This window comes from Molothrus ater, chromosome 6, assembly GCF_012460135.2.
Source record: "Molothrus ater isolate BHLD 08-10-18 breed brown headed cowbird chromosome 6, BPBGC_Mater_1.1, whole genome shotgun sequence".
NCBI lineage: Eukaryota > Metazoa > Chordata > Aves > Passeriformes > Icteridae > Molothrus > Molothrus ater.
Genome location: NC_050483.2, coordinates 35,478,601 through 35,606,848, shown reverse-complemented (window position 1 = coordinate 35,606,848; position 128,248 = coordinate 35,478,601). Strand labels below are relative to the sequence as shown.

The following is a 128,248-nucleotide window of genomic DNA, read 5'->3' as shown; positions in this document are numbered from 1 at the left end:
ACCCATCTGAACTTATCCAGGTCCATCACTCATCTCTACTTGGGCATATAACTGGAGGGCAGCAATGGATGAGAGAGCAAAGATGCCATCTACCCAGGGATGGCTTCCTTGCAGTGTAGTGGTCTTGGTCTGGATGGCTGAGAAGCACGGCCCCAGACTGCCTCTGGGGGTGAAACACCTCGCATGCCCAGCACTGAGGGTAGATGGTTTCAAGCTCCCCTAAGGATGTACTGAAGGCTTTTTATGTTTTAGGCTCTCTAAGCATGTATGTTTGGCCTTTTGTGAGGCTGCTCTTTGAGCCATTTCAGTGTCTGCACTGCTATGGGAAGAGACAAGCCTGGTTCCTCTCAAAAGAACACAAGTTTGAGGGGAGAAAGCAAACAGTATATTGGCCTTTAGCTCTGTCAGTTCCAGTCAATTCAGAGAGATGATTCATTGTACAAAGAGTATTCAGCACAGTGTTGGCGTGAATAATTAATTTCTTTAAAACTTGTTCAAGTGAATGGTACTTTTGAGCTACCAGAGATTTCTGGATTAATTCTTTTGGGTTTTAATTGATTTTTATTTCTTTCTTTTAACACTGTATTCTGTCTTGTTAAATATGTCTTAAAAACTTATTCAAATCATGAAATCAAAGAGAGGAAATATTTTCCCCTCCAAAACAGCAGAGACTAAAAGACAGAAAAAAACAATGCTTCTTTTATTTTAAAAAGTCATGCTGAATGATGAATATAGATTTTCATTTTGGTGCAAAACTTTTTTTTCCCCTGTCAGCTATTGCCAGTTTGAAAGAGATATAAAATATTTTGAAATAAAGAAGCAGTTCAGAAATTATTGGCCGTTCAAATTTTTTTCCCATGGAGAGAATTTTTAAAAACAAGTGTTGCTGTAACCCTTTGTGATAGAAATTCAAGATATTTTATTCCCATATAGCTAGTGTAGTTTTGTAGGACCAGGGTCTCTCTGAGCCCCTAAGTTCAGAACTGCTTGGAAAAACATTGAGAATAACATGGGTTATGGTAGAATTGCTGGAAGTGTCTAGGATCACAATGTTTACTTTGATGTCTCTGTAAAGGCTTGAAAGGCCATAAACTCGTACGCTTTGTTCTCAGATTTTTGTTTTAATTCCTTCTGGTTTTACTGGTATTTATTTCCTTTCTTTTGACACTGCTGTCTGTATTGGCTCTTAAAATCTTACTCAGATCATGATATCAAAAGAGAGGAAGTATGTTCTTCTATCGTCCAGCTTGGCAGGCGGATTGGTTAATTCTGAAAATGGGAGTGTGGCAAAGGATTTGAAGCTCCTAATTTGTTACCTCAAGGATCATCACTATTCACTATCTCTGAATTGCACATTTATTTCTATATAGCGTGACTTTTGCTACTGTGATGCAAGTCATTTCTTTTTGTAGTGACGATTGTGACACACTTTGATTATTGTTAGAAGAGAAAATAATAGATTTTAAAATTTATATCTGAACCTTAAATTAAAGCATTTTATTCCAGTTTGATAATGAACTAATTATTGGTGTTTTATTTTACATTAGGGTTACAATTAAAGATAATGGAATTTTGATTGAAAATACGAGCAATTTTATTTTTAAAATATTGAAAATCCCCTGCTTTTCTGAAATGAAACATCTGATTTTGATATATTAGAATATTCTAATATTACTAGTATTTAAAGATAAAAATATCAGATTTTTTCACCAGATTTAATCTCACTTTCTAGAATATCTGTCTGCAGTTCTGTTTTCTGAATAATTCACTCTTCATAAAAAATACAGCTCTTCAGGTTTTTTCCCAGTTTTATGCATTTGCTTGTGTGTCTGAAATGAGTACTGTAAGAAATATTTACATCTATCATATAATATTTACATCTATCTATTATATAATTAATGGTCAGTACAAATAGCTTAATCCATAGTTAACCCTCGTGGGACTCAAGTGTCCACAAAGCCAAGTACTTTTTGTAACTTTCTTGCCAGTAGCAAATGTGGCGGTCTCACATTTTCCCCCCATGGATATGTCTCTCCAAGATATCTGCTTTTATTAGCAGCATTTGATCTCTCTCTAATGAGCTGACCACATTACAGCTTTGTCAAATTCCTTCCCAAGAATGGTACTTCATGTTCAGATGTTTTGTTTATGTCACACAGTGTCACAAAAAGGGCTGCTGCAACCCTCAGATGTTGATTTATTGCAAGTACTCCTTGCTGGGAAAGATTGTTTTTATTTTTTGCTAGTGTACATATTTTTAACATTTACAGGGAAATATTAAACTATCTGTTTGTTTGTTTGCTTGTACTGCAGCCATTTAATTAACATTATTTGGTTACATTAAAATTAAGAATGTTTTCCATGAAGCTATGCTAAAGGAATGCCTGAACACACTTTTTTAATGTTTCTGATCCAAATATGGGCGATTTCTTAAAAGAACACTAGTAGGAGGTCCATTCTTCAGTTTTATAAACATTTCTGTGCCCCACTAAGGCCCACAAGAACTGGGACAAGGCCAATGTAGACCAAATACAAGTTGGCTGATACATGTGCAGGACTTAAGGCCAATATAAATGCATCCATGAAATGTGTGTGTATGAAAAATCTGGGGAAAACAGTTTGAAGAAGACCACCAACAAATAGATCACACATGAACATTTCTTTCATGTGCCTGAAAGAGAATCATTACAAATATATTTCCACAGTTTTATTTGTAGATTGTAATTTACCATAGGGCAGGAGAGAAAATGGTGCTTTACAACTATGTCCAATCCGAGAGATGGAAAAAGTAACCTATGGTGTCCCATTGTGGAGGAACATATCAATTTTTTAAAGAAGTTTTTGGAAGTGAGGCAGTATGGAAGAAATAAATGTCTAAATTTATGATGTTACTTTGTAATATGTGTCTGAAGGAATGTTTAGTCATTTAGGAAATGCTACACACAAATGCTAAGCTGAACTGATAAAATATGTGCTTCATCAGAAGATTTTAATAATTTGTTATGGCTTGAAAGACAACCCAAATATAAGAAAAAAACCGATTCCATCTGCTAGGTAGGAGATGAAAGTGTGATTGGTAAAAGACCTGGGGGCTGCAGCCCACAGTCGTGTTCACGAGCCGTTCTGAAGTCTGTGACAGTGAGCACTGTTCTGCCTTAGTGAGGGCTGCAGATTTGCACTGTTTATTAGGATTAATTCTGTATTCCAACTTTTAAAGGGAAATGTCACACTAATGCCAGCATTTATTGGTATCCAGCAAAATTTAGAGACAATGAACCCTTGATCTTTCAAAATCAAACACTCCATGAAGCAATTCTTTCCCCAGAAAGGGATTTGAACTCATTGTCACATCTGGCATATGCAAAGCCACATCTAACTCTTTTGGGTTTTTTCTTTGCTTCCAGGAAAAAAAATGCAAAAAAACCCAAACAAACCACCTCACTTCATAACCCTAGCTACAAAAAATATATTGTGCTGCAACTGTCCCTCCCTTCCTGAGTTTCCCCATTCTGTCCTTTGTTTTTTGGAGATAATGCTTTCTTTTCATTGTCAACAATTATTAGATTCATACTTTATGCATTTTTATAGTGCACATCTCTTATTTGAAAATCTCTACACGTTTAATGACATTTAAGTTTTTAATTTTTAACTTTGTGATTCAACTGTCAGTAAAATTTCAAAATCCAAGCGGTATAATTTCATGGGGACAATATGTAGTACTGAATGAGGTAAGTTAATTTCCTCTTAATGGTAAGACATACTTGTTTGAATATGATATTTGAATAAAATTTTGAAGAAAATAGAATATATAGAATGCATTTTATAAGTTTTGTCACATACTTCAAATACAAGATGATGCCCTAATGATGTCAAGCTATGTTAAATGGGATGCACATGCATACTGTTGGTAAGTAGAAACTGTAATGGGAATATTGGATGTTACTGTCTGGGAAATATTCATTACTCCCTTATTTTGGACTACAAGCTCATCTGATAATTTAGAAGTTGATTTCCTTTGCCTTTTTCTGCAGATACTACAAAAGGTAAAGGAATAATTTCATTCAGATGTGCTTCATTGAAAAGGGAAGGGAACAAATGGAACATACATTCCTTTTAATTTGGGGACCCCTCTCTAGTGTGACTGCTATCTGGCAGAGAGGTACAGTGTGAATAATATGAGGCTGAACAGGCCAAGTGCTGAATCCTGTCCCTGGGTCACAGCAAGCCCAGGCAGCGCTGCATGCTGGGGGCAGAGTGACTGGAAAGCCTGGTGGAAAAGGACCTGGGAATGCTGGTCAAGAGCAGCAGGACAAGAGCCAGGGTGTGCCCAGGTGGCAAAGAAGGCCAATGGCATCCTGGCCTGTATCAGCAATGGTGTGGCCAGCAGGAGCAGGGCAGTGATTGTCCCTCTGCACTTGGCACTGGTGATGTTGCACCTCAAATCCTGTCCACTTCTGGGCCCCTCAGTAGAAGAAAGACAAGAATGAGGAGCTGGAGCATGTCCAGCGAAGGGCAACAGAGCTGGGGAAGGATCTGGAGCACAAGTTAGATAAGGAGCAGCTGAGGGAGCTGGGGGTGTTCAGCCTGGAGAAAAGGGGGCGCAGGGATGACCTTATCCCTCTCTACAACTGCCTGAAGGGAGACTGTAGCCAGATGGGGATCAGCCTCTTCTCCCAGGCAACTGGGACCATGACCAGAAGAAATGTCCTCAAGCTCTGCCATGGGAGGTTCGGGTTGGACAGCCTGAAGAATTTCTTTATTGAAAGGCTGGTCAGGTATTGGAGCAGGCTGTCCAGGGAAGTGGTGGAGTCACCATCCCTGACCATAACACCTGGTGCTGTGGTTTGGTTGACATGGGGTGTGGGTCAAAGGTTGGACTCAGTGATCTTGGAGGTCTTTTCCAGCCTTAATGGTTCTATTCTATGATTCTCCTCTGTGATTCAGGAGATGACAGTCCTCTCTCCCATAAGTAAGTGCCTTTAGTGGTCTTGTGCCTGGGATCCCAGTTGCTGTTTTCTGCCATGCCATGGAGACCCAGGGATTCTGGCTACTCCTGAATATCCTTTCTCTCAACTGATAGTAAGTAAAGTATGCATTTGTTTTGCACTCTGTGTAAAACTGAGTTCCACATATCAGCGCTGATGAAAGTTATGGAAAAGGCTGTTAAATGTGTGAGATGATTTTGCATTGAAGGTTGAAGTCAGGATGGTGGTGCAGCAGCAGCCAGATGACAATTTTCATGCACTGGGGCTAGGTTGGGTGTTGATGGGTAGAGGAGCAGTCAGGAAAACCAGAGATGAGTCTACAGGTGTCACACAGTAACAGCAGGCTGGAGGAAGTAGTCTGTACATGTCAGTGTATACACTTGGATTGGCTCTTTTGGGGGGGTGTTTGTACTTATATAAATACGTGTATCTACACATCATATACAGACATTCCTTTATAAAGTGTGGTAACATTTATTTATAAAGTGTGGTAACTGCAAGGGTAAATAGGATGGGTTAGCAGAAGGCTTTTAGCATGTTGAGAAAATAGCATGCAGTGTAAATGTTAGCACTGAAAATTTTAGGGGCAAATTCACAAGTATGAGCATTGTAAATGAGTTGGATTGCTACAATCTTCTGCTGGAACAGCAGTTGGTTGCAGAAGTGATTTTTTGTCTGATATTTCAGTGGCAACAAGGTGTCAGCTGGAGTTCAGAAAAAGAAGCAACAAACTCTTGAAAATGAGGGTGAGACCAAGTGAAAAAAGCCCAGAAAAAGGAAGAGGCAGGGAATGAGGTGTTGAAAAAAGATGACAGGTAGGATATAGAATGAGAAAAAAGACAGGAAAAAGAGATCTGACTGCTCTATTTCATGTTCTTTTTCCCTGCTTACCACTTGAAACACTGATTTTATTGAACTCTCCTCATGTGCTTTGAGGCTTTTGTCCAACCACGAGTTACAAGAAGTAGGCAGACATGGTGAATATTAATTTACTTAACTGATGTATAATATTGATAACAAAGCAAAAGCCTTTTAGCTACATGGCAAAGAAACACGATTAAATAAAACCCCAAATCCTCTTTGGCTGCAATATCAATCCCTGATCAGTCTCAGAGTGCAAGGGTTGTGAAAGTATCAAAAGTAACCTTAAATTAAAGACTAAAATAACTAATATTGATGTCCTGTTTGGGTACAGACGGGCCAATTGAATCAACTGAAAAATAGTTTGTTTATACAGCCAGTCCTTCAAATAGGCATCTAGAAGCAAAATGACCATTAAAGAACACATGGAAGTGCTGAGAGAAAAGACAGTCCAGGGAGTGGGTTTTTCCTTTGCTGCTGCTTTGTGAGCTAGGAAATGTCCTCCTTATTAAAAAAATTCTTCCTAGCAGCTAGTTCCCAAAAGCCCAGAGAAGAGAGTTGCTACTGAGAACGAAGGGTAGGACTCATCAAGTAACAAATAGAGGAGAGAGAACTTAGGAAGAAGATTTCCTCCTTCTAGTGTTTATTCAGTGCTTATAAGTGTAAATACATAAACACCTTCTTGATCTCTGTGGATGGGAAAGCACTGACAAGTTTCAAGTACAGCTCTACTCTCCCATTTTTTCAGAGCTGTGCCCCTCTTCATTCCTGATTGAAAGTGTCATATTTTTATCAGTATGCACAGATTTTTACTTTTATCAGAAAGGTACTACTCTTTCCTCTCTGTGACACCATCAGTAGAAAAGTGGTCTGGAAGGTGCTGTGTCACTATCACTGATATTAGTGTTTCTGCTGGGAATCATGGCCATCGAGTTTATTAGCAGAGATTTCTCTTATGAATGTCTCTGACATCTCAGGACTCAGATTTCATAGAGTCCTTTAGAAGAGGCAGTTAATTAATTATACTGAGAGGATAAAAAAAGTGAGGAAATAGTTATTTAATACTGCAAGATACCTCTCTCTGTATATTTAGCTATGGGGACAGAAAAAGAAAGGAAAAATATTCTGATGATTCTTAAGCATCTTGGAAAGTCATCGTTCTCTCATGGCTATGACAGAAGGATAGTCAGTATTTTCCCTGCTCTGTGTATTGAACGTGCAGTTGTTAACCCTGGCTGTGGTTTCACAGTTCTCTCCTTCAGGTGGAAAGGCAGATTGAAAGGTCCTCTCCATCCTCCACCCCAGCCATGCTCTCTGACTCATTATCCTGCTCCTCTATAGCTGCCCATGTGCACAACGGCCTGTGAGCCACCCTGCAAAACCAGAAGGGACCCAGGTTAAAGTCAGCTCTGCTGGAGCCATGAGCTGATGGTTATTTTCAGCAATCCGGCTCACCCCGTGCCTGTGAGCAGGTGCTGCGGCGGAAGAGCAGGGCCACGCAGCCAGGGGAGGGCAGGAGGAGCAGGAGCTAAGCTCCTGGGGCAGGATGGGCTCTGTGCCATGGACACCTTCGGAGCTGCGCTGCCATCCTGCTCCTGCTGAAAGCAAAGGGGTTAATCAGGGCATGGAGGAGGGGGTCTTCTCATCTCATCTCTCATCTCAGCTCCCCACAGCTGCAAAGGCTGTTTGTTAGTGGCCTTTTCTCTCTGAGAAGCTCTCACTGCATTAATAGTTCTACAACTAGTTAATGAACACTTATTAATAGTTCTACCACTGCCTTACATGAACCATTCTTTTCTGTGTCTGTGTATTGGATTGTTTGTGTCCATTGCATATCTGCATGTAAAATTAGAAATCTGCAGTCAAAAATTAGCAACTGAGAATATTCCAACACCAATATTTAATATTCCATAAACCAACACGAATTTCACTTCTGATTTGGGTACATATCAAAAGGATATGTGGTTAAAATTTAGTAGGTGGTTTTGGATGTCTCCAAGATATTTGAAACAGCTGAATGGGTTTTCTATATCAACAATTTTTTCCTGTTTCTGAATCATAAAATCAAATAGATAAAAATAATTTATAAAATTATTTTAAAAATAGTTTTTAATTTACAATTTTTAATTTTCAAATTTTAAAAATAGAGCTTTGAGGCATATGCACTTGGCAACTTATTAAATTAACTGGAGCTGGTTTATTCTCTTAAAGCTTTTTCTCTTAAACTGTGGCTTGGATGTTGCTTAGGTGCCATAGGACAATTTATTTTTATAATATTAAATTTGGGAATGTTTATAGATAGTCCACTTGGCTGGCAATAGGAGGCTTGTGAAGATGTGCAAGAACAAGAAACATAAATTCACCCAGTTTGAGTGGGCTTTTAGTGAGCAGTGCCTGCTCTTCAACCTGCCCAGGAGGGCACACTTAAAGCTGCTGCACAAATCAAAAGATTTGGGCCCAAAGGCAAACCAGCAGAGGGAGATGCATTTCATTTCATTATGAGCAGAAAAACTATGTAGTCTTTTAATTTTCCCTTCTCAGTTATTTAGAATTAGAATAAATTATTAGAATAAAAATACTGCTTGAATTAGTCTTGCTATAAATTAAGAACTGCCACAATTTCCAAGTCTTCCTAGTCTCATAGTTTTGTGGTTACAAGGTCTGGTTACACTTTCTCTTCTGAACCTCAACTGTATTAAATAATGAACTTCAACTCATAAAACTCTTCTGAATAATTTTGATATCCTCAAACCCCTTCCTCTGCCCTTTATCTGCTGTGATGGAGACTGGTTATTCACAGGCACTTCCAGAACTTTCATCCATGGGGATATAATTTCCTCCTAGTGGCTCTATCAGCTGTCTCCTCCATATTGACCTGTTTCACATTTTTTGCACAGCAGCCTCTTCTCCACAGAAAGACAAATTCCCTTGTGTCCTTATCTTGGCATCAGGTTGGACATGTCTGCTATTTCAGATCTGCAGCAGCTGTATCCTGACGATATGTATAGGGCAATCAGAAACTGATCCTGGGGATTAAAAACAGTGGGTCTTGTATTTAATAGGTGTCAACCTACACAGGGATGAATTTCCAGCCCTCTGACCACCTGACTCTCCCACCAAGTGCCATGGGAGTTAACAAACTGTATGGGATTTGGCCCAGGAATAAGGAGAGCAATTTGTAAAATGAGTTGTCAGGTGTGAATTCCCCATGCACATGGAGACTGGTCTGTAGAGCCTGTTGTGTGCAGAGAGGTTGAGGTGCTGATAGAGAACTGATCCTTATGCTACAAAACTGACTGGATATTGGTTTGGGTATTAAAAAAATTCTTGTGGTTCTCCCCTTTCTCTTCAGCAATATTTAATGAGAAAATTAAAAATGTAAGCTATACTAAAGGCAAATTCAAACAAAAAATTGCTGATAAATTTTTGAAGTTGTAGTTGATGTATTTCTTATATCTAGAAAAATTACTGACATTCCAGTGAAAACAGAGTTCATTTTGCTATTTTGTCATTATTGGTACAAGGATAGATACAGCTTCAACAGTGGGACAGCTTGCTATCTGTCTTAGTGCAGGTGCTTATTCAGGGGGGGAGCAGAGATACAGGAAGCTGCATTTCCATAGATTTTAAGTACACATTATTAGAAGGATTGAGTGTTTTTTAAGGGAGGATAGCTGGCCAACAGAGGAAAGTTAAGTGTCTTAAAAGTACTGTTGAAACAAGAGATCTATGATGTTGCCATTTTAATGAGTGCCAGTAATCACTGCAAAAATAATCTGTTGACAGACACTCACAAAAATGAACAGAAAGAAGCCAATAATAATTTATAAAATACTGGTTTTAAAACCACATTTCTAACACTGAGTTTTTAATCCAAAACAGCAGAAGATGCTAAGCCTGTCTGAGATTTTTTCTGATATTGAGAATTACTTGGAAGAAACTTTGAATTAGTTTTTCAAATTAGGAAAACTTCACCAATGAGATGCTAGCAATTGGGAATGTTGAATTCTGAGAATTGCCTGCAATGGTAGGAGATGATACTGAATATAAGTTTAAAATACATTTGGTTTTTTATAAAAAATTATGCTCCTGATGTCTGAGAGCATCTCATAAGGAAGCACTGCTGTAATGTAGGGGTGATTCAGCAGAGTTTTGGACTTTCTCTTCACATAAGGCAAACTGACTTTAATGCAGCACAGCTGTAGTATCATCAAGAGTAATTATACTCCAAATTTTAATGTTACATTTCACCTTACTTTGCTAAAACCTGTCACCCATCTTCATTAGTTGCATATGCCTCTCTTGCTCCAGTTTCCTGCCTGGAAAGTGGTGATTAAGTGTAAAAATAGATGACTATAAGTGTATCTAGATTCTTGTAGCCAAATATGCACCACCCACTACATGTAAGCTGATTTGCAGCCTGTAGCAAGCCAGCTGGATCAATAGGCAGTGAAAATTCATCAGGGGCAAAGGAAGAAGGGGAACAGAATGGGTCTAGTTCAAACTGCAGAGTGTACACACACATGGCTGTGTTCCTGTCCACAGAAACAATCTGAACAACTATGTGAACATAAGTCATTAAAAATATGGATGTAGTCTATACACCTAGAAACCTAACTCAAACCATTCAGAGACTTGAAATGTAAGAGAAAGAGTTCAATTTTCTCAACTTACATGTTGAGAAGTTCAGTTTTCTCAATTTAGATGAAGATTTTCATACTCTGTTTTCAAAAGTAAAATCCAATGACATTTTTCTTCTTAGTCTTCATAAATAGAGACAGATTTACATGCAAATTTCCTCTTGTAACTAATCCTAACTAGAGCATCATGTCTGCCAAACTGCCAGAATTTTGTCCAACAGTTACAAGTCTTGGCAAAAAAGACATATGTACACACATACATATAGGTTTACAGAACATTCTGCCATCATGTTACTCTGTGGCCTGGAAAAAAGTGATGCTTGGAAGTTTATAAAATTTTACTAAGAAAGTCTTGACTTATGGTGTAGACAGATTATACCACAGAAATCAGACCAGATTATACCACAAAATTTTAGAGCATGATAGGTCAACAGTTTACTTTGCACACATTTGTGAGAGGTACAAAGTGAGGGATGAAACAATTCATTTGCAAGAATACAGAAAATTACTAGTTTCTGTGGTTTTTATGATCCTTAGGACAAACTAGGATTTCTGAGGGGGCCAGATGGAGCTGGGGTCTGGACTGGCAGCATAGATTCTTGTTAGCACTGTAGCAGCCTCTACTTTTGCTGGCCTTGATCTCTTGATCTCTTGCTCTCTTGCTCCTCGATCTCAAAGCTTGCATTAGTTCTCTCTGCTGAACCACTCAGTCTGCTCTGAGGAGACCAAAGCTTTGGTAGGCTACTAGCTTGGGTAGTTTTGGGAAAAAGACAGCTACTACCTCCCTATACCCCATTCTCTCACATCTGAAATAGGGATAATAGGTCTTTGTTTGGTGAGCTTGCTGAAAGACAGCAGCACATGTACACGTGGCTGCTGTTGTTATTTGTGAGTTTGGGAACAGCATGATGGGAGTACTCAGTGAGACCTACAAACAGGCAAAATGTCAAATCTATTATCCTCAGATATTAGGCAATTTTTTCTATTATCTACTGAGCCCCAGACATGAATCCATTTACTAGTCAGTCTTTAATTATACAATGATGTAAGCCTGATGCCACATCAGTGGTTCTGAGGGTTTTGGTGATTCTTCCCTCTGAGACTGAGATGACTAGCCTCAAAAACCTTTCTCCAGGGAAAGCTTTAAGCTTTCCCAAGCTCCTCAGTTTATCACTGACCTGTGGTTCAAGATCTGCCTGGTCCAAAGGATTGTTTTCTCCTGTCAAGGATCAGCCTCTGTTCTGGCTTTGTCAAGGGATGTGTTGTCAGCTGGATGCCACCACTTGTGTGTCAGCCTATTCCAGCTTGCTCAGAGCAGAGCACCTGCTGGCAGGTGGTGTGCCAGTTCTCTGATTCCTTTCATTGTTGTAGACTGGCTACTGTTAACTTAATTTGCACAATTTTTATGCAGTTATGCCAAACAAAATGTATAGTTTGCTTCCTACTCCAAATCATAGTTGCAAGTCATAGTAAGTCTGGGTGTGAGAAATCCAGAAATGAAGTCCAAGTGTGCCTTCATGCTACATTTAGATCATCTGATTCAAACACCACAGAAATGTAAAATGTCAGTGTGGCAGTGTAAGAATATAACGTTATGATTAGGGATATAGGACACTTATTTTCAAAATCCATTAGAAAATGTAAATTCAGTAGTGCTTGAATCTGATTGGCATGCAGAGCTATGACACTGCTGCCTTTTTGAGTACTAGCAGAAACACTTCATACTTTGTGTGGAGAGAAGGTGCTGCACTGGTGCTGTAGAGGTGCCAAATCTCTGCAGGTTTGGTCTCTGATGAGTTCTGTCTGTGGCACTGGCAAATTGTGAGGGTGTGCACTATCCCATCACATGTTCTGTTTTCCTGCAGAAGGAATCAGAAGCACATCAGCATGGAGGAAGATAAAACTCTCCCTGAGAGTTCCTCTGGACTGTCAGTGGAGCAGGGCTGTTGAAAGCCAGGTGCCTCAGTGCTGGGCTGTGCCCCCTGCCCCCAAGTCAGGACTAGAATGCCCTGAGGCACGGCTGCTCCACCTTGCAGGTACAGCCAGCACAGCACAGGCTGCAGCACGGTGCTGCCCAAGCTCCTGGGGTGATGTTATTGTCCCCCCCCTCACCTCTGCCTCTGTGCACCTTGGAAGGGTCCCTTGTTCCTTCCTTCAGTCCAAGCCCACCAGTGTACCAACACCACAGCTGCTCCTTGCCCAGGTCAGGGGGTGCTGAGTGCATGATTTCAGGGCACACAGCTCCTCCAGGCTGACATAAATGCAGCAATTTACTCCAGCTGAGGAGCCCATTTGTCTGCTAGCTTGCTCCATAACCCCTTCTGTAGTTTGGCTAATTAGTTACATTTTCTTTTCAGATGAATGAAAATCTCTAGCCTTAAACGAAAACTTTGTGTCTCAAATGACTTCTTGTTTTTTCTTTTTTTTTTTTTTCTTTTCCCCACTAAATCTCTGTTGAAACAATTTCTGTGTCTAAGGACATTCTGAAGATTTGGATATAAACACCCAGAGCAAGTAGATGTCTGTTTTACTTGTGTTGTATCACATTGCACTACATCTGTTGACATTTAGTCATTCCAAATACCCTTTTTTTGCAAGCAGATGTAAAACACGTAGTTAAGTAAGAGAACATGTTGTATATTTTGTTGTATTTCAATGAAACTCTATACCTAGAATAAATAAATGTAAGTGATACTTGTTGATTTTTTTTCCTGTTGGGCTACAGACTGAAAAGCTGTAGTATTCCTTAATGCCATTTCTATTTTAATTATGTAACATTCCTAGGGAAATGGGCAGCTAATTTTGGAAGATAGAGATAGATATTGTAGATAAAAATAGGTAGGTATTGTAGAAAAAAAGACTATTTTTAATGGTGGTTTTACAGCATTCATAAGCTTGGGTAAAAAACCAAATATTACAACTGGGAAAACTGATATTCATGACTGACAGAACCGTTTATCTGAGTGTCTGGTCTTCTGGTACTTAAAAATTTCCATAGCTAATGTGATTCATTCAAAAGACTTCAGTCCATCAAAGGTAGAAATCATGGGCTTAGGAAAAACACACTAAAGCATTTTAGAAAAAGGGTTAAGAGAAATAATGTGGCAGGATAATAAGGAGGACTGGAAGAAAAGAGTAGTGGGAAAAGTTATGAGATCAAAGCTTAACTTTGTTTTAGTCACTTGTTTTGCTGGTTTCATTTGGCAAATTGCTAGTGTAGTTTCCTGGGAAATATTCTCTTACACAAAGCTTTATTTCTAGTGACAATTTAGCATGTCAGCTAAATAGTAGCTGGAATTATTGACTACAGTCGTCTCTATGTGAAGAAAACATCTGGGCTGTGATACCTGGGAAGACAGGAATAAATAACACTGGAGACATGGCTGCTTGTAAATAAGGACAGAGTGTAACTGTTGTGGGTTTGTTTTTTTTTTTTAAGATATTTGGGAAGGATCCAAGAAATATTTTGGACTATTTTGAAGATTAAAGGATTAAAAGAATTTTATTAAAACTGCACCTCCTTTGGAACATTTACCTAGCAGTTAATCTTCAACTATTTTTTATTATGTTTCCTAGGCTGGTAAAAGAAATAAGAATTTCACCAACACATTTACAAGTGTGAGAGAAGAGTTAGTGAAGAATAAGAAATAGTGAGTGGGTGAGCTGTCTTTAAACCAGCAACAGGCAGGAGTGAGTGTTAGTAAATGGAATTTATTGTAAAGGCATTAAAGGTGTGTCATCATAGCCAGGAAAAATGATCCATCTGTGCTGTATATCCTAGTGTGAGAACACGTCCATTGCTCTTCAGATCCTTGCAGAAGTCTCGCTATAAACCCATGAAAAGCACATTCCTGACTTCTTAGGATGACTGCTGCACTAACTGTAAAGCACCTGTGGTGATCCCCACCTGCAGAGAGCTCAGCTGGGAGCTGGTCAGGCACTGGCAGAGATGGCACAGCAGAGTTTGCTTGGATGGACTGGAGATGAGCAGGAGAGGTATGCAGGAGTAAGTCCTTCACTAAGAATAAACATGACATCTGCATCACAAATACACAACCCAGCTGTGGTCAATCAGCTTTACCTTTGACCTACCGGCTCCTTTTCAACAAGTGTCATCCTCACCAGATTTCATGGTGTCAGCCAAAACACTGTTGAGCCACTCTTCCAAAGAGCTTCCTATTTGAAAGTGATTATATTGAAATAAAAAGGTTGCAAAGACCGTACTTTAACAGGTTTCATTGTTTGTGCAAGCCAATCCAAGGCATGCTTGTTTCAGTTTTCATGAGATTAGTCTGAGATATGCTATGATATTGTCAGTTATTTATTGCATTTTACTGCAATTACGTCCTTCATCAAACTATTTACATAATATATTTAATAGAGTTAATAGTTCTCTTTGAGAATGAAAGATAAGGATGTAATATCAATCCAAGACCAGTGGGACTGAGGGAGAGGAAAAATTAAAATTACAGTGTTCAGAGTTCCAAGCCAAAGTCCTTTCTGATCTTCAGCTCTGAGATTTTCCTCTGGCGGGATCTCCAGAGTACTCTGTCACCAGATTACTCCAGTTACTGTGGAGGTAGCCCCGAAGTCTGCTGGGTTTGGGTATGTGCTCTGAAGAATGTGCCAGGTTTTGAGGAAAGTTGATTTGGATTAGGTTATACCCTTCTTGGAAAGCCTTTTAGTGCTGATGGAAGTGCTCCACACTGCACAAGCGGTCCCACAACTCCTTATTTTAGCAACAAAGCCTTGTTTGACACTGCCTTTCCTGCCTCCTTTGTGGCCTGTGACCACAGCACTGAGGCAGAAGGGACTGACTCCCAGTTTCCAGACACTCCTTTGTATCTGCTGCATTCTGATATTGTTGCAGCTGGTTACCATGGTGTGAGTAGCATCCCTCGGAGCTGCTGACACCCTGGAGAGCAAAGGGCTTCAAGTGATCAATGGGCTGGAGGGCAGGATCATCAGCCTCTCCTTAACCCTTGACATTGAATGCAGATATTTCTTTTTCTTTCTGCCTTTTTTTCCAGAAAGATTGATCTGCAGGGTCTAAGTCCTGGTTGCCACCAGCCATTTTCTGAGTGGCTGTCAGCTGTAGCAGAGGAATCGATGTAGAATGTAGCAAAGGACACATCCTTGGCAATGCCTTGGCGTGCACATGACCAATGGTTTTGGTGTTGAATCAGACAGAAGGAAAACTGCAGACTTGAAGAAAAGACAGCGTTTTGTGGGGTGTGTTGAGTAACATCAGCAATAGGGTTTATCTGGAAACTGAAGCGGCGTGGAAACATTGGATTTCCCTGTGTGTTAATGTGTATATACACACCAGTACTACCCTCTGACAGCACTGGAAGGGCTGTCATGAAAATCCCCTTTTCTTCTTGTTATCTTCCCAGTGTGCTTATCAACCTCATAACTAGCTCGCAGAAGCAATTTAGGATCAAAGACAATAAATTTGTGTAAGTAAAGGGGCTTTTTTTTATAGCCTGGCTTTAATATCTTTCATGATGCCAAGTAGCTTCACTGACAGTGGCTGCAATTTTCATGTGTTATTAAAATTCACTGCCATTGTTATGCTAATTAAGCCTTAACAGAAAATAGAGCATTTTTAGCATGTTGTTGGGATGAAAGTGTTAAAACCATAAGAGGAGGAGAAGGGAGTAGCTTCTCTCAAAGTGACCTTGATGCTAGGAATGCTAAAAATGTAGGTGTAGGAAAACTCAATTTCTTATGCCTAGTGTTGCTCATCATGCCCTGGCTGTTCTGAGAGGTAGAACCCCTGTGGAGGGGCAGCACACTCTGACAGACAGGCTGCAGGCTGAGCTGAGCCCTGTGCCCGTGCAGCCTGGCTTTGCTAGGGAGGTAATGAAACAAATCCACTTATTGCATTTCACCTGTGGCTTAATGGTTGCTCTTGCTTACTGATATGTGTTGATTCACACAGATGTGGGTAATTCAAAATTCATGAGCAGCCAGGAAAAAAAAAAAAAAAAAAAAAAAGGGACATTTTAAAACCATAATCTTTCAAGAAAGCTTTAGGTAGCCCTCTATCATTATTTCACTGAGCTGTTTTACTTACTGATTTCTGTCTTATTTCTCAGTGACTGATTTTATTTTTTAATTACATTGATCCAAGATGATTATTATTAGATTATTAATAAACTTGGTAATTTCCAAGCAAGTTTTGAAGAATACTTCTCAGCTGACAGTCTGAATAATAACTGTTTCTCCAGCAAATGGTGAGCAAGATTCCTTTCTTTACTGTAATAAATACTACTTGATATTTTCAAATGAAATTTAGGAATGCTACCTGGTTTGCCCAACGTGTAGTAACTAGGTTTTTTCCCTAAGTCCCCAGAAAGCTTTTGCTTTATTTTAAGCATGATTTAAATTTAACATCTCTTTGTCAGATGTTATGGAGAGGATCTTTCCTGATGTCCATTAGTTAAACAATTCCTTTTTTTCTTTAGTGCCCGGATCTTTTTTTTCTTTTTTTATCCATATGAATTTCTTCTCAGGTTTGTTCTGCCCACCTTTTACCTTTCCTATTTTGTCATCTCTGTGATTATTTGTTCTGTATTTTGGACTTAATCTTCCTTGGCAATGGGAGAGGGGGTGGAGGGGCAAAAAAAAGTCAGAAGCCTCTAGAAGAGAAGAGATCAATTTCCTCATCTGAAACTTAAGGTCCTGTCATTTGTCCCTTTTCCCAGCCTGAATTTTCAGCAAACTCAAGGTCTTGGCTAATTAGAGGGAAAGAGTACCTGATTCTTGCAATATTTCTACTTGCTTACCTGCTAAGAATTTAATCTTATTTTCTCTCTCCTGTGGTTTGGGGTAGTAGGTATGGAAAATTTCTGTGCATAAATAAATGTTCTTTTGTTTTTATTCCACATTCACTTTTCAGGGACTAACTTTACTTCCATGTTTAAAAATATCTTTTCACTTGTCAAATTCACTGACTTCACTGTTACCAAAATAATTCATCTGGTACATCTGTAAACTTTCACTAAGGGTCATTTTATTTTATGAATATTGAGATAAATTAGAAAAGGCATTTGGGAAATTTTCCTACTTCAGAAAAATAAGATCAACTCACTGCTTGAACACTTTCTGTTTTGGCTCATTATATCTCAAAAATAGCTCAGTATAGGACTTCCAGATGAGTACATTGGCTTAATCTGTTAGCTTTGGCACCTGTTAGTAGTGTTGAGTGGCCTCTCCTTTCACTGATAATAGTTAAGCAGTTGTGGTTAAAATTACTTTGTTGATAGAACAGTTTCCACATACGTAAAAGGCTCTGAAATGCTCATGAACAAAACCGTGGGTAGTACAGTGTTTAGAAATTCTGGAAATTTGTAGAAACGTCAAATAATTTGTTTCCATGTGTTGTTTTTGATTATTAGTTTTTAGTCTAGACTGTGAACCTTTATCTTCTGATTTAGAATTTGTGAGTGTTATCCTAACTTTAAATTAAGGGCAGGATTGTTGGAGGGTCAGGAAGAAACAAAACAGTTTTTATCACTAGAATTTTACCTTCTTATACTGAATGTTTTAAAGTGTAACTTCAAAGTGAATCACTTGTCCTTTTCAGTATTTAAGTGGTTTTGAGAAGGAAAAGAATTCAAAGTGCTCCCTTGACCTTTCCTTCTTTATGGCCTCATTATCTTCAGGCTCTGGAAATTAAAAAAATTCTTACCCTCCTGGCATGTAACACTCTTCCACCTTTAGTCTCCAGCCATTTGCGCTTTAACTGTAGTGAAAATTTAATTGAAACAAATGTGGCATGGACTAGTCCCCTTGCCTGGCAGTAGGTGGGGTTCTCTATGGATGGCTGTGCAAAGAAGAGGGGCAGAAAAATGCATCATTACCTTGCTTGCCTGACTGAGGGGTTTGGAGGCAGAGGATGTATTTTAACATTGCCATATCTGATGGCTCTTATTTAAGTTGATTGGATTAAGATACTACTAGAGATCTAAATAAAAATAAATATTCCCATACAAGGATGCTGATTTTTTAAAATTATTAGAATGAATGCCAAGCAGCATTCATTGTCACCAATGAGTGGGAAAGAAAATAAATGTGTGAAAAGTGTCTGGTGAGTAAGCAGAGAAAAGAGAGAAGAGAACTTGGTAGAGTGATTTGTCTGGAGAAAATTAACAAGTCAGCAATGGGTGATACCATTAGCATTAATAGGGAAATAATTTTAGTACTTCTTCTTAGGACATGGATCTGCTGGAGTGGGTCCAGAGGGCCACAAGATGATAAAAGAGAGGGAGCACCTCTCCTGTAAGGAAATGCTAAGGGGTTGGGGCTGTTCAGCCTCAGAGGAGGCCTTGGGGTGACCAAATTGTAGCCTTCCAGTACCTGAAAGGACCCACAAGAGTTCTGGAGAAGGACTTTTTACAAGAGCAGGTAGTGACAGGGGACAGGACAAGGACAAACTGAAAGAGGGTAGATATTTGGGATATCAGGTTAGATATTTGGGAAAAGTTCTTCAATATGAGAGTGATGAGGCACTGAAATGGGCTGCCCAGAGAAGCTGTGAATGTCCCATTCCTGGAAGTCCTCAAGGTTCTGAGCAATCTGGTCTGGAGAAGGATGTTCCTGCCCATGGCAGGGGGTTTGGAACTAGATAATTTTTAAGCTCTCCTCCAGTTCAAAACATTCTATGGTTTAGTTTCCTAGAAGCAGCATCATAAGAGCCAAAATAGTAAAAGTCACATTTAAGATTAGTAAGCACATACAATTCAAACTTTCAAGGAAATAAAAACACTAAGAGTTTCCTTGCATTTAAATTGCATATTTTTTCTGACTGTTATGGTTGTGAACACTACCTAAGTGACCCATTAATGGAGGCAGCATCCTTTTAAATTTTGGGTTTGTTTCCCACTGCTGCCAATGTATTTGATTTTTAGAAGACTCATATTAAACTGTGAGGAAGTAAGAGAGGTGATTGGGATATTGTAGTTGATCTCCCTCTACCTTGTCTCATGGGCAGAGATTTTTGCTGAGCTGCCCTCAGTGCAAATGCATAGCTCTGAACTTGCAATTGGTGATGTACTTTTCCTTGGCAAAAATGACTGTGTGTTTTATGCATGTATATTACAAATCTTCAAGAAGGACTTAAGCGGGACTGTAGTTCGACTGCTACCATTAAACCTGTGATTAAAAAAAAAAAAAATTCAAGCAAGCTAGGACACAGTTGCCCTCTCTGCAAAATATCAGTGAGATCAAATGTTCAGGCAGAGTAATCATAATGACAAGATTTTTTGGCTATGAAGCATCTTTTTCACTAAGGCTGAAAAAGACCTCTAAGATCATTGAGTATGTCTTATGAAATACAGGTAGCTTGGACTAATTTGTTGGCACCACCCAACAGTGGGTGTGAACCTGCATTAGAACCAAGTTCTTGGCTGCAGAAATGTTTTATCTCTGAAACTGCTGGTTCTGACCCGGCTGGAGGTGCAGGACTGGATGGATGCCTGATCTCTGTAATATGGCTGTTGATGTTTCCTGTGTTTTTCTGACTTCACTTGCAGTAGAATTAAGATAAAAATGAGCTCTTTTGAAAAATCTGATTCTGTATAAAGCATATGCATGTTTTAGTAAACTCAAAGTAATTTGCAAATGCCTCTCAACTCACCAGCTTTTAGAATACATGATACCTGGGGACAATGAACACAAATGTGCCACAGACTTGGCTGAAAACAGTTTTAAGTGCTCTTTGTTATTGCTAAGCATTTAAGGTTGTTAAAATTTTCTTAGTGAACTCTTTGCATAGATACCAATAGTTTGGAGTTTTGTTTGGTAGTGGTGGTGTCTGTAACTTTGTTATTGATGGCAATAATTAAGCTGACCATCAGAGGTTTTAATAGGTGCAATAATTTAAGTATTTGTGTAGTTTCTAACTGACTAATGGCAGAATATGGTGGCTGTGTGTGTGTGTGAGCTTGTTGCAGTGCATGCTGGTGCTTACCAAAGAGGCTGCTGGAAGTGGAGCTTCCTCAGGAGCATGGACACTGCATGGACAGCTGGACAATGTCCTGTTTGTGTCAGGACTGCTTCACCCCTCAGACAGCAACTATGGAAAACTGTCTTTCTCCTGTGATTTGCATTGTGGCTGCAATTTCTGTGATTTTAAATATATTCAGCTCAGCTGATTATTCTCAAATGTCTTGACTTCTTACTAGAAACATGATGCATTTAAAGGCTCATGGCATTAAGTCAGGACTTTGGATAAACTGAATGTCTTCAGAGGTAGCTCTACAGCTCCTGGATAGGTGTCTTTTCATAAAGGCACTGCTTGAACATTAAACAGCTTTGAATGTTTAACCTCAAAAAGAAAGTGCTCATTTCTAAGTGGTTGCTGTAGACAGAAGTAAGAGTACAACAGTAAACACTGCTGGCCATAATAAATTTTTTTCCATAAACACATATCTTCACTATAAATTATAGCATATGTATTTGAATATTTTACTGCTGCTGGTGCTGTAGAGAAATTTGAAGCTATGTTATTTGAACCTTTTCCTATAAAAATATTGATGGTGGAACAGTATTAAGATAAGGTTTTTTGGGCAAGGATTTTTCAGGCAGTGATGGGCAAGAGCAGCTCTGAAAATAGTTCAATCAAATTGACGTGAAAGTTGCCAGTCAAGAACAGAGGCTTGTCAGCAATACATTTATGGTGGGCTCTGAAGAGTCAAATGAAGTGCTTTTTTGCCCACAGACCTGCAGAAGCTTCGGGTAGGACTTGGACACCAACTGCCTACAGTCTGAGCAGTGTGCAGGTACCTGCAGATTGGCCCTGCAATCACTCCCAGGCCTCTGTCACACAGGAAGAACTAATGAGATGGGGGAATTTCTCAGATTTCTTTCTACTTAGATGGCAGTTCATTTATTCAAACTTCTGGAAGGTAAGTTCATGCAGAGCAACCTTACTTAATTTTTTTCATTGTGAATAGTGCCATTGCTTCAGTGAAGGCCTGTTTCAAAATGAGAGCTGTTTAAAGGTCAGACATAGTTTATAGCATCATTATTCTCTTCATGTGCTCATTCTTTGGGAAGTACATTCAGACACCTGATTGTTGAAAAAATATTTTTGCAAGGCAAAAGCTCTTTTTCTACGTGCTAGAAGTGTTAGTTTTGAATTCGAGCAAAATGTGCTATTTTACTAAGGCTGCAGAGCGATATGTCAAAAACCAGATAAGATTAGTATTTTTTGTGCACTCTGATTTGATAAAGCCCATTTTCCTTTTGGAGGTACCTTTCTTGGCCTCCTGCCCCTATTCCTCAAACAAAAGTCTTTAGCTACCCATAGCTTACTAGCTTAAGTGCACTTTCAAAATGGTAATTTAAGAGCCCTGTATAGCCAAAATAGCTCTGTTCCGGAACGACTCACAGCATGGTCTTTAAAACAGAACACCCAGCCACTAAACTGTTCTGTGTCACCTCAAAACATCTGCTGGAAAACAAGGCTATAATAGATACATTGTTCTCAGATCCTTTTTTCTTTTTTTTGTTAAGTCCTATTAAGTAGCCAGTATTTTATTTCAGTAAAATAGGGCCCTTTTCTCTTGAAGGAGGAAAAACTTTCCTTCTACAAGGATAATTCTGCATGCGTGCGTGCCAGTTCTTTCTTTTACATCTTTTCTTTTAGAGTTTCCAGTTAAGAACTATTCTCTCTCAATCAGGAGCTGTTTACTCCTCTTGGATGTTTCTTTCCCACCGTGCATATGGCTCCCTCTTCGCTCCCCTTCCCTGCGGTCCCAGTGCTGCCTCACTGCCTAAGAAAGGGCAGTGTTCACACGGGGGGCTGTGGTGCACTTTCCCTTTGCTCTTTGCACTGGCACGCAAAATGTTTGCTGCTCTTTGGGTTCTGCTCTGCATCCACAGCTCTCAAAACAAGTGACATGCATTCTTTCTACAAACATAACCTCTTTTGTGGTCCATGGGACCACACTGTCCTATGGGGAGATGTCCAGATCAGCTGGGTATTTATGCTACAGCATTGGCTTCCCTCCATGGTTCCCCTTCCCTCTTTCCTCAAAGGCAGTGTGTGTAACAAGATAAAGTATGCTTAATCTACAAGAAAGATTGGTAGTTGCTTTTAGGTCTACAGGTCTAGAAATCTAGAAGATAAAAATAGAAACTATAGGTAGCTTTGAGATTCAGAGAGCTCATGACCTGAGAGGAGCCTTTGGAGGTAGTTGGCTGAGAAGGAGTCTCCTGAGGCCTTTCTTTTTATTCATCCTTTGATCAAGAGTGCTTGCCTCTGAAATGGCAAAGTTTAAAGACTGCCTACAAAAGCATCTGCTATGAGCCTAGTATGGCTGTATCTGTAGGCAAACTGGAAACAACATTTCCTCTGCCAGATGAACTTTCAGACAGTTATATTTTGATCATCTTGGGGAAAGAAAAAAGGAACACTGAGTTATGAAAAACACCTTTATTAAAATAATAATAAAAAAAATTCAAGTTAACTGCATTCCATTTAAAGTATAGCCCATAATACTGACCTACCAGTCAGGTTTAAAATAAATAGCAAGCAAAATAATTTGATGTAATTTGATGAGTAATAATTTTACTTTAATTCACATAATCATGTAAACTCTTCCTCTTTCAAAACAAGTGACTACTGACTTCTTAAATTTAGATGTGGGAATCTTTCAAACATGTAATGAAATAAAAGCATTTCATAAGGAAGGCAACACATTCCTCTAATTATAACTTATATGGAAAATGTTAAGATTCTTAAAATCATATTTTGTATTTAATAATGAAATTTGTGTGTGGAAATATATATTGCAGGTCTGCCATTATAGCACATAAAATATTGATGTTTTTTATGAGTTCTGATGAATTTGGGGAGGAACAAAAAACACACAAAGCAGCATAAGATGCTGCAGTTAAATATTCCTTGCCTTTTGGTCTTTCATTATTATACAAGAATTAGATCCTCACAGAGTTGCGTATCCTTGTAGAAGAACCAGTCTCTTCAAAAGACTTGAACCTAATTGTGTGCATTGCAAGGCAGTCCAATGGCATAAATTGATGTTTTCATGTGCTTTCTTTCAAAATAGCTGTAGTGGTATTTGTAGCAAAAGATGACGTTAGTTTAGTTTATATCCAACTTCTGTCTGATATGTGGACATGCTGAGATTTTCTTGCCTTTTCAATCTGGGATTCCCAATAAAACAACTGTAGGGTCAACCTCATGTTTTTTGTCTCCACCTTTATTTTGTATACCCACAAAGTTTTATAGGGTGGAACTGGAGCTGTGGCACCAAACAATGTGCAAGATTTCAGAGGCACCTGTAGTCACTTGAACTGCATTTTCTTTGTGCTTCTATCTTGACAACAAATTCTCTTTGCCTAGGTGGCATTCTTTTCCTGGTATTTGCTCCTGTGCCTAAATATGTGAATTTATTCACTGGTTCCTTGGGAAATGGTTCTTCTAGTGAAGAAAGCCAACATGGATCCAGTCTCACACCTGGCTCAGCAGGGTGTCATTTTAGATGCTGGAGTTTCCCTCCTGGCTCTGTTTAGTGACTGATGTTACCAACCATATGTGGTCACTTGAGGTTCATGACTTAGTGCTTTGCTCTTCCCCTGGCCATCTTGAGAAGGAAGGGAGAGAGCAGGGGTTGGAGCCCGCTGTTATTTCATGGTCCGCTGCTCATGGCTGCTGTGGGAAGGGCATGGGAGCGTGTGTAGTGTCTCTGCATGCTTGCTGACTAGTAGGATTACTCATTCTCCTTTAATTTTATTTTAGGGGAGAATCTCCCCCTTGGACTTGTGCTGGAGTCTTTTTACAATCCCTCCCCCTTCACATGCTGCTGCCTGTGTGATCTCTACACCTGGATGCCTTGGGAATGGCCTCTTGCTCCATTTTCCTTCCATATGACAGACTGAAACTGCTTCAGTTACCAATCCTTATCACTGGACAATGAAAATTGCCTTTAAGTGAATACACTTAAAGGTCCCTTAGATTTTTCTATTGCCACTGTAGAAAAAGTAAATATATATATAGATGAATAGCTTCAAAATGTGGCATATTAACTAAATTATAGAGACATTTGTCCATAATATCTTGCTGTGAAAATTTCCAAAGAATGCAGTCCAGATCTCATCCTTTCTGTAGCCAGAGTTGCACTTATTTTCTTAGCACTGTTTTTGTTCCCAAAATGTGTGTTTATTAGAAATAGGTAACAGAAAGCAAGGTCATGTTGTGCCAAAGGATTCTTCTAAATGTGATGTGTTTTTGCTTCAGGAACTTTAGCTGTACAAATATTTCTGTGGGTTTGGGAAGGGAACTAGTTGTTTCCTCTGAGGTATCACTACAAGTATTTTGAGGCTAAATCCTTGTCTCTGCTGGGACACTGGTGCCTGGCTGGGATACAGGTGAGCTTGGCACTTGAAGCCCAGATCCTGACCAGACAGAGAGACTGCACACAGGGAGGCCAGGCCAGGACAATGGCAGAACAAATTACTAATGACACCTAAAGGAAGAAAAGCAATCTGGAAAGCATCACTGTTTGTTCATGATTTGACTGCCATGATTACAAAACATCAGATTTCATGAAGTTTTCACTGACTGCTTGACAAAGCAGGATCCAACCCGACAGTATAGGGGCTGTTCTTTTGATCCTTGATATTGCAGTGAACTGAGAGGGAGAGATTAATTCTAACTAATAAGTGAGAGGTATTATCATTAAAAAACCCCTTAAACTGGCTCTGCAGAAGAGTGACCTCTTTCAGGTTCCCCTGTTTTCACACTGGGCCCTGAGCATGCACAAATGGAACTTTTCCAGTGAGGAGAGAGCATGGCACCATTCTCCTCCCTGAGAGCCCTGGGCTGGTAACAGCAGAGCTGCTCCTTGTCCTGTGCAAGGCTAGGCTGACAGACAGATGCCCCCCCTGGGGAGAAGTGTGGTCTGCAGAAACATCAGAAAGCTGGTGATCTGGTCAGTGAAGACCTGTACAACTTCCCTGTAAGAAATTCAGAACAGTCCCACAGCATAATGCGAGGGGTTTTCCTCCCTGTTCTCCTTCAAACTGTCACTTATCTCTCATATGATAAAGGTGATTTCCAGCCTGACAGAGGTATAAAGCCCACAGAAGGTAGATTTATATAGTTACCTTCCCTGTGTTGCAGTGTTTATTTTCACATTGTTTGCTTTCAAAGAGCTCATCAAAGCATGATCCCAGTGAGGGAAAGCCAAAACTTTTCTCCCTGGGAAGACAAAAAATATCCTCAGCACTGCTGCAGACTATGACATTTAGGAGTAGGTATCTTTCCTTGTGAGTTACCTGTACAAACAACACCTGAATGAATGGGGCCCATGGCTGATTAGTTATCTATGGGAATGGCTCATGTTCCAGTTCAAGGGCAGATTTACAGCCCAGCTGGAGCTCAGCAGTTTAGCTGCCAACAATCCCAGGAAAATGAAGCAGAAGACATCCTCCGAGATGACTGGAAGATACTGGTATGGGAATCTAAAGAAAAAATGTCACCACATGTGTTTCACTTCTTTGACATATAAAAAGAGAGGGTTTATTTCAGTGCTAGCAAAACTGGCAATACAATTAGCTTTGCTATTACACAAGCTCTACATGAAAAAAGTGTGCTTGCCTGTGAAACGTTTTGTGTCATAATCCATCATCTCTCCCTCATTTTCATTTGGTTTTGTGACCTGATCTGAAAGTCTTTGTTATGGATACAGAGAACTTGCTGCATAAAAGAATAAACAAACCGAGTAGGAAGACACAGATCCCAGGGGATTTGTAGATGGAAGAAAATGTTGACCTTATTCAATCTATTTCATATGATGAATATTGTGGTATAGAAAAAGTGAACAAACATAGATATTTGTACTTGGAACAGATAAAATATATATGTGTTGATTTGTGGTTTAAAAAGTCTTTTGAGAACATATATCAGATTGAATGTAATAAACACTCACTCCAGAACAGAATTTCCATTGTCATTTGGCGACTTATACAACATGTTGCAATTATTCCCCTGGTTTAGAAATGCAGGAAGAGCCCAGGAAGCTTTGCCATTGTAGCTGAATGTACAAATGGTCCTAGATCATTTCAGAGAGTAAACTAACAGCTCAATTAAGTCTAACTCACAATAAATTATTGATCTGTGTAAGTTTACTCTGCAAAATGAAATAGGAACAATCTTGTTAAAACTGTATCTTCAGTATGATTTGAAAGCCTTGGGAAGTCTGTATGTAGAGAGAAGATAGAAATTTATTTGGGTAAGGAGAAAAGGTGGGGGAATGGTTTTAACTGTAGGAAACACTATGGAGAACTCTATTCCTGTCAGAAAATACTGAATCCACACCAATTACTGTTAAGGAAAGCTACATACCCCTTCTAGGACTTAATTTTCGTCCATTAATTTTCATCCATTGATTTTCATGCTACCTGCATAATACAAGTAAGAATTCAGAGCAGTAAATGAGTTGTATTACCTGTCTATGCTGAGGTGCTAAAACCAATTTTCTGTAGAAGCAGTATGCCTTTGATCTATCCCTTTTGTACTGCCAGAAATAGGAATGCACATATGAGATGGGGAGACTGAAATAGGATGTGGAATGGATAGTTCTGAGGCTTTTGAGCATAGGAGTCTGGTTTCACAGGATAAAGACCACTCTTCCATTACTAAATCAAACAAGTCAACCTATGCAACTATGAGAAGGAGCTGGAATAACATTTTAGGAAAATAAAATCGAGTGCTGCTTGATTTACATAAGGGAAAGACACGAGCAGATAAAGGGAAAGATACAAATTTATCATTAGAATTTAAAATTCTGGTGGCAACTGAACTACCTAATGGTTTATAATTGTAGAAAAAAAATATGATGCATTGATGGATTCAACCTGCAGGTTTTTGTATGCTGGTGAAGTGACATGTGACCCTATTAAGGAGCTGTATGTGTTGCAGTGACATGTGACCATATTAAGGAGCTGAATATATCTGAATGTTGCTGAAAACAACTGCATCTGCTGCACAGAATGGGGTTACTAAGCCACTTCCACATAAAACAGAAGTGGGTCAATTAATCTACTGATTTACAGTAAGAAATATAACATGTTCTCTGATCTCTGAAGCTACACAGAATTCACTGACACTGTGGCTCACTTTTCTGTACCACTAGAACACTGCGCAGGCTTGGCTTTCTCTGAGCCAGAGCCATTAGTCACAACTAATGAACGATCTTAACAAAGAGAGGGAGCGGGTGCCTCCACTGCCAGTAAATAAGGGATACAATGTTCCAGCCCAACACCTTTTATTTCAGATCTCAAGAATGCAGTTGTGGTAGTTTTGAAGTAAGTTCCCATGTACCCTCTTATAAACCTTTTACCTCCTAAATCTCATAGGATTGCTCTAGCCAGCACACTGAACTGGCCATTAAGCAATTCCATTTTGGAATATACCATTAAAGTGAAAAGAGAAATGCTGCCCTTTGTTCAGCTTTATTCCTGAAGCCATGGTTGGCACAGTTGGGTTGGCTTTGTAACTGTGACTGATAGCAGTGTTCCCATTCTCTGCAGAACCTCTGGGTTTTGGGAAAAACTTGCTATTTTACATTTCATTCAGATTGATGGGAGCACCATCAAGCAATATGAAAATTTACTTCTAGCCTAAGAAAGATTTCTATCTGATTTGCATCAGAGAGTATAATACAAATAAGGCCATTTAAATTAAGTGCTAGTCTCCAGAAGCTTCTTTCCTTAATTCTGATTGTTTAATTTTTTTTTTATTGTTACTTCTTTAGAGTGTCTAATTCTGAAAAAATAGAATTTTCACTGAATTCACCATTAAGTCACAAAGTATCCACCTAAATATTCTAAAATCTTCAAATTAAATCAGGAAAGCAAGCAAAGGGCTTTAATTTCAAAATGTGCATGTATTCTCAAGTATGTGCAACTGTTTATAAGAATGGTCCATAGTTCCTGAAAGATCAACTGAATTTTCCACAGCTGAAGACCAGACTGCTAATTTGCTAATTTTCTTCCTGAGAATAGGTACAGCACTTGACACTCATCATTGTGCTGTCTTTACTTACTTAAATGAAAAGTAGATACCAATGAAAAATTGCCTGTCCTGAGATGTGGAAGCTGGAGCTGCTGTGCCAGAAGCTGGCACTGCTGTTGATGCTGCCTCACCAGCTGGCCCTGTCAGAGCTTTATCAACAGAGAAGGGGCTAGAAAAGTTCCAAACCTCACTGGTCTTCCATGCACCACCTAAAATATTTATTAGCAACATTCTGAATGCTGCAATTTTACTTAAAAGACTCACTGAGCCAGGCATAACCTCTCCTTTAAGCCCAGGCCTTTTAAGGGACCTTTGAAGACATGAAGGGCACTGTGACAGCTGTACATTGAAGCAGCTTGCCAAAGAGAGAGCTTATTGTTAACATTGTTTGCCTCTAATTAACCAGAGACTTTTGGTACCACCTTCCACATTCCCAGATCCACAGGTACTTGGGAAAAAGGGCCATGTAACAAAAACTTGCACGCCATAATTCAGGTTATGTTAGCAAGGAAGGAGCATGAGGCATACATGCTGTTACAGGGACAGAGCAGTAATGCACAGCTTAAAGTAACAGAGAGCTTCAGGACTACTACTCCAACTAAACCAGAAAACTATTTTGGAGATGAAGGAGAAGAATGTTTGAAGTACAAAAATTGTGTTTATTATTTTTTTTTAAAACCTGAACCCCAAACTGACCAGAGCCTGCTCACAAAGCAGACCTAAAGGTCCAGTTCTAAAGCTGGGCACGAATGAAACCTGTCTCCAGAGTCACTAAAGACAGAAAACAGATTTTTGAATGTAGCCACCAAAGTAAATTCTTCTATATTTACACAGTTTACTGCAAAAGCAAATTCTGTAAGCTGGGATTTAGGAGTGCTTCTCGTTCAAGTGAGCAGTGCCAAGATCTGGACAAAAACCAAGTGGCAGATTTCTCCTAAGCTGGTTGTCAGCTGCAAGGTTAAAGCTCTCTGCACAGGAAGCACAGCTGAGGAGGGATCATTTCAAGTGCCTGGAACAAACTCCCACAAGAAGTGATAAACACTTTAAATGTAATTTTCTTTTCCTGACACACTTTGGCCTTGTTTTTGCTAACAAAAATAGCACATATATGTATCTATATATATGGAATTAGAATAACAAACTGCATTTGATAGTGAGTCCTTGCTTATTGAAATCTGGGACAGTGTTCACATGCAACAACTACAATGAACACCATAGTAAATATATTTATTGACTCAGCAAAATTAGAAATTTATAGCAGTATTGTGGAGTAGATTACAAACAACACTTAGATAATTAAATAACACTATTATTACTTTTTGATAACATGGTCTAGATCAAGCATATTATTCTTGTGATACTTTTAAGGAATAGGTCAACTGCATTTCTTATACAGATGTTCTGAAAAACAATCAAGTTGGGGAAAGGGCATTGTGTTTAGTGTAAAACTAACATTCAACACTGAAAAACAGTGCAAAAAGCACTACTGAAAATTTTACAGTAAGCCAGTAATTCTCACAGTTGGCTAATAAACCCACAAGAAATGTTTTCACATTTTGAGTGTGTTAGGCCTTGTTTTGAAGTCATATTATTGCTTCACCAGTAGCTGTTTCCAGAGAGGAGGTTTCTAAAGACAGAGACCTCCACCTATAAAAAGAATTTGTTATGTTCTTTGATAAGTAATGATAATTCTCCAGAATTATCATTACCAGATTCTTTAAACTACTAAACTGCCCCTACTTAATGGAATTGTTAAAAATGGTATTTAAAATATGTGCTGATACAAGTTAAGAGCTGTTTTGTGAGTATGACTTGGGTTCTTCCCAAACATAACAGTCAGAGCAGTTACAATAAAAAGCGCAGAAGAAAATGAAAGATTTCAGTCTTACAGTTTGAAACTGACTGTGTTGGCAAGCAATTTTCTCTTAACCTTAAAAGAAAAGTTAAATTACTGTACCAGAAACTTGTACTGAAGGTATCTTCCAGTACATCTTTCGACCATAATGCAAAGACTGCACAAATCAAATGACTTTGCTAAAATAAAAGGGTAAGAACTAGAAGTAGTTCTCTTACACTAAGGCTCTTTGTCTGTGGTCCTGAAAGGCTCTGCTCTTTTGAATTTTGTTAAATAAAGATATTCTGGCTTTCAAGAACATAACTCCTAAAGACAGACTTGACCTTTTCTTAGAGCTATTGCCCTGCTTACCATATCAGAAACTTACATATAAGAACTTGAAAATGCCATACTTTTCAGCCAGTTCTGTCATATACCATAGCTAGTACTGCAATAAAAATGCAATAATAGTGAAACTGACCTCCACCAAAAACACAATAGGTTTTAAGTTTTATTTCTGAAATGCTGATATACACCGTATTAATTACAGATTTTTTTTAAAAGTTATCATATTAATGAAATGGGTGAAAGTTTTAATATAATGACAAAATTAAAGATATGAAGATATCTGAATGTTGTAACAATTCTCTGTTGTCACATTTCCATCCAGGTAATGGTGTTATGGTGTTTCAATTTTATTTCTGGCCAAGCTGGGACAGCTAAACATGAAGAGAAACAAGTCATTAGATTTCTAATCTTATTCTTTCAGTCAAACAAACATCCAGATCTTACAGCAAATATTTCTGTCATATATGCTTTGTTTGTCTCTGAGAACCAAATGTCTTCTGGTGATATTTAATTCATAACCTCAGAGGAGAAGGCCTGAGCTTCAAATTTTTATGAATGTATCTCATGAAGCAAAGGTACAGTGTACACAGTCAAGACAAAAATAACGTTAATTAAGCTGAATGAGGAGGTAAAAGTCATCAAGTACTATCTGTCTCCTTCAAGTGCAACCAGAATTAATGTAGTTCTTTAAAATATAGTTTTGAATAACAACTTATTCTCATCTTAGTAGGACATAAAACCATGGGAGGTGACAGCTACTGAAGGGCTGCTATTTGCTGACCACCATGAATAATTTTTATTTTGTATTCATATTGGAATTCTATAGAGAAGTAATGATGTTTTTAACAGCACAAAAGACAGAGTTTAGTACAGGTATGGACATCAAGCTCCCACCAGGCCACTACTTTTATATCTATATATCTGTAGATATTTATAAACCAGGTCAAAAGTGTAAACATCTTGTAACTTGAAAAAGCTGCAAGAAGACCCTAGAAAGAGATACTGTTTGTGAAAGTTGCAAGAACTGGCTCAATTTTTTTCAGTAGGATTAAGACAATTATTATGAATTTGTTTACCTGCATCACCTGTGTGAACTCACATTGATAACAAGCCTTCAACAGCTAATTAAAAATAATGACATCAAAACCCCACTTCAAGCAAATAAAAATAGAATTGGTAACATGCATTAATCTTTCACAGATTAATTGGAGGTTTTTTTGGTAAAAATCCATGGAGATGTAGAGTTATATAAATCAACTTACAGATAAAGAGTAATAAATATTATAGAGGTTATCAAAGTTATCTACCTGTTTTATAAACTGTGTGGCATTAAAAAGTTCACTGCAGCCATACAGGACATGTTTGCCTTGTTTACCCTAAAAAAGAAAAGTCCATAGGAAATCAATTGTTTAACAGTATAGTAGAGGATTAACAAGCAATACTTTTAAAAGCATCTACAAAGGGAAATTACAGGATCTACTAAATTCTTTTGCACACAACAGTATGATAGCCTCCTCTTGGAGGCTCCCTATGCCTTGCCATTTTGATGACACATTTTCAGCGTGTTGAATTGAACTTGGACAACAGATTTATTTTAAGGCACAATCTACCTCAATGACAGTATAAATATTTGCTTTTTGACATTGTGAGATAGTCTATTCTAGCACAGAATTACAAATAATTAGATTTGAAGGTTTCTCTTAATTCTTCTACAAAAAAATCCTGGAATGTCAAAGCTGAATGAACATTGCTTCCTGCTTCAGAAAGTTTTCAAATACTTTCTCTGTGCTTTCAGGAGCAAACTGGCAAAACAGATAGTGCTTAGAAAAATAAAGCCATGAATAAAATCTCTGTGGTATCTCCTTGCAAGAACAGAGCTGTTGATTTTTCTCTTTTTTATTCTGGAGGAAGACTGATTGAATTTGAGAATAATTAATAAGCTACATCTGTGGAAACAACAGATGCTCAAAGTCTACCACATGGAAAAGCAAATTTTGTTGGATAAGACTGTAAGTGTCACCTGGGAGAGGCACACAGGTTTCCAGGTGGTGGGAGGGAGAATAAAGGTTTTCATTAACCCTCCTCTTTTTTTCAAGAGCCAAGGGCTAAGCAGAATAAAGGTGAGGGAGTCTTCCCCCTTGGGAGGTCATGTCCCACTGCTCAAGTACACAGTCTGAGTGGAGAAACATACAGCAAACTTCAGCTGTGACACTGTAGTCACAATTGTGACAACTGCGATGAAAAACCTCTGTTCACAGGCTCCAGAAGAAGAAAGAGTATTTTCAACTTCCAACTCTCCATAAGATCTAACATTACCATTTCCATAGTTTTCAGTTTCTTCTGTTTGACAAATGACCTCCTGTTTGCTCTCTTATTCCTGTCAAACTTCTGCTTCCTGACACTTTGTATGAAGTGCTGAGTGTTTAAACTTGTCATCACACCAGTGCCCTGTATATACACATACACAGCAAACCTCAGCTCTGTCAGCATGCAGTTACAATTAGGGAAGTGAACTAACCTCTAGGGGTTCAGATGTTTTTTTTTTAATAGGAAGTAACACATAGTCATCCTCTTGGGCATCTTTTGGATTGATATAGTAGCTAAAGAGGCTTTGGGTAGACTAAGGAGCAAGCTAAACGTTTGCCAATACACTCTGCCACACTCAGATGCTTCACTGAATTTGTTATTGAGGACAGTGATGAGTGCAAAGCCAAATCTAAATGATTTCTTTAATTTACATTTCTCTTCCTATCCTTTCCTCTATCCAGACCACTCTGTTTCAAAATGGCTGCCTGTCAGAGGGAGAAACTCAGCACACACATTCTGACTTTGCATTCTTCAAAATCTACCTGGACATCAAACTCTCATGTGCTTTGCAGAACAACTGGTTTTCAATGACTAATGCTCCATATCTACTCTTATGTGTGAAAAGCCTCTATCCAGTCTACCAGAGGGCAGGAAAACTGTACCATGAACAAGGTTAAGATCAGGAAGAAAGAATGGTATTCTGCTGCTGTTAAATAATTTATTACCTTCTTCAGAATTTTACTAAGGTTACTTTGGCATTTTTTTTTAATTCCTGGAAAGTGCTTGAATATGACTCCTGCCTCCAAGGAACTGTAATGATTTAGTTATTTTTCTCCATCCACTGATTTTTGGTATACATGTGTTCTGCTAGTCTGGCCAGTTGGAACCAGAGAAATTAAATCTGTTACACCAGCATTACATAGTTGATTATGTATTTTATTACTTGAGCATATGACACCTTTTATGATTTCTACACAGAATTAAATGATGCAGTTCAACAAGAATGAGATTCTACTAACTCAGTAGGGAAAACTTCTAACTGTGGGTAAGTAATAAATGCTTAGATATTGGTGCCAATCTGATATTTGCTTTAACAGATAGTATAATATTTGCATTATGTTGGTTTCTGAAACAACATACTTTATGCACAACTAAGATTGTCATACAATAAAATGGTGTTATCTGCAGGCCTGAGTTGAAACTGACTCCATATTACAAAACTGCATACAAAAAAGCACCAGGGTATCTCTTTTGCAAGATTTATGAAAACTAGAGAATTCTCAGCAGTTCCTTACTTTCAAGGTTATGATATGCTACAGCTGCTTCATTTAACACCAGCACATGAAAACTACTAACACAACTCTGAAACAGGTTAATTCAGTTTGCTACATCTGTTGACAGTTTTCAATCACGTTGGTGTGTATGAACACAAAATAAAAGAGAATGCAGTTTATTTACTCAACTCCAAAGGACAACATGAGCAAAATCCCAGAAACAGTAAGTCTTTGTTGGTCTGCATTAGTAACCCACAATTTCTACTCATTTCTTACATTCCTTTTTTCCCCAGACTCTGTATAGAATAAGGATGTTAAAGCTAAGTTCATAGACTTTGCCTTCTAAATACTAAATATTACAGAAAATATGCTCTATCTGGTTTCTATCAGTAAGTTAAGGACTACAACTGACAGAAGTACACATACCTTTATGTAGTCAATAAGATTTTGATATTCAATATAGTTTCCTCCTCCAACTACAAACACTATGGCCTAAAAGGCAACAGACATATTATTAAGAGTATGCATTCAAATTCTTGAAATTTCAGTAGTGATATACCAGATAATTAAACCTACAACAAAAATCATCACAATCACACTGTGGTCTTATAAGAAACTGGATACAGAACCACTGCTTCCTATCTGAAAGAAGATATCTGAAGTTTTGGTAGGATGCAGAATAGCAAGCTGAGAGCTTTTAACATGTCACTCTCTTCTGTTAAGACCTACTCATACATATACAGTTTCAACATGTTCCTTTTGTTGTCCAGAGATGTCTCCAATGACTAGAAGAAGAGTTAAAGTCTCCATGGATGTTTATTTGGGCCATAAATAAAGTACTTCTATCATAAAGAAATATACTTTTTCATCATTTTTTTCCCTTCCCACCTACTACTGGTAAAAACTTCTAATATTACAGGTAAAAGCCATCAGTATTTTCTGGGCAGTGTTTAAAGGAGAATTCATGTCTAGAAAAAGGAGACTTAATAGTTGTATTATTATTGTTAGCATTCATTATCCAAAATTGTTTGACCATACTATGAATTTTATATAGACTTTATCTTATTACTGACATTTTTGGTAGGACCATCTGTAGCTATATATATATATATATATGTGTGTGTGTGTGTGTGTGTATCTATATATCTAGGATACCACATGGTATTTCTTTTGTTCCTTAGGATAATTAGGATATTTCATGAGAAACAGGAAACATTTGTATATTGCCAAGGTAAATATTTTGCTTATGAAACTTTGTAGTAATCAGGTAAGACTTTTTCTATTTGTAAATATTTACACAGAAAAATACTGAAAGTTACAGGCATTTGTATGAAATGATAACATTCATTATTTTGGTTTTTTTCCTTTAACTGCAGAGACTCCTTAATATGGTCATTTACATCAATGCTGTTGTTTAAGGCTAGACAAAGGATGAAATCTAGAGAGCATTCTGAAAATCTGGTCTAAAAATGGGGGATTTAAATTGCTCACTCAATTATGATATTAGTAAATCCCTCTAACTACCTTCCGGAAAATTTTCTACTTTTTTTCTCCAGTATTAGTTAATACTTACATAGTCCTATAAAGATGAAAAGCTTCAGAATAACAGCTAATTATAATTAATACTAGATATAATTAGTCTAAGTGCTTTTTTGCAAATAAGACCTCTCATTTTCTTAATCAGGATCATCAAAAATGACTCCACTTCAGGATTTATTTATTTTTAACACATGAACATTGAAAAATAATTTCTCCGTGACTTACCTCCTGGAATGGATTTTTATTTCTTGGAACTGAACTATAAAAAATACAGCACAGATTTCATTACACATTAATAGAAATATGCACAATAAGCATCACGTACCCATCATAAACGGATTACTATATACTATTAGACAAAAATGTAAGATAGAACAATAACTGCCTTTCCATTTGTTATGGAAAATCATTCATTCTACAGAACTGAATACATGAGTAAATAGGAATTTTACTTCATCATTTCTAATGTTGCTGTTTGAATAATAAACTTTATGACAACAATTCTTCCATAGTTTAAAAGCTCTAACTATAGTGCTGTTACCTAGGAGCAAATAAAATGAGTTAAAATGTGATCAGCATTAGTACAACTCAAGGCACCTAGAATTCCTACCTCCTGGAATCTTAACTAGAGAAGGCAGTCAGTTTGCAGTTCCTGCATACACTTACTGATGCTTCCAAATCTCAAAACCAGCTATGCAGGATCAGAATGATAAAGGGAGGATAAAGGGAGGAAGAGGGAAATTACAAGTTTGGGTGGTACAGAATTTTCACACAAATAACTAAAACCAAGCCTGAATCTACTTTATCCACACTGATCCTGTAATAAAGTGGTGCAACCAAATGAGATTATTGTTTTCCCACAGGTTAAATGACAGTTATTTTTAGAAAGAATATCAAAATAAAGTATCTTCTCTGTTGCTAAGATATTAGATTAGGTGAGACTATCAGACAATTATTAGTTAAAGATACAAAGCAAAAATCAAGATTTATAAACTTCTGATGTAACTCCTCTTCCTCTCTTTTAGTGGCAAAATAAACTATATCCAAGCCTCCCTTCATATACACATGAAAATAAAATGTGCACATACCTGAACAAAAGTAAATGCAGTCAAATTTAATTTTTTTTTTCGAACTTAGTAACAAATTACTAAAGAAGGGTTGTATTAAAATCAGACTTGTAACTGTTTAAAAAGTGACAAGGAAATTTTGGTGCACTATCCAATGACTATTTAACTTAACAGTGTAAATTCACAAAGTTTCTAAGAAACCAAGCAGTACAACTATGAAGAACCCTAACACTTATTATTGCTAAATATTAATGCACATTCCTGTGACTAATGTACATGTTAGCACTTATTTTTTAGAACTTTTTTTGCAGTGTTATAAAAATTTATCTGATCGATCCAAATTCCCACTTGTAAATTCCTTCAAGACCAACTGTCTTGACTTAGAATTAATGATCAAAATAATAACTTGTAGTCAGCAAGCAAAATAAAACAGATTTCTTAAGTTAGTCTTTTCACGGAGTAAAAGGAAAGAAGCAAATCTCACCTGTCACTGCCTCGCAGCATCTTGGGGTCAAAATACCGGTAGTCATCTGTCTCCTATTAAAAAGTATGTTTTTATCTCAAAAGATCGGAATTTTGGCTAATGAATTTTTGCTTGTATCTATTACATTAAACATTGTTCAAACCAGTATCATTTCCCATCACATCATTCAACATTAATTGTGGTGTCTACTAGTACTTAAAAAGCTTGTATATAACTGAACCACTACAGAATAAACAATAGTGAGAAGCTATGAAGAGTGCTATTGAGCTTTTTATTTCTGGTTCACCTAAAATTGACTATATCACACACTTTCCAAAAAATACACTGGTTGCATAATGAATCCCAACAGAAAGACAGCATGCAGAAAGAAAAATTGTTACCAGCTTTAGAGGAACACCGATGGTTAGTAACAAACATGAACATTTTCCAGGTTACAGAGATCTGCTATTGATTTAATATTATAAAACAAAACACTTCTGAGGCAATGAGCGCTAAGGACAAGACAGATCAAAATCTGCTACTGTTATGTAACTTATCCTTCTCATGTCATGATTTATGACTACTATTAAACCAAAATTAAGCTCTTGAAGAAGAAATGAGTTCCACAAAATTTGAAAAGTTTGACTCTCTAAAGTACAGAAAAAAAATTTCTTCACAGAGAACACTGAGGCACTTCCAATATTTTTATTGGCAACAAGCAGGATTTTTGCCAATTATTATGGATGAAAAACAGGACTTCTTAGTAACTCCTTCTGACAACTTCTTGGCTTTCTCCTGTTTCTATACTACATTTTCATCCAGGTACTATTAAGTTTAGTTTGTCAATAAACTGCATGCAGAACTACAGTTTATCTGTGTGCTTACATGCAAAAACCTCTGAATTCTGCTGATTCTGTAGAGCAGAAATAATACTTCTTGAGTAGTAGACAAATTATCTGGGGGATTTACTAGAACTCACATAGCATACCTACCTCTAATAGTAAAAAGTATTTAATATACATGCGGAGGTTACACACACACAATCCATTTGATATTACAAACTTTTATATAATTATATAAAATAATCCTACAGCTTGGCTTTTAAAAAGAAAAGAATTTTGATCTAATTTCCCACTGAATCTCTGTAAAAGGCTTTTATATGTTCCACTGGGAATTTCAACTGCTGGAGTCTGCCAGCATTCATGATACCTAAAGGTGGTATAGTGACTCTGGGGTAAAGAGAGCTGGGAATGGACAGATATTGATAGACTAAAACTGAGAGGTATTTGAGAAACCTTTACCTGGGATAAAGAGTTTAACTTTCTCTGCTTATTACAGGGAATTACAGATTAATGACAGAACTAAAAATCAGAGCTAATAAACATATTACAAACATTTACTCCTGAATGTATTACTGCTGTGTTTTTTCACTGTGGCCTTGTGTAAGTAGACACACAGAGAGTGGTAAAGCAATAGAAATGTGATAACCTAGGGATTTTCCATTGTTGCTGTTTAAATACATTATTCCTGCTGAAATCAGTGCTGAGGGTGCAGGGAAAAGAAAGCGTAGTAGATTTTATTTTCTTTAACATATAGCAAGTCTGCCAAGAAAAACAAGTGTATAGCACTTTCCTTACATACAACTGAATTTGTGACTTCCCTAAGCAATTCCAGAAGAAAATAAATACTTCTGAATGTATAAACTTAGTTTTCAATATTTCAAATAAAATGGAAAAAGATCCATGGAAATGTCATTGACTTTCAGTCTGTATTTTTTTTCTGCAGAATCTAACAGGACCAATTTGGACTAGAATTTTTCTTTGTAATGCATGAAAGGTATATCCTAAGTCTGAGAGGTACCATATCTGCTGAAAGGGACAGTATTAACCAAAATACAGTTTCATTAATATATATCACAGCTAAGATCTATCTACTTCTTAAGTCAATACAAATGTACACACTGTATTGACAGAGGCTAAACCACTTTGTAAAGGTTCACTTTTCAAATATTTTCCCCACTCAATAATCAAATCATTTTCTAGAAGATCCTTAGAAGGATCTCCATAACTCTATAGTAAATCATGGTCAATTTCACAGATATGAATTAAAAGTTGTGTATACTTTTGTTTGTTTATGATGATTCAATGTTTTAACCAACCTCTATTTAATAACACCAAAACAAAGCAACTATGTTTTAGTTTTATGAACAGAATATTCCTTTATTAAAATAGGACCTTAAAAGAAATGGCCTAAAAGTGGGCTTTTAACAATAAATATTATTATTTAAAATACTCAGAAGTAACTGATTACTTTTAAGGTCATCAAGGAATGATTCTGAATATGTTTTTCAAGAAAAGGTGTAGCTATAGTTAAACAATCTAGAAAAATTAAAAGTTACAAGATAGCAACTTAACTTAGATCTTATGGCCCATAAGATCTGTTCTAGCTACTCTTGCTTCTGAAAAACCTGAAAAGCATGGGTGGCATGGACTTATTTGTCCTTGCCAGAGAGACAAAAGAAACAGCAGAGACAAGCAACACACAAAGTGATTTACAGACAACCCCACAGAGTTTTGTGCAGGACATCATTCTAAACAGGTCGAAGATTTCAACTGAAAATACTATTGATCAAATGTTTGTGGTACAACTTGTATGCACATTTCATATATTTCCTTTATTGTTGCAGTTAATATCTAGAAAAGAAATGACTTACATTCATTGTATGTAATTACTTGACTTCTCAATAATCTGCTCTAATTTTGCATTACACCTTTTATCAGTTTGTACATTTCATATACTGATTACTGTGGTTAATACGATTTCTTGAATTATAAAGGAGACTTTTTTCTGTGTTGTAAAAAAATAAAATCTTGAACTTTTTTCCTCTCCCTTTGTGTTTTGCCTGCAGTGCAGTAGTTTTCTATTCTGGGAAATAGAAAATGATCCCACACATCAGAAGATGAACAGAAGCCACAATGGTGTATTTCCACACATTGACCTTTTCCAGATACAATTTCACTTCTGTTGATAGTACAGCAAGTCTAAACACATTCCACAATGACTCTCTGGCTTGCTTCCTTGAGCTGAAACTTACTCCAAACTTGCTGTCAGTTTTCCTGCAGGTTAGGAGGATCAGCCTTTAGGGATTGCCTGGTCTCCTATGACTTGAAAAGTGGGACTCCCTGTTTTGTGCCATGAGTCTCTGCCATGGCAGTGGAACAGGAAGCTGCTGACTGACAGATTGGCCCAAATGCTTATTTTTTAAATGAGAAGATCAATGTTTTCTCCAAATTATCAAAGTGCTGGTAGCTGTTTTCTACTAAGTAAATGTGAAAAAATCAAGTCAGAAAAGAAACTTCATATGACTTGTAAACTTTTCTCAATCAACTCCTAAACTTGTAGCCTAAAGAAGCTAATGTTTATTTAAAAAAATTGGTTTAATTTTTCACCTTCTTGTAAGTTCTCTATAGTTTTAATTTCAGCTTTCTATGGTAAGTGTTCTGGGTGACCTCTGCTGGTTGACTAAATAAAGTTAGCCCTGTACATCTTTTCCAAGTCTTTCAAACAGGAACAACAATCCACTAACTCTGGAAACAGTGTCAGTTCCTTTGTTTGTTAAGAGAAAGCAAATTATCTTTGATTAGCTAAGAATCACTACATATATCATCTATGAAGTACAGTTTAAGAAAGAAGGATTACTTGCACGTTGATAATTTTTGTATTTTACCATTATTTTTCTCTCTGTACATACAGTTAATACATGCAGGTGAAAGTGGACTAAGAAGAATGTTTTGAATCTACTAACCAGGCCTACTTTTAGTTTTAAGTTCTAGCAAATGCCTTGACTGTGTAGCTAACACACAAGCAATTCAAAAATTTGTAACATTTAAATTTAAAATATCTGAGCAAATTTTCACAGAAACAAGGCAAGAAGAGGAATTTTCTGACAAAAACCACCTCTGCTTGTAAGAAGAATGACTGAATCAGTAGTAAAATATTTTCCTCTACATAGCAAAGTTTAAAGATGTGGGAAATGTAATTTTCCCTAATGCAACTCTCTAAATATTTCACTTCTGAAATTGTGCTCTTTAAAAAAACAAACACTTTGATGCAAAGAAAATTTTAGTCTACAGCTTAATGTAGAAATTTAGGAGCAACAGAAGCTTAGTATAACACAGGTCTTATAGAAGCTCAGAATAGGAAAAATCTAAAAAATATTAGTTCCAATGAGACACAATAAATTGTCATTGTTTAGAATATTAAAATGAAAGAGGTCTTACTAAATAGTTATGAAAATGGTGCCATTCTTGAAATACAGCATGATTGGATTTTTTCTATCATGAAAAAAATTAGCTTTTGCATATGACATATCACAGCCTCAAGATTTCATCTGCTCCACCTCTCTCTATATGAAGGCAATTGTACTCACAGGGTTTGACTTCATCTCCATAAGGTTGTCCAAAATACGTGTGACTGGCAGATTCTGTAAAACATAACGTGAAATTGATGGAATGCTGAAAAGCTTACTAAGAACTATTCCCAGGCACATCATTACTTATGGAAGAGTTTACAGAGCATCTGAAATACTCTTTTAAACAGTTTCCTCTTATGCTTTGTTAAGGTTAAGCTTATTTATTATCACCTAAATTACTTCTCTGTAAAAAAATGCAAACATCTGAGGTGCATATAGCTGGGGGATAAAGATAAGACATAAAGTGCAAAAAAGGTGTGAAGACAGGAACAGAGCTGTATTTAGGTATTACCAACATATGCAGATGTGATCAAACATAAATTCTTATTAAAAAATACATTGCAGTTAAGGAAAGAATTTTAAAGCTGATGCTGATAATTGTGTGATTCTGAAAAAGAACTAATGTTGTCAAAGAAATGGGTAAAAAAAGCAACCCTAGCAACAAATTTTTGGATGACCTGCAAAGGAATAAACTGAGGTGAAATTCAAGATTACTGTTCCTTATTTAACACGGGAAATGTCAGCTGGGACAAAAGATCAGAATATTAAGGAGTTAAACTACTTCAGTTATAATAAACTGAGGGTGAGTTTACATAGCAACAGGATTGGAAGTGAGTCTTGTTGACAGAATGTATCAAAAGAGGACATTCCAAAGGATGAGCTACATATTACACTGGAAAATTGATGTGAATCCCTGAATTACTGAAGGAAAAATAAAAAGTTATCTTTAATAGAAATACCACAGACCTACATTAGGCTTACAAATGCGAGGAAGAAAGGCTTCTCATCTTGCTAGCCTAAAATACCTGGAGAAGAAATTGAAAAGCCAGAAAGGCACATCCTGAAAACAAAGCAAATTGGCTTTTTGCTCCCTCAGAAGGCAAAACAAGGCAAGCCATTCTGTACAGAATAATATTAACTCTTTAAAGTCACACATTTAAAGAAATGACAAAATGTTTAATGCAAGGAGAGGAGGAAGTCTCCTGGAGACCATACTTGTTTTCTATTATTAGAAGTAACAGTTTGTCTGAAGAATTCTCTGTAAAATATAACACACAGGCAAGCTGCATGTTTAAATTTTCCTCAATCATATATCATGATATACCACTGAGTTGTAACTCTGTAATGCAGCTTATCATTCTAGTCATAGTGAAATTCCTGCAGAATTAACTTCATTAACTGCACTACAAACCCGAGACCCTAATTTTAAACTTTTCTGTGATAGCTGATAACTTTCATGTATAAATTATGTGTATAACAGGCAGAATAAACAATGACAATGATATGATTAAGTAGGTCAAAAGGATAAACCTTTAGTTAAGATTTCATTTTATTTAGTTCTAATATGTTGTATTTCTAATTTGAATTCTGACTCTTCAACTGAATTATAATATGATGATCTTTTTTTTTCAGAAATCTTGATGTGAAAATACTCCAGAATTAAGATTTTTAATTGTAAATAAATATTTATTTATTGCCATCTGATGAAATGACATACTGGGAAAATAATGTATCCTCTGCAGAGAAGGAGGTTTCTGGGAACCACAATCAATTCAACATTCCAGCTACAAGTCATACAACCAGTTTCTTTTTTTTGTGCTGTTGCTGTTGTTTGTTTTCTTTGGGAGGATGTATATTTACATGCAAGTTATGCTCAGAAATATTTTACAAAGTTAAGTGAATATTTGAAGATGGTCACGTCATTATAAACATATTTGTATTTTCATGCACATTACAAGATTATAGTTGCTGTACATTACACTCACATGGGAAAAAAGAAATGCTTTGAATTGTAAGTAAACACAGAACTAACACTTTCAGCCTTTTAATCACTCTGAAATAGATTAACTTAATGCATGTAGTTCTAAGTAAAGATACAGATAGTTACATTTTTTGTTTATGAAGGGCTAGTCTACTTTGAGTATTCCACAGCTGATTTTTTTTATAATGCTGAAATCAGTCTTAATTGCTACAAAGAGGTCTTCAAAGAAAATGTGAATTATTCATTACTTATTTGATATCTGGAAGTTACAACGGGATAGATCTATCCATAAGCAGAGATTTATGTTTACTCTTTTCACCGCACAATGGATTTTATTAATGTAACAAAGGTACTGAAATTTGTTTTTCCAAATGTTCACAGTATTCATGATAGACTTTCTAATTGTTTTTTTAAACTTACTTGTTGCTTCAGTACCAAGTTCTTCACTCCTTCCATTACAAACTGTGATCCTGTATTCATAACACGTGAAAACAGACTGAAAAAACAAAATGAAGATGATGTATGAGTTCTTTTTAATCTGTATTCTTAAGCTTTATAATGACATCCAATTCCCAATGAAATCAATAGGACCTAATTAACAAGTAATTCAGTTTGTCATAAAATATATTCTTCAGATCACATGGCAATCATGTGTATAGGAATACACTTGTAATTTACCAGATAGATCCTCACCTATCAATGGGAGCTTTGGATTTAATCCACTGAATAGTTTATTTTACACCCAATGACCAGGGTTAACAGAGAGGCTGAGCGTGTTCAACAATCCAAAGAGCTTTTTCCCAAGTGAAACAGCACCAGAATTCTCTCTAACCATACTATGCCAAGATTCCTTACAACAGTGACAGGGCATTCCTGAAAGTAAAGCTGGTAATGAGGACTGAAATCCTCTGAAGAATGGGAAGATCCTAGTCCTATATCCTTACTGGATATATGGAACTTTAGCACAGTAATTTTTTTTCTTGTGTCTTGAAATAAATAACTACACCTTTCAACAAGTCAGATACCCAGTCCAGGACATTCCAGAGTGTCCTTGCACCCCTGACAGTCTCCAAACCCAAGAGAGAAATGATTTTGAATATACAGGGCTGTTTTTATCTTCTGCCACTGACTACTTAGGGCTCAAAGTGATAGCTGTCACAGATCCAGTTCCTGCTGCTGAATTCCTCTCCTGTGAGAGTACATTTAATGTGCAGGTGCAGAGAGCACTGTATTAAGATAGTTTGTGAATTTAGTCCCAGATCCTTTTATTTTCCTCTCTTTGTGTACTATGCTGTTAAGGGCAGATGAGTGCTTGTAATTGTCTGTAACTTAAAAATTTTAGAAATAGGGAGATGTTTTGTTCTGGGCCTTGTAGAATGCTAACCACACTTTCAGCACTACTAAAATAGGATAAAAGAACCCAAAGGCTTACAAAAAATTAATCAAAATCATACCCCAAAGGTTTAGGTGTAGCGTTTCCATAGCTGGTTGGAGCTGAAGCCATCTTAGTGAAAGCTCTGTGAAAGCAGGGATAGAAATCAAATATTTATCTAAGGCACATACTTCTGTAGAATGTTCCACTCTAGTCATCTGAAAGTGAAAAAACTTCTAAATTTTGAACTCTTTCAGGAAGTAACTATTTATTATATGCATCCCTCTTGCCTACAAATACAATAGGAATTAGATTCTATAGTTAAAGACAAGTATTTCATTTAAATACCATGTAAAACTACAATAACTGATATCCAACATGACTCCCTGGTATGAAAATAAAAAACTTTGGGGTCTGAACCAGCACAACTTTTCAACTAATTCAGTAAGTTGTTTCTATCCTGGATCATTAAGGGCATGTCCTGTTCTATAGTGTTCTGGCACTACTGGAGCTTAGTTTTAAATTAAGATTTGCATGTATTACCAGAACAGTAACAGTAAAAACTTATACCAAATGAATACTTAAGGATAATTTACAATTTAAGACAAATAACACATAATTCCTGAATACAATGCTGGGTTCTATATTAACCTCATACAGTTAGCCTCATACAGAAGAAAAAAGAATTTACTTACTTCCATTGTTTTATGTAGCTCAAAGGAGCAAGATTACAACCTGCATCCATCAATGCTTTTTTATACTGCTCCAAATCAATCTGAAATCATAAAGTGGAGAATTATAAAAGGTTGAAGCTACTCTTGACTCCATGTACAAAGACAAGATATCCTTATCTAAATATTAAGTAAGTAGTGCAAAGTTATAGCATTGACCCAACTTAAAAAGTAATTATGAATCTTAACCCCATTTCCTACCAAGTACAGAAATGCAACCTGAAATTAAATTTGCCATGAGCAGATTCCATTAAAATGAACAGTATTTGTGGAATTAAATCCTGTGCACTTTCAGATATGGAACAATGTTTATACTAGCACCAACAGAATGCTGGTTTCTGTACAATGTCAAAACAGTAAAAAATAAACAAAGAGGAGCTAATATACATTAATAAAAATACTTTCTATTTGCCTAACCAAAACATTTTTTCCATCAGATAATGTTTCTATAGTGTAAGAATTTTCCTTGAAATTAATCATCCTACGTTCAAAAGAAATATGAAGAAATTGTTTCTTGAATTACTCAGATATTGGCAGATGCATTTCTCCTTCATTCTCCTGCTAGTCAACTGACTCAATCATTCTTGAATATATGAAGTGAAATGAGTCATATTTTTGTTTTGCTTTACCTACTTCTTTGAGTAGTGGAGCAGAGTAATAGAAAGCATGCTAAGATGTGTCTTGAAGTAACTCTGATCTAAATATATCACAATATAATATTCCTTCTTACTAGTCATTCATATTCTTTGTAATGGTGGCTAAAGCTTTGTGAGCAGATTTCCTGGCAATAAGACAAAATTTATTTAAAGTTTTAGAATTTCCTGAGCATTTCATACTTCCCTTTGCAAAGAAACAGAAATATCTACTTTGTGCTGAAATAAAAATCCTTTGTGGTAGCATCTGGTGTTGGAAGCTGTAAAGAACATAGGTACCTCTGAAGGTGCCTGAGCTGAGCTTATGTAATAGATGAGAAATAATCGCATTTTGTCTTCAGGAGTTCCTGCTGCAGTAAGAAAGAAAAAAAAGAATTATAAACTACAATTGTAACTATGCTACTACATTAACTGCTCTTCAGCAGCCATACATATGTATTGACAATAAATGTTATTGATAACCACGTGTATAATGGCAGACAATTTTTTTTAAGAGTTGGGTTAGATGTGCTCATTCTTTCTGCAAGTTTTACACTTCCCCCTTTTGTCTGTAGTAAATATTATTCTTCATATAACATAATAAATAAATTGTGTAGAGAAATTATGACTCATTTTATGTGGAGATTGCAAATGTTATCTGGAAGTAGGTCCATGAAAAAGCAGACTTAAGAAAAATCATAGAAGTAAAAGCCTCAGCATATTATTTTTTAGCTCTACAACTTACACAGCTCTATGGTTCACTGTACTGAAATACCTGAGGACTGCAAAAGCACTTATATGAACCTCTGACAGGAAAAAAACCCGTGAACTTCCAACTTGCCTTCAGAAAGGATTTGACCTCCTAAATCCTCTTTTGTTGGAGAAAAACACTTCCCATTCTTGGGAAGCATTATTCATATGCAATGAAAATTCATCTCTAGAGATCAAAAGGTTGATGTAGCCATTACTTAGACTATAAATTATTACATCAGATTTTGAACACTATCTTTTTTATTTTTCTAGATGAGAATCACTGTGAGTAAAAACAATAGTTTCAAATGAAGTTTTCAGAAGAACAACTTCTCAAAACAAACATTTCAAATTAAAATTCATTATAAAAGCCTGATACTTTCAGTACAATATTTTATAAGACTGCACTTACTTGTACTTGCGGGTAAGAAAATGATTTTTTTTCCTGTTTTTCTTTTTCTGTATTGTTTGTTTTGGGCTGTTTTCCCCTACTATGGAATGTGGATTATGTCAGCAGGAGACCATCTGACCTAATCTGCAACTTTTATTTATAAGTGAGCATATATTTAGTCTGGCAGAAGTTAGGAGTAAGCACTGTCATAATGAGCATTTATGACTTGGTAGAATCTTCTCAAAGTAGGTTTTACTAACCTTTACCAAATACCACTAAGTCAGAAGACCAAGAACTGAAGAAACTTTGTATTATCAATACCAAAAGCCAGCTTTCAAGGTACAGATCCACCTGGAATTCACTTGGGCAAAAAAAGCTGTCATAAACAGCTGTAAGACTCAGGTCAATTGCCTGTCAAATATTCACTACTTTTTTCTAGACTACGATCTGTGACAACACAGAGAGGCAAACTGCTCAACATTCTGAAGAAAACCTAACTTGGCAAACCTAGAATGGACCACTTTTTCAACCACTTATATTCAGTTGAAAAATCAGCAGGCAGCCCCTAGCTTCCATTTTATCCCTACTCCAGGGTATAGTAATACCCAGTAAAGTGGGAGGCAGCTGATAGAGCTAATAGAGCAGTAGATGAGAACAACACAGTAACAAATGGGAGGCTGAAGCCTGCAGCTGTAAAGTGGTCACATCTAAGAGCTTTCATCAAGAGCTCTGCAGATCCCATTGTCCACAAGACAAATATCCCCACACATTATGCCAATAAATAATCCACCAGAAGCACAGGAAGACTTGATGTATTATTCCTTAAAAATGTTTTTGGTGGTATTTCTCAGTGAATCCCACAATATGAGGCTGGACAGTTTAACAAGACAGCTTGCCTGGAAATAATCACCATGGTTTAACTTAAATCTTTTTCTTACATAAACTTAAACCTAGACAATGAATATAAAATGCCAACATAATACTGTGAAAACCTAGCTTATGAATACTTAGCTTATGAAGAAAAACTCTAGCTTATGAACCTAATCTTTCTCTTGCATAAAACCCAGGAACCTCGCCAATAGCAATGTTGGTAAGGTACATCAGGCTTGGAAAACAATTTGCTCTACACTGAACTCTAAAAAGGCATAGAAAATGTGGATTCAAGTAAGAAGTAATTGTTTGATGCTTACTAAAAGTACAGATTATGCATATTCTTATTAGCTTCAAATAAAAAGTGAATGTATGTACTGAATTACAGACTGATGTCTGACATTAGATTTTCTGAAAGCTTATTAGTTTCTAGACTTGACTTATTATGAGATCTCTAAAATTTTAGCTCAGATTTCTACCAACTGTGCACTATTTCTCCTACTGCCCTTTGATTATACAGCATGGACACCATTAAAAGATTTTTGCAGAATGTCAGCAGGATGTATATATACTCTTTCTACAAATATGAATCATTATACAAACTCCAAGCAGGCATTAAGCTCAGTATGTAGCTGTAAGACTACACACATAATCATGCACTAACAAAACGTTTTCTTGAAAAGCACACTGGAAAAAAAGCAGGAACCCTGGGTCTCTAAATGCTTGAGGTTTGCCAACATAATTGCCAGTATGCAGACAAGTCAGAGATCCTAATTTAAGTTTTACAATTTTGCTCTGCCCGTTATTTTCTTCCAGCCAGCTGGTATCAGATCATACTGAAATCTGTCAGAGTGTTTTGGCATACATCAGGCTGTGACAGATTGAAAGAAGAATTGATGCTGAAATAGTACAAAAAGCTGAGAAGTCATTTGGGTCAGACTTTCAGAGGAAGACCCCCAGTGACTCCTGCTAACAGAGAACCTGAGCACCCCTGGTGTGCAATGTTCTGATATGTCTGATCCCTCTCTGACACAGAAGCTGGGATGCATTGCTTGTGCTCTTAATGATCAAAACAGACATGGCACAGCTGAATCAACACATGCAAAGCTTCAGGTGAGTCCAGTGAACTGGCCAATTTACACCTTGTGTCCCTTCTCTCCACTTGTCCCATTCATCTCTTTCCTCACACAAGCAGGAGCTACCTACATTACAGTCCCTTGATCTGGTCAAATTCTATGATGTTTTCATTGTGCTCGTGAGGTATGTATATGTTATAAAACATGCAGGAGGATTTTAAAGAATTAGTATTGTTCAGACCACAGAATGCCAGAATGCTACACTACTAAATACTGCAAAAGCACATAAAATAAAATATATTGACCTTCCAAAATAAGGGGTTAGGATAGGATTTTAGTAGAGCTGCAGAAGTAGCTAATATTTTGGATATTACTCAACTGAAGCATTAAACTCTCTAGACTGCTACTGAAGATCAATCAAAAGCTGCTTTCGTTACAAATCTTGCACAGGTTGCTTTTTACCAACCCTGAAATTCAAGCAGGTATAGATTTATTGGATAGCTTAACAAATTTTATACCAAGTTCAGATTTAAAGTACTCACCATCTGGGTCAGAAATCATGTCCAGAAGAGATTTATCCAGAGTGGATTTGCTCATTATTTTTTCCTCATATTCAAAATACACATCCAGCTTTCGACTCTGTTTAAGAGTAAGTGTTAGGATTAACATCTTAAAATTGAGAAAGAATATTTATTTTCTCTTTCAAGAAGGATGCAGTTTAAGTTAAAAATACAGTTTTAAAAATTTATTTTTAAATACATTATTAGTAAAAGTAACTAATGCTTGTATTATAATATGCTTTTATTAACTCTCAGAAAGTTGATGTGTATTTAATTATCATATAAAAAAGTGAAAAAGCAAGTTAAGACAGGGGTGTCTGCTGTGAATATTGAACTGGAAGAGAAGATTTGTTTTCAACTATGGCTTTGCTGCAGCTGAAAACTACATGCCATCATACACATTGCTATGTTGTAAAAGGAAAAAATAATGGTCAAGTGAATATCATGTCCAATTTATTCTGAACCTCCAGGCTCCCAGGCCACAAGACAATTATTCAATGCAGATAAATATGGGAAATTCCTTTATACATTAAGGCATCATCTCGAAGAAACGTTGGCAACTGCCAGCTTGGGCTGGTACGGAAATTCTACCTCAGATCAAAGGCTTGCCATAATTCACTTACACTAAAGATGGAGAAGTTTATAGTTAGATTATCTTGTTGACACTGGAAAAGAAGTCTCTCATTATACAATGACACATCTAGATGTTGTGAAAATCCTTTTCAGGGAGGATGGCACAGGGACTACACAAAATTATTGAGGCAAAAGCTTTATGGAAGACATCACATTGCCATGCAAGTAATGACTGCATTGCAGCACATCTGCACAAACAGACAAGCTTTGCACTTATTGATCATGATCTTACAAGCTAAAAATAGAAAAATGCACTCCAGAACTTATTTTAAAACATTCCACTACAATGCAGATCATTATGTGTGTTTGAACATTAAAATGTAGCATCACAACCAATGTTATGACTACTCAGCTTACAAAACCTTAGTATCTGGTAACTAACTAAATCCTGATGTTTGAACACATTCAGCCATGTATTGGCTCCAACAGGAGACTGGCAGAGTGGATTTCCATCTCACTGCTTTGGAAGTGTGTCAGGTCCACACCATTGCTGCTGTGAGACTGAAATGATATTGCCAGAGAGAGCAAGAGTCACCTTGCTTTTCTTGGGTTAAATGATTTGAGAAATTTTGCCTGATAATGCCAAAGCATTTAAAACTGCTATGGCGTATTTTATTCAGTGCAGTAGTAGTTCTAATGACAGGACATAAAAACTTTAGAAGTCTGGTTTTCACATATTTCTGAATTCTACTAAAATTATTCCTGAGATCACAAATAAAAAATTAATTTCAAAAAAGTTATTTTACCACCTCTCCAAAAAAAAAAGGTATTTCTCCAGTGTAAGGCTATCAGGATATTTCAACTTCTGAGCACTGTAAGTTCCTCAAAAAAAGAGCTAGAGAAGAGAAAGCAAAGTAAAAAAGATATGAATTACAAGAATATTTTTATATTGAAAGCATATGGTGATTAGCTTATGATGCAGGTAGCTGTACAATGCTTCAATTTCTCAGTTGCCACTTACTGAACTCCTTGAGAAGAGCATTTACTTGCAAAGCAACAACTTAATTTAAAGTTTTTGTGGATGCTTGCAATTATAGCTTATATAGTAAATCACCATGAAGAGCACTCAGAGATGACCCCCTGCTACTTTTAGGGGCAGAAGAATGTCTTCTGCTGATTGTTATAGTGACTATGACTACATAGAAGATGCATGAAATGAGAGAAAAAAAAAAGGACTAGAGCTTCCTTCAAGCTATATTTACCTTGAGTTTATGTTAAAAGAGCAGTATGAAGTCTGAATAGAACCCAGCTACCAGCCTTTTTCCAAGACTTTACATCACATGTAATTTGGTATCTGGTAAAACACGTGAGACCTCAATTCTACAGCACCTTGGAGATTTTCTGCGTTACAGTTTCTTTAAATCTCTCTACAGACGTAAAGCAATTGCAAAGAAACTAATACAAATTTTTAAGTATTTCCATTACATTCACTTGCTTTTTGTATTTCATCTACATTAGTATCGCGTTATGTGAGGCTAGATTCAATGTTTTTAAGTTTAAAATATTTTTCCCTGACAAGAGGCATCCAATAAAAAAGGGATTGTCTTGAAATGTGGAAATTTGATCTTATAAAGTTAAATATATTACTGTTGAATTTGGCAAAGCCCATATTATCTTAGCTGGTGATCTGTTTACGAGAAATTTATTCAGATGCCATGTAAAAATGTACAACATAAAAAGATTCACTGATTCTCTGTATTTGTTTACAGATCAACTTCTAAATAAAATTTCGTAATTCAAACATCAATTTCAATTTTAAGAACAGACTGAAAATTGTTAACTTACTTGGAGCACAGGCTAGGTAAAATTCTTCTCAGCTATGTGCAACTTTATGATTGTTTGACTATGGCAGCTGAACAAAACAGATTACCAGCAGCAAAGAAAATTCACTGGTTGCATATATGGGCTACACTTTGAGCCTAAACTGAAACACTAATGATACATGTACACTCACTCTCTTCAAAAATTTTGCAGAATTACTTCTGAAGTGTGAACTCAGCACTCTTTGGGGGAAAACCCCCCAACTGAAAATCCCAAAACTTCAGGTCCGTGTTTCTTTTTCTATCCACTATTTTTTTTTTCTATCCACAATAGGGACATCAGAGGTAAGCAGCAATGTAAAACTTTTGAGACTCTGTCTGATGTGATTAACTAAAGGGATGGATCAATGTGGTAAGCCTATTCAGCTGCTTCTTCATTAGATAACTAATGAAAGTTACTAGCAAAGATCTAATTAGGGCAATAATTTTTGCTAGGAATTGGATGGACACCTAATCAAATTTCACATGGGTTACTGTGCCTTAAACACAACTAGTTACCTTTTGATAGATATCCCAGATATGCCACATCAATGAGACAGTTTTCGAAGAGCCAACTTGTCTAAGAGGTGCTGATAAGAAGCAGATGTCCCATTTAATTTAAATAAGTGCAATTTTGCTCACTCAATGGCAAACTCATAGGCATGCCAAGAGGAAAAGCTGGGGAATAGGAGCTAAACAATCCTGTAGATTCAATAAAAAACACAGTAAAGAATATGTTCTTATGGGTGCCAAACTGGCAAGCAATGTGAAGAAAATCAATAATAATAATAAATAATATAAATAAAGATGCATTTACTTTTACAGTTATTCCTTTTCTGACTCCTGCTCTTGACTTTCTATTACGACGTCTTGTTCCACACCAATCTCATTCAAGAGACCTTTCTGGCTGCCCCTTAAGAAACAGGATCCTACATTGCAGTTAAAGTGCCACACTTCAGATGCTTTTTAAAAAAAATACATTTGTGAAAGTTTTCAACTTATCATCTTTAGAAATAGGCTATTCGTAAGCCAAAACTTATTTTAGGGAAAATTACTGAAGTGCATGGGAAAGTCTACTTGAGCACTGTACTCCAAAAAGAACACGATTCTTTTTAAAGCAAGTAAGTGGAGGCAGGACCCATTAAAATCTCTTAGAGGGTAATTTTTGTAGAGACTTGCTGGAAGCTCTTCTATCCTCTTTACACTACAAAAGTTCTTAATTTTAGAGAGAGAGAATATGCAGAAGAGAGGAGACATTTTCTAAGAAACTATCTGAGGTCCTTTTTAAAGATGCTGACAGAGAAAGACCAGAAATAACCGCCTCCAGAAAGAGGGAGGCTGGTCAGGTAATCACAGTGTGCTGCTATGGAGAGGAAGAGAAACTCTGGAAGAAGGCTGGGAGTGGCAGACACAGCCAATTCCTTTTCACTGAACTGCACAGAATGATGATTGGAAGGTCACTGTAACTGAACTCAGGAAAAGCTGTTGTTACTAGAAGGTTAATGAATTATCAGTTCTGAACTACAGAAAAACAGCCTGGCCCACTATGACGTACATATTTCACAAACACATATCATTTCATGTGGTGTAAGATCAAAATGTAAACTTATTTAAAACAGAGTACTTAAAATAGTGGAATTCCTTTAAAAATATGAATTTGAAAAGTTGAAAGGCTATTGTCAATCCCAATTAAGGGGATCTCAATTAAGAGATCATTCAAAGTATCAGACCTTGAGATCAAGCAGAAGTAGAGATACATAATAAAACCATGTAGGAATTTTAAAAATAACCTAAGCCAAATACAAGTAATTTAATAATACATATACATTTATACATATAATTTAACAATACATATAAAAATCTGCCACTTAAATTCTACATCTGTAGAATTCTAGCAAGAGATTATCTAATCTACCCCCCAACCATCATTTTACAAAAGTATATGTGTGCATCTTTTTATATTTATGATTTAACATACATCAGTAATCCTATTCCTATTATAATGACATGCAAAGATATGCATTACTTGAAACTTTAAAGCAGCTACATAGGCAACTGTAGCTCTAAATCTGTTATCTGTTGGGTACAGACCTTCAGTCACCAGCTTCGGCAGCGGAAAAAACCAATAAATGCAAAACAAGGATGCATTTGTTCTAAGCACTGACAATAAATACTTGATAGCTTGCTTCATGAAAAAGTGATGCATACTTTCCATTATTTCACTAAATCTTAAGCCAAAAAACTGCCAGGACCCGTAAGTATGTGATTAATTTCTGGTTTCCTCTTGCTGTGTCTTAGAAAATAATCCAAGAGAATGTGGAAAGCAGCTGTAAACTGAACATTAAAGTATAACCACAAGAAAATTTTAGTTCACTTAGTATATCCAAAGCAGGTCTCATTGCACTCTTTCCATAGAACCTTATATATATAGTGAAGAAAAATGCTCAAATAATTAATATAGTAAAATCACATAATGGATAATGCAAATAGTCTATTTTAAAGTAGGAATGCACTTCCTGATTATTTTAGAAGTGAAAATACAGTAACCTGAAGAAGAGCATGGCACCCCACTAGCTCCTCATGACCTTAGCACTTACTTGCAAAAAAGAATCAGCCTTATCCTAATCTGGTTTCATTATGTAACTGTGTATAAAACCTCTTAATTACAGAGTCAATGTCTCATCAGAATTTCTTTTAAAAGTACAGGATGAGACACTGCCCTTTTTGAGAGTATTTTTGAGGAATCCATTAGGTAGCATAATGTCTTGTCTACTAAAATTCCACAACTCAAAATTGAAAGATACTTTTTCTAACACTGGAGGGTGAAAAGAGAGGAGAAAACGGTCAGGAAAAAGCAGTTGGAATAAACTTTACATTGATTCAGTTAAAAAGCTTTATCATAGGCAAATTTCAATATGCGTCCGTCTGCATTAGTTTAAGGCAGTTTCCTAAATATCTGGAGATGAACTGAAGCTTTTTAAATCAAAAGAAAAGATGATGGAGATGTACATATCAATATATTGAAGAAACTGCATGGCCATTTGTCTCACAATTTTCTTTAACATTTATACAATAGGAAGGTAAAGAGCCTGAGCACTTTGCAGTACCAGAATTAAGAATGTGGAGGAATGGACCACCACTCCTAGGGCTCTCCCTAATAGCATCTTCCCTATCAGAGCAGCAAGCCAAGGGCTGGTTGAATGCCCAGATAAGGCAATTCCTTCCACCTCTAGGTAATCAAATGTGTTGCTATCATTTAATGCATCTGACTCCAGCTCACTGCCAATAGGATACTGGAAAGCCAAAATGATGTTACTGCCATTCTACATCTTGCTCTGAAACTCGTTTTCCAACCAACAAATCGTATATGGAATACTACTGGTCTAGGCCTGCCACTATCATGCCAGTCTCTTTCCTGGAAAAGTGAATTTACAGTCAAGGGATCAAAATATTAATATTGTTGACTTCAATTTTTTTCAGTGGTATTAAAGTACTGCTTTAAATTGTCAGATACGAAAATTGACATATCTAATAGTGTAAAAGCCCATATACTAGCCCCTAGAGTAATGAGCTAAGCACAGGCACTTACCTCTTCTCCAACTTTATAAATATGTAAAACAAATTTATTAATTTAATTGCAGAATTAATCCTTGGTTCATATGCAGTACTTAAAAAAAATCAGTAGCAATAATAACTGAGGACAGATCTTACATTCTTTACAAATGTTAAAGCTAGCTTCAAAACACATTGCCTTCCAAGAATTTTAAGTAGCTTGGGGTAAAACTCTCTAATTACTGATTTTCAGTGAGACTTGATGTTTGAAAAACCTTCCAAAACTGAAAAGAATTTCAGCGTTTCTGAAAGCCTCATCTACAATTTCTGTTTTCACGCTGTGAAAACAAATCCATTTTCCAAGTTATCCTGGCAGTAACCAGGGCCTTCACTTGACATGAATCCCTCTGCAAGGTCTCTGACAAAAGCAGCAGACTTAAAACAGGAAAGACAAACTCCCTTGTGAAGTTCTTAAATTATGCACAAGACATCTAACACAGACCCTGCTGGAAAGACCACTTCAGTAAGTTGGATCATTATTGCCACATCTCTGGGTATCAGTTTTGCTGGTGAGCAGTCAACAGTGCCCTTCTGACAAACACATACAGAACAGAAGATTGCTTAGACTGAAGTCATGAATTGCCATGATACATCTCTAAAATAAACAAAACACTACCATCATAAACTTATTTTTTGAAAGACTTCAACCCAACACTTGTGGCCACCATTAAAAAAACTAGAATATACTAGTAAATTCTGATAAGAAAAGAACTGGTGTTCTTTGCTTTCCATGCAGAGGCATTCAGAATTCATTCTCTCTCACCCTTCAACACTAAGTAATGCAACACAGTGAATTCTGAAAAAGCAGCACCATTGAGAAGGCTCATTTTATCTTCACTGCCTCAAATATATTCCTAAAGTTAAGGAGTACTACTGACAGAAAACTCAAGTTAGAGGGCAATTGTACCTTTATGTGCTCCAAAACGGCAGTTGCAACATTTGTATGAAGATCAATGAGCCTCTTCTTTTCCAGAAGTTCTGGAAGAGAGCTGAAGAGATTAAATACAAACTAACCTGCTGATTTGCACTGTTAGTGGAATTGTGCACTGTATACAGTAGGCACTAAAACATTTATAGAACAGTCTGGGTTGGAAAAGACCTTTAAAAGCTATTAAAATCTAAAATTACAGAATAGGGTTGGAACTAAAAAATGACAACATATTGATGTAATGATTCTCATAATGATACCTGAAGAAGGGGATTTCACTAATTTTTTTTGATGAAAGAATGCAGAAGTTGGGGATTTTGGTGGAAGAGTGCAAGCAAATCTATGATGCACTCAGATTACTTGTCTTTGCTGAGGAAAGACTCCAAAGTCAAACACATTGTGGAAGTTACATATGCAAGCACTGGTTTAGGACACTGCATTTAACTTTATCAGAATTATAAAGCATTTAAAAATATTATAGAGCTGAACAGCCTCCATTTAAAGATATTTATTTCAAAGAATACTGAAAGTACAATAACAAAAAAAAAATTAGAAATGGTTCACAGATAACTAAATGACAATAATGCATTATTGACTACTTACCTGACAGCTGAAGTTAGCTTAGCTGTATTATCTGAAAGCATACTTATTGCTCCTTCATCCTCCCCTTCAATGCCCTGGGTTTTGAGGAAGAGTTTGAAAAGATGAATAAAAATAGTCATAATAAATACAAATATCATGCATGCAGATAAAGTCAATACATCTAGAATCTATTTTCTCGTAATGGTATTAATGTCTGGATTGTGTTTTTCAGTTAGTATGGAAGTTATATAATTGCAACACCAATGAACAAGAAATGGAAACTTCTTGTGAAATATGGTACTTCTAGTCCTACTTTTAAGATCATATCATGCCTAAAATTCAGCATGCAATGTAAATTTTTGTCCATGGGATGACATGGGTGGGCTAGGCATCTCTACAAGCCCTATTAAACTTACCATGATACTTTTAAGTCTTTTGACTTCATCTTCTTGGGCTCTGTAAGATTCCAGTTCTTGCTGAACAGACTCGGCCACCTCTGGAAAAGGACTAATGCAATAATCTGCATTAAGCTCAATTAAATCAACAAACTGAAATAATAGAACCAGACAATAAAAACCTTTTTGGAAATAACAATACACAAATCATTCAGCAGAATCAAATCAGTGAAAATAATGACATCTTGACATAATGTAGGTTTACTTTAACTTTCTTACTGCAGGTTTACTTAAACTTTCTAAGACATATATTAACTGCTTTCAATAATTTTATGTAGTTTTGGTAAGAACAATTTTGAGCTCTGTAACAAAGAAATAACAGACAATTATCATGGACAATGAATACTGGCAAAGATCATTCCTTATGTGGTGGTTTGACCCTGGCTGCATGCCAGTTGCTCACCAAGTGACTCTATCACTTCTCTCCTCAGCAAGACAGGGGAGAAAGAAAGGTAGAAAAACCCCCAAAGTCATGGGTCAAGATACAGGTGGTTGAAAAAAGGAAAGCTTATGTGTGAAAGGAAAGGAAAACGACAGGTTTTATTGTCTACTTCCCACCAACAGATGATGTCTGGCTATTTCCCAGGAAGCAGAGCTCCAGTAGGCAGAGCAGTTGCTCCAGAAGAAAAACATTTAAAAAAAATCCCATTGAACACTGCACACTTCTTCTCCTTTCTCTTAGCTTTTACTGCTGAACAGTGGAATGGAATGGAATGGTACAGTATGGTATGGAAAGGTATGGAGTATCTCTTTAGTCAGTTTGAGTGAGCTGTCCTGGCTATGCCCCCTCCCAAGATCTTGCCCACTCTCAGCTTGCTGGTGAGGGTGAGTGTTGGGGAGACAGTGCTGATGCTGTGAGAGCACTGCCCAGCAGTAGCCAAAACACTACCAGATACCAGTGCAAAGCACAGCACTGTGAGGGTTGCTGTGGGGAATGAAGTTCATCTCAGCCAGACCCAATACACCTTAAAAAGAAAGGCCCCCAAGCTAGAAAAGATTTTCAAAGAAGCTTAAAACAGAACTGTCATATTTGAAGAATACTTAGAGTTTATATTGACTAAATAAATATAAACTGTATCCCTTTACAGCTTACCTGCCCTTATGCTTTTGCCAGAATTTATCAGATGTAGTTAAATCATAGGACTTCTTATTTTTTTTCTTAGGTCTTGCACCTGCTGGAGTGCTTTCTGTTCCTGCTGATTCTTCCAAGTTAACTCTATTCAAATGGAAATCCTACAATAAAGAAGAATCTTATGTAAGTATTTGACAATTTAATTGTTTATTCAGTCTTTTATACCCAACAAAATATTTTCTAGAATATTTTCTAAAAAAATATTAACACAGCTATTTATCAGAACTTCCTAAGAAGGCAGGAAACAGTTTACTGGTTAACTAGATAATAACAACAGCAATATAAGGATTCAAAATTACTCACAGTTACTGAACTGTGATCAGTTCAATACTAAACAAGGCAATGAATGTTATGCAAAGACATTTGATTATCTCATATGCAAGCACTCTTCTGACACTGAACTTTGAACACTGTTGTCTGCATAGAAAATGAGTTATTTAGCAAGGACTGTGCTCTAACAATTCCCCAAAACTTCAAAGTAGGAAAGTATCTATGTTGCAGACAAAAAGTGTTTCTAAATCTGTTCACTTACATAGCTACAACATATGAATCAAAGCTGCCAAGAAGCTGATGCCAACAGCAACAGGATTATTCACTAAGAGGACTACTGAGCCACACCTTCACAGCTCTTGCCCTAATTTTTTGAGCACTAGTAAAATAGTGACTGCATGATGAAGCAGAACTTTGCAACAAAGCTGCTATTTTTCCATATAGTTTTTCTTCTTCTACAGATGCATGAACGTAGAAACTACATTGCTTTGCTAGAGGACACAATTCTGTTCACATCACCAACTGCTCCCTGTGGGTCTTCTGGTTCTTTCCCCCACTGCCAAAGACTGCCCTGCATTTTTTGCAGCTTACTTATTCTCTCTGGTTTTCAACAAAGAGTATTAACAAGTATTCCACTTGCTGACTTTGTCCTAGCTCTTTTCAAGGACATTTAAAACTTCAAAGGTGCTCTTTGCTTGAGAAATAATGATAAGAGTGAAACCTTCAACTAAAAGAAACTGTTATGAACCTTTTAGAATAGATAGTTTTTCCAGAAATAAAACATCACTTTATTATTTTCATTAAAGTATACAGAATGGATCACTGTGAATGAAACTGTCAAATAAAATTTTAAAATGTTTCTAGTTAAACCCTGGCAGGGACTTAAATACTTCAAATGATCCATGCCAGAATAGAAACAGAACCAAGTAACTACTCAAAGGAAACACATAGAGTTGATGAACACAAACCTCATCTTACAAGAGGTGTTTAATATTTCAGCAAAAAAATAGTACATTTCAAGGACACATATTTGATAAAAACTTGAAGAGAAAAAAATTAATTTTATAATTTATAATTTTATAATTATAGCTAAATTATATTTAGCTATAATTTTTTATGGAGATATATGTTTTGGATCATTTTAACTCACCAGTGACCTGTGTTTTCAAGTTAGTTTTGGCATTTACAAGTTTTCCTAAAATAATTCTTATTGATTAGTGTTCTTCCTTTCAACCCCCCATTTTGCCCTTATAAGGCTTTCTAACCATGCCTCCATGCCTCTAACTATTTTTCTGTATCCACTGATGAAAGGATTTTTATTCATAAATATAAATCCCTTCATGTAAGCATGTTTCTGTCTAGAAACAGCATGGTTATAATCTCAATGGATGCAGCACTCAACTTTGTGCCTGGGTAGTTCAACACTGCACAGCATTCCTGGACTATTGTAACTGAGACCTTAAACAAAACCCAGTTTGTTTGAAAGCACAGTTTACATAATCAACACCTTGATAACAATTTCATGGTTACAATTTATGGCATCTTAGAAGACTACTGCAGTTATTTCATGAAATATTATGCTCAGTATGTGAAGAGTTTGGAAAGCTTGCCTTCAAGGTAAGTAACTTGACTAGTTTTGAAATTAAACTTTTGCCCTTGTCATGGAACCACAGACCACTTGGTTACAATTTCATGAAAAAAATTCCTAATCTGTGCACTTTTAAGATACAACATTTAACAGGTTAGTCCAGAGAAACTACAGAACTCTACTGATGCAGTAGAGATCTAATATCACTGAATAAGTCTTCCAGGGTTATTCCAATACCCCCCAGATTTGTAGCACTAGCTGTCCTCAGCTTCCAGTACATCTTTGATCACTGCATCTTGATGAACTGAAGTCCTAACCCAACTCATGCTTGAGGCCACCCAACACTAATTTAAAAAGAAACTTGTAGAAATTCACTACTTCTATCTGCAAGTCTCTAGCCAGTTCAACACTTACTGGAGAAAACCTGGTGCAAACTGTTTTTTTCAGATACCCCTTTCCTAAAGAAACTAGGCCAAAAATTGTTATTTGCAGAAAGCACTCTTAAGTTTAACAGGAAAGGATTTGTGATAATGAATTAATTACATAAAATAAAATTTACAAGTGCCCTAAACCATTATATTAGTGCTGAAATATTTTCATCATAGCAATACAAGTTTCTGGACACTATGGATGACTATACAGTTCACCATCAACTTTGTATATCAACACATATGTGCATATTTCATGTATGCCTGTAACAGTCTCATTAATAAATCCAAAATAATTCTCAAAGACAGATATTGAAATTATTTTCACAATAACTCGCAGCACATAAAAACCTCCAGATACTAATTACTCTTAATCTTTTTTTTTTAAATTATTTACTCCACACCTATACACAAAATGCACAAATCTGAGGTAAACAGAATGAGCTATCATTCAAGTACATTTCTACTATTGGTTTTATAAAATAAACTTGAGGAAATAAAGGCAGCTTAAGGTTATTTAAATAAAAAAAAATTAAAAAAATCTGTTTTAGATTCCTTACAGTAGGATTGTATACCACTCTGCACTGAACACTTACACCACCTTGTGGAGAAAAACAGGAAGAAGTATTTTTAGAAGCTCAAACTAAAACCAAAACTGGTTTAAAAACACATAAAAAGCATTTCTTTTTCAAAATTGAATTGCACTTAATGGAGTCTGGATATCACATAACCTACAGATCATGAGTACTGAAAAAAAAGCTGGGATTGCTGAATTAGCGATCTTCTGATGATACCAAGATTTCAACTTTTAAAATATTTGAGAAATTATTGCTAAATAAACCTTCTAGGGAAAATCTTCCAAGTTGTTCTTTATTAAAACAGACAAAACAGATTTTGGATTAAGAGAGAATCTGATAATAAGTTTTAACAACAAACTGAGTGAAAAAATAGTTTTGGTAACAAAATCAGATTTATCCTTACCAGAACATCATGCACTAAAGCTTGGTATGTCCAAGTATGATGTAGAGGAGTTGCTAAATCTATGTTTCTGTCAACAAGGACTAATAAGGGCCTTTGGAAGCTGAAAAGATGACACTGTGTTAGTACTTCTTTATACATGGTTAAAGCACCCCAATAACATCCTGAGTGATATCAGCCACTTTAAGTATCTATTCCAAGATAAAAGCAAACTGCCTACTGCTGAGCTCCTCCAGCCTTCCCAAAAATAACTGGGGCTGATCACTATGATAAATTCCATTAATCAAATCTTAGTAATGATAAAGAGATTACTTTATACTTAGTGAAATTACCAATATAAAAATATTGAGCAGAAGTTGAAACACTTCCAAGGGTTTCTAATTTCATTTTGCTCTTTGCTTGTATATAAAGTCCATACAAAAATAAATTATGAACTTCTGAGATGCACTGTGGTAATTCCATCAATACCCAATTTTGTAAAAATTGTACAAAATGCAGTCATGCCTAAAGTTCTTGGGCTATGGCTACATGAAAAGCTTATAGTGAAGACAGGAAGACTGTGAGCTGACAGAACATAATAATAACCATTTCTCTTAAGCACATAATCCCTACAACATGCAGTTGAAGTGCATTTGAACAGAGAAAAAGCATTTAAATTCCATGCTCTGGATTTCCTTGCAGTAAGTATATTCACTTAAATATATAATCTCAAAAGCCTTAGACAGCTGATTCTGAAAAACTAAACTAAACATCTGAAGCCATTCAACTGGTTAAAGTTTCCTGTGTTTGCTTTACCTTGCATTTGCATTTTGAGGGCAATGATGCTACACTATCAGGAAAACAAGCCATGCCTCTGAAGGAAAAGCAGTGCTTACAATGCAGTTCCCATGAAAATGAAGAAACTGGTATTTCACAACTATTCTCTCTCCTTTCAAGCTCATTCCTTTTGCCAATGTCGATGTTTTTGTGCCTTTTATCCCAGCCTTGATTTTAATTTGAGATAAAAGTATGATGACTGTTTTATACCCAGTTAGCAGATTGTAAGTTTCCTTCAGCTATGGTCTTGCCAATACATCTCCTCCTTTTCATGAACAGGATAGGCTCTCATAACACACCTTCCTAAGGCAGCCTGTGGAGTATTCACCTGTCTGGGGGCGACAGTGTACAGGGATGCTGCTGAGAACACATTATCAGATGCTCACGAGCATCCACAAAGGACTCAAATGGTCATGACTTAACAGACCTTAATTATCCAGGTGGTAGTCCTCAAGCAGTGTCCTCTGATCAAGACAGGGATCAGCTGGGAAACACTTGCTTTTAATGTAACTAAACTGGTAGTAGTGTTCACAAGCAAGAAGATGGGTCTGTCTTTCTTTTTGAGGACTTCAGAGCTATGTTCAGACATCCAACTGCATTTCATAGCCCTGTAAACAGAGTGTATTTACAGAAGTTTGGCTCCTGCTGGGTTTAGAGGCTGAACAAAATTAACTGGTTCATAACATAACTTCTGACTTACTGTGCTAGAGCCAATAGTTATAGAGTTTTTAAATGGGTTATGCTGTGGGATTGCAAAACTCCCTTGAAAGTATGTAAATTCTATTAATATAGAATTTGAACCAAATCTTTGTAAATACAGTTTTCAGTACAGTGGTGATTTACCCAGACAACTGAAATACGAAAAATAAAATGACTAACACGATACCTGAACTGGCCAGCTCCGAGTGTGTCACCTGTAAAAAGACTGTTTCTGGCATCTCTTAGATTCTCTCTGAGCTTCTTATCCAGTTTCTGAGGATGGGGGAAAAAAAAAAAAAACACTTTTAACAAACCAATGATTTCCTAACCTCTTTACACGATCAACATTAAAAGATTTATTGTGCTGTTTTTGTAGCTTATGGAAGTCTTAAATGCAGGAAGACTAGGTCCAGTGTACATGGGAAATAAAGAAATCATACATCTATTTTGTCCCTCCAGCATTTCTATCTATGTCCAGGACTACACTGAAGATGTTTCCTTTATGTCTACTAATCTCATCCCAATTAGCACCCATTCCCTAAACATGCAAGTAAAAAATACCAGTAGGAAGCATCAAGAGGGAACCACAGCAGAAGTAGCAAATTGGGCTGGCAGACACTACCACACAATTGTTTTATAAAAGTGAGATTATCCTCAATATGAGTGCATGCACACTGCATGCTTTAATCAGTACTACCATTTCACTGACAAAGAAAATGTGAAGAAGATGGAAGAAATGAACCCCAGTGACTCCTAATGAAGACAGTTCTGTAGAGGTTGTTAATTGTGATTTAGTTTGGTCATTCCATTCCTATTTGATGATCAAGTTCAATGTCAGCTTAATTTGCTATACTAAAAATGTCTTGTACTTGCAGGGTTTCCCAGTAAGATAGATAAACATTTCTTACTGATACACACAGAGGAACACAGGTCCAACAGCCACTTTTTAAGTTGTAGATGCAGCTTAATTATAACGCTTATTAGAAGATCTTGATAAACTCTAGATTAGGAATAATTATTTATATTTAAGTTTCCCATTATCTGATTCCCTAACACTACAGTTTCTACAGAAGTTCTGTGGAACTGAAATCAGAAAGGAAAGTGAATGTATCTCTTTTCCAGTTTTACTTCCTTCACAAGGAGAAGGATACAATGACACACGATCTCTGTCTAGTACAGAGAAAAGTGAAAGTGATGTTTGGAAAGTTGTAAAGCAATGATAGGTGTTTAGAAAAACAGTTCTTACCACTGCCACCATTTCAGCTGCAGTTCCTCTTGAGCATCTGATTATAGGTATAGCGCCTAATAAAAGATACATTGACTTCTACATGCATTGCCATTTTCAGATTCTTTATTACATTACTTTTTATAAACAACTTTAACTAACATTCTGAGATTAAATACAAACTTACATGAAACTTTTCTCTTGCAGTCTTTATCTATGAATTGAAAAATACTATATAGAAATATTAAATAAAGTTTTACAGAAGTGAATACCCCATATAACAGTTTATGAGAAATAGAGTATATATTAGAAAGAAAGCTCAGCCACTGTTGGAGGGGACAAACTATCTCATGCAGATGCATTAGAAGTTATTTTCAGAAGATCAGAAGTCCCTTGAACACAATAGTAAGTATTATACCACCACAATGTATCTATTACTTCTCACTGCTATGTCAGGACTATCTATCTATGGTAATGCTGTTTTCAAAAGCACATTTTCCATTGGCTTCCAGGTTTCAAAACATTTAGCTACAGTTTCTCACTTACCTATACAAATATGAAAATTCCAAAACCACAGATTTTAAGTGACTGAGGAAAAGACATTAATTTGTATCATACTAACACTTGAAAGAACTGAATAGGTCCAAGGGAATCTCTCTTGAAGAGACTGCCCCATGGCAATCCCCAGCTCCCCTTGTAGGAAAGCTATCTCAGATGGACCAATTTCAGTTACAACTTAAGTTAAATGTCATCACTATGAAAACTGTATCAGCTAAGCGTCAAGGAAACTCACAATAAAATAAGTAAATGGAATTCATCTTCCTATTCTTTAGGCAGTTACTTCACTTAGATCTTTGCAGGGTTTGTGCGAGGAATATTTTCTTCTAATTCCATGGTGTTTAAGGGATTGGTTTTTTTTTTTGAGAATGACAAATCCAAACTCAAAGCACTATTATTCATTGCAGACTAGGATTTTGTTAGAACCGTGCATCCAAACCTTTGCATTTCAGTATTCTCCTCCCATTGGTACTGAAGACTGAGACTCATCTCCCATGAAGGCCAACCTTTATTGTACTTTGCAGTGATATAAAGCAAGATATTTGAGTGATAGAAAGCAGTGATATTTGAGCAAGATCATTATCCCACCGGTGAATTATTGAGATTTTCATCACAGATATAATTCTGCTTTTGATTTTCTATATGAAGTCACCAGACTTCTAGTTATCTCACTGAATATGGAAAATATGCTAGAATTTGGAAACTTACCAAGGGTAACAAAAAAACAGAAGAGACTATCAACAATAGTGTCCATTATAGTTTCCATTTCTGTGTCTGTTATATCTGGTCGGTTAATGGCTAAAACAGTGTGGAAAAGAGAATAGGGTTAAATAAATTTACGCCATTTTAATAGTGAGAGAGCAATCATCTCCTTATCTGATGGCTGTTAGTAGTCAACAGCTTTTGTTGCAGAAGAGATTACATCCTGAAATGCCCCTCTGACCACACCTGTTAGTTTCCACTCCCTTTTTTTTCTGAGAAAAAAACTGGCAAAATTATTGGTTACTGTAGAAGGTCAAACACTATACAATAATTTCTGAGTCTCTCTCACTGCACACATATCTTTTGGATCGTTATTATTGCATCAACAAAAACCTACTAAGAAACATGTTATACAAGAGAAATGGCCATCCTCTTGGCTAACATTTTTCAGGAAGAAAATCCTCAAGAAGTACCTGTATAAAATAATTATAGAATGCAGTTATCTATATTTAAAATTTCTAAATCCCACCTCTTGTATGGAGATTCCTTTTGTTTCTCCTAAATTCATCATCAGTCTCTAAATTAGGGGTAATTCCCAAGTTATAAAACATTGTACTTGACAGATAAGAGAGATTTCCTTCCCACATTTACGTCAAAACAGAAGACATGCAGCAACATTTCTCTTAAGTAACTAACCCTGACAAGAATAAAATAGCCAACAGGAAACATCAAACCAAATCTTATCACAGATCTCAAGTCAAGCACTAGCTAGGATTCATGCCATAAATCCTATCCTTGTTTGTTTTACATTACCTTTAAAAATTTCTCACATAATTACCTGTCTTATCCTCTTTCTTCAAAAATGAATTTCAAAGCTCTAAATATTAATAAGCCTCCCATCCTAAATTTATGCATGGACAGCCATAACCATTCTATAACTTTAAAGGTGCTTTTTTCCCCCCATCTTTTCTCCTGTAAGAACTTTAGAGACATGGATTATATTTCAGCAACTACCCTTAGTAAGCTAAAGTTCTGACTAGGCTGACAACAGCAATAGAAGTTTCAAGTTTCTGATATATCAGCACCAAGAAAAGCAGACCATTCCCCATATCTGTATTTTTCTATAATGACAAAGCTTTGAAGAAATTCACTGGGGCTATCATTCTGTAGTTATCGCCAACTAATGGTCTCCCACTTTACAGGAAAGAAAAAACCTCATTTTTACTCTCTTAACTTTTCCAATTTTAAAATTTATTTCCCATCCTGTTAATATGTTTAAAGTACTCATTTCTGATGTTCCAGTAATTGGCTCACTGTCAGTGCCTTCTAATTTTGTCTACCATGAACATTTTATCAGCACATTCCTTTTCTTGTACCATAGCAACCAACACAGATACTTAATATTCCTGCTCCTTAGATCAACCTTTGAGAAACTTCATTAAGAATCTTTAGGTAAAATGTTCTGCCATGTTTTCTATAAGTTTTTCTCTCTCCACTCTAACAAGCTTATGGGGAATGCATCAACTACAGAAAAGTAAGTATAGGTCTCCTACATTTTCCTGCTGTACTACAAAATTCAACCAAATTGTAAAGGATGGTAAAGAAGCACTCAAATAGCATGAAACAGGATGTCTCAAATACCAGCTTTATACCAATATTACTCATTTACTCTTCCTTATACACTATCTTAGGAAAACAGAATCAGAGGGAGCCTGAGGGATTAACTAGCTGGTCCTCCTTTCCAAAGATGAGTTAATTTCTGTATCTAAACCAATTCAAAGAGCTTCCCAGTCACAAATATACCATAATATTTACAGGTAATCTAATATTTAATTATTTTTAAAGTTAGAAAGTGCTCCTAACATCTGATCAAGAACATTCTTGATGCATTTAAACTCATCACTTCCTGTCCATTACTAAACAGAAAGAATGTATTTCCTTTTCTGTGTAGGAAAGTCTTTCACATAATTGAAGGATTTTATATTGCTTATTTGTCCTGACATTACCTCTCTGTAAAAGCAGTCACACAGCCAAGGAATCAGGAAACTGAAAATTAACCTGTTTTGTGATATTTGCTCTTAGTTCATCCCTTCAGATGAACTAAGATGAACTAACACAGATGAACTGTGTGTGACCACACACAGCAGTGCTGCTGGCAAGAATAGCAGCCATCTTTAAGTACCCTCAGATTACACTGACCTTTGTAGACTATAAACTGGCAGTCTCCTGTTAGGGATACTCTCCACAGGCAAAAAAGCCCACTCTTCCTCACCTCTGCACTCCTACTGCCTGTCCATGTCAGATCTAGAACTCACACAACGAGACAGATCAGCTACCAAGCTCTAATGGAAAACTCATCACTCTCTGTGGGGGATCAGATTTCTGTTCCTGAGCTTTTGGAAACAGCCACTTCTACATTGGTTTAAACATGCTGGCAAATTTCAGCAGCCTAAGACAGGAAAACAAGCCAGATAGAAACTGATGGGTGTAAAACATTTTCAGTCATTTTAATTCAAATTCCTTGTTAGCATAAGGAATCTGATGACAAGTCAATTAAGTATCTTTATATACATAGGAACACATCACAAAACAATTAGTATTAAAACTCTTCAACATCAGGTTTTAGTGAAAAAATTAGATCTGCTTTTCAAACAAAAATCCCTTCATTCTGCCAATGGAATCAATCCCTAGTGTGAGACACCCAGTGTGTGACACACATCTCAGTTATTATGGATCCAGTTTTAAAGAAAAGGTACTGACTTCAGATATTGGGCAAGAAAGCAGAAAAATCTCACTGCTAAATATTAGACATACAGAGACATCTCATCTCTATCTGGTCACTAAGGAGTATTTCAGGCACCAGAATTAGCTGTGTGACTTTGTAGCTACATTAAAGCAATGAGGAGCTGCTGCAAAAATAGGACTATCTTGACTTCTGCTTCTTCCCCTTCACTGCATTTGTACATCCACACAAATGAGTTGGTATTTTAGAAGGAATGAGTCAATTAAACACACGCTGCAGCTCTGAAATTGGTGGTCCTGATGTAAAAAGAGAGAAGAGTAAAACTACAGCAGAAGCAGCCACACAACATACCCTGTAACATCTATGAGTAGATCATCTGCGAGTTACAGCTGGCCCCAGAGTAAGGGGCAGGAGAGGTGGAGTGGTGGTTCTCTACATTTAGCACACTGAATGGGTCAGAGGTGTACATAACATCAGCACAAGGGAGGAAGGAAAATCATGTGGACAATTATGACAACTAGTGTGTATATTGATTTGAGCTGCCATAGCACCAAGGCAACTGATCTAGGGCAGCCACTTGCTTTTCCTGCTAGGTTCCAAACCAGAAGAAGTCTTGAGAAAAAATAAAAACAGTTCCAGGAGGCTGACTTCACTTGCAACTCTGAAACTTTATGAAGAAGCTGAAATGCTTGCAGAAGCAATCAGTTTTGCTTATTGTCTAGAATGCACTTTCCCACCGACAGTGACTATCCATATGTGAAAACAATATGTAATTTTTCCAATGTTATTTGTTACATAAAAATTGTTGCATAAAAAATTTGTTGCAGAAAATTTGTTATTTTCCATAAATGTCCATACCATAGTTTCACTTTGTATTTATTTTTCAGTATCACAATCGCCATGTAGTAAAAGATGCTGAAATGAACATCTAAGAACTGTTTCTTTCATGATTTTACATATCTAACAGATTATCCTGAATTTTGAGCAGATCAAAGCAAAATAAGGTAATTGCTGGTTATTAGCTACAACTTCAAAAGTAAATTTCAACCTCAGACATTCCTGTATAATTTTTATATAAATTCTACTTACCACGGTATGAAACAAGTTCTTTGTTTTGGTTACACAATACAAACATATCATCTTCTAAAGTAATAAAATTAAGATACTGATCGAATACCTAGAAAGCAAGGAATAATGGTCAGAATAATCCAGAGTGAAGCATAAAAAAACTTGTATGTGATTTACTGCTACATTTTACAGAAGTATCTATTAAAAAGAAATAAATGCAAGATATAATTTATGAACTAAAAAGCCTGAATTAAAAAGTGTAAGGGTTGAGTGATTAACCCAAAATATTAGAGCACTGGAAAATGCCAGAACTGTCCAGCTTCAACTGTTTCTGTGCACAAAGTTTCAGCAGCCAGTCACTGAAAAAACACATCTGGAGGACATTTCAATATTATAGGTTCACTTTTTATGAATATGAAGGACTACAACATTATCAGCACTGAGCTCTCAGGCAGGAGAGAAGAAAGAGGGCAATATCTGAACAATAAGACATTACAGCTCATGAATTTTAACTTTTCTGTAACACCATGTGCATTCAGGAAAAAAATTAAACTCCTCTATAGCATAAACTATTAATGAGACATCACAACAGAAAAACAGATTTAAGAAAGTTAGTTTACAGTGCTGTACTAATTTCCTGCTGCTGATGACGTAAGGCTTAAACAATACTAGTAGTGTTCATTTTATTTCACAATGGGTTCTTTCTCTCATGCCAGTAGTACTAACTGGAGTGAGAAAAAGTGAGTGTATTTAAGTGTATTACTTAGTAATTTAAAGGTTTTGGTGTAGCCATTCGACAAAAATAAAAGTAAATCTACATGCTTTAAATCATAAAGGTACAGGAGAGTACCCAGTAAAACTGTGTATATATGAAATATTATTTCAAATGAGAACTGCACTCCTGCTGCTCTTTTTGTTTATTTTGGAGATAATACAGAAACATATATGCACTGAAAGGACTCATTCAGCTGTTGTGATCAAGAATCCTCTGAAACCACTGTATTTCCCCTCCTATCATTTAGCCCAAAAGTCTTATAACACTTTGACTTTTGACAGCTGAAGTATGTACTAAGCTGCATTATTGGGATGACTGTAGGTTCTGTTTTTCTCCCCAGTATGCCTGAAAATAAGAATGCAGTCTTATAGCTTTAATGGTGCTAATATTAGGGACTGGGGGACTTTCTTACCTTAGCCACTTGAGTTACTGCATTAGCACCTATAGCAGCATTTGCAATATCTTCCAGTTTACTTCTTGAAATGGCAGAAATGAAGTTTAAATAGTAAGACTCATAAAGCTGATTTCGAAGATCCTGAAAGAAAGGAAAACTTTCTGAATAAGTACTAACAGATTTCTGAGTAATTAAAAGAAGAAATCATACTTTTACTATGTAATGTTACAGTTATCCACAATCAAACTAAACCTTCAGAAGTGCTTAGCTGCCTGTTCATACACGACATTTTGATTACATATCCAGATATAAACAACCCACCACAGAACTGCAAAAAACCAGGAAATGACATTTAAGCCAAAAGGCAGCAATTACTGCTGATCAAAAATATCCTTTGCTCTTCTTATTTTGGCAAAAATGTCAACCTTCCATCCATCTCCTTACCAGAAATGTGAAAAATTGAGATTAGCCTAATCCAATCTTCCCACTCAAAGCAGTATCAAATGGTGCAGGTGGCTCAGGATAGCGTCCAGTCAGGTTTTGAACCTTTTCAAGGATGGAGACTCCACAAACTCTCCAGGCAATCTGTTCCAGTGTTTGGCCACCCTCATTAAACTAGCTTTTTCTAATGTTTAATGGAATATTTGTACCCACTGCCTCTTGTCTTTCCACTCCCCAAACTCTCTCTGAAACACACGAGACATGTTTACCTTTCTACTTGCTGGGAAATTTAAGTTTTGCATAATAATATTTTTCTGACAAATTTGTGCTAGTAGTTACAGTCACGTTCTGGTGAGTACAGGATTACTTCACACACATTGTTGTGTGGGCTCTTTTCAAACATTACAGATGCAAGTTACCTGGCACATTCTGTCAATATTTTCTTCTGTTGGCATTACAAAGTAAACAGCTGGGACATCTGGAATAGCATCCCGATCTGAATGCAAAAGCCTGACAGGAAGAAAAAAGACATCTTCTCTGTTTTTTCTCTGATATGTATAAAATTAAAAAAGTTAAAGGAATTATTTATTGGTACAGACAAATGAAATTTCCTACAATTTCCTTCTATATTTAGCAAGAGTTTTAGCAAGAAAAGAAATCATATTTGTGTATTTTTTGACTGAATATATTAATAGATGCGTTCAAAGTTTATTCAAAGCTTGAGAAAAGGCTATGCAAATGTTCAAAAGCAGATTATCCATTCAGAGAAAGCTAAAATACTGCATCCACAAAGTTCATATGTGAACTGCTGCTGTGGTAAAAAACCACTATATTTAATTCTATTAAACTTGCCTTTCCTGCTTGAAGACAAAGTGCTTACATGTTTTTGTCATGTTTCTGCTGATGTGTAAGCAGGTTAAACTGTTTCCATTTCTAGCCTTCACTTAGCAAAAGTTAACAAACTTGGAAAAAAATACACGTTATGTTCAAAGTTTCTTCATGACTATTACCACAGCTAAGGAATGACAATGGAGTAGGTAAATGGAATCTGGGGAAAAAGACATGGAGAAATCTCTTAAAATCATACCTAAAGGTTTTATATGTTTGACAGCAGACAAGTAAAATCTATGTGTAAAAAGACAAGCAAAGAACATACACAGTCCCATGAAACAGGTTGTGCCAATACAATTGTAACATATGTGATTGCAAAAGGATTTGTAGAGACAAATACCAAAATAATAACTTTTATTTTTGAACAAGGGCCTCCTGTTTTGAGCAAGAACATTGTTTGGAACGATCACTCCCTCATTCTGCATAATGGCATCTGATTTTAGGAACAAATCTAATAAGTTTATAATTTTTATTCTAGCAGTTATTTATTCAATGATTTTTCACTGATTTGTTAATTATTTTGGGGAATATTAAATAATGTTCTTTTTACAAAAGAATTCCCAATTTTAAAAAGAACTTACAGATGCAAAGTGATCCCCATATCCCTCAGCTCTTTCACTGACAGCAAAGGTGAGATGATATCTTGGCCAAATCTGTCATAAATGAGAACCTGAAACAGATACACATCATCTTATAAAGTGCTGTAAAAAGTGGATACCACAGAATACAGTGGATACAGGAATTCAGATTTAGGGAACTACTATCCTAACTTCAAAAGTGCTTCAACATCTAAACATCTACCAATTTACAACAAATCATTAATTTGTCATGGACTTCCATTTGTGCTTACAAATAAATAAAATATAAAAGGAAAACCAAGGGAAACTCAGTGATAAAGGGGGAAAAAGAACCATCACTTCCATCTCCTGAAAAGTGTCTTGTCAAACAAGAGTTTGCTGTTTGAAGTTTGTTATTGTATGTGCAGAGTTTTCCTGACTGCATTTGGGAGAAAACAAGAGGAAAATCAGAAGAGAAAACAGGAATTAGTGAAAACAGACAAGGGATGAAGAGACAGAATATATGCTCTGCAGCAGCAAAAAATCCTCATGACTTACAAGTTACATTTTAAAGGTAATAAAGCTATCCTGAGCTCAGATTCTTCAAGCTATCAATAGTTCTTCCATTTGTATGGGCTTTTTTCTGACTCTGGTATTTTTTCAGCAGTTCTGATACTTAATTCTGTGTATTTACAATATAGGAAAAAATATTTTGTACAAGTTAATAACACAAGAAAAATGAACTTGATTTAGTTAAAATCTGCAAATCTGAACTTTTCTGACACCATAAAATTCTCATGTTCCAGTTCCAAAAGTTCTTACCTTCCATACTGGTTCTCCTGTGCTGTTTTTAACTGGAGGAACATTGAAGTTCAGCATACGTTTCAAAGCCACTGGAAAATAAAGCCAAAGAATGCTTTACTCTCTTTGCACTTCAACAACAGTGACTTAAAGACTTTAGCAGGATTTTGTTATACATTTTAAAGGAAAACCATTTGAAAGGAAAACCATTGCAAAATATAAATACAAGTCACATTTTCATTATTTTTATGCAGCTCTGACTGACAAGTGGCTAACATCTGCTAGAATTTATGGACTCCAGAGGAGACAGCAAAAGGCAAAGAAGCAAGTTCTAAAACATTTATTCTCCTTAGTTATACAGGCTGTATTCTAACAAGGTTTGCCTTAAAACTAATTCCAGTATCTTCTTGAAGGTGCTTTCTGTCCAGTGGGAACTAGTTTACTTTATTCCCTGATCTGCTTTTCCTACCCCACAGGAACAACACCGTACATACCAAACAAAAAATACCTTTATGCCTAACTAAAATCAATACACAGTTTGAAAGATTTTGAGAACTCATATGAAGAAACTGCTGGCTTAAGATACAAAAATACCCTTAGTTTGTAGCAGGAAAACTCTGAAAGATGAATGAACTTTAATTTAACTTTCCATTCCACATACAAACCAAAGCAGATTGTTCTACCTACCTCTAATTTATAAATCTATTATGTAATGAATCCTTCCTCATTTATCTGATTAAACAACACAGCGTGTGCTGCTCTTCCATCTTTGACTAGCAGCAAAAGACTATTTGTGCTATAGTGCCGATTCTCTTATGACTCCTAACAAAATCAGCACAGAGTTTTGAAAAGAGGAAAAACTTGCAGAAATTAGAGTGATGGATACCACTTAGCTCATAAATGGAGAGCAGTAGAAACAATTAACTTCTGATTCTGGCTGAATGAACATAGTGCAGTTCCTGGGATCTACAGCATCACAAGACGTCAGGCTGGAGAGGACCTTGGAAGACCTCCAGTCCAATCTCCTGCCTAAGGAGGCTCAGCTCTGAGGCTAGGCCAGGCTGCTCACAGCTTTATGCAACCAGCTCTCCATGGAAGATGGAAGATGCCACAACCACATTGTGCAACCTGTGGCACTGACTGTCCTTGTGGAGAAAAAGCTTTTCCTTACATCCAGTTTGAACATCTTGGTTATGTTATGCAATTTATGCCTGTTGTGCTTCACCCTACTGCCATACACCACTACAAAGGGGCCTGGTTCCTTCTCAGTGCTGCCCATAGGTATTGGGGAGCTGCTGTAAGGTCCACCCTGAAGCCACCTGGAGAAAAAATCCATGCAGAACAAGCCTTAGTGCTAGAGCCTCACCAGAGCCTCTGACCACCTGGTAGTAGTCCCTGCTGACTCCCTCCAGCTGATGGTCCACTGGGAACCCCCTGCAGGTCTTTTGTGCAGAGCTGCTCTCCAGTCTGGCAACCTCCCACACTGTTGCCTGTATGTGCAAGGGGTTCTTCCTTTAGAAGGGCAGGAATTTGTCATCGTTAAATTTCATGAGATCTCTGCTGGCTATTCCTCTTGCCCATCTAGGTGCCTCCAAATGGCAGCTCATCCCTCAAGCAGAAGAGATTCCCCTAGTTTGGTGTCACCTGCACACTTAATCAGAGTACACTCTGACATGCCCTCCAGGTGACTGATAGACATTTTAAACAGGAGAGGTCACAGAACACACTCATGCAGTGCTCTAGTTGTTACCAGCCTCTAGGTAATTATGTCTGAATAATTACAAACCCTCTGAGCCTGACCATCCAACCAGTTTTTTTAATGTAGTTAGTGGTTCATCCATCTAGTCCACGACATCCTAACTTGGATACAACACCATGGTGTCAAAAGCTTTGCTGAAGTCAAGGTAAATTAAATACTCCTATCCTGTTGCCTACAAACCCAGTCGTTTTATCACTGAAGGCAATTAGGCTGGTCAAGTATGATCTACCATACATAAATTCATGCATGCATTTTCCGTCATGTGATGAGAAGTATTTTCCAACAGGATTCGCTCAGTGATTGACTCCAAAGTGACACTAAGGCCTGGAAGCATTTGTAGGTGAAGACTGAGGCAAAGGCAGCCCTGGTTACCTCAGCCCTGTGTCTATCACCATTAAATGAGCAGCTTCATTTAGCAAAGATCCAGCCTCTTTTCTTAATTACGTTTTTGCTACTAATGTTGCAGCAGAAGCACCTCTCCTTTCTCAAGATACATGCTGCACAGCTCAACCTCAGTAGAACTTTGGCTTTTCTTGTATCATCTCTCCCTGGCCAGGCAGTGTTTCTGATGCTCTGCTTCCTCCTGTGAACTGCCCTTTCAAACGACACTACTAGAAGTGAAACACAAATGTGGGAAAATCCAAGCTAGCATTGAGTGCTGACTCTTGATGGGCTCCAGCCTTCAACTTGCTTCATACTTTTTTCTTTTCTTTTTTAAGCAGCATGAAGCAGCTCTGAAAATTGATTACAGGATGCTCCTGGGTTCTTTGGCCCCTCGCTGCTGGTGACATCTTTAGCCATATGAGCAATTTTATATAAAGCTGTATGGTTATGTGCTTTGGTACGACTGGAACTGAAGCAGCTGCATTGCAAAGTTTAACATCTAAAGTAAAACTTAGCATAAGCTCTCTGCCAAGAAAGAGTAATCAAACTAGTAACGTGCTGTGACAATCACGTCAACATTCAGCAAGTGCCCGAGTTCCTTTCCTGTATTCATATTGTCATTTCATTTACATGAATGTTGAATGTTCTCTGGGGCAAGGATCAGGTTTTTACTGTGCTTGCACAATGATATGCTTTTGTTATGAAACCAATCCTGGTTATGAACCAGGATAAAGGTCACAACAGATGGTGAACATACATAGTAAGACCATAACTAAATGATAAGAAACTTTTTTCTGAGTACATTTTAGTTGTTGAATCTAGCTCCTTGGAAAAGATCACCTTAACAGAAGACATCATGGATTCAGTTGTAAAGGCTGACTGAAATAATCAAGCAACAACTGGTGACATGGACAGTGGGAGTGAATGCACCTGCAGCAAGTTTGCCAATGACATCAAGCTGTGTATGGTCACAAAATCACAGAATCATTCAGGCTGGAAAAGACCTCCAGGATCAGTGAGTTCAACTTTTGACTGATCACCACCTTGTCAACCAGACCATAGCACCAAGTGCCATATCCAGCTGAACACCTCCAGGGATGGTGGCTCTACCACCTCCCTGGGCAGTTCTTTCCAATGTTTAACCCTTTCCATGAAGAAATTCCTCCTCAATAAGATGGAGAGAAAGGACGCCATCCAGAGACACCTTGACAGGCTTGAGAGATGGGCCTGTGTAAACTTCAGGAAGTTCAGCAAGGCCAAGTGCAAGCTCCTGCAGCACAAATATAGGCAGGGACAGAGAACAGATTTAGAGCAACCTTGAGGAGGACTTGGGGGTGTTGGTGCATGAGAAGCTTGACATGACCTGGCAATGTGTACTTGCAGCCCAGAAAGCCAGCTGTACTCTGGGCTGCATCTAAAGCAGCATGGCCAGCAGGATGAGAGAGGGATTCTGCCCCTCTGTTTTCCTCTGGTGAGATCCCACCTGGAGTACTGTGCCCACATCTGGGCCCAACATCAGAAGAACTTGAACCTGTTGGATTAAGTCCAGGGAGGAACACCAGGATGATCAGAGGGCTGGAGTACCTCTCCTATGAGGAAAGGCTGAGAGAGTTGGGTTTGTTCAGCCTGGAGAAGAGAAAGCTCCAGGGAGAACTTATAGTGCCTTCCAGCACTAAATGGAGTTAGAAGAATCCTGGAGAGGGACTTTTCACAACAGCATGTAGTGACAGGACAAGGGGGAATGGCCTTAAATGGAGACAGTAGGTTTAGATGAGCTATAAAGCAAAAATTCTTCCCTATGAGGGTTGTGAGGCTCTGGAACTGGTTGTACAGAGAGGCTGTGGATACTCCATACCTGGAAGTGTTCAAGGCCAGGCTGGATGGGGCTTTAAGCAACCTAGTGAAAGGTGTTCCTGGCCATGGCAGACAGGAGTTAGAATGAAATGATCTTCAAGGTCCCTTTCAACCCACACCACCCTATGAACACAGTGAAACAGAACAGAAAAGAATAAAGCTGTACAGAATATAAGCTCAAAGAAAATAGGCTTTATTAGAAAGATAGCAAAGAGAAGATAAGCAAAGACTTCAGAAGAACATCAAATAGCACTATCAATGGTAGATGGCAGAGGAATGAGATTACAAAAAAGTAGACTGGTACCAAAAAATTAAGCATACTAGTAAAATATTTAATGTCCACAGAGACTGTGACTGAGATTTTTAGGCAGATGATTTGAAACATTTCATGCTAACCAAATGCATCCAGAATCCTCTATACCACCAAAGATACTGCAGCTGTCAAGGAGAAAGTGTCATGATTACAGCTTAACTACTGACTGCAACTTTGGCAAACAAGGGAAGTAGAGGACTAAGGAGCTGACATTCCCTTGCTTTAGGAGAGTATGTCCAAGGCTTTACAAAGCAGCATCACCAAGGCAGAGAAGAATCAATTAAGGACTCTCAGCAATGTCTAAGAAGGGACTGAACTAACAAACCCTTTACTCACAGAAATCCTCATGCAATTAGTTCAGTTGTTATTATCGTATTCCCAACTTCTTGAGGGTCAGTACAGACATGGATGCCCCTGTATTGTCTTACAAGAACATGACAACAATAACTTTAGTTTTGCACCATTAAACACTGATTCCCGTCGATCTTTCCCACGGGTAGAAAGAAACCGAAACGGAGGGTGCACTCGCTCCCACGGCCGCGGGAGAAGGCACCACTCACGGCCCGGGCCCGGCCAAGTCCCGCCCCGGGAGCGCCTTCCACACCTCGGCGGCACCTATGACCACGTCCCCGGGGCCTGGGGCCCAAGCGGGGCCGGGGTCCCTCAGCGAGAACTGCGGCCCGAGGGTCCGGAGCCCCGCCGCCCCGGGCCCGCCGCCGCAGAGGCGAGGAGAAGGCGGCAGAGGGGCCGCCACCCCGTTGCCGGGAGACCCAAGCCGGGTGAGAGGGCGCGAATCCGCGGCGGAGGCGCGGCGGCGCCCGCAGCCCGCCCCGCGGGGCCAGAGGCGGGCGCGGCGGCGGCGTGCGGCCGGCCCGCTCCCCCGCCCGAGCGCCGGGACCGCGGGCGGGCGCTCACCTGTCTGCTTCTCCCGGATCCCGGCCGCCATCTTCCCGCGCCGCCGGCCCGGCCGCGCCGCCCCGCCCCGCCGCCGCCTGCGCAGCCGCCGCGACACGTGGCGAGCCCCGGGCCGGGGGCGGGCCCGGCAGGAGCGCCCGCTGACGATGGAAAACCCTGGCCCGTGCCGTGCCCGGCTGAGCGCAGGGCCGGGGTCGCTCTTTGGCACCGCTTTTCTGTTGAGTAGGTGGTAGGTTATGCTCTTGGACTGAAGTTTCAAGAAGAAATAACCGAAACAGTTTTGATACGACCACCTCATGACTAAACGGAAGGACTGATGTTTCAAAACCAAGGATCTAGCTAGAAATAAAGTCCTGTAGTTTTAGTGAGTTACCGTAATGGAGAATAGTTACAAGTTTCCTTCCCTCTGCCTCACATGGCACATACCCGCAGGCCCCTTGCCTTCGTGCCCCTACAGCAATCCCACCGGGAAAGAGCCGCCTTGCCCCAGCTCAGCTTTGGATACCACGGATAAACACTTGTGTAAATCTACAAGTACGCAGATGAAACTATAGAAAATAGTGATAACACTTCTAGAGCTAAAATCCGTAAATCAACAAAATAAAAACACGGAAGCTACGTATTTAACCTTTTATTGCACTTTGCACATATACACGGTATTTCCCACAATTACTGATTATTCAACACTGACGCTACAAAATATTGCTTGAAGATGCAACAGAGTTTAGGCACTGATCCTGCAGAGTTCAAGTTAGAGCTAAAAAAATTTACAAAATTACAGTATATTGCATAACATTCTAAATACCATAACTTTAAAAATATCATTGTTTATGTAATACAAAATCAGCAGGTTGGTTATAGTTTTTTACAAACATTAACATTTTGAAAATGATTTTCTGTATACATATGATTTGACACATTAAAAGTTTTTGCATTTTTATTTTTCTTTTTTCCTATTAGATATTCCCTTAGGTAAGAAACAGAAAAGTTTGATCTTTAAAATGTTTTACCATATAAAACAGATTCGAAATATACTTGAAAGGCATATTTTGTAGGCTTGTATGTTGCAATTCTATTTAAAGTAGATTTTTTTGCATATACAGAATGTGAACATGAATTAATTCAAAATTCTCATGTTTTCAAATTCCAGGACATGGCATCTTAATGAAGATAATCAAAGGTGCAGCACACAATGGTTTAGACTTGTAGTACGAAGAAATTTTTTCTCCTTTGGACTATATTTCACTCTTCATTCAGTTAAAAAACCTAACAGCTTTTTCTGGTAAGCATCCTCTGAATGGGCAAAAAAGCAAGTCACAGATTTCTTATTCCTTGGTTTTTCAGACATAGAGCTAAAATACTTGACGATGGTTTTTTTATTCTATCTACATTATTAAGGAGACCATACTAAACCCACTGATACTAATATATTACAGTTTAGTAGAAAATTATCACTCTAGAAAACAAATAGCTTATTTGATGTGCTAATTCCAGATGGAAACTAAGGGTTTGATGCAGAAACTGTGAGGTGAAGTTCTTTGGCCAAACACAAAAAGGACTGCAATAGTTCTTTCATGATGCTGACAAGTCTTATAAAAAGAAGCACTGTCTATAATATATTTTATACATTGATGCGTACACAATTATTCTCCCTGTGTTACAGAAATACTGAAAGTAAGTAGCCTCCCTAATTTCAAGGTATGCCTCAGGCTATATTTATGTAAAATGAAAACTACCCCATAATATTGCACTTCAATGATCTGCTACAACCATAAAAAATATAGGGTCCTTATAACTATATAAATTGTTTCTACAATGTCAAGACAAGGGATACAAATCTGTGTTTGGAAGTTAGCTTATTCAATGGAATTCTAATGAACAGTTTAAAAGAATTTATGACTGGTCTATAGAAATGCTGAAAATGAGGAAATTGCTTTCCAGAGCAGCATTCAGGAATACCACTTGAATATATGAAGTATTATATTGGAGTGTCTAGATAGAGCTGATCAATCAATAGAAAAGGGAAGACAACTTGTCTGATACTGACATGTACCCGTTCAGGACAATGGGAACAAAATCTGTGCAAGATCGTTTTAAAGTTGACATTTTTTACACCTGGCATATAGGTTAGTTCTGCCTTTATATAAAAGCCTTTCAACTCCTGAGTTCAAAAGTTATAAGCAATAAAAGGTGTGAACTCTATTTTTGTAATCTCAGGTATGTTTTGAAGCCTTATGTTCACATTGTTTTATTACTTCTTTCCCCACTGAAGGTTTTAAAATGCTGTTTATTTAGTTCCAGGTTCTGAACAATTTCTCTTGCCACTGCAGGTACCAAAAGTCCTCATCCTTTAAAATTACTCACATTCTGCTTGCTACTTTTGTAAAATCTGTACTTCTCATATGGAAGAATAACATTAGAGAACATATTCATCATTAGCTAGGCAAGAAAAACAAATACTGCACTCATTTTAAAGTATAATATGATATTTGCAGGAAAGTAATTATATTTGAAAAATACAAACATACAACATGAATCTTTATTATGTAAACAAATTTGTGCCAAACCACTCTCACTGTAATGGTAACAGACCATTGGGAAGGCTAAGACTAGAAGAATTTATTGACATAATGAGAGTCAAAAGTTATGCAAAGATCAGAAACACAAAATATTATTGGAGAAGACACTGAGAAAATGCTTAGTATATAAAAAAGCCAAATTACATTCTCCAAGAGATGATATGTTTCTTTTAAAGGAGACTTGAATATGCTTTTGGCCAACAAGCAAAAACCACTCTAAATCTTGTCTTACTTTCTAATAGTCTTAAATTTATAATGACAAGACTGATGAGATTAGATTGTTTTAGGCATTAGTAATGAAAAATGTCTGATCTATAAGGACTTGCAATGATTTCCTTAGACTTTCTATTATTTTTGCAGAAGCACCTATCCATTTATAATTACTGTGGATGTACTTTCTTGCCAAAGAATTCAAATGTAAAGCAATCCTGCTTATATTTTCAATTCAAACCAAGCTATATTAATTAAAAAAGTATATAATTATTTTCCAGTATTTTGAATAATGTGCATACATATAGACAGATACATGTATCTGCATTACATGTATAGCACAGCTTATGTTAAGGACATATAGCACAGGCAGTCAAAACAGAGGGAAATAGTATAATTTCAAAACAGAGAGCAGCATACATTTAAAAATAATGTATTTAAATGTCCTTTTAATGTCATAGTTTTTGCATTAGTAACATTAAAGTATTGCTGTATGGGAATTTCACTACTTATATTTTACAGCTTAATGGCCCAGCCATTTGCACAAATTACTGCAGCACTGAAATATATTTTATACAGTGCTCAGAATGCGCCTATGACTGAACTGGAAGAATTTAGAATAAAAGCTAGAAAAGCATCAGGCCCAGACAAGCTTGATGGTCGACTGCCTTTAGTTTAACAAAGAGTTTTAGTGCATGGTTGAATGAAAATACTTAAATGGAGGACAAGTGTATATGCTCTAATGAGCAACAAACTTTTGTTCTTTCATACTTTAAAACATTACATCTAACTCCTATATTTCACTTTGAAAGACCAGGTATTGTTACATGTTCAAGATTTCCTTCTGGTTTTTACTATTTTGGCTCTATGAGTAATTAAAAATTAATGTATGACAGTAGAATGCAGAAATGTGCAAATGTCAAAGATCTTGTTTAAAAACAGAGACACAAGTTCAACCAAATTTTGTTCTTACACTGTATTATTTTAGCGGTTTTCTCCGGACCTTCCATAAGAACATAAATGAATCAATACAAAACAAAACTACTGAAAAACTATATATAGAACTGAAGAACTGCATCACAGTTTTATGCAAGACAACTCTATACAGCAATTATCTTCAAAATGTACTTGGCTTGTTTTTGACAAATAAGTTACTTAAGTATTTGATACAATCCACATACTTGCCTGTTACAGAGTGTGTTTTTCATACCTGTCTACAGCAAAAGCTAACATTTAAACAACTTCTGCACGAGATGTAGGACTCTTAAGGTCTACTTCAAAAGGAAAATTTTTCAGGAGATAAAGGCTTTTTTTTAATTTGAAAATTGTTTTCCATCTCATAACAGCTTTTAGCATAATTTTGGAGGAAAGGTCAGAAAATACTAAAAGCATGTTGTCCAAAAATACAGTAGCAAACTGAAAGCAGATGTTCCTGCAGAAAACTCAAGTTTCCAATGTTCAGTTTAATAGCAAAAATACTTACTCCCTTTCAACTCTTAGTGTGTTTCTGATGGTGAGCTCCATTTTATTTTTGAACTGCTGATACGTCTTTGTTCTAGGAAGCTCTAAGCAATTAAGAAGTCTGTTTCCAATGGGATACCTTATATGTAAAAATTTAATAGTAGGTTCAGGATCAAAACCAATGGCTGGTATATAAGAGGAGCCTGTTACAAAGAGCAGAATATCCTCCAATGTCACTACAGAGTCACCACCTAAAAGAAAAGGATTAAGTTTTATCACTGATTGTCTATTACACATTAGCCATTACCCCACATGTTAAGTGCTAAGGGGAAAAAAACCCCATATGAAATCAAATCAATATGCTGAATTAATATGCAGTTATATGGCTACCTAAGAAAAGTTTAGCAAGAAAATCCCACTTCAGTTACTCCTGAAAAATCTTGAGTGAATACAAAAATCTCTTCTGCAAGCGAAAGATAGGAAACAGAGGTCTTTAAGATTTCAGACAATCTATCTAATAAAGGATTTTTCTGTATCACTTAGGTTGTGTGTTGGATTTTCATATTTAAATTCACAGGAATCCTAGAGACAATCTTTCAGATATTTACCACTCTAAAGGTCTGGGCAACAGTTTGAGAATTCTAATTAGTAAGAAAACAGGGGAAGAAGGAACAATTAGGAACTGACAGTGACTACAAAACCTTGATTTATTTACATCACTGAAATCTAAAAATCAAATTCTGTATGTATACCAGCAACTAAATAACCTGGACAGGGAAGGGGAGGATTTTTTCATTTAAAAAACAAACAAACTAACAAAAAAAAACCAAACCAAAACTTACTTTCCACATCTTGCAAATAGCCCATCCAAAAATCAGCACCTTCAACTTTATTTACATCTGATGAGGAATGGATTGTAAAGAGATTGTAAACAGTTTCCGCTGAAAGTCTTTCAGGTCTGTAGCAGAATATGCTAGAGAACACATCTGGGTGCGTTTGCATTTTCTCCAGAACACCAAGCGTTTTCAAACCCTGCCTAAAACTAGGAGAGGGGGATAAAAAAGGAGTGACAATGCATCAGAACTGTGCAAGATGGGATATAATAAATCTTCCCCATCTCCAGTCTCTAAATCTTGTCAAGAAGGTTACATAGTACTCCCATTTTATCTTGGGAAATGCATTTAAGTCTCATTTTAACAATCTAAATGTTTCTGTAGAGCTTTTTGGGGAGATGAAAGAAATACCAATGATATGTAGAAATTAACCTTATTTCCTGGTACTTGACTGTATGTACAAGGCATACTTTTAACTTTAGTAAGAAAACATAGCAATTCTCTTTCTTACAAATAGCTCTTTGGAAAACAGCCTAAATTCCTTGTCCATAGACAAAATGAGTTCTCTTACAAGATAGCCTTTGCTTGGCTTTTGCAAGTTTGCATGTGTGGTTATTTCTGCCTGTGACAAATGCAGACAGCAGCATGCTGGGCTGTACTGGAACTGTGTTGCCAGCAGCTCAAGGGAGGTGATCTTTTTCCTCTGCTTAGTAGCAGTAAGGCCACACTTTAAGTGCTGTGTGCAGTGCCAGGTTCTGGCAAAGGGTGACTAGAAAGATTAAGGGACTACAGCATAACCCTTTGAGAGGCTCAGAGAGCTGGGATTCCTCAGCCTAGAGAAGAGAAGGTTCAGGTGGAATCTCCATATGTAGAAATATCTGAAGAGAGAGGAGGTCAGAGACAGGCTCTTTTCAGTGGTGCCCACTGGCACAGAACATTTAACAGCTAAAATAACCAAGTCTCTAGTCCTTTATAGTGACAAGTAATTCCTTGTTCTACTCTCTTATGCCCACCTTAAGCCCATCTCTCAAATGCTCTAAACTCCACTACCTCATGGTGTTTCAAGTTAACTTAATATTAAAGTGTTTGAATTAGTGCATTTGTTTAAATGCACTAATTATTATGTTTTACTTTTTAACTCACTAATTTTAAAATATGATATAGACTGTTCAAACATGCCAGAGGGCCTTGAACTAAAGGACTAAATTCTTCTGACCTTCATTTAAAAAAATCCTCATATTAAGAATCAGTTTTCATAGCTCTTTGAGACAGTAATCAAATTTGTCAGAGGTAATACTATATGTGAAATTTAAATCAGGCTATGCTTGTTGGAAAAATTAGCATCCAATAAATTTTTACTGAGCAGATGAAGAATGCGAATTGGAAGTAAGGCCAGGGACCAATCAAAGAACAGTCAAGAGTTGCAACTTTTCCAGCTCATGAGGTCATCACTACCTCACAGAAACATCAATGCAATGCTTATATTCTAAGCAGGCCAACTTGCACTTGTTTAGAGTATTGCACTCCTAATAGCACACACCAACTCCCTAATTAGAACTCTAGAAAACTCATTTGAATTCTAAACATATGTTAAACATTTCTAAAACAAAGATTCTAAATTCGAGCAATTCTGAATTAGAATTGAACATAAGCTAGAGAAATTTTACAGTGCAAAGGTCTTTGTGATGCTGTAGCTTCAAAACTGTGAATCCACCTTCTTCATAAGGTTGAAAAGGGAATGTAACGTGACCAAGGAGAAGTCAGAGCAGATATGTAGAGAAAAAAGTTTTTCAGCTTAACTACTTAGTTAACAGCTGCTACTTAAACAACTGAAAATTACAGTACACTTCAGTGGTTTAAATGGAGTAAGTAAGTAAGAATACCTGAGAGTTAGTTTTAGCAACATACTCTTTAGAGCTGCAGTGAGAAGAACCAAGAAGTTTGAAAACTCAAGCAAAACAAACCTTTCTAGGGGTAAAGTAATTCTCTTGATTACATGATAGATCAGTATGTCATTCACCAGCATGTTCTTATCACACAAAGCTGTTACAGGTCTAAAACAGCCAGCAGCAGTGAGGAATTCACAGCAGTCCTGTAGTGTAGACTGTAGGCTGGACAGACTATTTGCATATTTTATCTGCATAAAAAGATAAGTTAGGCACTTATGTATACACACATGTAGTAAACATTTCTGAAAAATAAATCTTTTAATTTCAACATAATTTATATTCAGTAAGTCCTTCTCTATCTCCAAACATAGTCTTGAGCAAGAAATAAAAAGAAACTTATTGCATATTACCGTTTTTATTGTTTGTGCTACATCAACATCAGCAACATCTTCCAAAACTGGCTTCGCATTCTCTGGACCATAGACAAGACATTTGAACAGTGTTTTGGAAAAGAAACCAGGAGGTGGACCACCATGAACCAGAGAAACAGCAATCATTTTACCAGCTTCAAAATAAAGATTTTCTTTTAAAGCTGCAAATAAAAAAGTATGTTTATTTAGATGCATAGAAATTATTTTTGATCATTTTTTTAGTAGAAAATGTCATAGTACTGTTTTTTCTTAATGACTTTTGCTATCTTCTGACAGTTCAAACTATAAGACCCTATTTTTACATAGGAGTACCACATTCTTTTGTGCCAGCTCTTCAGCCACTATCAAGGATTGGGAGATGTAACTTCCACTTTACACCGAACTCATATACAATTCTGAAGCGTAAGAACTCAAAGAAGCTAACTTGGGGTCTTTTGGAAGCACACTATGAGAAATAATGCTCTAAAAATTTGAGGAAAGGAAAATAATTAGCAGAGAAAGCGAGACAGAAAGAAAGAAATTAAATTAAAGAAAACAAATAGACTAACTAAAAAGTTCCAAGTCTAGTTATATGCTGTTTTTCAATGGTTGTAGTCGACTTTTCCAACCAACCCAAATTTTTAAAATTACAAATCCACACACCATCTCTCTTTAGAATTGAAAAAATAAAAAAATCAATCCCCAATTTTTATCCTTCAGGACTATACTTGTGAACTGATGCTCATACTGGATAAAGATTAAAAAATATTTTAAGTTGCACACTTCTCAATTTGCTTTTGAACAAAGCAACTAATTACCTTGAAAATCAAGGGACAAGTTCTTTCCAAAAGAGCCCTCAAACAATGATGAATTCTGAAGGTGAAGCATTAATACTTGGAATAAATGGTGTTTTGATGCAGAAGAAGTATTTGTCTTCGATCTATTTTTGCAGTTTGAGAAATTTACTTCAATAGTGTTTGTAGGACTGAAGATGCGCTGTCTAAATCCTTTTAAAGCACTACTCCAAATATTTTCTGCATTGATGTTAAGTCTTGTTGTTTTTGTTTGAACTTGTACCTTTAACTCCTTCAGTATATTACAAACTTCCTTTCTTTGCTGTCTTAAATACCTACAAGAAAATTGCATGTATTCTCAGATTAAATCTATGATTTGTAATTAACAACAGTTACACAAAAAATATTTAAATAGTATATTAAGAAGAACACTTCTTTAAACACTGTGGCACATTCAGGTATTGCCTGAATTATATCAGTAAAACATTTAGTATATATTTAAAAAATTTTAACACTATAGTGGCAAGTTTTAGAATACCTCTAAGACCTGAAAAAAGAGGGTGAAATAATTACCCTGGCATAAATCAAATAGTGATTTTCTTAATTCAGTGACTCCAACACAGTACCAAGCCATCATCACACGAGTTGACATTTAAACAGAATGAAACAAGTAAGAAATTGAAGTTTATAATTTTGCCTTACAGATATTTTGCAACCAAACTAGAACAATCATCACTATAATAAAAAAAGTATATTTGAGAGGGAAGAAAATTCTCATTAAAAAAAACAAGATGTTTTCTTTATGAGCTTCCAACCAAAACTATCTCAAATACCATATTTACTAGAAACACCTTATTTGCTTATCAGAATTGTTAGCACATAAGGTAGAATACATAAATTAACTACTCACAAGAAGATAATGAATTTTATGTCCTCAAACTGAATATTCTATATTAAAACTGTTGTTTTAGCACTGACTTTAGTACAGTCACGAAGTATTCATATGGTACAAATACAAAAACATTAAAAATTTAGGACCTATCTAATTAGAAGAAAGCAATTAGGATTCTTTTAATTCCCTATTTTCTAAAGAATGTTTAGCCATGCATCAGTAAGGACAAATATGCATTTCTGGGTTTTGACCCCCTTAGCACCTAACCTAAAAACTCACCATAGGTTTCATTCTTTTCCCCTCATACCCCTCTAGCATTTATAAACAGCAGAAGCCTTTCTCAAGCTATGACTTCTGATTTTAAGTGTAAACTCATCTCATTTTTGACTGACTATATACATATACACACACAAATATATAGGCATACTGTATAGAGTCACACAGAGAAATATATATGGATACTGTATATACACACAGATACGTATAGATACTGTATATACACAAAACCACACACACACACACAGTCTGTAGGAAATACAGTAAAAAGCCATGTGCTAGATTACTCTTCAAAATAAGAAAAACAGAAGAAATACTTGTGCCTCAGGGACCAGTTCCAGTTTGACATCACTGGAGATGGGGACACTGTCACTCTGTTGGATGCTGGCTGTTCTAGGTGTGAGCACGGTGACAAGTTCTGGCACATCATCTTTGGTGATCTAGAAGTCAAAACAGTATTTTAAGAAGATACAACTGAAGAATGCATGAACACTTCCTATTTCAAGGTAGCAGTATAGTTTCCCCCTAAATCAGTACTGAATCTCATTTGTATCTCCATTTTCATGAAGTCCACCAGTGCCTGAACTACAATTTTGAAAATAATGATTCTGTATTTTATTACACCGTGGACTAATTAGGATGTGTTTTTAGCTGCATCTAATACATCAGATGAAAGCCCTGACTGACACAGTAAGTAAAAACTAAAAATATTAGTTCTTACAAACTTGAAAACAGCAGAGGAAAACATTATTATGAACATCTGTCTTCAAAGTCAGGCTTCTAGAACACTATTTAAATGGAAAAATTCCAATAAGCAAACTTAAAGCTTTGCCATTTGTATATTCTTAAGTTACCACTAAATTGTTGAAACTCCTTTAACAAGGATCTATCTTTACCAAACTAAAAAATGGTTTACATGCCACCAAATTCAAATAACTATAGCAAACTTACAGAGTTCATGGCTTACTCAGAAAACTTCAATCACTAAATTTTTTATTCTAAATTTAATTTGATTTGCTATTTAATTCCTATGGAATAAGCCATCATTTCCTCATGTTTAAGTATTATCTTAGGGCAATGATCAATTTCTGTGAGAAAACAGAAAATTACACACTGGAGTAGAAAACTGCGTGGAGATCCAGATGACTGCCGAGGGGACTTTGGAGGTGGCTCTTCCAGCAAACAAGGTGTTCCATTTGAATTTTCAGAGGCAGACAAAGCACGCTTTTTCCGTTTGCTATACTTCCCTGTAGGATTACAATTTATTAATTAATGAATTTTCTAGTTGCAAAATATGCTTATATAACCTGAAGTTATCATTTAAGAAATCACTGTCACATCCATAACTTCACCTGATTTTGCAAAGATACTTCTGCATTCCATGCACTCCCAGTTTTGCTCCCATGCCTTCAGAGATGAACAGGCCAAATGAGTCCCACGAGAACCGCAGTACTGGCAACGCTGAATTTCCCATTTGCTAAAAGGAAAAACTTCGGTATTTAGAATTAGACAGAAGAATGAGGCTAGTTAAAGCAAAGACTAATCATAAGGGCAATCCTGACACTAAACCAATAAAGCATAATTTTATCAGTCTGGCAGAACTGATTCTAATTAAGGAGACTTTCTTCACACAAGATATACTCATAACTGGCTGCAATAAGAAAAAAAAGCTACTCATGTTCCAGCAGCTTGCACTGAGTGAGGCTATTAGTACTCCTCTGTTCTGAAGTCAACAGATTGCAAGCACTATCTTCTTCTCCTCCTGCTAGTCAGCAAACTCCTCTGTGTTTTATGGTATCCACCAGTCAGCTTTTCCAAATAGTAATTCATTTAAAGGAGAGCTCTCTAGGGAAACATTCAAACTACTGACGACCTAAGTCTACTACTTTAACAATAACTTCTTGTAAAGGCTATAAGTATTTTAACACTTAATAAATTGCTGAATTAAACTCTGAATGATACATACACAACATTAAGTTAGGTACATGCTGTGTTGATGCATAAATTCTACTTCAGCCTGTAAAAAATGAGGACAAAGTAACTGATAATCCATTTAATTTGGTTTTCATGGCTTTTATAACCAGATGAAATTAGAGAAATTTAGCACTGAAATATGATTATATTGAGTAAAACAAAAACACTATCTAGACAGTGTGTTCGCTTGACATTAAAACGTGATGCCAAAAAAACCCCCAAACACTTATGTACATAAAAATTATAAATAACAACAATAAAAATATGTCAAAAAACCTATTCTATCCCAAGTTATACTTTCCTGCTAAAGTATCATACCTATCAGGTTCATTATAGTCTCTTCCTTTCTTGCAGAGACACCTTTTAACATCACAGTGTTGATAACAATGCAGTAAGTCTTGATATGCATTTTCTTCAAGTTCCCAAGATGCATCCCTGTAAACAAGGCAGAAGATTGGATATCAGAACTCTATTTCTGATTGTTTCAATGTGTATTTTGAAAAAGATATATGCACAAGCATATGAATATATTTCAATCATGTCATGTACTAGGTAACAGACAGGGGGTTTCTAGGTAAGTGAGAGGGGGAAGGGGGGGAAGTCTAGTAAGTAAAATAATACTATAAAACACAGACTTTTTCTTGCATAAAGTTACTTTGATTTCAAGTATTTATTATTTTTCATATGACTTCAGTGACACAGCACATTTGCTCTGTCTCCATCTCTTTTTTCTCTCACAGAAAACATGGATATTTGTTTAGGCAACCTACATACATGAGTTACAACTGAAACTGGTTTCATGAATGGTAACTCAGAATGTTCCAGGCCAGTATGGTGAAGTTCATAAATTATTTTGACTCTTCCTCCTCTCCAGAATCTTAAGCTTCTGTCTCAAGAGGGAATTGATGGTGCTCTCTGAAAACTAATAGTTATTAAGTAATAATACTTCTAAACCAAGAAGCATCATTCTGATCTCTTTCTGTCATATTTTGAGCCTCTTCAGGTGACAGAAACAGGAAAAACAGCTTGGAATTTTGGAAGCAGATATTATACTAACAAAACCTTTGCAATCCCTTGGCAGAAGACAGGAGCTGTATGGCTGAGTAATCAGCCATGACAGAAATTCAGATAATTAAACTTGGACACAGAAGGTACACTTCTTAGCAATCTCTACGTTAAGGAAAAATTACTGTATTTAAGAAGTGCTTTTATCTTCCAATTGGGTTTAGAATTTAAGCTGAATCATGCCATTAAAAGTGACTTTTCAGAGCTTTCTGTTTTGTGTTTGATAGAACCAATTTCACCTTTGCCTATTTTTATGCGCATCTAAAAGGAAACAGGCTACTCCTTACCAAACTGAACAATTCTACAACTGAAGGTAGAACCAACATTTCACATATTAATAGCTGAAGTTCTGTAGAATAAAATAAATGTTTATAACAGCCTATCAAAGTTTTCATACAAGAACAGTCATTAACAAGATTACTTACCTTTCTGGAATGTGTATGCCCATTCTCAACATTTCATTTTGAAATTTGTCCTTGTTATTACATACTGTGCACCTAAAGAAAAATATCCCAGCACTCAAAGCTTGATACTGTGCCAAGAAAAAAACAAAAAACACAACAAAGAAACCAGACCAATTATTGAATTACTACCATCTTTAATATGACAATAAATTATGTCTTAATATTCAGACACATTACATTCATGGATACCGTCCTGACATGGGTGTTAAAGCTGGTATCAATTATGATGTGACTTGACATTAAAGCAAATGGCAAGAATTTTCTCTTCCTTTAAGGAAAGAGCTCATATGCCAGAATAAGATTCATAAACAAAAGCACCATCCTTTTCAGTCAGTGTAAGTAACCTCTCCAGATCCAGTGTAAGTTTACAAAAAGAAAGTTATAATTTTTTCTAGTCTTGGATTTAGCCAAAGAGAACTGATGATGGATAAATTACATTTTTAGCACTCAGATTCTACACATAATGACTTGCAAGAAACTTGCTGAACTTCAGTTCCTAAAAGTAGCAAAAGGAATGAAATATGTATCATACATGCAGAAACGTGGAGGGGCCACAGGGAGAGAAAAATTAATAGCATTAAAACCTCAAAATCCTTTTCTGTGCATAAAGCAATTTTAGCACTGCTCTTCAAACCTAGTATACTTCATACCTACTACCTACTCTTACCAGTAAGCAATTGTTCCATTATTTTTAAACAGAAATGTGATCTCCATGGATGCAAAAAGACTGAACGGGGGAACCTGTATTACCTGCAAGCATTCTCGATGAAACCAAGCATTTTTACAGCAAGGACTTTTCAATACAGTGTACACTGGAAGATGTTCAACCAAATCCAGGCATATTGTGCACTGTGAAGCTCCTCTAGGTTCTTTATCCATAAACTCTTGGACTGGTCTATGTTCCCAACAGTAAGATCTAAAAAGAGTAATTTATGGTTCTGTTAACAAAACAACATTTTAAGAACCTTCTTCATAAAATTTAAAAACATCAAAATTAATTCATTAATCAATTTTTCATGAGTAAGTGCTACGCAACAAGCTAAAAATGCAGACATACTGGTTTTGGCTAGGCTAGAGTTAAATTTCTTACTAGTAACTTGTATGGTGATGTTTTGGATTTGTGAAGAAATCAGTGTTGATAACACAGTGATGTTTTAGCTATTGCCCAGCAGATCTTGAACAGTCCAGACTTTTTCTGTTTCTCACCCCTCCCCACCAGTGAGGAGGGTAGGGATGCACAAGGAACTGGGAGGTGAGACAGCTGGGATGGCTAATCCCTACTGACCTAAGGGATATTCCATATCATGACATCCAAGAAATGCAGCTCTAGAACAAACCTTTCTGAAAATGCCTTACCTTTACACCTACTTGAGGTAATGCAAGTTGTTTTGTGTTAACTGCCTGCCAGACTTCAATCCATCTACCCTACAAACTCAGCTCACAACAAGAAGGATAATGCACTCAAGAGTATTTTGACTACAGCCAAGATGCTAGACAGATGACAGTAAAAGAAAACAAATAATTTTTTGACATTTGATATTAAGCCCATTTCCCCTGAAGTCCCTCTCTGATAAACTTGGAAACACAACAAAATGGCAGACACTGTGTTGTGACTGTTGAGAGATACAGGTATCCAAAGCTCTGCCATTTCAAAAAGGCACAGGAGACATGCAAACAAATACCCAAATTGACCATTATGCAGTTTATTTCAGAGCTCAGAATTTACCGCTCAGTTTTATAAACAACTTAACTACTTGTATAAGCATAAAGTCATGTATTTAAAAGTGTTGAGAATTGAGTTTATAAATATTAGGTACACAATGTAACTGTTTGACTTTCATGTCTACCACAAATCAGGTATTTGATTCCTAGATAATCTGATGTCATTTGCAACTATCAGCCTATCCAATAAGAAGCCATGAAAGAAACCCAAGTCACCTCCTGTATAAATATAATAAATTGAAAATGGAAAAACAACAAAGCCCCAAAACTCACCTGAAGTCTTCCATAAACTGGAAAATGCATTCCCTTTGTATCCCACAAGGAAAATGGTAACTTCGTTTGCATTTAGGAGCTACACATCCAATTGAAGCTCCCTTTTTCTTACAGATATTACATGTCTAGAAATAATTTGTTTTGGAAACAGAATATTAACATTTTAAATACAAGTAAAATTACAGGAATTAAACCAATAGAAAAGTTACAAAAAGTGTAAGAAAGAATAGTAGCTAATAGATTAAAATTGTGACAAGACTAATGTGGTTTAGCTCTGTTACAAAGAGTAAACATATGCAGTTATTTCCCAGACTTAATGTACTGGTTTATATGCATATTGTCTTGTGACATGTAAGATAACATACAAGTTATTTTACCAGTACTTATAGTTTATACAGCTATAATAGGCATAGACATATATATGCTTATATATAGGCATCTATAAATTATTTACTCTCAGCTTCAAGCTCAGCACAATGTCATGAGGTATTATGAAAGTTTAATTCACTCTTATTTATCTGGAACTTACCTGTGGAATAGCAATAGTTGCAAACTCTAGAGGCCCAGGGAAGCTGACTTCAGTTGTGGGGTGAATTGTAATGGAGCATCCAGGCCACACTGTGATCTCAGGAACATTCACCAAGCCTCAGCCTGAACCAACTGCATTAGACTAAGCCTCTCCTGAGGCTCATCAGAAACACTGTCTGCTCCCAGAAACTAACAGGTATCTAATGAGCTCCTGTTTTATAACAAACAGCCTTGGAAACTGTTTTCTTGCCTGAATAACAACCCAAGTGGAATAGTATTTTCATTACTGAAGCTTCAGAGAAAGTTACCAACTCAAATTGCAGCCAGGATGGAAAATTACTGTCACTAAAGCCCTCTTGTGACCAAAGTGAGACCATGGAGCTGGATTCCCAGAAGACATGGGGCCAATGTGCATGTCTCAAACACTGACAACCCCAGTGGAGCCAACCAGGGACTGCTGGCAGTAACACACACAAACTGCTGGTGATAACCCAGGACACACCGTGAGAAAGAAGATTTGACTGTAGCAGAGGGCCCGGCAGAGATTCACTTGTCTATGAGAAAGAACCACAACACAGCACAGTGCAAGCACAGGAATGTGGAGCAGAAGTGGGCATAGACTATGGGGTAGGATTTAGACCCCAAAGCCCTCCAACCCACTTCCAGAAAGGCCTGAAACAACAGACTGCTCATGAGAACTAATTTACATAGAGGGCAAGAAATCTACCTTTGGGGTGGAGAAACCTATCCCCAGAAAGGTACACCCCACAAAGCCCAAGGCCAAGTGTGTAAATGACTAATTAAACTTTCTGACCTCTAGTGGACCCTCTGACTTTTGTCACTCCTTTTGCCCAATAAGCAAAATCTTAGGTGCTCCCTTCTCCGTAAGGGTGGATCATTATAATTTCTGCAGGGTTTTTTTCCTTGTGGCTTCCACAAATCCAACATACTTGTTATTTAAATGTAGAGTTCAGGTGCTTGAATGGGTTCAGCACATTGTCCATTGGAGGAAGAAAACAAACCCCACAGGCAGTACTACGAGCACTTAAAAGTTACCTTTTTCCCCTTGTAAATACCAAAGACATCATTCTTACCAGTTTTGCAGCTCTTTTTACTTCTTTTCTAATATCTGCGATCAAAAATCCATCTACACCTTCATCTTCTTCACCCCTCTGCCAAATGCCACTTGACATTAACTACAAAAACAAATTAAGTATTTCAAAACATCCACCTAATCTAAAGATTTAAAATTACATACACTGCTTATCAAGTAAGAGAGAAGTTTAGTCTAAAAAAGCTCACATGGAAACATTTTAATGATTAAAAATCTGATATAAAACACATTTTTGTCTGACATGACAATAACCAGTAAAATGAAAATAAGTATTTCATAACATCAGAGTAATTGTATAATACTGCAGGGCCAGAGATAGTGTATTTTGCCTTCCTTTTTGAAGTATACAGACTATTCAGATAATTGTCAAACAATTACTTTCAGCATATAAATCTTCAGAGGAAGTAAAATTAAATTAGCTTAGTTAATATGAATGACAATTGTGCTGTGAAGATAATGAAGCACAGTAGGAAGTAACTGTACTGAAGTGTCACCTAAGAGGGAAAGTAATTCGCTTTAGAGGAGATTTAAATAAACACAGAATCAAGTAACTAGGCAAATCAGAAGAGCTTGATGATAATTTAAAGTTAGGCAGCAACATTACAGTCTTCAAATAACTGAAGAGTTTCACAACTTGATGCCGTTTATATTCTTTACAGTCTCATTTTATAATGTCAACATAGTACCATTTAAACTAGTTTTATCAATATTGTACTCAAATAAATGTAAGATTACATACCCAAACCAATTAAATATATTTTTCCAACTGTGAGACATTTGGCAAAGAATAATTAAACTGTCACTAATGTGCCTCTTTGTAGAACTCTTTTCTTATATAACATACACTGTATTTAAGTAAAATCACAGGGCTTTGCACATTTTTAAAAGAAGTAGACACAAAAAATGTTAAAGATACTACAATGAGCTTCCTGCAGTTAAAATACCTTTTAACTCCTAAAGCTCAGTATTGCATGCATGCCTTTTCCTACCTGTTTATCAGGATAGGATTTTTTCTTATCATTTGATATAGCCTTATATAGGAGACAAAATTACCACTAACATGGTATAATGGCCTCTATTTTCTTACAGCTGCTTAAAATTTATTTAAAATCAAATTTCTCTATCTTTATGTAACTTCAGAAAACCTCCACTCTCCTCAGTTTTTAAAGGATTCAGTGTCCAAACTATTAAATCATCTACAATCAACACTCTTTAAAGAACTTGTTGAGAAAACATACCCCCTACATTACTTCTGGTACTCGACACTCATTTTAAAATTGGGGAGAACAATTCAAATTATATTTATTAACAAACAAAAGATTGCTTTTTTTGGTGAAGTAGTGATGTTATTCTAAAGACTTGCAAAAATTTAGAGTTTGAGAGGAAATTTAAGTATACCTTTAGGAATATGAAACTTGGAAAATGTCAAGGGTGATAACAAAAGCTTCAAGTTACAGCCATAGCTTTGTTTAAATTATACACTTGTACTATTTAGTGAAACTATACTGATATGATCAACAGGTTACATATAACTTAACTGAAAATTAAGACTTAAGTTGTTACAATGTTCTGTGTAATGTCAGAGAACAGCTCACAGCCAGCAAGAAATATTGAGAAATTAAAAAAAAAAAATTCTGTACTTTCCACACTGGGTGGAATTTTCACTTTTCAAATTTTGAAACTACATTTTTCTTATAGGAGGCAATATGTAAGTGCAAACTGTTCCTTTTGTCTTAACATGTACCTTCAATGCTATTTGCTATGATAGGTTAGGAGAATTAATGAATTCCTTTAAATGGACCATGAACAGAATTTAGCTTTGAATAAAGGCTTGTTGGGATTTACTTATTTCATCTGCTGCACCTGACAAGTACAAGCTTTCAAGGCTATCAGTTAAAGCTCACATTTCAAGCTTTGCAACAACAAAATTATTACAAAAACGTGACAGGTTATTAGTATTAAATACTTGTTGCACCTTTTTTTCAGATAAACCAGAAACCCCAAATATCATTACCATACACTTACCAAACAGTAATAATGAACAGTGAGATTGTATTCCACATAGGTCCTTTTTTCTCCATACTTTTCAGGGCAGTCATCTGTCCGTCCACAGAGAACACAGACTAAAATACAGAATCATGTTTATAAGCACAGTGAGTGTACTGGAATTGCTATGGATCAGCTACAGAGCAGTAGCTTTCATCTCTTTCAATCACATGCATCTTCAAGTAGATTACTGGATAAAGGACAGTAGATATCCCTTTCCTTATTGTTGAATTTTATAATAGATACAGAAGAATGTACTATTTGTTCCTCCTCTAGTTACTAGAAAGAAAATACTTCACCAGCCTGCTGATTCAGTAGTGGTCTATCAGCCAAGCTAAATTCACAAGCAGACTGTGCTCCCAATTGAAATATTCTTCCCTAAACACCCAAAGAGAATTGTGAAATGGCCAACAATGTCCAGGTGCACGTGAAATGTCATCTAGTTGCTACCACAGCTTTTAAAAACATTTAACAATTTGAGACAACACTGCATTTAACTAAAACCTTGAGGACTTCCCACTTACCAAAGCTTCTAGCCCACTATCATAGTTCCATGGACTTTTAATAGCTTCCCTTTAATTCCCAGTAGATGCATAAAATACATTTACAATATCCTAAGATTCAGAACAGTCACAGTAGTAACAATAGGGCTAAAGAAAGTGCTGAATGGTACATCTCAAACACAGCTCTGTGTGACTTGGCTGCTAAATTCACAAGGTTACTTCCTTAAAACATCTGCAGAAAACACTATTTTAAAATAGTCTAATTACAGCAAACAAACCTAAAGAAGTTGTAAGTTATTTCTTTTTCATTTCCTGAGACAAGAGGTGATTCTAACACAATTTCACATAATGGTTAGGGCTGGAAGTGACCTCCGGAGATCATCTGGTCCAACCCCCTGTAAGGCAGGGCCACCTAAAGCAGGTGACACAGGACCTTGGTACAGGTGGGTTTTGGATGTCTCCAGAGAAGGAGTTCATGACCTCTGTGGGCAGCCTGTTCCAGTGCTCTGCCACTCTTCCACATGTTGAGGGGGAAGTTCTTGTGTTTTAATTCATGACCATTGCCCCTCATCCTGTCACCGGGCACTGCTGAAGAGTCTGGCACCACCCTCTTGACACCTGCCTCTGAGATATTTATATGTGTTAATGAGATTCCCTCTCAGCCTTCTCTTCTCCAGACTAAACAGGTCCAGCTCCCACAGTCTCTCAGGAGCTCCTTGTGTGTCTTGTACTGAAGAGCCTCAAATTGGACACAGTAATTTTATTACTGGAAACTCATCTACTCTTTGAGCATGAATAAAACAAGTCATGACTAGCATTATATATGCAGATTAAGTATTTCTGAAATTATTTTATAAAAGCTTTACTCACTTTGTGTGCTTTGAATATCAAAATTATTCCTTTTGCTCATCCTGAGTTCTTCTGGCTGTCATGCAAAAGAAACAAGGTATTAAATACATCCAGTGCATAAATGAACATTATACAGCTCTTTTATGTTTATTCAAAACTGCAAAGAAAGTGTATAAACTCCATAAACCAAAAGCGGTATTATGATAAAAGAATATCATAATTCAACTGTTATTGTGGGAGACAGGGGTTCAGAAAGCAGGATGCAATTGTCCAGAAAAAAAATCTTAGAGCATGAAAGATATAGCAACTTTTACCTATTTCCCCAAACTAACAAACAAAGCACATTTTATATTCAGAAGAGAAAAAGTCCAATGCAACAGCTAGTTATCTACAAACTTATTTGTACAGAAGAGTTCTTACTTATTTTAAGCAACAGAAGTAATGGTTCACAGATAACCTAAGAAACAGCTTTGACTTCTGCTCAAATAAAGATTGTACTAATACAAAGAACTTGAAAACAAAAAAATAACTGGGTAGTGATGTGACTATGAATATAGTCTTAACTGTTTGGAGAAATTGCAGGATCCTGGATCAGAGAAATCTTGATCCACAAAAAAGCCAAAGGGAAAAGAACCCCACAAACTAAAAAGGTGAGGAATCCAAAACTGGGACATGCATACAAGGGAATTTACACTATGTAGGACAGTGTATTTTACATTCTGAAGTAGAAAGTAATTTATGTAGAAACAGTGATCTAACTTGCAACGTGAGCTGCCCTTTACTGTGTGCCACACCATGCACCCTATCCTAGCCCACCTTGGATAAAAAAAATCAACCCAAACCAAATAATCCCTAGTTTCTTCACCACAGCATCAAAATGATTACTCTTTCTCAGCACTCTTCCAAGGAACACATCTGTAGATCTTTGACTTGCCTTCCCTTAGGAAGCTGAAGAAAGCATTACCTAAGTTCTGCAAGCCAAGAGTGATGGCCTGCATCCCCAGGCTGGAACTCAGGCAGGCGGACCACTCCTCTTGCTACAGGGAAGCAGCCAGTAACAAATCCAAGGGTCAAACCAGAAGCCTGACAGGCTGCCAACTATCGGTGGTCCGGTATTTGCAGGTTTGATGACTACCAGATATCAGCTTCAAGAACAAACTTTAGGTTAATTCAAACTATTGCAAATAAAGCACTGGAGCAATTTTACTGGAGATCTAGGGAAGGAAGCATATTGAGAAAGAAAAAGAAATGGAGGCAGAAGTCTCAGGCACAAGGCAAGTGCTCTATGCCACTGAGAACCGGAGTAGTTGCACAAAGGACCTTGGCCACAAAACGGTCTAAAAGGAAAACAAACCAAAAAGCACCACTACTAAACTAGATTAAAACATTCCTAAAGACACACCACACTGATAGTCAGATTAAATAAGTGACCACTCATTTCCCAGAAACACACTTCCCTTTTTCTAAATAAAGAGGAATAACTATACTTAATCAGGTACAGAGGGAGCAAATGACCCCCAGAGCTCTCACACATTCCCCTTCTTCAGGATTTCCCCAGGATGGTCACTGTCAGTTTCGCCGTTCTCACGCTCCTGCGGTAATACAATACAGAAACTGCCTACACACGGCCACATAAGCCAAGATTATTTTTGGTAGAAAGCCCTACAGGTGGACAGAGCATATATATGCGGCTGGAAACAAGAAAATCACCTACACACCTTTCCCTGGCTCCAGGAAAATAGAAAAAAGAAAACGCTACATCACCCCCAATTCCCTCTACTTTTCTCAAATTCTTTCGGGTAAGTGAACCCAAAGTTCGAATTTACAAGTTAAAAGAAAGCGGATCACCCATTAAGGCCCCCTGCATTGGTCCTCGGGGGCTTTTCACAGGAACAAAGCAATTCCGCATCCGTCTGTTTGCAAGGCAGGAACGACCCCATTGTCGCCCAGTGTCTTGAAAACCGGTGTAAATAAAACGCATCTACTTTGCCTAAACAGGCTAGAAAACTCCTCAGAGTGGGTGTTTAGATTTTGCTACATTTTGTAATTTTTTTACTGCTCCATAGCGTAACGCGATTCAAGTCTTTTAACTAGAGACTGAAAAAGAAACAACAAAGCAAGCCCCAAGAGGCACGGTATAACGCACACGTTTTTCCCAGCACAGGAACAAAGGACATCTCCCGAAGCCCCTTGTGCACCCCGAATTTCTACACAGTGGGACCTCCAGGTCCCCCCGCGCTCACTCCCCGGAGCCGCGTCCCGAGAAAGTCCCGTCCCTCGGCGCCCAGCCCCGGGCGGGCGGGCAGCGCTCCCGGCACGTCCCGTCCCCAGGAGCCGGGGCCGGGGTTCAGGCGGCCGCGCTCCCCCCGCGCCTCGCAGGGCTCAGCCGCCACCGCCGCCCGGCACAAGGGCCACGGCAGGTCCTGGGCGCGACGCCCGCCGCTCCCCTCCCGTGCCGCACTCCGCGTCCCCCCGTGGCACCGCCCGTGTTCCGCTAGCGCGGAGGCCAGAGGGAGCATGTTTGGGTAGCTCCCCCGGAGCTCCGGCCGCTCCGAGCGGCAGGAGCCAAGCTGCGGCGGCTCCCCAAAGCATCGGCTGGGAGGCTGCCGCACGTGGCTCCCCGCACGGCCAAGGAGGGGGCTCCCGCCTCCCTGCCCCGGCAGCTCACGCAGCCCCGGAATCGCCCCGGAACCCCAGGGCGGCACTTACCGCTCGGACCCGACCGAACCGGGCCGAGCCGCGCCGCGCGCCAACCGACGGCCGATTCAAACACCAACATCCGCCCCCTGCCGGAAGCGCGGCCCGGCCCGGCCCGCCCAGCGCCCCCGCCGCCCCGGAACAGAGGGCGAGCCTCCTGTGAGGATTTACCCGAGGAAACAATAAGTTGCGGTTTTTGTAAGAAATACTAAAAAAAAAATAAAATTCTGTCTTCTGCAGCTTGTTCTCAAGGGCCTAAACTGCCACCGTGTCAGGCCGTGCTGACCCTTTTTTCCCCATAGCTGCAATGAAACGGAGTTTCTCAGCAAAGTTGTGTATTTGATGTTTATGCTGATGTTTTTCCATTGGAACGCTACTGGTGTTGCACCACGTCACAAGGGAGTTAATTCTAGCGGCTTTGGGATTTGGCGAGTTCTTCTCCCCTGTCCAGCAGAGCTGGAATGCTGCAGTGCCCAGGTCCATACGCTGGGAATGCTGAGCCGTGTCAGCTCAACACCCAGCCCTGCACACCACCGGGAGCGGCTCCATGAGCTGGGAACGCTGAGCAGGGTCAGCTCAACACCCAGCCCTGCACACCACCGGGAGCGGCTCCATGAGCTGGGAACGCTGAGCAGTGTCAGCTCAACACCCAGCCCTGCACACCACCGGGAGCGGCTCCATGAGCTGGGAACGCTGAGCAGAGTCAGCTCAACACCCAGCCCTGCACACCACCGGGAGCGGCTCCATGAGCTGGGAATGCTGAGCAGGGTCAGCTCAACACCCAGCCCCGCACACCACCGGGAGCGGCTCCATGAGCTGGGAACGCTGAGCAGTGTCAGCTCAACACCCAGCCCTGCACACCACCGGGAGCGGCTCCATGAGCTGGGAACGCTGAGCAGGGTCAGCTCAACACCCAGCCCTGCACACCACCGGGAGCGGCTCCATGAGCTGGGAACGCTGAGCAGGGTCAGCTCAACACCCACCCCCTCGAGAGCGGCTCTCCGCTCATCGCCGCCCTCCCCAGGCTGGTTTCTCCTATACCTGGTCCACACCTTTATTCCCCCGGTAACTTGGCTGTTGAGCCCGGAATCTCTGCAGATCCCCAGGCTAGATCCCAGATCACTTGCCCTGGCTGGAAGTTCTCTAGCTGCACACAGAGACGGAACAGAGAGTTTATCTGGAATCTGGAGTTGGTTAGGCAGGTGTGGGGACCTGCAGCTTGTTTTCACAGAAAACAAGACCCATTGCCCCACTGCCTCTCTATTTTCCTGTGCTTCTTCACCTGTAATATACCTTCATCACACCCTGTTCCCCTAAACATTCCATAAGCGCCTTCTGTACCCTAAAATACCCCATAATGACTTTGTTCTTTCCTGACAAATATGTGAGTTGGGAAGTTCCAGTTTAATCTCCATGGGACAGAATGTTTCCTTCAATGGCCTTTCAGAGGCCTGGTCTTTGTCACAGTCTCGGTTGCCTCCTGCGTTTGTGTATCTTGGGCTTACCTACTTCTGTGTTGGCCAAGTCTTGCATTGTTAAACAGCTGTTAATCCTTCTGTACTTCTGAAAAGAAAAGAAGGATGTCTATGGATGTGAAACAGTGTGGGTGAAAGGTAAAGAAAGACAATTATAGGTAATTATTTTCTTCATTAAAAAGAAAAAGAAAAGAGAAAGAAATTTAACTTATTATGTTGATTTTCCTAAATGTACTGCAGTATGGTGTGTGTCCCATTTTATTCAATAACCGATGACCTACCTGCTATCCAGAACAGCTTCCATTCTCCTTCATGGATTCAAATGCACATTTTCAAGAAATGTAGAGTATCATTCTTGTCTGTACCCTGTCTGGCTTGCTAACTATTCTAATATATATAAGGAATTGTCACACTGCCAATGGAAATGATAAGCCTCAATGTTGTCTTTTGAGAGTCTGATCCCAGTTTGCCACATTCTGGATATATCTGTCTCAAGTAATGGTGTACCGAATAAAGGTCATTATTATTATACTACCTCCATCTTTTGTAATATATAACACTATTTCTGGTATTTATTATAGAATATATTTGCTGTATACAAACATGTATCCTGTATGATTCCAAATACAGACTATTTCATTTTGGTTCAGCTGTTAAGTTCTGTAGACTTATGAAAATTATTGTTATTATAGTTATTATTGTTATTATTGTCAATTTTCTCAGTCAGAAATCAGGTAGTCCTACCCATAAGGGAGAAAGACCTCTAAGGGAAATATTAACATTTGAATGTATCTGAGTGTTCTCCTGGGTTTTATGAACTTTTTTTTTTTAATTTAATGATACAGTCTCAAACATTTTTCTATATTTATGTAAAACTCTGACAAGCAGTGCTTCCTCTAAACATCTGAAGTATGGTAAGCTGTCTAAAACTCCAAGCCACGTATGGAGATGCTTAGTCATGTCATAGCTTATAAAGGTTTTAGGATGTATGCATGATGGCAGCATGTTATACTTGATTTACATGGTTATATAATAATAACATTAACATAATAACTAATAAAGTCCTTATTCTTTAATTGTTTTTAAAAGAAAGATGTCCAGGTTACCTTAAATTTTTTATATACATATATATAAAAATATAAAATATATATATATATATATTTAAATCATGGACTTATTATTTTCTTCTGAAGTTCACAAAGCACTTTAAAATTATCTTTCCACGTGTGATGACCAGCTATATAGTTTATATATCTCTGGTTTTTTACTTGCTAGTTTGTTGGGATTCTTAAATTCAGTTAAAAAAGGTAAAAAGTTTTTCCTTTTTCATCCTGTGTCAGAAAAACTTCCATTTCTCGCAATCCAAACGATGAAACTCTAGACTGTAGATGTGAATGTGCTGTTTTACTTCAATAGTTCATGATGTGTTTTATGTTTGAAAGCTGTATTTAAATATCAGCTAATACTTGCCTTGCAGAAAGCATCTTCTAGAATAGATTATTGGTGATGCTGATGAAATGCTTTTGATTCAGACACTTATAAAATATTCCAAAAGGAAATTGTATCCGTTTTTGCACAGTAAGTAGCTTTAGGGAAAATAGTTGGGAAAATGTTTTGAAATTTTACTGCCACTTAGTTCTCTGAATGCTGATGCCTTCCAGTGTTTCTTAAACCTTTAAAATAGGTTAATGTTTCTTGAGATGTTTGTTTGAGCATACAAATATTTAACATAATTTGTGAGATAAGTAGCCTTGCTTATGAAATTCCTAATCCACCTCAGGCAAGAATCTTACTTATAAAGGTAAAGTAGAATAGAAAACATTTTCGTTGAGCATTTATATAAATATTTATTTTAAAGGTGGACAGGGGTTGTTCCTTTAAGGGCTCCTATTTTCTGTAAATTTATTGTGGAAATATTAGAGGTTTTATAAATAAGCAGAATTGAGCAAACTTAGGTGAAATCTGCTGAACCAAAGTTTTTCAGTTGGATAGACTGTAGACAGCTTATTTGTCCAGTAATAATTATACAGGAGTGGAGGGAAATAGTTTACCTTAAGCAATCCAAGAAAACTCAGGTGAGGGAGCAGTCAGTGGACACAGAAATCAAACAAAATTCAAACCTTAAAATCTTTTAAAAGTGCATGTTAGATGGTAATTTTTTTTTAATTGAAAGTTTTCTGTCTGTTTTCAGCATATTACTTCTGCTAAAATCTTATGGACAGCCTAACTTAAGAAGTGATTAGTACTAGTTTTTCTTTCTTAATAGTCTAGGGCTTATGTTGCTCTTCAATGAAAATGTCAGAAAGAGACCCAGATTTTGGAAAGCATGGAAGCATTTGGAAACATACCCCTGAATTGTCATTAAAAGCTGACCATCATTCAGAGTTGACTCTAAATTCCCTTTCAGCTAATATCCAGTCAATCACATTTTCTTTTCCTTTCATAATAACGCCCTGAATATCATTCATAAATTGTTTACAGATACAAGGACAAATCTGAAAAGGAATCTGCCCTTACAAAAATGAGTTGTTGGATTTTTAAATATGCATGGTTTTTTAAGACATTTGTGTTTAACTGTGACAATCAAGATGCTAATTTTGCCTTCTCAGGCAATGGTGAATCATCCTTCTGTGCACCCTGCAAACATTTTGTTTTCATCGGACCCAGGCAAGACAGAAATACAAGTCCACTCCCACATGAAAACACTGGTGTACCCTGAGGGTGTAATTGTCCTGTGCAGCACAAATACCTTTGAATTACATATGAATGAAGATCCCAGCTCCAAGATCCAGAGTGTCTGTTTGCAACTTTGTTGATTTGTAACAATTAATCTCTTTAAAAAAACATTATATGCTAATATAGGAATTCCACCACAAAAGCTTAGTACTGGAGTCTGACAAAAGCAAGAAAAATGTTGATGGCCTCAATGATTGCTCTGCTGATGTATGTATGGGGTTTTCATGGCCAGGTTTTGGGGGCTGGGGGTGGCTACAGGGGTGGCTTCTGTGAGAAGCTGCCAGAAGCTTCCCCATGTCCTGCAGAGCCAATGCCAGTCAGCTCCAGGCTGGACCTGCTGCTGGCTAAGGCTGAGTCCATCAGCAATGGCAGTAACGCCTCTGTGATAACATATTTAAGAAGGAAAAAAGTTATTGTGCAGATGTAACACATCTCTGCAGCCAAAGAAATGCAGAGTGAGAAAATGTGAGGGGAAGAACTCAGCAGACACTGAGGTCAGTGGAGAAGGTGGGACAGGAGGTGCTCCAGCTGCTAGATCTGAGATTCCCCTGCAGCCCATGGTGAAGACTACATGTGTCAGGCTGTGCTCCTGCAGTCCATGGAGGACCACAAAAATGCAGAGATCCTCCTTCAGCCTGTGGAGGAGACCCACACTGGAGCACGTGGATGCCCAAGAGAAGACTGTGAATCCTTTGGAAGCCTGCACTTCAGCAGGCTGGCAGGGACCTGCAGACCTGTGGAGGGAGTGTTGCCAGTTTTAGGAGCTCTCCAAACACAGGCCCAGTCTCGTTTAGAAAGCAGACATTGTTTATTCTGTGCAGGGTGCAAGGTGGAGGTTTCCACAAATCAAGCACACCAACTATCAAAACTTTTTACTATTTATCTATTTTATGTTTATTAGCTATAAATGACATGGTTCTCTTATTAATTAATATTCTATCTTCTATTGGTTAATGGTTCTCTTGCCTTCTCATGCTAATTAGTTGGCATACTCAGTCTTTCTCTTGAGTCAGTGGGTTTCCAGGGTTGGTGGTCTATGAGTTGGTGGCTGCAGATTTCCCCCTGCCAGAATGATGGAATTAGGTTTTACTCAGAGCTCATTCAGCACAGTTGCTGAGTTGGTTTTAATAGTTTCTTCCTTATCTTGGATGTTCTGCCAAATGTCCTTGTGGCCCATAAATGATAGGATTCTTTGTGGTTTACCCTTCTTCCCAAGTTTTGTTTAACCTCCCTTTAGGTGTGAGATCATTAGATCCTGTCAATCCCTAAACCTTAACAAGGCAAATAAGTAATTTGCCTTTCTAACACCTGGACATCACTTGGAGCTTGCATTTGGCTGCTATCTGTTTCACAGATTAAATCTTTGTTGTTGATTAGGCTTGAAAGTATGCAAAGATGAAACATCAAAGAAATCCTTTCTTAAGAAAATTTTTACATATTCCACCTTTTGCAAGAATAAGGCATGATCCTATTTCATAACCCCTTCTCATTCCCTATAACTCTCTGAGCAGATTTTATGACTCTTGAGATGTCAGCATCAAGAGGAGCCCACACTGGAGCAGCTTTCCTGTTAGGACTTGTGACTCTGTGGGGGATCCATGCTGGAGCAGACTGTTCTTGAAGGAGTGCACCCCTGTGGGAGGAACCCCACGTTGGAGCAGTTTGTGAAGAACTGTAGCCTGTGGGAAGGACTCATACTGGAGAAGTTTGTGGAGAACTGTTTCCTGTGGAAACATGGGGAGGAACCCCATGCTGGAGCAGGGGAAGGACTCCTCTCCCTGAGTAGTGGCAGGAATTGACCAAAACCCCTATTCCCTGTCTCCCTGGGCCATGGCAGGGAGTATGAGGGGGGAGGAAATAGAACCCTGAGAAAAGAGGGAGGGCAGGGGGGAAAGTGTTTTAAAGATTTTTTTTATTCTCATTATACTTCTCTGCTCTGATTTGTAATAAATTCAATTAATGTCCCAAATTCAAGTCTGTTTTGCCTGTGATGTTGTTTAGTGAGTGATCTTGCTCTATCCTTCTCTCAACTCATGAACTTTTTATTATAGTTTCTTTCCATCCCCATCCCCTCTCCAGTTGCAAAGGGGAGTAGAGTGAGAGAGCAGCTTTGGTGGGTACCTGGCATGCAGCCATGAGCTACCCACAAGTAAAAAGCAGGAAGGTATCAGGGAGGTCACAATACCTACCTTTTGATGCCACAAGTTAAGAGTTTTGGGGGAGAAAGACCTATGCACTACTCTTATGAAGTTCATGGATAGATGTAAGGAAAATACCAGATGAAGTAAAAGCAGCCAAGGAAGCATCACTTGCTGGGGACAAATGAGTCTGAGTCCTGATTTTTGTATTTGTTACCAATGATTTCTTTTGCATTTACACAGAAAGGAAATTTGATCATAAACCTCTCTATCACTTCTTCTCAAGGGCTGAGATGAGGTTAAATTCTCAGCTCTGAAATGGCTAGATAACCTGAAATCTTGATCATTTTAATGATGATGATGATATATTCTGCACCTGACTTAGGCTGTGGTGCACTTACATAAGTGCTCTGTGTTTATTTTACTATTGTCTAAGAATTCTTCCTCTTGAGGAAGACCTGTTTTGGAGAACAGAAATAATTTAGATTGAAATGTTGTCTCATAAGTGTTATCTCATTGCAGAAATTTAGAGCTGAAATTCACTACCACACTCCATGATTATCCAGACTTCTCACATTCTGCAAATTGCCCAGGATCTGAAAATTGGCTAGACAAAAGACTAAAAATAGCAGGTGATTACTTAATTCCTGGAATACATTCTTCTACTGAATGACAATCAAGGGAAAGCAGCCTTTTTTTCTTTTTAAAAGTACAAACAGTTACAAATAAATAATTTTATTATAAAATGGATTGGTTTTAAACTATTAAAAAGTCTGCTCATGCATTTTTCTTTTCTCTAAGGTATGATTGTAATAGGAGAAGAAGGTTCTAATCTGCAGCTACAAGACCACAGTATCAGAACTGTGCACTGGGATCATCTCTATGGTATAATTTAGAAGAAAAATAGAAAGTGCCAGTACCTGCCACTAGGATTTTTAATACATTAATTATGTTACTTACAAGTCTGCTGCATCACCTACAATGAAAAATACAGTTACTGTATTTGCTTCAGGTACTGCATTTATTTTGTTGATCTACATCTTATTTATGGATACCAAAATATTAATCAGATGCTGTAGAGGATGTAATATATTCTAACTGACAGATCTCCTAGGCTGCAATTAGCTTTTATTAAGATCTGAAGTCACCCTATATCTCCATTACTTGAAATAAACTTATCCTCTAATTTTTTGTTTTGGTAGTCATATGTGAGAGATAACTATCCTATGAAATTCCAGCATTTGTAAAGTGACTAGCTATGGAGTCACTCTCCATTGTCTAGGAATTATTTAAAGCTGCTCTGTTCTCATAGGTGTTGATAAGGACAGCACGTAGAATCCTTCTACTTTGTCCTGGAAGCAGCAGTGTACTGAGCACTGAACATAATGGCTGGGAAAACAAGTGTTAGTAGCTAGGAATTTCTTCAATCCAGTGATTTTTCACTAGTACCCTTGTCAAAGAGAAGATGGGTTTGAGTGGGATGGGGTTTAGCTGTAGAAATTCTGTGAATCAACTGTGGTTGACTAAAACCAGCAGAGGGGAACTAAACTTCTTTATTGACAAGTACTGTTTATACTGCTCTTAGGATAGTGCTGTGCTTGCCAAGTTTACTTCCTCAAAATAATCTTTGGATAATTTCACCAGTGAATGGTTTCAACATTCAAGTTTTACCTCTGAAAGCCCATTTCACTATAGTGTTAATCCCTTGCTCAGTGTCATAGCTCTTTTGGCTGTGCAGACTGTGACTGACAAGATAGTGTTAATCAGCTCAAGCTGGAGTTGAACTGCAATCATCCATTTTATGGAATGATGTTTATTCCTATCACTAGTTGATATTTTCCTCATAGCTATGGACCAGTTCAAAATTTATGGATAGCTTTCCAAATTATTAATTGGGAAGTGTTACCTATTTGACTTTACATAGACTGGAACAGTGACATTTTTGTTGTCCTGTTATGGAAACTCTGGATATGAATACTGTGTCTCCTTTCTGAGGTCCACTATATTGCTTCAATTTACAAGCATTGTTGTAAAAACAGGAATGGAAATTAACTTTTTTGATCTCTGCATTCACCCAAGGCCCCAAAACTTCACAATGTTAAAATCAATAGTTCCTTAGATTCTGATCACTACAGACTTAATTTTTCTTTCAATGACCCTGAATAAACATGTAGCTTTCCACATCTCAAACTTCCCTATCACACTTACATTTCAGTAGTTATATAAATGAGATTATCCAAAATTACTTCATTTGTGTTAAATGCTTTTGAAAAATTTTTGAAAAATTACAGTTTGAAAAATGTTATTTTAAAAATTGCAATTATTGCCCTGGAGACTTGATCTGTTATAAGGTTCTGTTTGTTTCTTTGTTTCGGGTTTTGTGTGTGTGTGTGTTCGTTTTTTTTTATTTTCTGGAATAAGGTAGATCATCAGGGAGTTGCAGAGTAAATTTCTTCATGCCATGCTGCCACTTTGATTAAACTGTACATTGTGGGGGCTGAGTAAGCAGAACATGTTCTGAGGTCTGATGCTTTATATTGTTTCAGCAGCCTGCAAACATGGTTACTTGTATGTGGCTAATGTGGTGGCTTAAGTGATGTGCCTCGATTCCTCTAAGTTATGAAAAGGAAAAATACAACTTCATTTAATTCCTTTTTATTTCATTCAGACTACCAGCCACCAGTAGTCTAGCAGTAATCTGAGGCAAAGATATCCAAGGAGAAAAATTGCCTCTGTCATCCTGGTTCTCTGAGGGACAACCTATGGCTGGGGAAGCTGAGGCTCTCGTCCATATTCTGCCAGTGACCAAAAGCGTTTCGTTTCCCTCCATCTCAGCTTCCTAAACTATAGTGTATGAAAGATGATGTGACTTTCTTTGCAGAATATTTTGAGCACTGTTCTTGCAAGATCTGTGGGCTGATTTTCTTGATTGTTGTTTTCTGTTGTTGTTTCTTGACTTGTAACAAATTAAAATGAAGGTTTGAAATTGATTTTCTTGAAGCAGTTGCAAGTGAAAAATTACAGAAAATTGCCACTAGATGGAGTCAATGATTTTCTAAATTATTCTTCATAGCTCAAAATAATAGAGTTGCAAAATTATTTTGATCACTGAGTTAAGTGGAATATGATAATTTAAGTAGCTCACCTGTATCCTGTTATAATTTCATTATCTGTTCTTTGAACTTTACAATTCTATGATTTTTCACTTAATGTAAAAAGATTTTTTACACTTTGATGTTGAATAACAATATCTTAATAGAATTCTTTATCAGTCTTACAACATCCTGTATCAGTGCTCACTTTCCCCATTCACATCTCTAAGTTGTTCTTATGATTGTCCTCAATCCTGTCATTTCACAGGGTAAGTTCAATTCTAGTGGTTTCATCCTTTTTATTAATTAGAAATTGATAAGTAGGGTGAATTGCCAGACATAATTTTTAGTTCATGTTTAACTAAAAAGTCTGTTATGCATTGTTCTGAAAAGCAGCTTGGATGTCATCAACAATCATGAAATGCCAGTTAAGAGTAATCTGTGCTAAATTTACAAGCACAAAGATTATTCTTTGACCTGTTTAGACCTGCAAACTTCACCTTAGACCAGGATTATGGCAATATTTTTTTCATGTTGCATTACTTAGTACAGTTTAACTTCCTTATCTGAAGATAGCTAGCCAGTCAAAAATGTCATTCACTTTTATTCTGTAAAATAAACTTGTTTTCACTAAAGAGTTGTCCAGATGTTCCAGCTTTCTTCCAATGGGACATTACTAATGTATTACCTATGAAATTGTGCAGGATGCACAACCATTCTCAACTTCGTTTTCTGACTTTTCTGTCCTACAGTCAGACTCATTGTGGTTGTCTTTTGTACAAAATGAAAAAAGGAGGTAAGATTTCCCTTCAATATTTGGCTACAAGTAACAGGCAGATTTTTAGTACTTTGTTGAAGAAAACAATTTCTTGGAAAAAAAATACATGACAGTACTTAATAGAAACTCTTTCAGCTCCTAGTGAATATAGTCACTAGTTCAGAACTCTGAGTCTTATCTAATACAGCTTTTACCTTATTTTGTTTCTTCTGATAATAGCAAGGAAAAATGTAATACGAATAAAAATTTCACATCTCAATTGATGTTTCTGTTACCAGGCAAATTAGTTAATGCCTTCAGTGTATTACTTTTAGCCTACTTCCACGAATATTAATTTATACTAATAAAAGAAAAGTTAATAATACCAAAAATAGAATATAAAATTTTTGGATATGTATAATACATATTGAAAAAAAAGCCCCACAAAACCAGAAAGGTATGTGTTATTTAAATACCATAGGAAAAACGATGAGAAAAGTATGATTTAAAAATCTATTCCTCACTGTGAAAAATCAAAACTTTAAGTTTTAAAGAAAGCAGATCGTTTACATATTTTAAAAAAATTATCCTCATCATAAATAAATAAATTATAAATAAATAAATTATCTTCATCATATCATATCCTCCTACTGAAGAGAAAGTAAGAGATATATCTGAATCCCTTGCTTGCTTTTCAGCATCTTGAATTTAGTGAAAAACAGAACTGATGAGGAAAAGCAAAGCAGACTTTTTGATTCCAAACCTATACTTTGTTATATTTCTAAAGCCTGACAGATAGTCATAGTCAAACCTATCTATGGGTAACTTTTTCTATTTATGTTGCTGAAAGCAGGACTGAGAATTTATCTAAATTCAGCTAATTATTTTTTATAGAATCATAGAATGTCCTGAGTGGAAATGGACCTACAAGGATCATCGAGTCCAGCTCCTGACCCTGCACAGGAGAGCCCCAAGACCACGTTCCTGAGAGCATTGTTCGAATTCTTGGGCTCTGTCAGGCTGGTGCTGTGACCCCTTTCTTCCCTGGGGAGCCTCTTCCAGTGCCAGCCTCCTTCTGGGTGAAGAACCTTTCCCTAACACCCAACTTCTTTTAACACAGCTTCAGGCCATTCCCTCGTGTCCTGTCACTGTCACCACAGAGCAGAGCTCAGTGCCTGCCCCTCCTCTTGCCCTCCCAAGGAAGCTGTAACTGCAGTGAGGTCTGCCCTCAGTCTCCTCCAGGCTGAGCAGACCAAGTGACCTCAGCTACTCCTCACATGGCTTCCCCTCCAGGCCCCATCTCTGCTGCCCTCCTTTGGACAATTTCTAACAGCTTTGCATCCTTCTTATTTTGCGGCACCCAAAACTGCCCCAAGCACTCGAGGTGAGGCTGCTCCAGCTCAGACCGGAGTGGGACAATCCCCTCTGTTGCCAAGCTGGTGATGTGCCTGAGGCACCCAGGACAGGGTTGGCCCTCCTGGCTGCCAGGGCTCTGCTGGCTCAGATTCATTTTTGGTTAAGTATTGTCAAAAACACAATTATTTTTCAGGCTATATTCATGTTCTCTTAATCAACTACTGCCACAAGGCTACAAGCTTAAAAATATAAAGTACAATTTCTTCATACAATGTAGCAAAGACTTTATTAGTTTGTGGATCTTTTCACATCTAAACAAGTAAATGAGTTTATAAAGCTGTGTTGAATAAAGGTCGCACACTAACAAATTAAATGGAATACACCATATAAACTTAATTTTGTAAAGTTTACAAAGATTATTTTTAAACCATATGTAGGCTCAGAGTCAGCTATATTGTGCATCTGATGATATAGTCATCTCTTGGAATAATCATTATCCAATCAATTACAGAACTATACTGTATGGTTTTGACGTGTTTGTTTTACACATTCATAGCTGTTATCAAGAACTTTAATGGCTTACTAACCCCCACTTGTGAATAAAGCTTTTTCTTTTGTAAAGGTGGCAGGATGTGGCAGAATAGAAGAACTAAGACTTTTTACACCTCCTCTTGTCAGTCTGAATGATTCACTAGTCATGGTAGGCTCTATGCTCTATATCAATACAATTAAATAATCAGTACCTGTAAGTTAAATCACTTCTCACACCCACTAGTAAAATATGACAATAAAGCTATTCCCACTATAGTTTTTTCTCTTTTCATTGAAAGTACTTGCATATAGTTTAGAGACTAGTGCTACAAGACATAAAGAGATAACTAAAACTTCTTATCTGTATCTAATAAATGAAACAGAAGAAAAGATACATTTCTGTAGAAGTGCAGTATGTAATTTTTACAGGGACAAGACACTGAGAAATGGTAAAGTATCTTTTGTTTATTTAATTGTAGGCCCTGTAAATGTCATTAGGATTCTAGACAAGTGGTATTTTGGACTTGAGAATCAACTATGTGATGCAGTAGTTGTAAAATGAGCAGATAAAACATTTTTTTAAAAAGTGAAGTATTGGTTTAAAACTTAAACTCATTCAGTAGGAGGAAGGTGCTTATTTTTTCTATGCATTGCCTTGCTAAATCTTCTAACAGCCTGGATTGAGTCTTGACAGCTCAAAAGCTCTGCTGAATCCATATAAAACCTGTGATCCCTATATTAGATTTCCTTTAGAAAAACAGGGAGCAGTGAAAGTTTTTTATCTAAAATGAAGTTGTTACCAATGTAGTTGCTATAAAGTAAAAAATAACTATGATTTATAGGAGTTAGTGTCTCTGAACTTGTGACTTTCTCAATCTACTCTCAGCTATATTCAGGCGCCATGAGAAGTCCAGCTCGCTGTCTTTTTAATTTTATTTTAACAGTGCCTTAAAGAAATAGTGAGAAAACAATAAGTTTGATCTCTATGGGTTTATGTTCTACAAAGATTTGATAGTATAATGCAATGCCATCTTGGAATGCATCTTATGTCTTCACTATGATAGAGTCATAGGAAAAGGGGTGGAAAAACTAGAGGTTTTTGGGACAAACAGTTCTGTTAGTATTGCTACATTATAGGATGTATTTGGTTGCAAGAAGCTTTTATTTTTGGATGGACACGTAGAGCAAAAGCAGAATTTTGTGCTGATATTAAAACTAGCACCTTTATTACAGAGTTCTCAGCTAATCTTAAGTGAATAGGGCAGAGTTAACATATCTGATAGATCACTGCAGGTGGATGTCTGCAGAGTAGACAGATAGTGCAGCGTGGGTTACACCAAGACTGCAAAGAGCCCCTGCTGCCCTGCTCCCTCGCATTTTCTGAAGCACAGTTCTGTTATGTGTCTTTTAGCGAAATACAGGAATCAACCAGCTTGCATCCAAGATGCTTTCTGAGACTCTTCTAGGGACCAAGCCATTCATGTATGCTGTAGGTCTTTAACATGCCCTGAGTTCATCCTAAGCCCTTCAGGTGCTGTGAAATACCATGCAAATGTAGGTATGCTCAAGTGGCCATACATCAAATGGATGTATGGTATTGTTCTGTAGTAGAGTTCAGTGTAGGAATGGTAGAAAGGATCAGAGAAGAGGAGAATGCTAAGCATTTTTGTTCATGTCTATCCCAAAAAAATACTTGGTGTTATTTCAGAGATGTCTCAGCTGAGTTTATCAGCTGTGCTTCCGGACTGGCTCAGAGATTCACAGGTTCTTCATGTCATCTGCTGTGATTGACCATACAAATGGGGATAAAAGGTCTTGTGGTAAGAAGACTCATGACAAAATGGGGGATGGCTTGGGGTGCCACAGAGAAGGCTGATATCTGACTTTTTCTTTTTTTGTTGGTTCTTTTCTTTGGGGGTGTGTGTGTGTGTGTGTGTGTGTATGTGTAGAAAATGCTTTTCCCAAAATTGATACTGATGGTAGGCTACCCTTTGATACCTCCTGAGAGAAGCAAGGACAAAGAAATCTGCCCGGTTTGACAGCTATTACCTTGCAAAATGTCCTAACAGATACAAATCGTACTTGAAATACGTTCAATTAACGATGACTAATAAAGTCTGTGTGGTTGGGTTGGCTACAGATATGAGAGATTGTTAAAACAGGTTATGTGGAAATGATGGCAAGATGTTCTGGAGTGGAGGCTCCAGAGGGCTGGGGCAGGGGACAGAGGGACAGAGGGTGTAGAAGGTGTGGTGGGAGGTGTGGTGGCAGCTGTATGGTGCGCCATTCAGACCATGCATAGACCAGTGTGGCAGGCCTGCCTGCAGTCCTGAGCATACATTGTCCTTTGGTTTGTGACAATACTGAGCTCCCCCTGGCACGTATGTTACAGCTGTGGTGGCAGAGCTGGTCCAGGGCACCAGTCCTGAAAACAGGGAAGAGAATGGACTGTAATTGGTGAATTTTGTGAGTGCTGGGTAAGTAGCAGTATTTGTTTTCTTTACATAGGTAGATGTCTGTAACCTCCCATTTCCCAGAGTGGCTTGAATTGAATTTTGGTCTTGGGACAGTTTTTTTGAACATTTGTCATGATTTTTCCAGCACTAGCATAAGAAGTATGTGACTCATATCAATAATTATATCCCTACTCACACAGCTTAGTAAATACTCTGCTTATAATATTTAAGTAACTATTTCCTTTCTGAGACAGAAAGAGTACTTTGAAGAGTTCTAGCATGTGAATTCCAATTCTGTTTTGTAAATATTTGAAGTAATTCCTCCATTTTATTTATATATCAGGTGTTTTTCCCGATGATTTTCAAACTTGAGGAATGTTCTTATATGTTTGAGACATATTTTGTCTGTATCTCTTTGTCTTTTTATTTAACTGAACTGTTTACTCAACACTTAATATAAATAGAAGGATACAAATAAAGTTTTAGCTCTAGTGCTGATTGATGAGTTTTCCAAGATAAAGACATCAATGGCATTATATGTTTTTAATATGCACAACACTGATGATATTTATGAACACATGGTAGGTGTGCATAAATCAGTATGTTTGTGCTATTTTATTGAAGAATCCGAGGTGGGTTGTCATGGTGATTAAAAGCTTCAAAATGCTATTTATTGGTATTAGTTTGCTGGGCATAAGGGCATATTCATTCTGCTACACTGAAACTTTTGTTGTAAAACTAGCTACATTTCTACCTGTATTGCAAGGGCTGTTCTAGCAGGATATGTAAATAAAGATCCAATGAACACATTAGACTTAAAGAAAATACACTGTTTTATATTTTTGATCAACATAACAGTTTTTGCTTTGAAGCCATTAAGAAGGTTGTCTTTTAATGTGTAGTGTTTCAGGCTATTTATAAGGTAGCAGAAAATTGCCAACTTCTCCAAGCCTCTTTACCCCACAAAGAAAAAAAAAGTGCTGGTAATGGGTAAATGAAAGTATTTTCTTCACATAGAAATGTTACAGAAATTAAGAACATCAAATATGTTTTGCTGGTATTTGCCTTTACAATAGCATTTACTCTACGTGAAAAGCTACTAAATTTCTGGTGCTTTTTCCTTAAGTAATTAGTAAAAAACACTTATAGATCAGTTAACCTTGTTGAAAACAATGTTGTTTTCTGCATGAGGGCATTGATGTGTTGTCATTAGTATGGTTGGGTTTTTAACAATTAAATAAATGAAAATGCTGCAACAAATGCTGCATACATACACAACATCACACACACTCTGAATGAGTAATACAGTTTTCATAACAGACTTGAAGTGATGATTATTAACTAGAATTATATATATTTATATTTAAACTGACACTACAGAATTCTTTTGAGTCTTGACAGATCCGTGGAATATTTAAATGGAGTAATTGTAGTTACCAGACCTCCTGGGACTAACCCGCTAGAAAGAAAGTGACATTTTTCAAAGAGAAAAATGAATTTATTATGTGGAAAAAAAGCTAAAAACGAGGTTATGGTGTGCCTGTTTATAACCATCCAGGAGGAAAAAATGTTTATATGGAGTTACTGATACACTGCAGCAAAATACTTCACTTACAGTTAATTACAGAGGGGCTTTGCATATATCTTATTGGATTCTATGTTTCCTGAAATAGAATAAGCCATGCTGAAAGGAAACCTTTCGAATATTTTATTTTTGGTGCAGTCGTGTTCAGGAGTTGATTCTCTGCTATTTGTGTTTTCACCGGGAATAACTTTACTAAATTCAACATCCTCTAGGGTAATAAAGAAAAAAGCCATCCAAAAGTGAAAACTACTAACCTTTCCCTCTGTGGCACCAAATACTTTGGATAAATCACACCCTTTCACTTATAACTGTCAGGCATACTCAGATTTTCAATTAGGGAAGTTTTTTCAGTGGTAAACTGGAAAACTGCCTGCTGAGCTTTCCTGAACTGAATAGAATCACCACATAATTTAGGTTGAAAGAGAATTTTTGAGGTCATCTGGCTCTACTCAAAGCAGGATCAACTTAACTAGGTTACTCAGTATCTCACCTGCTTGAGCTTTGAGTGGTGGCAATGACACAGCCTCTCTGGGAAACCTGCTCTGCTGTTTGACTGTGATGAAAGCATTTTTCCTATGATCTAGCTGAAATTTCCCACGTTGCAATTCATGCTACCAACTGTAGCACGAATGGGGCTGTAATTGTGCCCCATAGAAGGAGTTTGGCTCTGTTTTTCCTCCTAGTAAGCAGTTGAAGACAGCAAGATCATTAAGATCTCCCCTTTGGTTATTCTTTGTATGACTGATGGAACCCACCTCTTTCACCCTCCTTGTACACTGTGTGGCCTGGTGGCAGGCTGGTACACACCACCAGTGCCCATGGAGATGGCTGCTTGCTAAGAACAGAACCAGAAAAGTTCAGGATTAAGTGGAAGGAAGTGGTTTCAGAAGAAGGAAGTGAATGAGACATGAACTGTTCCCTTAGGAACATGTGGAGACCTTAATACCCTTAATATCAAGGGTATGTCCAATGCAACAAATAATGCCATTCATGAGCTGGCAAGGAAAAGTAAGCAATAAGAACCTCTGAAACTGAAATTCAAGAGAAACAGGGCATTCATGGGTATTGAAGTGACTTTAACCAATATTGTGCCTGTATACTCTGATACTGCCTACAGCACAAATAAAAGTGGGACATGGTGGGTGACAGCTATGTCTTCCTACATTATAGCATTTTCATTTAATAATGTTTTTACATTATATATAGTAAATACAATATTAAAAATTAATTAAATATAAATCTCATATTTTCTCACCATTCTTCTATCAGTCAGGTCACCAGGAGTAATTTTCTTCTCTTAAATGCTCCAGAATAATAAATTAATAATGCTTGACCAAGATGAGGTGAAACACACATGACCTTCCTTCTCTGTTACATGCCATTTAGCAGCTAAAACCTGAAGTTCCTACCATTGTTTTTCCTGTAACTATGGTTTTTAGTTAATTTCAACTGCTATTACTAGGAAAAAAAAAAAGCTGCCACTCTTTACAGCAGAAAAATATCTTCTTTCTTTTCTTTTTTTCTTCCACAGTAGAATCATTCTGTTTTGCTGAAAGCTACACTGAAAGCTAATGTCCAGAAACAGTACCTGCTGCTATGCTCTTTACTCTTTCTCCCCTTGACCAGGCAGCAAAAGAGGATTTAAAAAAATACATCTAATTACACTAATAATTGCTGTATTGATCCATGCAACTTGTAAATAAATAAAAGTATTAATTTGCAAGACATTTGACTAAGTATTTCTTGAAGGTAACAATATGCAGTTCCAATAACTGAATGACTACCCGTCCCTTGAGAAGTAGCCATGGTAAAAGAAGAATAAATAAAGGGGAAAAAACCCCACAAGCATGCAAAGTTCCCTTTAAAATATTTTACCGTGTTCTTACACTATCTTGTGTCTTCATCAGAGTAGTGTCACCACCTTGTAGTCGTGCATTAAGCTAAGTGTATAATGAATAGTTCATTCCCTTTCTTAGCTTCTCCTCAGGGGGAGAATTAAATGTGCACTCTTACATCCTGTTTTGGTGCAGTTTTATTTTTTAATTTTTTAGAAGATTTTTGCAGAAGGTGCCTGAATTGCAGAAAGTTGTCAGAATGAAGGACTCGGGGGACAGAAAATTATAGAGCAGAACATTATTATGTATCCTAGTAACTATTCTTTTAATCCTGTCTCAGCCTATGCAACCACAGAAGTGCAGAAGGAGGAATAAAGGCCTATTACCCTTATTTCTCAAATCTGTATGTGATTCTGCAAAGCAAGGCAAGCATTGAAAGGCTGAACTTCTGTAAGCTCTACTGGACAGAGGCATCTTCCCGGTGTGTGGAGGAAGGTAGGTAGTCATTCCACCCACAAAGCTGTTCTAGAGGTTTTTCTCTTTAGGAGCTACACACAGCAGGGGAAAACCATTTTGGAAAGGGGTCTGGACATAAGTCTTTGCTACACAAGGGATATGATATGTACTACCTACCAAACATGAGGTGACAGGTGTGTTTCTGAGTTCCTCTTGTTTGAGGCCACTTTGCACATATATTAATTCTTCATTAGAGAGGAGAAGCTGGACAGATATGGAAATCAAGGGGTTGAAGACTGTATAGAGTTCTGCAAAATGTCTGCATGCCTAGCAACTATATAGTAGAGAATTTTAAACAAGATTTATGCCTTTTTTGTATTTTTTCTTTTGGATTGTCACTGTGAAGGAAAGGGAACACTGTAGCAAGACTAAGTAGAATCTTGAGATAAAACTTAAAAAATATCTCCTTTTCCCCTCCTTATTCTTTTTTGTTTTGCTGAATATTGAGTGAATAAAAATACAAGTAAGAGAGGGAAATATTTCCCTAATATGAAAGAGAGAATTACAAAATGAGCATTCAACTTGAAGAGAATGTCAGGGAACAACAGTACCTTATACTGCACTCTGAAAAATTGTAAAAAGTACAAAGGTTCATAACATATTGTAAAGAAAATTCTTTAGAACTTGCTCTGTTATCTTGGAGGTAACAGACACACCATATGCTGTGTCTGGCAGTTGCTATGGCAACTACTTTTAAAATTTAAGCATGGGGAAACTATTGCCTAAAATCTCCACAACTTGGGGCCAAATCTTGCTTGATGCTGAGCACCAAGGGAGAATAAAAAAGATAAAAAGGAAATACTAAAATATCTTTCTTCTTGGCTACTGAAATTTTATCTTGAAATCAATACTAAAGGAGATTTCAAGTCATGGACTCCTGACGACATTGAAAAAGAGAAGAATATCTTAAATTTAATACCATACAAATGGTTTGCAATTAAAATTAGGAAAAACCTATTTGTTCATTGAGACATTTTACATAAAAATGATGATATTTGTAAGACAGTAATCTGTCACTATTTTATGTATTTGAGAATTCTTGCTTAGAAGTCAAAGATTAGTAAATTTTTGAAGGAAATAGATGGGAAGGTAGTAGATCTTCGTGAAATGATAGTGTTTATTAAGACTCAACAAATACAGATTTATGTCCTTGGAAAACTAGTTTTAAATATAAATAACGCTTGGACTATCACACCAGCAGCCTGCATAATGCACTTCTAATGAAAAAGAGGCTTAAAATATCAGATAAGGATGCTTCTAAGGAAAAAGCAGTACAAATGAAATTAAGAAGTTGTTCTGTTGTTCTTCACCTAAAAAGCTCTATTGGACCATGGTACAACGAATGCTGTTATAAGCAAGATCAGCACTTCAGTAACTGGATTTCTGTGATTAAACTACATCACAAATTCTATCTTTCTCACATGCATTCTAGATGGTCTTCTTGAGAGTTTGCAAAGATGGGACATAATTCAGCCAGAAAACAATCCTGGTGTACTGTAGCTCTTCACAATCCATACATATTCAGCTTGTGGTTTGGAGTAATTCAGTAATGGTCTTGCCCAATGTCACTGAAATTGGTGGTGTTCACTCTATAGATGTCCCCCGACTGTGCTTGAAGCCCTGCCCATTCTGCTTACCTTAGCAGAATGGTGGCTCTGTGCAGAGCCTCCCTGCCTTCAAGGGAGTCAACAGCTCCTCCCAGTTTTGTATTAGTATCAAACTTGCTCTGCATCCCTTCCAGTCCTGCATCCAAGTCACTAATGAAGATGTTGAAAAGCATGGGGCTGAGGATGGAGCCCTATGGAACCCCCCTAGTGACAGGTCACCAGTCTGATGTCACCCCATTCTCTGCCACCCTATGTGCCTGACCCTGTGAGCCAGTTGCTCACCCATCCCTTGATGTGTTTATCCAGCTGTGAGCTGGGCATTTTGTCCAGAAGGATCCTGTGAGAGACAGTATTGAAAGCTCTACTGAAATCCAAAAGGATTACTTCAACTGGCTTCCCCTTCAGCTAGGTGGGTTACCTTGTCATAAAAGGAAATCAGGTTTGGTGAACAGGAATTCTCATGAAGCTGTGATTAGTGACTGTTTTGTCTTTCGGATGTTTTTCAGTGGCTACAGGATAATTTTTCCATAACTTTACCAGGCACTGAAGTGAGACTGACAGGCCTGTAGTTTCTGGGCTCCTCCTTCTTGCCCTTCTTGAAAATCAGGGTAACATTTGCCAGCTTCCAGTCAGCTGGGACCTCTCCAAGACCACTCAAAAACTGAGAGAGGTTTTTTTTTCCCAAGATCCAACATCTTGCAACATTGCAGGACCTTTGCAAGAAAGTGTTAATCATCTCAGGTGTCCTTTTTTCATGTGTTATTTCTCACTGGGTTGAGTCTCTAAGTCCTCCCTCCAAAATAATGAATTCATAAGCTGCTATGAAATTATCGGTGCGATTATAGACAAGAGAAAGATTTAAAACTTAAACACTGGTTTAGGCACTAGTCTACTCAGGGCTCTTGAAAATAATTATTTACATTGTAAAGAAAAATATGTGTTTTAAATGCACTTTGTTTGGCTACAAGGATCATTATTCTATCTTCATTGCTCTGTCTGCTGCTCATTAATCAATGTCCCTTAATTGAGCTTCTTGAAACATTTTTTGACGGACAGCAGCAGTAGAAAAGGTTGGTCACCAGCCCCTTCTCCTCTGTTCCCTGTCCACTCACATTTGGGCCTGAAAATCATTGTCATTTCTGTGAGAAAGACAGGTCTTGCTGACTGGTTGTTCCAGTTGGTGGCCTCTGGCTCTATTCTGGTAATGTCTGTCCTTCTAGAAATGTCTAATATTTGCTTGTCAGACCATTTCTCAAGGGGATGTGCATAATTTTGCCAGAGATTTGACAATTCTTCATGTCACTTAAGATATTTGCTTGCAAAAACTGACTTGTTGCTGAATAGACACTAAGGCACTGATGTTCACAGTATAGCTGATAGCTGGTGGAAATGAAATAATCTGTATTGACACATTTGGAAGTTTCACATCTTTTTCCACTTAACATGCTAACGTGATAATTGCTAGACTGATGATTTTTCCAGTGACACGTCTCCTTTTGTCAATATTTAGACCTGTGTATAGAAAACTTATCTATCACACCTGGCTAATTTTCACTTAATTTAAAAATAAATGAAACATATTTAGTTTGCAGGGTTAGCAGAACAAAATGAGGTTTTATAAACATTTTTCTTGAAACATTATTTGAATGATAGGAAATGATAATGGCAAATGTATATAAAATCTGACTCAAATGAAAGTGTATTCCAAGAAATTCTTTTAATGCTTAAATAAAACTAATTGAACATTTAAGTTGAGACTTCATTTTGCTTGCATTTACTGCAAAGGTTTCATAACCTAAGTGTTTAGGTTATGAAACCTAAACATATGCCAAATAGAAATAGCAACAAATATCCAATAAAGTGACTTCAATATCTATCCAGGAGACAGGCAAATTTGTAGCCAAAGTGATTTTATGTTCCATTGTACATTTGTTCATAAGGTTTAAATATTGAATCCAAACAATTAATTTATCTAGGCTTCTATCAAAGCATTTCTTTTCTGTGTGTGCCATGACTCTTGCTATTAGCAATTAGGTAACAATTTGTCAGTGAAGGAACATAGGCTGTAGTATTTTGACTATCCTGACATAACTGTAAACATTTTTAGCTTTAGCTTTCTTTAGCTTAGGTGCTTTTTGCTGGACTGATCCTCTGGAATGAGTGTGACCATACTGTTCCACAAGAGCAGCTATCATGACCATGGAATGAATCACTTTACCGTTACTTTCAAAGGTTAAAGTCGCCACTTTTCTTCTGCATGTAATTATCATTCTTGCTGTAGTTCTGTTTTCACACCCATGCCTGGTAACTGTGTTCTGCCTGTTGGGGTGGAAAACTTATTCCCTTATCTTTGGTTGCAGCTATTCTGTGTAAAGATATGTGTTCACTTACTGGGAGTTCTTACTCCATAACACTTGAATATTTTACTTTATTGTGGTAAACACTGATATTCCAGTCACATGATTGAGAATTCAGGCATGGTCAGCTTTTACTTAGTCTGAATGATTATGAAATCTTACATATAATAGAGGTGTTTCACAAGGTTTTCAGTATTATAGATACTCCACATATCCTAATTTTGGATGTCATTAAGCTAGTTAAGGTGTTTTTCTTTCACACCTTTTTCTTCAGATAATGAGAATCCACTTTGGGATTTGCATTCAGAGACTTTATTCTCACGATTGGAAGGATGGACATCATTCTAGAAAAGTGCCACTGTGAATTTGCAACATTCATATAAAATTTGCAAGTGACATATAAAAGAGGCACAATTCATATCTTTTTTCACTATATCATCGTATTTCCTGACCCATCTTTGATTAATTTGCTTACAATATCAGAAATATGTGATCTGAAAAATTACTTTTGTACATTTTTATGAAATCCAATAAAGAATCTTTTTCTGCACGACTGCAGTCATCGCAACAGCTTTGTCTTGTAGTTACATGCTTATTAATACATTCCTGCTGTTCCTTGCATTATGTGATGTAACTTGTGCTGAAACCTGGAAGCTGACTGCTTCTATTGTGTGTCACTCAGTACTTCTTTGCTGAAAGTCTCTGGAATTGTTTCCTTGTCTTAGAAACAAACCTGATATTTGCCATTTAACTATATTCATATTCTGCCTTAATGCCCATTTATTATTTTTTAGTTAAAAGAGACATTATTTCACATGTCATCTCGCAATAGATGGTTTTAGTTTATCTTTCAAATAGTTGCAGTTGCTCATGAAATTTCTCAAATAACTTGCCTTTGATCAGACATCAGGGATTCCTTCTTGTACAGCTTTTGCTGGGTTTTAAGCTTCATATACTTCACCATTATTGTGTAGGCCTTTAAAATCAGAAATGTGGGTAAGAGGAAAGAAAATGTGCTTTTGCAATCAATACTCTTGTTAGAAGTATTCTGTATTCCATCTTGCAAGCCTTGCAAAGGACTCTCATTCTGCAGAAAGATTATGTTGTAGCTTTCCATAACCTGCAGACACAGCTGAGGATCTGATTTTCTGAGTGAAAGTGCTTTTTTTTTCCCCTACAAAATCTGGAAACATTGCCTTCATTTCTTTTACTTCTTAAGTTCCTATCCAGACGAAGAGATTTAGAGAATTTATTTTTTTCCAGAATAAAAAGAAAATTCCCCCAATCCCAGGTAAGTGTCAGAACATTTTCAGAATGCCAGTTACTTGAAAAGTCAGCATTATAATAGGTTTGTACCCTTTCATGTGACAATACCCACAAACTTCTGGAACAATAAAATTGAAATGCAGCCAATGGATCCAATACTGTGATCTTCCAGCTTTTTTCACAGTCTTTTGAGACATGGTGCATTTCTGTATGTTTCAACTGCTAAAATTATTTGGATAGAGAGGGAATCTGAGGATTTTTTTTAAATAAAAAGACAAATTAATAGATTTTGTGTTTCTAAAAAAATAATTAATGTATTATATAGATTTTCTCAAGGTTTTCAAAATGAAAAGCAAATAAAATTCTAAAATGTGTTATTAAATGCATAATTTAAAGTGTTTTAAATTTTGATCCCAAAGCAAAGGACAGAAGGTGTTTTATAATGCTTGAATACTTCTGTCTGACAATGTTGTGAACCACGGCACAATTTTGCCAAATCCATGCCATTTTTGGAACTACCAATTTTCTATATAAGTTTGTTCTTTTGTGGATATATTTCACAGAAGGAGAACATTAGGGCTCTGGTAAGCAAATACAGAGAAACAACTCAAGACACAGAGAGACTAATTTTGCCTTAAGACTAGACAATTTTATAATCACCCTCCACAGCTTTGGGAAACAGGAGTCTTGGTTTTGCATTTAAATCTGTTTGGCAGTATGCACTATGTCTCCCAGCCACTTGGTTATTTGCAGAATTTGCTGTATTCAGGGGGTTTGAAATACTTTAAAACAAATTGAGCTGAATGGACATCTTAAACCATTTCCTGATTGGTGTGTCTTCTAGCCCCTAATGTGCCTTTCTAGGTCTTAGTTATTTCCTTTTCATAAAAAAATAATTGCTCTTAAAAATGTCTGCTTGGATTTCTTTTGTAAAGAGAGCCAAACTGAGGAGCTCTAGGCAGATTAGCTGGACTGCTTCGTTTAGTAGGCTCTCTGAGCTTTGAAGAATGCTTCAAAAGTATGGAATAAAGCTCTTTTTCTTCCTATTTTTGCATGGGCTAACAACTTCCCAGTCTTTTAATTTGCTGTCCTGTTGCATTAGAGTTCATTATCTTTGTGTTTCAGTTTAGTAATTCTGTCTGAGTTCCTATCCTTTCTCTCTTCTGAGTCCCTGCCGAAAATGGCAATACAAGTAACACAGCAGAAGCTTGTATACGGACAGAAGATATAATGAGAATAACACTTCTCGTGGGAATTAAATGCTGCATCACAGGGTTTCATTTGTAAATATCTGCAATGGGAAAGTATGTTTAAAAGTGCATTCAGATTCACTGTTTGGAGTCTCTTCTCTTTTGCACTATGCCTGCACTGTTCGTATTACAAAACAAGGCATGCAGTTCAGGCTAGATTGAGGGGTAGATATTTACATTTGGAGAAAACAAGGCCAAAAATGGTTTTAAGGCATAGTAAAGAAAAAAATTACTTTAAATGTATCGCACAAGCACAAAAAAAAAAAAATCTGCAAATATTGGCTGATAATAGCCTCATAAATGAGAAATTCAAAGAACAAAGACTGCAAGTGACTTATTCAGTGTTGTTTGGCAGATGGTGGCAAAATGCAGGTCTTCAAACGACAGTTCCCATGTGCTGACTTCTCAAGAAGATCATCACATTGGCTGTGAACACACAGATTGCTTTCTGAGTGGAAAACTTGACCTGTCTTGTACCAGTCCAGAAGTCTTTTACAACATAATACACAGTGGGGAGAATGGATGGATAGTTCACACATGGAACTACTACTGAGTGAAAAGGCTAGCTGTTTTCATAACTGAGAGAAAATAAAAAAATAGGATTGTGTGGAAAAAATTTGACTAGCTCTTGTATGAGATTTATTCCCTTTGGCCTAGAAAAGATCTTCCATCAACTCCTTTGCCTTTTTTAAGAGGAAAACTGGGAAAAGCTTAAAATGTCAATGTAGGTATTTTTTCTTTTAATAAGAAAGAATGCACAGAAAGGTAATCTTGATGTTCAAAGAGATCTTGTCAGTTCTGTTGATGTCAGTATCAAAAGAAGTTGATAATTATCAGAAGAAAACACATTTCTCTTAGTTACTTTCTTTTTCATGAAAATTTCTCATGTTAATCACAGCAGCAGATCTGCAAGGGTATGTACTGTGCACCTTCACTTCTGCAGCACATTGTCTACCAAGATTCATAGAGGCAATTATAGCATTATACCTTCTCTGACATCGCTAAACTTATGTTGGACAGACTGCAAAAAGAAAAACACAGCAGTTATCTTAAACCTATATTTCTTGTACAGTATAATTATACCAAAGGAGTGGGTTATCTTTTTGCTATCTATAGGTCAGGTTTGGCCATGTTGCATTTCGTGTAAGGGGGACTATTGAAGGTGCTAAGGTGAACAGGTGGCTGATGGAGAATTGTGAGTGCATTTCACTTCTGCAGGACTAGTGTTTATTTAAGACAAATAAGCCTCTGCATTATTATTAAATGAGTTCTTCAGCTAGAATGGGCTCTACTCTGGGGAGCATTTGTCCTGATTTAATCTGTACACCACTCCTCCAAGAGTGTTAACTTGTGAAGACACTGGAGGACTTCTTGATGACAGTTTAATTTCTAACTGAATTGCCATCAAGATGAGTTCTGAAAATCATCAC

At 37.2% G+C, this 128,248-nt stretch overlaps 2 protein-coding genes across 3 annotated transcripts; both read right to left on the bottom strand.

Moving 5' to 3' along the window:
* Positions 1–30,867: 30,867 nt before the first annotated feature.
* Positions 30,868–79,329, bottom strand: SCFD1 (sec1 family domain containing 1). Its single transcript, XM_036383942.2, has 25 exons — positions 79,283–79,329; positions 74,079–74,149; positions 73,281–73,369; positions 72,228–72,318; positions 71,386–71,508; positions 70,220–70,307; positions 66,394–66,483; positions 65,149–65,204; positions 64,090–64,175; positions 62,391–62,490; positions 59,085–59,224; positions 57,953–58,043; positions 57,558–57,631; positions 56,934–57,015; positions 49,965–50,061; positions 46,636–46,706; positions 45,668–45,747; positions 45,055–45,117; positions 44,021–44,096; positions 41,797–41,850; positions 37,389–37,441; positions 36,063–36,096; positions 34,725–34,790; positions 32,025–32,093; positions 30,868–31,088 (listed from the first exon to the last, which is right to left on the bottom strand). The coding sequence occupies exons 1-25, from the start codon at positions 79,311–79,313 to the stop codon at positions 31,065–31,067; spliced, it is 1,899 nt and encodes a 632-aa protein (XP_036239835.1). The 5' UTR covers positions 79,314–79,329; the 3' UTR covers positions 30,868–31,064.
* Positions 79,330–79,898: 569 nt separating this feature from the next.
* Positions 79,899–101,945, bottom strand: G2E3 (G2/M-phase specific E3 ubiquitin protein ligase). Of its 2 annotated transcripts, none has more exons than XM_036384506.1 (16): positions 101,874–101,945; positions 99,186–99,240; positions 97,792–97,889; positions 95,747–95,848; positions 94,125–94,249; positions 92,880–93,045; positions 92,091–92,197; positions 90,919–91,035; positions 89,979–90,103; positions 89,741–89,873; positions 88,944–89,066; positions 87,483–87,793; positions 86,665–86,846; positions 86,330–86,502; positions 84,375–84,574; positions 79,899–83,783 (listed from the first exon to the last, which is right to left on the bottom strand). In XM_036384506.1, exons 2-16 carry the CDS (start codon positions 99,223–99,225, stop codon positions 83,551–83,553), a joined length of 2,235 nt encoding a protein of 744 aa, XP_036240399.1. In that variant the 5' UTR covers positions 99,226–99,240; positions 101,874–101,945; the 3' UTR covers positions 79,899–83,550. The 2 variants fall into 2 exon arrangements, with proteins under 2 accessions (XP_036240399.1, XP_036240401.1); XM_036384508.1 differs by lacking the exon at positions 101,874–101,945 and adding an exon at positions 100,129–100,365.
* Positions 101,946–128,248: the final 26,303 nt, after the last annotated feature.

Coding starts and splice junctions, on each gene's coding strand:
- G2E3 (XM_036384506.1), bottom strand. CDS start 99,225: ATGAGCAAAAGGAATAATTTTGATATTCAAAGCACACAAA. Junction 94,250..95,746: donor TAAAAAGAGCTGCAAAACTG/GTAAGAATGATG, acceptor AATTATTTCTAG/ACATGTAATATCTGTAAGAA. Junction 89,874..89,978: donor AAGTATCTTTGCAAAATCAG/GTGAAGTTATGG, acceptor GTAATCCTACAG/GGAAGTATAGCAAACGGAAA.
- SCFD1 (XM_036383942.2), bottom strand. CDS start 79,313: ATGGCGGCCGGGATCCGGGAGAAGCAGACAG. Junction 57,632..57,952: donor AAAGACTTAAAAGTATCATG/GTAAGTTTAATA, acceptor CTCAAAACCCAG/GGCATTGAAGGGGAGGATGA. Junction 37,442..41,796: donor TGGAGATGAAGTCAAACCCT/GTGAGTACAATT, acceptor ACTTTTTAATAG/GAGACAGATGACTACCGGTA.